The sequence below is a fragment of the Sinohyriopsis cumingii genome, chromosome 10, assembly GCF_028554795.1.
Source record: "Sinohyriopsis cumingii isolate HCF-2022 chromosome 10, ASM2855479v2, whole genome shotgun sequence".
NCBI lineage: Eukaryota > Metazoa > Mollusca > Bivalvia > Unionida > Unionidae > Sinohyriopsis > Sinohyriopsis cumingii.
Genome location: NC_142970.1, coordinates 66,224,229 through 66,368,407, shown reverse-complemented (window position 1 = coordinate 66,368,407; position 144,179 = coordinate 66,224,229). Strand labels below are relative to the sequence as shown.

At 38.4% G+C, this 144,179-nt stretch overlaps 2 protein-coding genes across 3 annotated transcripts; both read left to right on the top strand.

Annotated features, from left to right (window-relative positions):
* The first annotated feature begins 30,820 nt into the window (after window positions 1-30,820).
* LOC149790305 (lariat debranching enzyme A-like) lies at window positions 30,821-52,724 on the top strand. Of its 2 annotated transcripts, XM_089972357.1 has the most exons (9): window positions 30,821-30,913; window positions 33,200-33,408; window positions 34,236-34,360; window positions 35,542-35,622; window positions 37,386-37,471; window positions 39,789-40,013; window positions 41,822-41,893; window positions 43,511-43,653; window positions 48,546-52,724. In XM_089972357.1, the coding sequence occupies exons 2-9, from the start codon at window positions 33,212-33,214 to the stop codon at window positions 49,762-49,764; spliced, it is 2,148 nt and encodes a 715-aa protein (XP_089828483.1). In that variant the 5' UTR covers window positions 30,821-30,913; window positions 33,200-33,211; the 3' UTR covers window positions 49,765-52,724. The 2 variants fall into 2 exon arrangements, with proteins under 2 accessions (XP_089828483.1, XP_089828484.1); XM_089972358.1 differs by lacking the exons at window positions 30,821-30,913; window positions 33,200-33,408; window positions 34,236-34,360 and adding an exon at window positions 34,437-34,448.
* Window positions 52,725-90,935: 38,211 nt separating this feature from the next.
* LOC149790304 (chitin synthase chs-2-like) lies at window positions 90,936-123,462 on the top strand. The gene is made up of 17 exons (XM_089973194.1): window positions 90,936-91,008; window positions 96,188-96,384; window positions 98,337-98,727; window positions 100,295-101,071; window positions 103,211-103,377; window positions 104,026-104,125; window positions 105,607-105,773; window positions 107,947-108,026; window positions 109,643-109,751; window positions 112,022-112,175; window positions 112,729-112,939; window positions 113,195-113,395; window positions 115,858-116,255; window positions 117,593-117,757; window positions 119,229-119,494; window positions 119,727-119,935; window positions 120,539-123,462. Exons 1-17 carry the CDS (start codon window positions 90,976-90,978, stop codon window positions 121,618-121,620), a joined length of 4,707 nt encoding a protein of 1,568 aa, XP_089829320.1. The 5' UTR covers window positions 90,936-90,975; the 3' UTR covers window positions 121,621-123,462.
* Window positions 123,463-144,179: the final 20,717 nt, after the last annotated feature.

Below are 144,179 nucleotides of genomic sequence, written 5' to 3'. Positions count from 1 at the left end.
TTCGGAAGCAACCGTTGTGATTCTTCCGGAATCTTTAATATGATCAAGATCAGATTTCCAAGGCCCTATGTGGAAGACCTGACAGACAACAATAAATGTTCATTTTTATTGGAATTTCCAACTCCATTTATTAGCAGTAGCCTATCAGATATAGGGTATGCAATTTGTGCCACGTGTGTTACCGTTAATACCGATGTTTCGAATGACGTGTATCACTTACAGAAATTTCCAGTTTGTGGGATTTAATTGGTGAACGACAAGGTCAACAGAACATGACATTTTATAGGTATCCATCAAGTCTCTATTTAACACTGTAGAGCTATTTTAATTGAATAGCCCGAATTTGGAAGTGTTTTGGCGGATCAACATTTTAATGGATGTGCGAATAACATTGTTATAAAATGATTGTTGAAAGTAACACTCAACAACTTTTCAAAAATCAAGGAAATACCTCCACATTTGATTTGGAATGTGACGAAAAGATTGAAGAAATCATTCGGTTTCAATAGTCTTTAACGACTGCTTACATTGCTGGTAGTATATCGTCGTACGTTAGTTAAATTATACTGACGGCATAGCAAACACGCGAGGACAATTAAGGACAATTAAAATGACCATCATATATATTTAAGGGTTGTTTTTTCTCGAGGACCTTCCTCCTAAATACATAATCTGATGAAAAATGATTTTTCAAAACTTAAGAGCGGCTATCCACAGAGAAGGATACAATAACCAATAAAAAGAGAATATTTTTGTGAACTGTTCCATGTGCATTATTACAGTTAAGCCGGTACGGCCTGTTCCACGTGCAGTATTACAAGTACGCCGGTACGGTCTGTTCCACGTGCATTATTACAAGTACGCCGGTACGGTCTGTTCCACGTGCAGTATTACAAGTAAGCCAGTACGGTTTGTTCCACGTGCAGTATTACAAGTAAGCCAGTATAGTCTGTTCCACGTGCAGTATTACAAGTAAGCAGGAACGGTCTGTTCCACGTGCAGTATTACAAGTAAGCCAGTATGGTCTGTTCCACGTGCAGTATTACAAGTAAGCCAGTATGGTCTGTTCCACGTGCAGTATTACAAGTAAGCAGGAACGGTCTGTTCCACGTGCAGTATTACAAGTAAGCAGGTACGGTCTGTTCCACGTGCATTATTACAAGTAAGCAGGAACGGTTAGGTAGGACAGAACTAGTCAGAAGTTTATTGCCAGTACGTGCCGTTGTGAAAATCTATCTCCCTGTGCATGATAATAACTTTGTTGGACTATTACCACAAAAATTAACGCATAGCTGGACAAAATTCGAAAGTAGTAGCAAATAACGATTGGTACGAAATCACTCAAGGTATACATAGAAGTGAAAAAAAATTAAAAAAATTGTTTTCCACTTTTACAGTTTTAATATCACGACAGTTTAGAACTATGACAAATTTAAGTCGATATCTTATTTGTCAAAATCGGTGAAGGTGTACATATTGGACTTTTGCAAAGGGCTAACTTTGAGAACGTACATACGTACATATATAAACACATATACATTATTGTATATATCTATATTGTTTTGTAACTCCAGGTACAAGACTTTGTATAGTTTTTTGTAGTTTCTCTTATGATGGTAAGTTGTACTGATTATCTTTACTTGAAATTTCGTACTTGCCAATTTTTGTATGTCACCAAACGTAAAATTTGCTTCAGATCTATAAATTATTCTTGCGCATGTGTTTACAGTTAATAATAATAAAATTATTTGTAAGTACGTTCTCAAGATTCGGCTTTTTCGCATTCGACATGTCGATCAGGTGACATGTTAGAAGAATTTAGTTAACTCCCACTGGACGGTTTAAATTACATGAATTCCTCTACGATGTTAAAAATTTGTGATGTTTTGCGTGGGTAGTTGTGATAACATGCGCCGTTTAGCTTTGCGCCTGTATATGAGTGACTCGGACTGGGCGGTTTTCTAATTCTAATTTATTATGTCCTTGTTGTAACATGGAGTCTGCAAACGTGTTTTATGTCATTTGAGAGGGAAAACATTTGTTAGGAATGTTCAGTATCGAACTTTTCATTCTTTTGGACTTTTATCAAACTTTTTCAGTATTATTTTAGATTCACTTCAAACTACGGTACGTTCCTCTAACATTGTCATTCTTATTTCTTAAATTTTACAAATCTTATTTGTTTCTTTCTGTTACTTAGTTCATGACCATATAATCGTAACAACATACATGCATACGTGCATACATGCATGCATACATACATACATACATACATACATACATACATACATACATACATCCGTACGTACGTACATACATACATACATACATAGAGGAAAACAATCAAAGAAGGGAGGGCCAAAAAATCTGCCAAAAGAGAGGACCAGAAGGAGCTGGTCAGGATGGTTGAAAAATAAAGCGAAATAGAGACACAGAAAGAGCTGGAGCTGGCTATGATAGCAGAGGACAAAGAGACAGAGAAGACGCTGGTGTCAGCAGACAGAGAGACACAGAGGGAGCTGGAGCTGGCTAGGATATCAGCGGACAGAGAGGCACAGACGGAGCTGTCCAGGATAGCAGCGATCGCAAAATAAATAGAGCTCGCTCATGCTCTTGAAATGGAAACATTAAGGCTAGAAGCTAGGACCACCGATAGGGACGACTCCAGTACGTTCTGGAGGGAGCGTACGACCGATTATCGACCACCAAATGCTACAGATGAGTATGCCACTGTTCAATGACAAAGAAAAGTACCTTCACGATTTCCTTGTGCTTTTGAGAAACTCGCGTGCGTTCATAAAATTGCCGGGCAATTTGGTCTATTAATGTCTCGGACTTTTTGCAAGGTGCAGCTGGCGAAGTTTAAGATAACTTAGCTGCAGAAGAAGATGACGACTACAGCGCGCTCAAGAAGGTCCGTCTTTGCCATTATCAGCTGACCACCGAAACGTACCGTAAACTTTTTCGAGACTCGACGATAAAGCCAACGGAATCCCACTTTTAATTCCACACTTTTGTTCGAGGGTTATTTGTGAAGTGGATAAAGATGTCAGAAGTCGAACGATCGTACGACGGGCTACGCGAGTATATACTCAAAGAGATTGTCCTGATTACTCACTTTCGCGAGTTGACAGTATTCCTAGCGGAGAGAGAACACCGGGCGCTCGAAGAGATCGCCAGCATGGTGGAGAGATACGGGCAGGCACACTCGAAGAGTGGAGGGTCCGGAGGTATCGACCGACCCCGACCCTTTGAGTGGCGCCGTGTGGATGAGGGAGGGCTGGCTGTCCGTAAATGTCAGGGCGATGGGAGGATCGGAGGTGATCTACATGTAAGGATGCCACTCATGGACCAGGAAAGGCCTCACCAACGAAAACGGGCCTGGCAGGACGGCGATGGCCGCTGGCTTGCTACAACTTCAAGCGCCCGGGAGATTTCGCAAGGGACTGTCCGAAGGGCAGGCAGACCCCAGTGAATGTCGTCGTTAGGAAGGAGTGACAGCTGGAGGCATGCTGTAAACCAGCAGACCTCGCGTCCTCAACTGTCAACGGAGATGGTGCCACCCTCATGCACACACTGGATGTAGCATTCCTGCCCTTGTGGAGAAAAAGTAAATAAGCATTAGGACTACACAGGGGAGGTAATTGAGGTCCAGTACACGAACAGCACGCATGACTCGTTGCCAGTGGCTGTCATTGACCTAAATTCACCATACGTGATGGGGAAAATTGAAGCTGCGTGCATGGATGGACTATCACATGACGTCATACTGGGATGTCGTTATGTGTTGCCACAACCGAGCCCCGAAACCTGCACATCGACACCCGTGAGTGCTGTGGTAAGATACTTCCGGCCGAACCAAGGAAGCTATAGAAGGAAGACGCAACTCTGACGCAGTTCCATAAATACGCTGCAGAAGGAACAGATAAAGATAGCGCTGTGAAGTTCTAATACAAGAAGTGGATCTTATATCACAACGCCAGGAAAGGACACGAACACATCAAGCAATTCGTCGTGTCAAAGGAGAAGCGATATGAAGTGTTGAAACTCTCGCATGAGAGGACACGTAGGAATTGCCAAGACGCATAATCTTCTTGTCATGGAATTCTAGTGACCAAGGGTCCAAGGAGATGTTAAGCGGTTCTGTCTCTCCTGTGACAAGTGATCGGAGAAGGCACTGAAAATGGATAATCGACCCCTCCCTTGCGGAGTACACCCCTTATCGGTGAACCATTTCGACGCGTCGCGATGGATTTGATCGGAACGATGAAACCCGCGTATTCGCAAGGAAATCGGTATATTTTAACGGTTGCAGATTAAGTTACACGGTATTCAGAGGCTATCGGGTTGCGAAATATTGATTCGGAAACCGTTGCTGAAGCGCTGATTGAGATTTGGTCAAGAGTCGGAGTGCCCGACGAGATCCTAACCGTTCAAGGAACAAAATTCATGAGTCGCATGATGGCAGAGGTGCACCAACTGATGTCGATTAAGCACCTCACAACTACACCGTATCACCCCCAATGTAACAGACTGGTCGGGCGGTTTAACGTGACTCTGAAAAACAGGCTTAAGAAGCTGTGTGAAGGCCGCCCAAAAGACTGGAATGGGCACATTCCTGTCATGCTTTTCGCATATTGGGAAGTACCACAAACACGTTTAGGGTTTTCCCTTTGAACCCTTGTATGTGAGGACAGTACGTGTCCCAATCGCAGTACTGAGACAGCTGTGGTTGGACGATCACGCTGTCAAACAGGTACGTACTACCTAACACTACGTCGCGGATTTGCGAAACAAACTGGTGGAATTTCTCTCGCACAGGAGAACCTTAAGCGAGCTAAGACGTGTCAGGCCAAGCATTACAACAAGCTCGTGAAAGTACACCAGTATGAAATAGGGGACAAAGTGTTTATGCTGTTTCCGCAAGAACACAACAAACTGCAAGTTTCTTGGAGGGGGCCGTACGTCGTAACCAGGAAGGTCGGACGTCACACCTGTCAGATACGGCTACCAACTAAGGAGAAGATGTACCATGCCAATCTCCTTCAGAGATTACAGAGGAAAAGAGACTGTCAACGATTTTGTAGTCTACACGATCGTTACAGAGGTCGCCAAAGACAATACGGAATGTGCGAATACTATCCAGAGCTGTTCATTAACGAGGGCTTGGACACCATCGGACGTTGAGTTTGACCCCATGTTAAGTGCGGATCAACGGCAAGAGATGAAGACGTTGCTGACAGTGTATTCCTATGTGCTTACGGGAATACCCGGGAGAACCTCACTTGTTGAGTTCGGGTTAAAGCTGGTGGACGATCGACCAGTCCAATGGAAACCATATCCTTCTCCCCAGGCGAAACGACAGTTCGTAAAAGAAGAGATCAAGCAGATGTTTGCTCTGGGAGTAATCGAGCCCGCCGATTCTCCGTGGAGCTCTCCAGTAGTCTTAGTGCAGTAGAAGGATGGCACATGTCGGTTTTGTGTCGACTTCCGGAAGGTGAATCAGGTGACGAAATTTCAAGTCGAAATGCTACCGTACCCAGAACATATTTTTGCTTTTGTCTCGACAACGAGATATTTTTCGGAGTTGGTTCGTCTAAGAGATATTGGCAAATTCCTCTAAGAGAGGAGGGTGGGACAAATCTCGCTTTTGCTACTCCCGATGAGGCCTACCAATGGTTAGTCATTTCGTTCGGAGTCCAGAATGCTCCCAGCATCTTCACTAGAATGATGCAGAAATTACTGGAGCCTTGCGCGATAGGGGTGTTCACAACTACATGGATGATCTCTTACTATCCACAGAGATGTGTGGTGCCCATCGCACTCTGCAAGCTGCGTTCTGGAGCGGCAAAGTCAGCCAGAACTGCCGGATCGCCCTTTCAAATGTCACCTTGGGTTTCAGACGTTGGACTAATTGGGACACACCCTGAGTCAAGGTACGCTGTCCCCAGAGACGTCGAAGGTGGAACAGCTGAGAAACATCGCACGCCCCACCACGAAAACAGGTGATGTCATTCCTCGGATTGGCCGGGTATTACTTTATTTATGTGGTCCATTTTGGTTCGTTTCCAGAGCGGTTGTTTGACCTGACCAGGAAACGGACCCCGAGTGCAGTTATTTGGACGGATGTGTATGAGCACGCTTTCCTAATACTGAAGGATCGGCTGACATCCGACGCTGTTGTCCGTCTACCGGATCAGTCCAAAGACTTGGTTCTCTGCACTAATGCATGTGACACGGGCCTGGGAGCAGTTCTGGTGCAGGAGCACGAGAGGACGCATTTTCCTGTCGCATACGGCAGTCGGAAACTGTTTGCTGTCGAGAAGAACTACTCCGTATTGGAGAGAGAACGCCTCGGAATCATGTTCGGGATATCACGGTTAGAGCGGTACTTCTACGAGAGGAAGTTCATACTGGAGACAGACCAACAAGCCCTCGCCTACCTCGCGCGGGCGAAATTGTCGAAGGAACCGAAAATGTAGGCTCCAGTTTCATGAGTAGGAGCGTTGAAATGGTATAGATTGCTCTGTTGATAACCATATGTGTATATATTCTAGTCCGTAGTCATCGTGTAGCTTCGTTATGATTTTGTTTTCTTTTATTGCGTGTAGTAATGCCAATTTGCATTTGGAGAATTTTGGGGGAATAAAATCCCGATTTTACTTTCAAGCGCGAGGGCTGTCACGTTTGTTCAGCCCAAGTTTATAAGTCGTCAATAAACAAAGCCATTATTACAATCAATGTTTTGATGTCCAAACATTGCCGCAGATTAGAATTAATCTCATACGCAAGGTTACCGAGACCAGAGAGATGACCCGGCATCTTGAATTGGCACAGGCATTATATCAAGCGACTTCTCACATATGTATTACAAAGATCATATGAACCTGCGAGAAATGGGGCGTGTTCTAAATCCGTCCCCACGTGGACAGATAGCAATCAGCACATTTTCCGCTACGTCTGATTGAATCGGGTCGAAGCGACATCCAATCGGAATTGAGACAAAGGGTGTGATAACAGTTTCGATCCGAATTATAACTTCTACGTAGGAAGCGAAACTTTTGTCTTGCCTAGGTCGATTGCTGAGCAATATAGGGTTACTCCATGAAAGCCATTCGCAATTTGGCGGTAAAACTTAAGAGAGGATATGCTCAAGAAAGACAAAGCTTCGTAAAGGAAGCTTTATGGGGCACAGAACTTCTGGTTTAGTTACGTCCTGATTCAATAAGAAGGGATACAGACGTGAGACTAGCAGAGCAGTCGGAGTCAACAAGTATATTCGGGGGGTGGGGGGAGACGAGGAGGAGGAGGAAAAAGAGTAGAGGAGGAGAGTGGAAAAGGAGGAGATCGGCGGGAAGAGGGGAGTAAATTGGATGAATAGGAGAGAGGAATACACAAATGAGTAGAATACAAGGAGAGGTGGAAAGCTATCTCACACTACAAATCAAATAATGCAATAGGCTATCACAGGTTGATATGTAAAAATGATCGTATGCAGAGACCGTCTGCGTGCGGACAGACATAAAACATAGTTACTTACATATATACATAAAATTTGTATATACGTATATACCGTTTGATAGGTCGGGTTCTTTGTTTCAATCTGTGATATTATCATGAAGATAGTGATTCTAGTTGGATAGACTGAAGAGTTGGAGCAAATTGTATTAGTACGCAATCATTAAAGTCCTTTCAAATAGCGGTAGAAAATCCAAACATTTTTATTTAAGAATTTTAGTAATTTTTTATGTCACAGACCGTTTTAGAACCATGAAAAACTTATTAAATTTAATATTTTGTTTAACAAAATCTGTCCAGGTTTACATTTGTCGTTTGGCAAATTTTTCAGTACGACCATGCGTTTGTACATACATTTTTTCATACACAATCAAATTACATTCTAAATATGTATAATATGTATGCTAATATTGTACATTGGAGTAAATACTTAACAGAGTTTAAGACATTGTCTATTTTAATGAAGGACTATAGTGAGGGAAGGAAGGAGGAGAGAAGGATAATATGTATACTTTGCTAAGATGTCACACTATTATCCGGCATTATTTGGAATTCTACTCACGGTTAGCTGCAGGATGTAAGCCAGAATGCGTGTCATTGTAACAGATCTAACAACCGCTAATAATGTCCCGCGTGTCATGCTATAATCCCCCAGCCAATAGTAATTGCTTTACGCCTATCAGTGATGATTATCGTTATCATCGTTATTTCCTTCCATAGAAGATTAAATAATATAAGAATAAATCATCTAAATACAATCAATAAATATATATGAAAAAGAAACAATATTAATAACATATTCTTACAGTATATAAATCAATAAAGTGTTCCTCAACTGCATAAGTTGCAAGTTTCAGTACCTTATATGCAGAAGACAGCTGCACACTGCATGACAAAGTATGCTGCATACAGGACGAATAGTTTGGAGTAACCTTTTACCTAGATGATATTGTAGTTGCAGCTCATCTTCTGCATTAAATAACGTAATGTGCAGGCTCAGTGGAAATTTATCAGTAAGGAAATCCCAGAAAGAGTTTTTGAAATTCGACGTATAAAGAGAAGTAACACAACAATGAAGTATCAAGTCTGTATAAACATCCCACATCGAATACACATATCGAGCTGGGTTTGAGGAACAGCAGCCCATAGTGTAGCTCCATATGTAAATACCTTTGTGTGCTGTCTGGATTTAGCCGACTGCCACACTGAGGAAGGTCGCAAGTATTCGTGTATAGAAGAGAATCTATCAAAATCTGCTTGATTAGACATACGAACTCTTCAGAGGTCATTTATAAGACCAAAAGTTGTTGACCATACAATTTCTTTCCAATTTTGTTTATCTGGAATTTGAGAATGATACAAATAATCAGCTAGATACCCGAGCAAGTCAAACTTCTTTGACGTATAATATAACTTTGAAATTAACATCTAGCTTGGCATGCATCCACTCAAAATGAAGTGAAATAAAGCAACGTTAAACACACGTTTAGTATGTACGTTATTAGGCATCAAACACAATCTTTGTATAAAAAAAACCAAAAAAAAAAACCATCAGTTTTCTTCTATCAATCTCGGACTGTGCCGATGTCCATCCTAGCATTCCCAGGGCGATGTGTGATCTTGTATGTGTTGGAAAGCCTTGTAAATGTTTGGCAAAATACCTCAGAGTTTTATCCAATAAAGAGAGGTCACTTTTTGAAATGTTACATCATAATTCACTTCCATACAACACTGAATAAAAAATTACCTTTTTGATTACATTTGCAGCAACCAAATGATTTAAACCATTCGGTTTAATGCCAGTACCAAACACACCGTGAAAAGATATTTTTCCTATCTTGCATGTATCGAGTATTGCGTTATGCGATGTCTGCTTTGGGTCAATCCGGTGACCCTTGTGTGTTGCCGAATCAGTAACCGGCAAACTTGACGGGCCAATATACCATTTCATATTGACATAATTCTTGTGCTGTGGACCGAAAATGATAATGTATGACTTTGTGACACTAAGCTCGAATCGCCACTTATTACTGAAGGCGTATGTTATATCTAGCAGCAGAGGGGGCGAATCCGACATTTTGTCCAATCGTTATTTTGCTTAATTATTACTTTCTGCACTCAACGATCTAGTGTCGTCAGCGCCTGGTAAAAAAAAAACGACGTCGGTCCATCCTACACGATGGTGACGTCATTTGGTTTAATTAACACCTTCTGCGCGCCGATCCCCAGCGTCGTCAGCGTCCGGTAAGCACATCGACGACCGCGTCGATGTCATTGCCCCCTCTGCTGCTATGATCTTACAAACAGAGTGATCACTAACTCCTCCTCTTGCAGATCAATTAGGTTATTTGACTGATCGGTAAGTCTGAAATTAATTCTCGTTAAAAACCGATCATGGCATCGCATATAGACCGGATTAATTGGACTCTCAATGATCAAAAATCCCGGAGGGGCTGTTGGTGAAAACGAATAAAGGATATACCCCTGTTGAGCTTGATTTGATTGCTTGGTATCCACCTGATAACTCCCTTCGATAACATCACACACTAGATTGATCGCTATCACTGATGCGATATTTACGTTGTATGGAGCAATATGCCTACCACCATCTCCGTTATCGTGTCTGAGGATAGTTGATGGGGGGGTGTCCGCGGGTGGATTCTCAGGCCATCCTAGTATGGTTCTTATTGAACTGTTATAAATATCAACCATATACCCCGGTGTGCTTATTTCAATCGTCGACGATAACGTCGGTTCATGAACCGTAATAGCGATTTTTGATTCCTTTCCTGTGATCGATTTTATCCTGCGTTGAAATTCTTTATTGATTTGCTCTATTTGGTATGACCCAGTTGGTATTGTAACCTCCTCCCAGTTTGGGGTCCCATCGGGTTTATTTGTCCGTGCAAAAACCAGCGAGTTATTAGGTTGTTGTCCGTTAAATGCGTCCGCTCGGATATTAGGCCAACTGTGATATACTCGCAATTTTGCCAGCGCTATTTCCTTTACTGGAACCGGTGATGGGAAGTTCACACTGAATTCGGGTTTCGTTGATGTTATCGATATCATACTTGTTTGTACCGGAGTGGTGTTCTCCGCGATCCGCTGAAGTAATTGAGACCCTTCGGGGTTCAGCGACATTATTATTATTCGTTGTTTTTAGTGTCTAATTTTAACAACCAGGTGGTTTCGGCTTCCAGTTGAAAATCCTCGATTTTTGACATCGCGGAGCTATATAACTGGACCATCGTGGAGAATTCAACATCGGATACGAACAAATTATCAATCGATAACGAGATCAACCCGGATAATTTCGAGTATGCGTCGGATACTATTTGATGTTTTACTGTATACTCGTTGAGTTTTTTCTGAAAACACGATGATATCTTCCTAGTGATTGCGTTGGCAACTCCAGCAACTGTTGTCATTGCGGAGACAGCGATTGGAACAGCGATCGGGGTTATCGTGGTCACCGTGGATAAAATAACACCGGCGCCAGCTACTATACCCGACACCGAGTACACGACCGCGTCGATGGCGGTTATTTTACGACGGTATTTTTTTATTTTTACACGGTATTGTTCGGAAAGCGTTTTCAAGTTCGCGGAAAATTCTTTTGCGGTATCGAATCGATATTGATGTGACGTCGGTGATACCTCTGATTCAATTTCCTTGGTGGTCATTTTTATTTTAAAAGAGCTAGTGTTTTTAATTACTTAGATTCGCTGCAAATTCCACATACCATGTAATGTTTGCCCGGGCTAGATTTCTATCAACGGCATAAATTGTAAACTGTTCAGTTGCGTTCCTGTCTATAATTGTTGATATTGTATTGTTAAACCCGGATGAACTCGACGATAATATATTAAACTGCATCATTGAAACCAGTGTCAATCGATAAATGCCCTTAACAGTTGCGGTGATATTTACTGTATTCTGTGTAGGAGTCCAATCGAATGATCCATGCCGAATTGTGTATACTGTGTTGATGATGTTCTCATGAGGGATTTTTATTTTTTCGAATTGCTCTGCTACTCTCGGTAGTCCGTCTTTAATCGCTTCAACATCAGTTTTAATCGTTCCTATTTCCTGTATATGCGTGTCCACATCTTTTTTGTTCGCTGCAACCCTAGTTTTGATTGTTTCTATTTCCCGTGTATTCTCGGTCATACTTTTTTTGTTCGCTGCAACATCAAGTTTGATTGTTTCTATTTCATATGTATGCACGTCTATGCCTTTTTTGTTCGCTGCAACATCAGTTTTAATTAATCCTATTCCCCGCCAATATGCGTCTACATTTTTTTTGTTCGCTTCAATATCAGTTTTGATTGTTCCTATTTCCTGTGTATGCGTGTCCATATTATTTATGATCGTTGTAACATCAGTTTTGATTGTTTCTATTTTCCGTCCATGCGAGTCTACATTATTTATGATCGTTGCAACATTAGCGCCGATTATTTCTATTTCCCGTTCATGCGCGTCTACACTCCTTTTGTTCGTTGCAACATCAGTTTTGATTGTTTCTATTTCCTGTCCATACGCAGTGATATCATTTATAGTTATTGTAATCTCATCCGGCTTGGTATTTTTTTTACCAAAGAATTTATCAAAGTTGTCATCGATCCTGTTAACATTTTTTCGCAACGGGGGTAAATTGGCCGACATCTCCATAAGATCCGAAATAGCATTTTTTATTTTTGCAAGATTTGGTTCGTCTGCCGTCGTGGATCCCCGAAAAAATCTTTCGACAGTGTGTCGCACATCGTCGAAATGCGTTAGCGTCAACACTATCCGTTCTTCATATAATTTAATTTCACTACGTAAACCCTTTAACGAATTTGACATGGTTATATAATTGTCGCCAAGTGTACTTATTTTTCCATTTATCGTCAAGATGGATTCACCCGGTTTGAGTCGTCCGTCGCTGGTATACAGCGCGATAGTGTCCTCGGCGGCATCACGCTGTCGTATTAAAACGTCATTCAGTGACACATTACCGGATTTCAATTTACCCTGGCGGTCTTGAAATACAACTATTTCGCCCGGGTCAACACTTGTTAGATTCAACGTATCAGCGATTTCATCCTCAATTAGTTTTTTTATGTCGGCGGCGGCCGTTTCCGTGGATTCTTTCAGCGCCGAAACCGGTCGTCCCCAAATATCAATCATTATTATCTAATGTAATTGTCTCTAAATTTCCCACTAGTGTATTCGTTTACAACCACATGAGGTGGTTTTCGCGATGATGAAATCGCCGCGAGTACGTTCAATACCTCACGGCCACATATCGGTGGGTCACTTAACTGCTGTGTTGGCAGCGTGGAATAAAAAACCCGGGCTGAACACGCCCGGGCTGAACACGCCCGGGTTGAACACGCCCTGATATACCGCATGAACTCTTTCGGCGGGGCTAACCCGTATGAATCAAAATAGACGATCGCACGCGGATCAATCGCGTACGCAACCCAATGAGTTCCCGCTCCGGAGGACCCATCGAAGTTAATTATGCCTGTTTCAGTATTCCTTGGGGCCGCCGGTAATTGATCCCTCATAAAAACACCTCTGAAGTTTTTTATCGCTAACGCGTTTGCGGCGTCTATTAAATCAAAATTAGACATAGGAGTCATAGACTCAGGAGTCATTGACTCCCGAGTTAATAAACGGTTCCCGGTAGTCTTAGACCCTTTCCCGAGTACCATGAATACGGGGTTCCCGGTAGTCTTAGACCCTTTCCGGCTACGGGTCGTTTTTTTTTATAGCCTTTCCCGGTTGCCTTCTTCAATGCCATCCCCGCCGCGGTACCAACGGCTCCTAACGCCGCCGCCTTAGCCACTGCTGGTGCGGCCGCGGCAATCAACGCTGGAATCGCAGCTAACAGTGGAAATATCCCACCGGTCCTTTCCATGTTTTTAATCGCTGCGGCCGAAAAATCTATTTGAACACCCTTTTTATTCTTCATCGCATTATTGAAATGTTTTATTTGACGCGCCGTCAACGATATCTTATGATTACCACCTGCCATCTGTGACGGCTTCAGCGTTATTGTGGTTCCACATTGTTTAGCCGACTTTGATCGTAATTTCTTGACTTGACCATCAGTCAACTCTACACTGACGACACTATACGACATTTTATTGTAAACGCGTTTATGTTTTCAATTACATGTTTTCCACTGGTGCATCAACGATTCTCATTCGTCCACCAACGCCTTCCAACAGCATTGATTTATCGCTGAGAATGACAGCAACCGCTCTATAATCAACACCACCCGGGGCTATACGAGCTCTGAAGTGTATATCAACGACGGATTGTCTCGTTAAATCAAGATGTTCCAGCGAAAAATAATAAATCGGATACAGGTTTTTAAAATCAAGTTGTGATATTTGCAAACCAGTGTCGACGTTTTGATCACGACCCATATACGACAGCAATCGATGATACACACGTGCGATATGGTTGTCGCCGTAATTAAGCTGTATATCCTCGGATGGTTCCTGTTGTCCGTTTATTCTCAGCGAAACATCCCTGACTCCTAATTGATCAAATATCATATGGCTGCGTTCTTGACTACCCAATCGTTCCCTATTCTGTAGCGCTATGAATATATGACGCGGGGCTGAAACACCCTGTTTTGACGCCAGGTGCCATGTAAACGTATCGGCGACGTTATCCTCTTTAGCATCAGTTGTTACCGCTAGCCAACTCAACAACGATTTCCCTCCCTGTTCCATAAATGCTAACAATCGTGCTTCCGTGGTAACTGATGGAGTCAGCACCGGCATCCACAATGCCATTTTAGTTAAAACGACTTTACCGGCAGCGACGCCAGCAGCACGCCATATTGCATTGTTATCATCGCCCCTTCGCGTCAGGGCAATTGTGTGCTTGGCCCCATAGATAACCTTCCTGACATTTCTGCAGAATCCAAATATGTGATGGAGTGGAATCGCGCATGAAAACTTTCGGCGTGGTCCGTGCAACATCCCTACTCGTACTGCGAATCCTAGATTGTAATCATTGTTGGTGCTTTTTATAATATTGAAATTAGCGCCTGGTCTTGCTCTGCGGTCTGGATTGGCTGCTTCAGCTTGTGGGTCAAATGCGGTATCTCTTTCCACCAGCACGTTAATGTACTGAATATGATCAGCGTTATCGGTGGAGTCCTTCGCAAACATTATAGATGGGCCCGCCGATCTTGTATAATCATCTGAATATCTCGCTAACCCAATTATCGTCGTTGCAACATCAACCTCGCGTTCTATTGATTCAATTTCTCGCCCGTCAATAAGATATCTGGCGCTCTCAAATAACGCCATGATACCGTTGTTGACGAAGCCAACTCGAACACGAGGGTCATTTGGGTATGGTGCATTATCGGCGGCATTTGTCACGAGTTCTCCCTCGATTTCGATAAACGCTTCACACGGCAGAAAGTATTTACTGGTATCTTGGACTTGAAGTTCAATTCGCGATCGTAGGTCGGGTTGCGCTGCATAATAAGAATAATATTGATAATCACGGACAGAATCATCCCTGCGCACTGGGGCGTCCATATCAAACGCGGGATCAGCGGTACGCGCAAACATTCTATTATTTATCATGTTGATGTTTTCAATTGCGATTTTTTCGTCGTAAATTCTTTGAATTTAAACCACTTCCCGCTATCGCGTTCATGAGCGCGTTGGTTGCCGCATCGGCGGATGGCGAAGTCGCCAACGACTCTAATTTTTCTTCCACGGCGTTATTTATTACTTTACTGACATTTGCAGGCATCACTGTCGTTGATGGCATTACCGGTGGTTTCTGTTTTTTTCTCTTAGATTTCACCAACGACATTAGTTTGTCCCGCGCGGCTGAAAGCGCCTTTCCGGCAACATCTCCAATGGCACTAATACCCTTATCACGAATAACATCAATAGCCTTCATTCCTAATTGTTTGGCTAACGGCGCTACTTTTGGAGCCATTCTTGTAAATAACCCCGCAATGGTGCTACCGAGACCATCTCCATAGTACGCGCGGTAAACAGGCAATCGCGAGTTTACCACGTAGACGAGTACTGGTTTATCGTGGTTGTAGTGTATGATCATCTTTATTATAAAAACACCGGTTTTTCAATTAATCATCCACGAGTTCGTCTATGAGCGTTCGATATGCATTAATGTCCATAATACCGCCTGTAAATAACCGCTTGCAAATATCAGCGGCCTCATTGATTATTTCCGGAGAGTTATTTCCGGCTCGTTTTCCTCCAATTAGTACCTCTAGCCGTGATATATCACTGAGAACACTACCAGGACAGGTAACGCCGTAGGATTCTTTACCAACAGAGTATCCTTTTCCTTTTTTTGGTGTTATACTCTTAACTTCCTTGTGGAATGCGTCGTAATCGGATTTACTACGATGTGGTAATGCATCTTTATGTTTACTCGCTAAATACACTATTCTTGCCCAGTCCTTTAACGACTTTATATTTTTCTCGTAACCGCTATTGATATGCTTCTTATCTCGTATGCTCTTAGCAAAATTGTTGGCAGCAAAATTAATTAATTCTTCCCTGTTGCTGAAGCCTCTAATTTCATCTATTGTGCTCTTCTTGAGTACAATACGGGGTATATTCCCCTCTTTTTCTTCCGGTATTTCTTCTTCTGGTGTTTCTTCGGGTATTTCTTCTTCCGGTTCTTTCGCAGTAGCACCTAGTTCTTCTTCATCGGCCATTGTAACATAAGGTTCTTGTGGTTCGGTTATAGCGAGTGGTGGTGGCCTCCGTGTTGTAGCAGCCGCTATTTTTGCAGGGAGTGTTTCTAAAGACCTTTTTGTTTGTTTTGTCTCTGCCGCTATCTTTTCAAGCGCACCAAGAACGGGTACAGTTACCGCCGTAACATCCTTAGTCGCTTTAGTTACCGGGGCAAATAACTGTTCACTTCCAACAGCAAAATCAGTTTGCATTTGTTGTCGCGTTTGAAGTTTCTCTCTCACTCTGTCTCGTAACGGTATAAACTTTCTAAGCGCTGCTAGCCGCTCTCTGGCTAGCCGAGTAGTAAGTGATTCACCTACCATTATTGTAAATTGATCCGCAATTTTCTAATTTTCCGCCGAGTGTACCATCGGGGGCTCCACGGAGTTTTCGTCTATAATCCTTCTAATGTTTTTGATCTTACTAGAAATCTCCCGGCGTCGTTCATAAACACGTCCGAGTTTTTTTCGTATTATTTCAACGGCAGTGAATAGTCCAATGAATGCATTTGCGTCATTGTGGTACAGGTTCTCATTAATCGTATGTTGTAATCGTTTTATAAAAAAATACTCGCGGGCCAGGGTAAAACGCCCCCGTTTCGACTGTTCGTTAATAATCTCATAATCGGATAATATTTTTTCACTGTCGAGACCATCAGATAATTCAATTCCTTGATTTTTTAATTTTGAAATCTCGGCTAATATATTATTGATGTCTTCGATATTCATTATTCCTATAAAACATCCTGTTTTTAAATTAAAAAAAAATGAAACCCCGTGTATCAATCCCGAGGTGTTTAATAATTCGTTAGACGTGACCTCGTCAGCGCCATAGGCGCCGGTGACTTCATCACTCGCTGATTTCTGTTATATATGAAAATCGAATTCTATGCCCGGTCTTTTTTGAGATCGCTGAATTCTGTATTCCTTCTGCAACAAATCGTATTGAGGCGATATAAATGTCAAAATATTTTCCTGCCTCATTCATCGACTGAAATATTTTTTCCTCGTGAGTTGTTGTATCAAATGACTTTACGGGTTTTGCTTTCTTTGGGTATTTACCGGTTTGGCCTTTTTTGGTATTCTGACTTTGCGAGATAGCTTGCAAGTTTGTAAGAGAATTATCAGTCTTATTATTATTAATATGATCAATCACAAGCCCATTTTCGATTAATCCGTTGAATGCTTCAAATACAATCCTGTGAACATAATACTTCTTTTTTCCGGCACCAAACATCAAATACCCCTGATTATTTTTCCATCCAACCGGCTTCTTCAGTCTACGATTTCTAACAATGCCGTCGCGAGATGCCTCGTAATTGACGACCAGGGGATGCGGCTGAAATTCTTGGTCCATTTGTATAATAATACTACTTGTCTAATTTATTATTTGGTTTAATTATGAATCTTTCAACGTAGTCTTGGGGGGTTTTAATGACGAAATCGGCGGTGGGGTCAATGACGGCGTTTTTAATTCGCTTGTCATAATAGCGTTTTAGTTCCCTGTATCGCTTTCCGCCACAATTAATACACAACTGCGATTTTCCTCTTACACCGACGTGACAAACCAAGCACGGGAGGGGGCCAAGAGAACCATTACGAACGCTTTGTAAATGATACCCGCAGAATTCACCTCTACATGATTTATTGCACGGGGTTGTCGACCCAATCATCAACCATTTGCAGTGATTCATTATACTATATTCTTTCATTTAAATACTTGTTTTAATTATATGGATGAGTTTGAGAGATTAGCAGTAATTAAGCCCTGGAAAAATATTAAGTTCAATCTCGATAGAGTCCTCAAGGACACACCAAAAGCGTTCATAAACGATAAAACCCTGTTGAATAAAATACGCGATTGTATCAATGAATTCAAACGTGATGGTGCATCTCATAGTTGGTCAACATTTCGAATTGATGGTGTTGTTGATGCTACCATGAACGACAACCGCGCAGCAACGATAATATCACAACTTGACGGTAAAAGGTATTTCTTCAGAGTAAAATTCATTGTCCGGGTGGAATCAGGCGATTGGATCATACGTGATAAATTTGAACCAGTTCTCAGCGACAAGAAAACAGTCACTGTTAGCCGCGACTCCAAGCCGGGGTTGTTAACCGGAATTGACAGACCATACTATGAACGAGCGTATCCTGAAACAGCAGTTGTTTATGGAATATACCCGTTAAATAAGAAACCTGATATCGGAAAACTGAAACCGATGAAACAGTCAACGGGGATAAATTGTGTAGCAGAGCGAGTAATAGAGCATTTTACAAATTCATGTCGAGGAAACAAATTGACTGATTTACGACGTAGCAAAATCAACCAGTGGGAACTAACCGTAAAAGAGCGTGGAGCAACCATCAGCGACATAGCGAGATTAGAAACGTTGTTGAGATTTCCAATAACCGTTACAACGATAACCGGTGAAGTATTATACGAATCAAAGTACAAATCAAATGGAGCCCCAATCAAAATTATTGATCATAACGAACACGCATGGACGCCCGCGATCACAATATTTCCACGGGATAGAACAGTAAAGTATATACCCGAAGAATTCCTGGGAGAAGAATTCTCCAAGGACGGTTTTCTCGCGGAGAGGAAACTATTTGATGCTATTGCTTGTTTGTGTAAAAACGACCCTGTATCAGTGTGGTTACTTCGCAGCGCTGAAAACGATGCGGATACCTTTGATCAGTTTGTAAGGCCAAACGGTGAATTATATCGCACTGAAGCATTTCACAACAGGATGAAAAAAACCGCCATAGAATTTGAAGAGCATGATGAACAACTGCTAACAAATTGTTTTACGATTCCATCGGTTGTAGCTCATGTTGCAGCAAGGAAAAATGCGTGGAGACCAACGCGCAAGGAATTTCTACCGGATGTACAATCCAGTTGTTTGGAATACTATCACGGTGGACTATGGAACACTGAATACAACCGCGACGCTATGATTTCCGTTGATATGGTTGCCTGTTATCCAGCGAGTTTTCTCGGGTATGGATCCGCCGCTGAGTATTTCAAACGATTTGGACACCCCAGACATGAAATGACTCGTGTTGCTATTAATGGACCACTGCCTGATTTTGATTTAACCGGATTCGCTCGCATAGTATCATTTGAATTCGCGGCAGGACTTCATCGCTGTTGCTATATTTGGATCGGTAGACACATGAATGAAAAGAAGTGGCTGCCAATAGCGCTGCTACGGTATATGATTGATCGTAAAATGCTAGTTTCGTTGATTGTCAGTGACGCGATTATATCATACCGGGCACAGACTGAAGTCTGGTTACCAGAACCGGAGCGTCTAGATAGCATAATTGACGAGTCCAGAAAAAACATTGATGCCGACGAGGAATATATCATCGAATGGTCCAGGAGGATATTTAACCAACGAAACCGCGAGGCAAAAGATCTCGGTAGAAGAATAATTGGTAAGTTCACACAAGGTGGAAAAAACTGCGATTACAAACGATATTGCTCACGGCTGATTATAGATGACGCAGAATATGATTTCGTAATCAAGGACGCAGTGGCAAAAAATAGATACGTGAACTGCAAAACAGCTTTCTTGTCCAATGGAACGAGGTTGGGTACAGTTGTTACTTACGCCGATGGAGACAGCCCGGCGTATCCACATTTGAGGGCGTCTATGCTGGGTTATGCCGCTATCAATTTATTCTCGATGATAAATAGATTTCCCGATACCGCGGTTAGAGTAGCCGTTGATTCGTTTTATATAGACGTAGCGTATAAGGAAAACTTAGCCGAGTTTACTAGTCCGGACGAGAGTTGGGGTACATGGAGAATTAAAAAAGAAATACGACGCGATTATTCCCCGTCAGCAAATGTCACCGTTGAAAATAATTACTTACGCGGTGATAATTTATCAGAATGGTCTAATGCACCACCGTGTTCTGATCCAATTTGTAGATACAAGACGGTTTATTTAAGCGGCTGTGGAGGGTCAGGAAAGACGACTCGGGCAATTGAATTATTTCGAACGCGGGCAAGTATGATCGTGCTTACACCGACCCATAGACTAGCGCGAGAAATAAAACAACGAAATGTTGACGCCGTTACTTATCACAGCTTTTTTCGATACAGCGGCGGTGAGTGGACTCCTGATCGAATGGGTGAAAAATTTATTCCCGATATTATCATCTGGGATGAGATATGTACTGTTTCGTTAGATACTTTACAAATGTTTCTTGAGTGGTTGCTGCGCGCGAATACAGCGGTGATCATGTGTGGCGACCATGGCCAACCACCACCATTTGTCGGCGAGGGTCCACATGATTGGTTAAGGGGTTTTGTGGACTATTATGAAGAAACCGATACTGATTACCGAGCACTTGATGAACAACTGCGTGAGGTTAAAAAATTAATCAGATTACAGCCGGATAGAATTCAATGTGAAATAATCCGCGAGGTGATTCCGGAAACGCCGTTGAATGAATTCTGGGAAACATGGAGACCAAACGATTTGATTGTAGCGAGTAGAAAGATAGTCAGAGACACACTTCAGCGGAAGTTGTTTACGTTGCATAAGGAAAAGTTTCCAACGCGTCCAGTGCCATTATGTTATAGACCCGCGGACACACGGCGGCAGAACATTGAAGTTGAAATTCCAGGCCTGACAGCGTCAGGGACAGAAAAACAAATTCTCGTGCTGAATGATATCGTGCTCGTTGATATCGGTGTCGTCGAGGACGCGCTACGTGCTGATAAATCCCCGTGGACGCTAGGATACGCAACAACAATACATTCCTCGCAGGGACTAACCATCACGGACACAATTGTTTGGATGGTTGATAATCGCATCGAATGGTCGAATCTAGTCTATCTTGCAGTGTCCAGAGTACGAAGGATAAATCAGCTTCGAAGAATTGTTATTGACGGAGCCGGTGACGGAGTCGCTGACAAGGTCAGTGACGACAAAGTCACCATCGATGCAAGCGTCATTGATAGAAAACTCTCGGGTTACCGCCAACAGGATAAAAAAAAACAGCGGCGTTTTGATATTGATGCCGAATTAATAATCTCGCTACGACAACAACAGAATAATCACTGCGCGAGTTGCAATTGTATAATGAGTTGGCGTTATTCGGATAAAGACACTCGCCAATTTACCGTGGATAGGATCGATAACAGTCTCGGTCATGTCAAAAACAATGTGAGGTTGACCTGTCTTGAGTGCAATAGACGCAACGGCGCTAGTTAAGACCACGTGGTGGCAATTGAGTATCGTTAGGTATCACTTGTAGTTGCTCGCGTGTAAATCCACGCTGAGGAGCAGTTGAATCCAGTCTATAGATCGGTGGTCTACCAGTTGATCGTGTTATCGTTGATATGTTATGTGTGGTAACACTCCAAATAGGATCAGTAGCTCTTTTTTTACCGCCTTCAAGCTCTCCTGGTTCATATAGATATCTAACAGTGACATCGCCAAGAATCGGCTTGGAAACGCTATTTATTTTTGATCTTCCGGGTATATACTTTTCTTTAATCGCGTCGCTGGGCTTCATGTTAATTGATCGGGTAATCTCGTTATTTAACGCTGCAATTACGCCTGGCAACCTTTTGACCCATTCACGAGATCGTTTTTCTTGGATGAATTCCTTCGCGTATTGATATCCAAATAACCGTTCAGCAAGAGTCCGATTGAATCGTTCAACAATTGCCTGATCACGATGTAGCGCAGTATGACCTCGTCGTATCGCGACGCTATGATGTTTCAGCGTTGATAAAACAGCGCCGCGAAATTCACTACCGGGATCAACTTGTAATAGATTTGGCCAGCGCAGAGGGCCTCTTCGATAAATTCTTTCAAACGCAGCGGCTACTTCAGTTGCTGACTTTGTTTTTAACGGCTCCGCTTGTTTGTATCGACTCGCAACATCAACTACGGTTAGCGCGTATTTGTAACCGTTGTCATGCGGCAGAAATAGTATATCAGCCTGATGAACTTCATTAGGTACGCTGACATCAAAGCGCGAGAAGTTGATTTGTTTAGGCGGTGGTAGATAGATTTGCCATATAGCCTGTTTGGATAACCAATTAGCCGCAGTGGTCTTTGTTACCTTTGCAGCGCTTGCAAGCTTACCAATTGCGGCCTTCCCCTTCCAGTATCCTCTCGGAGAATAATAGATGGAATCCATGTTGTTATTATAAACGCTATCGTTTTCAATTACCAGCGCGAGAAGCTCCGCTTCCAATCATTAATTTACCTTTCATAGCCGATTTTACCAACCATGAGGCCAATTTTTCTTTGAAGGATTTATCAGGAATAGCATTTAATGCGTGAATTAATTTTACATCCGCGATATGACGCTGTTGCAGATCGCTACTTTTGTAAGCAACATCATGAGCATGACACGCCTTATCGATAGCGTTTATTGGATACTCACCGGGTTTGGGCTGATTTTGATCATCGAGTCTGATATCTAATCGTGTTCCGGGGCCACAGTAGTTATATCCTGGGAGGTGTTTTTCTCCTGGATACTTTGCCCACGGTGTTCCGGGGAGTTTTGCCAATTTGGCTGCGATGTCACCTCCTCGCTTTTTTTTAAAACATCTCCGGGTCTAATAGAAATAAATCTAAATTTCTTTGTACCGCATTGTACACACTTGCCAGTAAGGGCCGATCTGTTATTTCTTGTTGTAGCGGTTGTCATATCATTTGTGCCAGTACGTACTCTACACTTCACACAATATAGATCCATAATTTATGTATAGAGATATGAATATAATTGATTTTTCGGCGACTAAAACAAGAGAACCAGTTAAGCATGTTGCAGCGTTACCAAACTCGATCCGGATGATTATCATCGGACCATCTGGATCCGGCAAGACGCAATTGTTACTCAATTTAATAATGAGATGGATGAAGTGGGATAAGTTGTATTTGGTTGCTCCTAGCGTAGATGATCAACGATGCTACGAGGTGTTGAAAGATTTCAACGAGAATGCATCAGCGATCGCTAAAAAAAAATGTTATTGAGTTTATTACGGATATCAATGATGCACCGGGTATTGATGATATTGATGGCGACGTTAACAATCTAGTCGTGTACGATGATGTTATGTTAGATAATCAAAAAAACCCAGCTAGGATATTTTCCAGAGGCAGGCATAAAAACACTGACGTGATATATGTCACTCAACGATACACTCAGATTCCAAAAGTAATTAGAGACAACTGTAATATTCTTGCTGTGTTCAACGGCGTTGATACACACACGCTACGAAATATTTGGCAGACATGGTGCGGCGGTGACATGGACTTTAATGTTTTTCGAAACTTTTTTAGTCATGCTCAGTCGACCCCACATGGATTCGTAACGATAAATTTACATGATCCTCGCACACGATATCGTATCGGACTTGACCAAATATTCGGTTAGTTGTAAATAATTTTCATTGTAAATAACTTCTTAGCAGCAGGGGGGGGGCGATGACATCGACGCGGTCGTCGATGTGCTTACCGGACGCTGACGACGCTGGGGATCGGCGCGCAGAAGGTGTTAATTAAACCAAATGACGTCACCATCGTGTAGGATGGACCGACGTCGTTTTTTTTTTACCAGGCGCTGACGACACTAGATCGTTGAGTGCAGAAAGTAATAATTAAGCAAAATAACGATTGGACAAAATGTCGGATTCGCCCCCTCTGCTGCTTATCTAACAGCTTTTGTAGATTGCTATGATATATAGCCAAAAGTGAAATGTCATCAGCTATGGTTGGATTTCCAACAGCTAAGGATCCAATCTTTGCTACAAATCCACTATTTTCTAACTGTAGCAGCAAGTCATTTATACATATTGTGTACATCAAGGTTGACAAAACACCCCCTTGTCTCACTCCTTGGCCAATGAGAACCAATCCGAAAATTGCCCATTGACAAGAACTTTACTCTGTAAATTTATATACATGTTAAAAAAATATCAAAAGGGATTTAACCGTAATTCCTAACATGAATAATTTAAAAAGTAGCCCTTTGTGCAACACGGTATCAAATGCTTTTTTTGTATAAAAAAGCAGCCAAAACCCGTGAACCCATGTTTACATTATATTGTGCTGATTGCAACAGCAAAAACACTCGCTGTTGTGCAGCTTAAACCTTTTTCGTAACCATGTTGATGTGAACTGGGTATATTATAATTAATATCTTTGAGCCACGTTAACAAACGTTCATGAATAATTTTCTCAAAGGCTTTGTAGTTAACAGGCAGTAACATAACATGCCTCTAACTTTCGAGGGAATTCTTTGATTTTCTGTTACCTTTCTACAGTGGTATTACTAACCCATCTTTTGCAATCTACATGTGTGTAAGATTGACCAATCATCCGATTAAATAAAATTGTCATACACTCGATGAGGTAGTCGCTGTCATATATCAAATGTTCTTTGCAAATTTGATCATGGCCCGATGCTTTTGGATTTCTTTAGACTTTTAATGATATTTCTTCGTTTTACACTGATACTGGTCTGTAAGTCCTCGATATGGCTTACTCAGTCCTGTAGACCCCGATTTAATTCTCTCTCTTTAACTTCATAAAAGTTTCCGTCAAAACTATGGCTAAAATTTTGGCGTGTGAATGTCCTCATAGTATCTGGCAAAGCCATTTGCAATGGAATAATCATCACGGACACAAACTCCATCAGTTGATAGCTCCTGCCAAAAATTTACAATGTTCCCTCTCTTAACATTGATCGTTTTCCAAAAGTGTCTTACATCGCATTCATGTGCTTATTTGCCATAAAGGATGGAAGTTTAAGATTAGTGTGACTTATTTGGCCATGTAAAAATGACCGTATACAGAAACCGTCTGCGTGCGGACAGACATAAAACATACTTACTTACATATATACATAACATTTGTATATACGTATATACCGTTTGATAGGTCGGGTTCTTTGTTTCAGTCTGTGATATTATCATGAAGATCTTGGTTCTAGTTGGATAGACTGAAGAGTTGGAGCAAATTGTGTTAGTAAGCAATCACTAAAGTCATTTCAAATAGCGGTAGAAAATCCAAACTTTTTATTGACCAATTTTAGTAACTTTTTATGTCACATACCATTTTAGAACCATGAAAAATGTATTAAATTTAATATTTTGTTTAACAAAATCTGTCCAGGTTTACATTTGTCGTTTGGCAAATATTTCAGTACGACCATGCGTTCGTACATACATCTTTTCATACACAATCAAATTACATTCTAAATATGTATAATATGTATGCTAATATTGTACACTGGAGTAAATACGTAACAGAGTTTAAGAAATTGTTTATTTTAATGTAGGACTATAGTGAGGGAAGGAAGGAGGAGAGAAGGATAATATGTAGACTTTGCTAAGATGTCACACTATTATCCGGCATTAATTGGAATTCTACTCACGGGTAGCTGCAGGATGTAAGCCAGAATGCGTGTCATTGTAACAGCTAACTACCGCTAATGATGCCCCACGTGTCATCATATAATCCCCCAGCCAATAGTAATTGCTTTACGTCTATAAATGATGATTGGATTTGAGAAGTTTACAATTTTAAACGCTACCTGAGACATTCGACATTGTTCCATTCTACATTGGATATGCTTTTTATTCGTTGAGCATTATTAGCATAGTAATATTTTTTATTATATATAATTTCGAGTTTCGCTGTGTTATTCTACTTTAAGGAAGTACTATACAAGGATTACATTCTTCAAATAGGTAAGTACCAGTTATGTTATATTATTATCAGTCACTCAAGTTGTGCATTGGAAAATGTCCGTCGTCATATAGTTAGGAGTATATTTAATTGGAGGGCTATATAACGAACACTGAAAATGTGCAAGTGCAACCAGGGCCAACTATCATTGACCTCACGAAAATAACTTGTAACTTATTTGTCATAAAATGACATTGTAAAGTATTAATGAATTTTAATGCAAGCTACTGAAGTTGTTGTACTTTGAAATTATTTTGTTTTCTTGGGGTTTATTGACCAAGTACAGATCTCGCCAGTTTCTTGATTTTTGTTCTGGTAACTTCCCCAGCTTCTTCTTTCATAAGTAATGTCTTTCCTGCGAGAAGAAATCTCCAAGTCGCAGTCATTCGCCACCCAATATTTATATGCATGTTACCTCCAAGCCACGATGAAGCTGGCTGTATTAGGAGGGCTCCACCCACACTCACCCCCGAGCACATGTTCAATCAACATCATCCCACAATTATCGATTTTTAAGGACCAGCATAGCTGTACAACTCAGTTCAGTAGATTCTAAATAGGATCTGGTAAAAAAAACAAAAAAAGGCCCCACTGCAAACTAGTCCTTGACAAAGCCGTCCCCACTTTTCACAAAATTGTCCCCATTTCAAAATCGCCTTAAGTCAAAAACACCGCCATTTGTCCCCCATTCCAGTCAGTAATAACCCATGCTATTTATTCTCTTCATTTATTATAATCTAAGAACCTCGGAAACAGGTATCAGTAATATTTGAAGAATTCATCAAGAGAACAGGCTAATGTATTGGATATATATATATATATATATATATATATATATATATATATATATATATATATATATATATATATATATATATATATATATTAAATAATAAAAAAATGAACATAATATTAAACAAACGCTCGTAGTTTCTAAATATTATATATATAAATTGTATTAGTCTAACTAGATTCAATATTTTTTAAAAGATGAAGTTATTTGCATTGGGTACATTTAATACGAAAAGACCGAAAATAAAATGCCACTGTATGTTAAAGAAAGCCAGTAATGCAAAAGTGGTTCACTTTCATCCCTTTAATGATCTTTCTAATTAATTGCAAATCAATGTGCCTTATTCTTCATGCTTTAATTTGGACCTAATTTCAATTATTTTATTGTTTCCGAGATTATTAAATGCTTTCTAAATTTGACTCACATGATGTTGTCACTAAGGTGTAGAGAAACACAGCTGAAAAATTCTAATTTTAAGGAACTAATTAAAAAAGACAAGAACAAAATCAATCAAGGTGTAAATCAAATCTGTGGATTATAATAGTAAAAACAATCCATTCTAATTATCCCACTGGAACTGTTAATTATCAGTGGGTGCAGGATCAATGATTAAAAAGGTCATTGAAAGAGCATAATTCAAACAAAATCTATAAATGAACTTTCATGTACTAATATCATAGCCAAAAACACAATAATAAAATTAAATTAAAAACATTTATATTTTTAAATAAATTGAAACTGTTTTAAGTAAAGGCCATTTTTTCAATGGGTGCGTTTATCAGATGGTGGGATTTTGAAATGTGGTGATCTTGTGAAAAGTGGAGGCGTGTTTGACAGTGTGCGATTTTTAAAAAAAGGGGGAGGGGTAGCGAGGGCGATTTTTGCATTGGAGCAAAATAACATATATTCTTAATAACCAGAAGCATGTGAACACGAGATCATATATTGCACACAAAAAATAAAATAAAAACAAGCTGAGATGCTCTCAAAAAGATTATAAAGAAATCCAAATAAAGTTTCGGCAACGTTTGATTCCGAGAAGCGATTATATTAATTTGACAGTGTCATAACTTTCACTACGTTCATTGATGTGGTGATCTCTGCGACGAGGCTAATTATCAAAGAAAAGCTAACCGCCCGACAATTTCTTGTATTATGTGATCTTGCAGCTGTTTGGACGGAAGCCCTATAATTTTTAACATTAATCTGATGTATCGCTTAGCAACAAGTGAACTGGAAATAAGTATATGCTGACCCACCTGCAAATCTCACCTTAATCCAGTTTAATTTATGGCGCTTTCTCTGTTCTCCGCATGTTCGGCATTTTTGTTGTCTTGAACTGTTAATTGTTACAGTGAATGAGTCGCGTATACACGATATTGTAAGTGCCATAACTTCCACACGTGCGATGATTGATCGTCGCCGAAAAGCTAATTATCATAACAAGGCGCTCACGCCGACAACGTCTTAATTACAAGGGATCTTGTACGTATTTTTCGGTCCTACTTAGTACCGCAAAGACGGACAAAGACATCTCAAAGACGACACATAGACATGCCAACTGACAATCATGGAAAATATCCACTGTTGATATAAAATTTAAAAACGATAGAGATATATAAATTAGAAATGTTTGCTTTGTCTATGTGTTGATCGTTTTCCTTATAATGAATTAATGATATATTCAATAATGCCTTTTCTTAAAACAACGGATTCTTCTCATTATTATTTATAACATAGATCATGTCATTGACAACTAATGCAGCAAGTTGATATATGTTTTATATGTACATATAGTAATTACTGGAAAAAGAGAAGTGCGCAAAGACGCTGGATCGACGTTATATACAATAATACTGGGAAATATACACTACTGAGATAACAATTATATAAATAAACATATAAGAATTAGACATGCTTGCTTTTCTATGTATTGATAGTTCTTTTCTTGAAATGTTTAAATATTTCACATCTGGAAGTTACTTCTACCCATTGCTTACACTACTGGAAAATATTTACTGTTGATTCAAAATTTATATGAACACATATATAAGAATTAGAAAATATTTGCTTTCTATTGATGGTTCTTTTTAATATCTATATATCTCAATTAGCATAGCGACAGTACAAGAAAGAGACAGCTCCGGTGGACTAGTGGTTAGAGCATCCGCCTCGGAAGCGGGAAGCTGTGGGTTCGAACCCCGGCCGAGTCATACCAAAGATTTTTAAAAACGGTACTACCAACAGCGGCCTCGGGGTGGGACATCGTGCTACATGTCCGCGACATGATACCCCAGTGCTGCTAGACATCACTATAAACTGATTCACTGCAGACATCGTAGCGATATGACTGATTTTTTAAAATAAAGCTACGTTAAAAATCCTAATCACACACACACACACACACACCCAAGAAAGAGACGTTTTGAAACATACAATACTGGAAAAAAAATTACTGTTGATATACAATTTACGGTATATTGTAGTGAAGTCCTAACGTTAAGTCGTTTCAACGCGTCAACACGTGTTACAAATCAGACGTAGCCTAGTAGTTAACTTACACTCAGTTAACAGTGTATGTAACTGCTGCTCAGAATCAAACGTTTCCAAAACTTAGCTTGGATTGCGGTGGATTTACAGGTGTGTAATCATATTTTATGCGTACAGATTATCCGATTACTGTAAGTGGATTCTAATTCAGTTTAATTATATATTACTCCTTAAAATCGCTTTATTTAACAAAAAGTGACGTAAATCAACTGCATAGATCATCGTGTCAAAGCCTAATTTTCCTAATTATGGTTCGTGGTTTACCTTATGTCTGTGATAATATAATTTTTTAAAAATTAATTTGGTGTATCAACTGCAAGATAGGTTATAAGTGTTGTGTAATACTTTTGCAGAAATCAGTGAAACTTTGGTAGGAGAACGTTTTGAATTATGAGTACGTTTTGAGCGCGGTACGCTTCGGCGTTTATATTTACGTTTCGAATGGTACGTTTCAGCTTGGGTACTTTTTGACTTTAAACCCCATCCACTGTTGATATGCACAACTGACTCAGTTTATAAGGCATTTCAGATCAATTTACCTTCAACAGATGCTGATCGATGCTTAGCTTATAGTTTCCTACACTCACATAAAAGTCTCGTGTAATTTCCCATCCTGCTTGATTCTGTTGCAAAACTAGATGTGTCCAGTATCGGTGATCTGAGAGATATTCTCTGTCGGTTGATAAATAGCGTATCGTGTTTTAATTTTTCTCACCCGGTTAGTGGGGCCCCGAGTGGCCGAGTGGTCTAAAGCGCTGTCCGTTACGGATCACTGCCATCTCACCTCTGACTGCGTGGGTTCGAGTCTCGGATTCGGCCAATGTGGGTATGTGAGAAAGCTTGCCAGTAGCTTCTCGTGGGTCGGTGGTTCTTTCCGGGGTTTTCCTGGGTTCTTCCTCCACCATTGATACTGGCCGCCATGTATAGCCTATCGTGTGCTGAAAAATGGCGTTAAACCCTACAACAACAACAACAACAACAACTCACCCGGTTAGTTGTTATTTATGCCTAAGTTGTGTGTGTGTGTGTGTGTGTGTGTGATATCTGATAAACAATTGTCTAATTAGTTTCGTCTAGTTTGTGGCCTTGTGCGTTCTATCATAAGTATGTTTTACAAATGCAGTATCTTTCTGGTTTCGCGTCGCGTTGTTTCTTACCGTGTTTTACAATTATATGTATAATTTGTACCTTTACTGTATGCATAGTGTGCTCATTTTATATCATGTTGTCATGTGTACGTTTAACTTTGTATGCAATTGTATCAACTAAACCAGAGAAAGTATATATGTCTCTTGTGAATTAAATCTCATAAAATTGACAGTGAACAACTTTCACGAACGAAGACATTAATGATTATTTTTTTAAATTTTATTTTATTTTAACCAAGTTAAAACAAAAATGGCATCAAAATAAATAGTTCCACCATTGTCGGTCATATTTAATGTATGTGCCTAGTATATTCCGTTTTCTTGGTTCGAGAATTTTACTAACCAAGCGCTCGGAAGACTAAGACTTACTTTCAAGCAGAATTTTTAAGTTGTAATTAATCAACCGTCTTTATTCCTTTTCGTTCATTTTGAGGTATATCTGGGGACAGTTTGTTTATATACTACACACTTTGAGTATTTTCTTTTCAGATTGTTCAAGGAACCCAACAAACACTTTGAATTAGACTTTTACGTTGTTTCACCTGTTTTCGATAATATCCATTGTGAATGTGTACAGTGCAGCTCTTTTTCATTGCCATCTTAGTATGTTATATTTTAGAAGTTGGTTAAAATAGGGAGTGCGTATGAAGTTAAAAATGCATGTGAAACATACTAATTTTTAAACTTCAGATTTTTTTCACGTCAACGGATTAAAATACTTTTGAAATTCTAAGGATATCTAACAAAAATTATATTTGCTTTCCCAAAATTGGGATCACTTGTTTCGATTTGATGAGATAAAGGAAAAACAAAGAAATAACTTAAAGATATTAATTGCTTCAGAGGGCTTTTTCAATATATTTTCCATTGTCATGGTGTCTTATGTTTTGCTTTTCTAAACATTTCACAATGAATGAGCAATAGCTGTCTTTGAAGATTTATATAATTGACAAACTGTTGACATGCATAATGTCTTTAATTATTACAGAGAAAAACAAAAGTTTCATTTTTAAGATCTGGGACGACAGGTTACAAATTTCTCACAAGAACTCGAGGTGTTCACAGAATTTAGAGAATACATATTAGTGGGACATCACAGTTTATACAGTCAAATCATAACCGAGACCAAATATACCCAAAGTCAAAATGTATATACGATGGTTCAAACATGACCAAGTTGAAATGTAATGATAAGCCGAAATGTTACCATACCATATTTTACCACTTTCTGTGATCAATAACAAAACATTTTTTATTTTGTATTTGCATTTTGCCAACCAAATTTTAATTTTTTTTATATTATCACTGGCAGAAAATAAACCACACTACTTTTGGACATTGACCTGATGATCTATACAGCTAATCAGCTTTATCTCTGATTATTTTCTTTTGCATCTCTTTTTGTTAAATAATAATGATTTTAAGGTGTAATATAAAATATTTAGGTCCACAAACCATTACAGTAATCAGATTGTCTGAACTGGAAAAAATATGATTGCACACTTGCTATCCACCCAAACCCAAATTAACTTTTGGCAGCTTCTGTTTTTGAGCAGTGATTACAAATGTTGTTAATATCATGACTTCAGTTGTTAGTTGAGCACTACATCACATAGAGAGGTGTCACATTAAAAGAAAACATCAAAGTTTAGGGAAAAATCATGGATTTTACTACTTTAGATTTTAAACTTCAACCAATCTGATTCCAAGACAGTTGTCCTTTTAAAATTTGATCTTTATCCATGTAGAATAATCAGGAATGATAGTTTCATATACTTACATGTATCATTTAACATCGTGGGCTTTTCTTTTTTTAGACAATCAGTATCTTTCTCAAATTCTTTTGTGCACAGACTTTAATTGTTTTGTAGAAAGAGGCTTTAATTGTTTTGGACACTCTGACTCGATAATTCTTTGGCACACAAAGGCTATTTAGAAAACATTGACTCTTTAGCTATTTATAATACATGGACTCTTTATTTGTTTTATAGAAATACTGTCTTTAGTCTGTTAATTGTTGGGGCCCTGGGTCGCTGAGTGGGCTAAAATGCTTGCCTTTGCTGATCACTGCCATTACACCTCTGACTGCATGGGTTCAGTTCTCGACTCGGCCATGGTGGATATGTGAGAAAGCTTGCAAGTTGCTTCCCTTGGGTTGGTGGTTCTTACTGGGGTCTTCCCAGGCTCTTCCTCAACCATCTATACTGGCCACCATATATAATCTAGTATATGTTCAAAAATGTCATTAAGCTTGCTACAGGTAGCCCAGAGTGGTCTAGGGCACTCTCCGTTGTGGGTCACTGCTATCTCACCTCTGTCTGCGTGGGTTCGAGTCTTGGATTCGGCCAATGTGGGTATATGAGAAAGTTTGCCAGTAGCTTCTTGTGGGTTGGTGATTCTTCCTGGGGTTTTCACGGGTTCTTCCTCCACCATTAGTACTGGCCGCCATACATAGCCTATCGTGTGCTGAAAAATGGCGTTAAACCCTACAACAACAACAACAATAAGCTCGCTACAACAACTGTTGGTTTTGTACATACAGAACTCAACAATTTTGTCAAGCCTGCTTTGGGAAGCAGTCTGACATAATGTTCACTTCTGCATGATGTGTGTATGTATGTCCTTGTGTTCATTTATCTGTACCAAGATCAGTATTGAGCTGAGTGTTAAATATGTTTACTTTCTAGCTAAATGAAGGAAACTCTTGTTCCTTTTTCAGAGAAACTACATCATGAAAATTGCTGTGGAAGGTTGTTGCCATGGAGAGCTGGACAAGATATATGAAACATTGGAACACATTGAGAACTTACACAACTATAAAGTTGATCTTCTCCTGATATGCGGTGATTTCCAAGCTGTCCGAAATAAGTCTGACATGCAGTGTATGGCAGTACCTCAAAAGTATCAAAAGATGAATACTTTCTATAAGTAGGTTTTCACAAATCAATGTTTCTCTTTACAAGGTCCAATTACTATTTCACTTTCTATAAAAAAAAATGTAAGAAATTAAAGATTCTTTAGAACACTTGTTAAAAGTCAGATATATTCATTTTTACCTGTGTGGGTGAGAGAGTTTGTGCTTGCATGATGTATTTATTTGCATTTATTTAATAGTATAGACGGCATTGAAAGATTCAGGACTGCTCAATAACTATGTCTAACCCCCCATAATATTGTGTCAGGTGGTGTTAAAAGGAATTTGTAAAGCCCTCACAAACAAGTTTCAGTTTTAAAAAAAACGTTATTGTTTTTACACATTCATTCTGTGGTGTTTGTGTGGTTTAATATGAACAAATTAGTCACAGAAAAATCCTAAATTTGGACAAAATCAGTTATTTCAGTGAAATTGCAGTTATGCTGATCAATGTGATCAGGCTAATTTGTAAAACTTGTCTGCAGTTATGAAGTGAAACCCTCACTATAATGTACATTCTACAGCTACTCTTATTGGTTTGGTCATGAAATTGTTAAAACTTTTTTTTATCATTACTTCAGTACAACTCATGAATTTTCTTATATAGTAGCCTGGGTGGAGCAAGTGTGGAAAGGATTAAGGAAATATCTGTCTAATATTGTCATATTGCAAACTCCTTTCGTTTAAAAGTGGAGCCATGTTGCTGAGTCATGGAGGAGAGGGTGTGGCCGACAAATGGAAATCACTATTGTATGTGTGTGTGTGGTTTTCTTTTACAGTAAATTATTTGCTTACTGTCTTTTAATCAATGGCATAATATACTGTCACTTATATGTTGCAGGTATTACTCAGGGGAGAAGAAGGCTCCTGTGTTGACGTTGTTTATTGGTGGCAACCATGAAGCCTCCAACTACATGCAGGAACTCCCGTATGGGGGCTGGGTGGCTCCCAATATCTACTATATGGGTAACAATTAGAGTTTTTTCAGAGTAACATACTTAGGGTTATTCTGTTCTTGTACAAGTTTGTTTGCTTTCCAATATCTACTATATGGGTAACAATTTGAGTTTTTTCAGAGTAACATACTTAGGGTTTTTCTGAGCTTGTACAAGTTTGTTTACTTCCTCAGGCTTTGTTTTCATATTTTACAAAGTATTGTTTTTTTCAATGGATATAATTCTGGCAGGAATTAGATTTGTAAACAAATTATGTATGTTTTTTTGGGTATTAGTTTCATAATTTGTAGGGGCCATGCAACTGAAGAAAATAGGTAAGCTCGTAAATAAAAGTTAAGGCTTTGTCATGCTTACACATAGATGTTAATGTATACTATTTAAGATGTTTTTATGCTTACAAAAAGTTAATCTGTTGTATCTAATTTAGGTGTTGTCATGATTACGTATAAACATTAATCTATAGTATTTATTTTAATTGTCTTCATGCTTACAGATAAATGTTAATCTATAGTATTTAATTAAGGTGTCTTCATGCATACTACTGCATCAGAAACTGTTGCTTTAAGGTTGACCTTCAAAGAGTAATGGGAGTTTTTAACTGGTACATCAGGGTAACGCTGGGGTTCACCAATTTGCAATTTGGTTTCCTTATTGGCGACAAAATATACCATCTGACGATATTTTTGGCTGTTAAAAACTGTATATAGTCTTGGGTTTGGAGTTGAGAAATTAAAAGACATCATGACAGGAAGCTGCAAACTTGGATATAAAATTGCACTGGAACATATTGTTGCATAAACAAATCCTTTGTTCATATTGCCATACCATACAATCATGGCATTGTAATATTATAATCCGCATATGCTTATGTCTGGCTTTAGTACTTGGTGCTGTAATATAACCCAAATAGTCATGCTTCATGACTAGCTAAAATTGACCACCTCTGAAGGTGCAGACGGGAATGACTACAATATACTACACAATGGTAGATTTTTTCCTGTTGGAAAAATGTACCAGAAAAAATAAATTTGCCGAAACTTCAAAGTAAACAAATTACCTTTGAAGCATTGATCGTTCTGTATAATTACTAAGCAAATAAAAAAAATAATTCTGTCTGTGTTTTACAAGGTATCTCACTTCCATTGCCTTGTCATTTACTAAAGTTGGTTCATGGTCATTCTGTAATTTCAGGCTATGCCGGAATTGTCAACATAGGAGGAATACGTATTGGGGGTCTATCAGGAATATTTAAAGGAAGAGACTTTCACAAAGGTAATGGCTTTGTTTTAATATGTGGATTTCTGCATTCATGTCAATTGAATATTATTATTATTATATAACTAAGAACAAGTTAAGATGATTTTTATTTCAAATAGATTCACCTTTATTCTCAAGAACATAAAGCCTGTATCAAAGATAATCTATATTCAGCTGCTTTTATAATGTTTCAGAATTATTCTTAGATGAAAAACGAGAACATAAAATTGCAAATAAAATTGTCTGTCAATAGGCTCAAATTTTGTTGTTGTCCAAAACTTAAGTCTTGTTAGCATAATTCCGATTAAATTACATGTATGATGTTCAGCTTGACTCAGCCATCCAACATATTGAAGAATTACTTTTACATAATCAGGGCAGAAACATCAGGTTTGATGCATGTTTGGAGTTTGTTTAAATTTTAATTTTGACGTATAAAATGAAAACAGCTTTAAGCACAAAGGAGTTGTGTACAAAGAAGTACAGGATTGAGCCCAAAGGAGTACAGTTTTGTCTCATTAGCATAAGCTTGATGAGATCTAGGTATCAGTTTTCTAGCGGTATTGATGGCAGCAGCATCAGTTAATAGTTTTTTGCAAATCAGATGATGTGGTGGGGTTATGAGGTATATTACTGCATTTATGTAAGTGAGATAACAAGATTTTACATGACTTTTTGTAGTCTATTAAGAATTAAGTATGTAGTAATTGATTATAATAAAATATAAAAACTGATAATAATAACAAAGATAATACTAATATTAAAAATACAGAGTTTACAGAAAAACTGGTTCTGTAGGATGGTACAGCTTACACTTGTATACTGAAAAGTGTTTATACTCTCAGGTTTGGGCTTTTGTTTCTTTTTCTAAAATATTTAGCCTTAGAAAACTTTATGTTATTTCAGTTGATGCATTGACACAGGCAGGTTGTTCTTTGCCCTTCACCTCTCTGGTGGCCTAGTGGTTAGAGCGTCCGCCTAAGATGTTGGAGGTCGTGGGTTCGATCCCTGGCTGAGTCATACCAAAGACTTACAAAAATGGTACTAACAGCTTCCTCGCTTGGTGCTCAGCATTACGAGGTTAGTGTTAGGTCTGGTTGGCCTGGTGTCATGATAATGGGACTGGGTGGGACATCATGCTACATTTCTGCAACATGATGCCCCAGTGCTAGACATCACTATAAACTGCCACACTGCAGACATCGTAGTGATATGACTGAAAAATTGCTAAAGCTACATTTTAAAAAAATCCCCAAAAAATAATCATGTATGTCTTGCTGTTGATTTATTTCTTAACCTTATCTTAACAAAGTAAACCTTGATGATCATTTTGTTAACAAATTTTTTATTTTGTGTATACAAACAACCAGTGGATAAGTTGAGTGATCTTCTGTCTTTGTCCATCATTTTTATGAACAGCCTTGATTGATAAACTGTTCTCATTGTCAATGTTTCTTTTAATAATCAGTAAACTTGTCCATCAATCCCAACATGTTATTAAAGTAAAACCTACATAGGGGACTAACAGTCACCACTTCAACCTGACTCAGAAATAGAGAAGCATGTGGGATCATCTAATTCACACAATCCTGGCTTGAAATTTTTCAGCAATCGATTCAGAATTTCAAATAAAATACAATTTATTATGACTTCTGTTGACAGATAGGTGGAGCTTTGCAGTTCATCAGTTTAGAAGACATTGTTATGTTCATCTTGTATTGGAACAGTTTTTGGGTTTGGCATTCTGGCATTCATTTCCATATCTTTTCTCACTTCAGGTCATTTTGAGCACCCTCCATACACTGATGAGACTAAACGTACTGCCTACCATGTCAGAAGCATTGATGTTTACCGTCTAAAACAGGTGAGTTTTGACCCAGCTATGTGTAATTTCTAAAAGGTTACATCTTTATTATGTTAATTCCATTAGCAACTCCATGTTAGCTTGTAAAATATTTTGATTGGTCCCGTTAAGTGCAGCTTCCTGTGGTTCATTCATAGCACTTCATGTTTGCTTTTTTTAAAATTTGACAGAATGCTTCCTGGCCTAAAATCCTTCAAGTGTATACAAAATGATTCTGTCAAATATGGTCACCATTACTAAAAACATTAAATGATTTCTGGTCAGAAATTGCTTGCAGAATTTCTTAATAAGCGAATTCCAACAAATGTGATATGATACTTAAAGTAGAATCTGGAACTGCTTAATCAGGTTTGTTTAAACATTCAGTGTATGCTAGTTAAGTATGGTATCCACAGAATTTGAAAGTGAAACCATGTACTCAGAGTGACGGCATTGTTGTTGGATGCAAAAATGCTATCAAATGTTTGAGATGAAATTAAGACACTTTTATCTGGTCTGAGAAAGGCAAGTTCAAGTACCAAAATCTCCATGTTAGTGTAGTCGTAAGAAAATTTGTCCAAACAGGGAATGGATAAAAACACAGAATTTTGGCTATTTTTTGAAAGATTTGTTTTATAGAAGCTAGATTTAAACAGATGTAAAATAATTCTTATGTAAAAGTATGATGAATCCATCAGCTAAACAGGTATAATTTTATTTTGGATTGTAATGTATGGAAAAGGACCCAGTATTGGGCAGGTTTGTAGAAAGGATTGAACATAATGTTGACAACATACTGGAGCATAATCCAAGAAATTATAATTTTTTGGCAGATGATGTTGATTTGCCATTAAATATGGTTACTTTACCAAGTATAGAAAAGCCCTTCAGTTACTGTTCAAAAATCACTAAACGAGTTTGACCAAATTTGACAGAAATCATCTTGGCATTGGGGCATTTTACTTTGTACAAATGATGCCAATCAGCTACCGAAAAATGACAACTTCAGCAGTGGCCCCCCTTTTGAACAGCACCCCAACCTTGAGGCCAGCTGCTTTAAATGGCCAGGATCCCTTGACACCAATGAGTTTGTGTTCTAGAGGAACCGTCAAGTATGGCCAACCATGCATTTTGGCACAGAAACTGTCAAGTTTATTCATCATAAGCAGACACATAATGGCTGTTTGCAGATAGAAATTTCAATAATATTGATTGGTCAACACATTTATTTCCAATATGAAACTTAAATCCATGCAAAGAGTAAGTAACATGACTATCCTCACAGCACTGTGTTCCTCAGATGTCATCACTTTGAGCACCTGGTAATTACTTAGATATTATTGCCATCCATAATTATCAAAGGTTACATCACCTGGTAATTACTTAGATAGTATTACCATCCATAATTATCAAAGGTTACATCACCTGGTAATTACTTAGATATTATTACCATCCATAATTATCAAAAGGTTACATCACCTGGTAATTACTTAGATATTATTACCATCCATATTTATCAATGGTTGCATCACCTGCAATTACTTAGATATTATTACCATCAATAATTATCAAGACGATGAAAGCCAACCTCTGAAAAACACAGTATTGTTAAGACCAAGTCAGCGTGACCTCTGTTTTTCATATAGAAAATTATTTGTGGTTCACTAAGTTTTCTTATTGAGAGTTGTAGGGTTACCTGTACATACAGTTTGAAACTTTTATCACTTAAATACGAGTTTGAGTATAAGCATACCAGTATAAATGTCCAGTATCATCATCGTGGATGAATAAATAAACATTTTGAAAAATAAACAATGAATTTAGATATAATGTTTCTTGGTTATAATGTTTCCAGTCCACTGTGAAACATAAACAATCTTTATTGTATTTAAACTTTCCAGTAACTGGCAACTGGGTTTTAAACAGTCTTTCAAATTTTGCACTGAGCATTTTAGATTAAGCTCAGTATTGGAGATATATGTAAAATTAGTCTGTTGGAACCAATTTAAATGGATTTGTTGTTATTTCCTCCTGGCTGTATATATTCTGACAGGTAGTATATGATTCATGTATTTTGCCATGTGTCTATGAATTTAGTAATTCAAAATGAAGTAGTCTGTAAGAATGTACATTTAAAGCATATGCCTTTTTACCTGAATATTCTCTTGTATCCTTGAAGAGTAACATGTAGCATGTTATGAGACAGTAAAGCACTGTAACATAAAGATTAAAGATTGCCCCGAACCCCTCTTTCACCCCAAACCATAAATACATACATAGCCATTTTTGCAATATGTCTGTATTAATCAATTTTTCTTTATGTTGTTTTTTTATCTAGGTTACACGAGCTGTTGATATCATGATGTCACATGACTGGCCAAGGGGAATTTATAACTATGGGGATATACAAGGGCTTCTTAAATACAAGAAATTTTTAAAGGAGGAGATAGAGAATAACACACTTGGCAGTCCCCCTGCAATGGAGTTGCTGTTAAAACTCAAACCCCAGTACTGGTTCTCTGCACATCTTCATGTTAAATTTGCAGCAGTCATTCAGCATGATGTAAGAAAACACTTTGCTTGTTATCTATACAAGTTTTCATTGGATGAGTTTTGTCATGTATCGTTATTCCATTTGCATACCTTAGTATTAGTTCATTTCATTTTAGATGTAAGGGCAGTTCAAATGTTAATATTTGCAGTTATTCTATTGATGTATATTCATCAGTATACCTGTACATATTTTGAGGGGTGATATTAGATGGTGTTGAATCCCTTAGCAGAGCTGGATTTGCTGAGGCATATGTTTGACATCCATAATCCATCTTTGATCTAATTAGGGATCTGTACAGTGATAGGAGAATATCTTGGTCAGCTTCCCAGTTGGTTCCATTGATGTTTCCCAAAAGGTTTCAATATTGGTTGCCTCTTTTGACTAATTTGGTGAAATGATTTTGCCGTGTTAGGTGTTGATCAAAAAACATTCCCTAAAATTTAGCTATTTTAATAAAGGTTATTAGTGTATTGTTTTTGGGTATTCACTTGGAGCAAATAAATTTCCTTTTTCTTTTATGCTCAAATTTATTGCTTAGCAATATGTATAGAAGATGGAAGCTACTTTCTTACTGTATATCTTGCAATGATTTTCAGCAGTTTACTGCTTATGTTCTACTCTGTTATGTGTATATTCATACAGAAGTTATAACCAATGACATACATCACCTTCCTAATTGAAGATAAAAATAAACGATGTTAAATAATGATAAAAGTGTATTCACGTTGTTGGATTGAACTTGGTTTGTCTGCATCTGAGGTGGCTATTCTTACCACTAGACCAAGCAGGCATTTTATTAAAATTAGCTTGGATTTCTTGGTCATAATATTATCAGTGTCTACTGGTTAGGCAGTAAACAAATATTTCTGGTCCACAACAGCGAATTATCAAAATTATTTATTTTAAAATTTTAGTATTTAATGGGCTATCATGAAAAGAATTGCGTTATTACAGTCTAAAATTATACACACAAACATACAGTTTTTACATTACAACTAAATTATTTGTTGCTATTCAGGATCCAATAAATTTCAGAATTAGATGTCAGCTTGATGGAGCTACCAGATAAATTACCATCTACCCAGCTTAACCTTTGTAGCCCATAGAAGGCTGCTTGATATAAAATTTTTAGTTTTGAGACTTCTTTTTCATTGACATAAGTCGATGTAGTCTCCATTACCACTCACACAATATGTTTTTGGTAGTATACTTGAGGCAGCTCATTATAATTTCATCATATGGTAGCCCAGACCTTATATTCTGGTAGCCCATACTGAATATTTTGGTAGCCTATATTCTGTAGTCTGATAATCCATACTGAACATTTTGGTAGCCAAGACTCTGTATTCTGGTAACCTGATCCCAGCGTTTTGGTAGTCACTGGCCTTGACTATTATTATTTTAGATTTTTATTTATTTTGCTTTTTAGCATATTTTTGAAAATGAAATAGAAATATCGCACTATTCAATATCTTATTTTGTTTACTGAAGAATAAAACAAAGGGGGCCCCGAGTGGCCGAGTGGTCTAAAGCGCTCACCGTTACGGATCACTGCCATTTCACCTCTGTCTGCATCGGTTTGAGCCCAAGGCTCAGCTAGCATGGGTACGTGGGAAAGCCTGCTAGTAGCTTCTTGTGGGTCGGTGGTTCTTCCTTTGGGTTTTCCAGGGTTCTTCCTCCACCAGTTATACTGGCCGCCATGTATAGCCTATCTTGTGCTGAAAAATGGCGTTAAACCCTAAAACAACAACAACAACAACAATAAAACAAGGTTTTGCAATAACTTTACTTATAACTAAAACTCTGCTTTTTTTCAGCCCTCTGATGATGCAAAGGCAACAAAGTTTTTGTCCCTAGACAAGTGTCTGCCACGGAAACATTTCCTTCAGGTAATTCAAACTTAATTAGTCAAATAGACACTATTGCAGGTTAATACAGTCAGCTGTGAAATGTGGCTGTTGCACCAGGTGCCCTGTTTGTAAGGTATGGCTGTGACCCAATTATTTATATTAGCATGTGATATTCATTGAAATTTTATATAATGACAGTTTTGTAAACTATAGGTACTGACTTACTTTCATATTGATGTTAAGTACCTTTACTTTCATATGATGTTAAGTACCTCTGTCATTATATGTGATGGATTGAGATGGACATTCTTTGATTGTGCTATTATAGGTTAATGGTGTTGTTATTGAAGTTAAATGTGAAAAATTGGAGCAAATTAAGTTGTTAACAATGCTTTAAAGTAAGAAAATTAAATCATGTGATGCAACTCCTCAGTCAGGGAAATGTGAAAAATTCAACAAGAAAAATTGACATTTGTGATGATTTCTATGTTGCTCTCCGGAAAACATTTTATGAGACTCTGAATGAATTCCTTTCTCATTAGCTTATGAGCTTCGATATTGATTTTGGTGTGGTTTGTTCTCTTGATTTTGGTGTGGTTTGTTCTCTTAATTTCCTCTATTTTCTATCAGTTATGATTGTTGCTCTGACAAACCAAGATTAACTGCAAGATTGCTGAATTCAAAGATTTTTTAACGAACTTGTGACTTTACAATATTCAAAATAACAGACACCTTTTGAAAAATTAAATTCAATTTGTTAATGACTGCACCTTTGCGATAAAGGAAAACATCTGTACTTTCAACTACTGGGCTTCGTCAAGAACTGCTGGCTATGTTTCTTTTGAGATTGATCGGTTCTTCCAAGAAACTGCCATCTCACAGAACAATGCTGCTGAAGACTTACAAAATCTTCATCAGGTATGCAGTTCCTTAAATCACTGGTTCCTTGTCACCAAATACTGATAGAAATCGTAGATTTGTTGAACTGATCTCTGATCAATTTCGATTAATTGGAGACATTTTGTATAATTTTTCACGGACACTGCCACTTGTACCTGCTTGGTAATGGTTAAGTTTCTTGTATCATACACAGCTCCATGGTTTACCAACACATGGGTCATACCATACAATGGGGGGCTATAACACACATCTCTATGGTTTACCAAACACATGGGTCATGCCATACAATGGAGGGCTATATAAGAAGCTACTGTTCACATAATTGACTTTTCCTGGAAGATAAGTCAAAGAGTTAAAAGAAACAGACAAATTTAATCGTTTATGCTATATATATACACAAAACTGCAAGGACCCCAATCTTCCATTGCATCCTATATGACATAACATGTTCTGTGGAATTTGCTAGTAATCACTAGTGACTTTGATATGCTGGTGCATTATGCAATGACAGATCAGAGTCTGTGTTGTTTGCAGCAGGATTTGTCTTGTACATGAGTATATAAAGTACCTGTTTATGGAAAATATAATTAAATGTATTGTCATTTAATTAATTGTCACACCATTACAAGACACCAAATTTGATAGCACAGTGATAATCTATCTTATTTTAATTGCCTCAGAATATTTCTCTTTCCAAAAAGAACCCCAGAACTAAATGAAGCAAACTTGAGCCTGAATGTTTTGTCTCATTACTAGGTGATAGATGTACCACATGATGTTTCTAAGCCATTACAGATTATGCTGGATCCAGAGTGGCTGGTGATTCTGAAATCCACAAATCATCTGCTGAATTTGACCAAGACACCACACTATCTACCAGGCCCAGGATGTAATCAAAGGTATTTCATATAGTCCATGTTACACTATCGGCCTGGCACAGGGTATAATAAAAGGTATTTAATGTAGCCCATGTTACACTATTTACCAGGCCCAGGATGTAATCAAATTTATTTCATGTAGCACATGTTACAATATCAGACTATCACAGGGTGTAGTCGAAGGTATTTCATGTAGCCCCTGTTGCCTTGCAAAAGGTGTAATCACAGTTATCTCATGTGGCAGATGTTATGCTATCAGCCTGGCCCAGAGTGTAATCAAAGGTACTTCATGTAGCCCATGTTACACAATCTATCTGGCCCATGGTGCAATGAAAGATATTGCACAGATAATGAGCTTAAACACCCATGTAGCTTGTGTAAGAGAGGGGCTTCAATTAGAATATTTTTGGAGGGAAATATTAGTTGGAGTGAAGGAATTCCTAAGTCCAAACCTTGCTTCACATGTGCTTTATTCTTTTAATAATGATGCCTTTTTGTGCTAAAATGAATACTCGTGTACCCAAATATGAGTTCATTAAATCTTGAAACTGGGGAATCAGAAAGAAATAACATTTTGGATGGTTGACAACATGCCCTTGAATGTGTCAGGACAGGGATTGAACATGGGCCATGAGATATTTAAAGTAAGCAGCTGTACTATCCTGGCCCAGAATATATTGAGGAATTTTTATAGGGATGTCCTCTTGTATGTATAGTTGGTAAAAGAGAGAAAAGCCTAGTGAAGGAACAAAGGCCTGATTTTTTTTTAAACCACGGGAAAGGAAATTAAAGGGAAAAATAAAAGGTTGCAATACCTTTCTTCACTAATTTGGTGTGTATAATGCATACTGATGTATAATGAATATGCAAATTTTCAACCAAGAATAAAGGGACAAAACAAACCTGAAAAAATTATTCAATTTAATGATCAAGCCACAACAGAAAATTACTCTCTAAGTAGTCCAAAATTCTTCTATTTATCCACATAGGCAAAATACAATGTGTCCACCACATTCCTAAATAAGATGAAGGCCGTGGGTGAAGGCCATGGGTGAAGGCCATGGGTGAAACCTCCATCATGTTGAGTCCTTGGGTGAATTTTAAAAAAGGCCTATTTAAATCGTAGTATCAAGATAATGATGATTACTGATATTACAGTACAATATATTAGCTGGTGCCTAAGTTAGCAAGACAAAGTGGCTTCTGCCTACCACTGTAATGTACAAAGTAAGCCAAAATCTTGAAGGAAGATAATGCATGACAGCATGCTGTACTGGTGAGCTATATGGAATCTTACATTTATTACACAGATACTAGTAGAATAAAGTATGTATCCCTGTATATGGCATTACTTTTTCACAGAAAGTGGACTAAATTCAAAATCAACACAGCGGGTAAAGCTGCTCAAGTCAAGTCAGCATACAAACACAGTATTCATAATGAAACTCCATGTACATAGATATTGCCAGGCCACAGAATCATGGGTTTCTGGCAGTAATGAGTCACACAATTACTTGTGTTGACATGATTTCTTGGACCCATAGCATATTTCTTTTAGTTTTTATTTCTTGATTAAGTTGATCAGATCATCTTTTTTGTCTTTATCCTATGTCTGTGGAGAATATTGTTTGACAACAAGCACCTTTATGATAGAGATATGTTGGAGTATTGTAGAAACTAGGTATTCTGATTGAATTGTTTCCTGGAGGGGTATAGTAAATTAATTCTTTGATCACCCATTAGGAAAATGTCTAAAGTGGCAGCATCTCTGTGTGTATACAAAAAAATAACAAGCATAAACATGAATACACATGACTCATTCCAGGAAAAGCCTCAGGCTTTACATACATCTCCCTAATAATACTCATTTCAAAAGGCATGTAAGATTGTTTAGATTTTATGCTGTGAAAGGTTTCTGTTCTCCCATCCATGATTTCAGTTAGCTGTTAAAATTTTCCCTCAAACCAGATATTTGACTTTGTCAACATTGAAATCCTAATTACAGTTAGGGATAGTAGAATGGTACAAACATGTATCCAGTGTTTTAATCTTCTCTTAGGAGAGTTTCTTTTCTGGATAAAGTAGGTTAGTAATTGACTAAATTGGATGAGAACCAGAGTTTTACTTAAAAGAAGTTGCATTTTTATAAATATTCATAAGATTTGAATGACTGCTGAAATGTTCAGTGAAGAAAGAAATGTATCTAACAAAGTAAGAAGAAAGATATTTCAAAGAAGTCATTTTGAGGGTGGACTGATTTGTAGGACTCAAAACTGTAGACTGACTTTTAGGACTCAAAACTGTGGACTGATTTTTAGGACTGAAAAGCGTGGACTTATTTTTAGGACTGAAAAGCGTGGACTGATTTTTAGGACTGAAAACTGGACTGATTTTCAGGACTAAATACTGTGGACTGATTTTTAGGAATGAAAACTGGACTGATTTTAGAACTGAACTGTGGACTGATTTTTAGGACTAAATTATGTGGGATGACTTTTAGGACTGAAAACTGGACTGATTTTTAGGACTGAAAATGGTGGACAGATTTTATTTATATTCAAGATATGTACCATATAATCTATCAACTAAATATTCTAGGTTGTCTTGCCAGAGTGATTTAATCTGTCAGCTAAATATTCTGGGTTGTCTTGCCAGAGTGATTTAATCTGTCAGCGAAGTATTCTACGTTGTATGTTTGTGTAATCTATCAGCTAAATATTCTAGGTTGTCTTGAAGTATAATCTGTCAACTAAATATTCTAGGTTGTCTTATCAGAATAATATAATCTGTCAACTAAATATTTAGGTTGTCTTGAAGTATAATCTATCAACTAAATATTCTAGGTTGTCTTATCAGAATAATATAATCTGTCAACTAAATATTTAGGATGTCTTGAAGTATAATCTATCAACTAAATATTCTAGGTTGTCTTATCAGAATAATATAATCTGTCAACTAAATATTTTAGGTTGTCTTGAAGTATAATCTATCAATTAAATTTTCTAGGTTGTCTTATCAGAATAATATAATCTGTCAACTAAATATTTAGGTTGTCTTGAAGTATAATCTATCAACTAAATATTCTAGGTTGTCTTATCAGAATAATATTATCTGTCAACTAAATATTCTAGGTTGATTTTATCTGTCAATTAAATATTCTAAATTGTATAGTAGTATAATCTATCAACTAAATATTCTAGGTCATCTTATCGGAGTAATATAATCTTTCAGTTAAATATTCTTGGTTGTCTTCTCAGAGGACTATAATTTATCAGTTAGATATTCTGGGTCATCTTATCAGAGTAATATAATGTCAACAAAATATTTTAGGCTTCTTCATATTAATATAATCTGTCAACTAAATATTCCGTTTTGTCGTTGTTTAGAAACAACTGTCTGTGAGAAGAGATGGACAGACGGGTATTTGTGATGACAAAAAGTTTTATTAATGTCCTCAGATTCACAAATATATTAATGTTGTCAATGTTCTAACACATTGAGACAATGTTGTACTGATATTGTGAAAAACTGTCACGCTGCTGACATATCATGACATTATTTTTCAAAACACCAAAAACCACTTTCCATTGAAAACAGTATTCTGTACACAAGGATGCCACCAATTTTAAGTTTTAGGCAACTAGATGGAATTTTTAATTTAAATACGTAAATGTGCTATAATCAGATTTTTCAGCTAATATTTATAAAGTAGCAAGATCTTCATTTTCCATCATCTGCGATTTAGTCAGCGATTTATCCTTGGATGTTGAGTGACATCTGAGGTAAATGTTGGTTTAAAAGTACAGAAACATTTAAGAGCTTTGTAGAAGTGTAGCAAAATCCTTACTGGGCAAATAGTAACATTTCAGCCTATTGATTTAACCATATGTCACAAGAACGTTTTGGGTGTATCAGCTCCAGTTGCACACGTGGTAGAGCACCTGTCTAGAGTTAGGGAGGTACTTAGTAAAAGCACAGAATGGCTATGAATTTGATCCCCAGTAATATGATATGATCACGCAACATAGGATTGTCATGTTCAGCTTTTAGTAATCCTGACTGATCATGGATAATGAAGATACACGGACATGCATTTGAAAAGCAGGGGAAATATTTCACAGGAATGGGTTCATTGCATAGGTTATGATAGCCGTGGTCATTAGGGCACCTGTCTAGGTTTAGAGAGGTTCAAGATGTGAGCCCCAGTCTAAAAATCACACATGATTTGTATTGTTCAATGTGTAAATGTTGTTTACTGACAATCCATATGTTGGCTTCAAAATGTTATGTAATTTTACTGATGTTCTACATGTAGGCATCCTATGTTTTGCCAAGTTGTTTTTTCAGACCTGCAGTTGCTTGTTAAATTGGCAATTGTTTATTTACACACACATAGTATCATTTCAAAGTTATAATAAGCTACTTCTTGTCATAAAACACTGTTGTGATAGGTATGGAATAGATGCAAAACCCATCAGGCTTTGGGTTTTTATGCCACAGAACTTAGTGAATGCAGTAAATGATAATCACAGAATATTTTAATTAACAAGGAATGCTCTTGCCCACCCTCTGACAGATGAATTGGTTGTGTAAATCATTAAGTTGAAATTATACTTATAAAATTGCCATGGAGTCCATTGCATGACTGCATTATATCTGGTATTATTTAAGAATGAGGGTTGTCATAGCGATGAAATGCTGTTAAACTTTCATTTTTATATGCATCGATCCAGTCTATAAAATCACTTGTATGTAGAACAGAGTACTAATTAATCGTGTATATGACTTGATGCATTTCAGAGTTACTGCAGCTGATGGCCATTAGGGGCTTTAGGTCAGTTTTTTACACTGCTTATATTACCTGAGGTATATTAAAATTTTAACATGTTCTTTTCTGATTTTCTGTATTTCAGATATGACTTCACAGTGAGTGATGCGGAAATAGATGCCATCTATAAAGATTTTGGTGGTAATCTATCACTTCCAGAAAACTTTGAGATAACTGTACCAGTCTATGATCCTGCAAACTCCACAAACAAGGCTGCTCCATCACCTCAAACCAGTATTAATGAACAGACTACTCTTTTGTGTACCATGTTGGACATTACAGACCCAAATGCAGTTTTTCTTGGGAAGGACTCTCGTTATAAAATTCCAGAGAGTTTTGGCGAGTCATTTGAAGTGAAACAAGATGAGGACATTGATGATGGTATTGATGAAGATTATGAAAGTGAAATGAGTTTTGTTTCTTTATCAGAGAGTGAACAAAACTCCAGCTTTCTATCAGCAGGTAATAATAGCTTGTCATCCACTGCCAATGACAGTATTGTTTCAGCAGGAAATCATGATGAGATTTCATTAGGGGATGATGATGGTGTAGATGATGACATGGTTGGTGAGATGGCAGCTGAAGGGAATGATAAGATTGATGTTACAGAAGATGATGAAGATGATGAACTTCAAGCAATACTTTCTGCCCAGAAAGACTTGAGGATGAAATTAGAATCAGCAAAATCGGATATGGATTTTAAATCATCTGTTGACATTGAAATGCTGCCCAAAAGTTGCATAAAGAATGCTCACAAGAAATTAAACTTTCCAAAAAACCTTTCTGCATCTAGTTCCTCTGATACAGAGGTAATTGCTGAAAAGGTATCTGGGACCCATAGCTCCTCCCTGTCTAATGCCAGTATGGAAATGAAATTCTTAGAAATTAGTGTGGAAGGTGATGAAGATGAATTGCAAGAAATTCTGAAAATTCAAAGAGAAAAAAAACTGAAAGAGTCTCAGACTAACAAAACACAAAGTGACACCCAGGAGGTTTCTATGTTTGGAGATACAGGTGAAGATTTGAATGACAATAGTGGTCTTGTAGATAACCAGTCTGTCAGTGATTTTCAAAAAGAACTTGAACATCTGAAACCTGTGCACCAGTCCAGTCCTGCAGTCAGTATGGAAGAGCGCACAGATGTCTCAAAGAAACTAGGTGTTGCAACTAGGCTGGCAGCTTCATTTGAGAAAGCTGGTTTTAAAAGGGGAGATAATTCTATTAACACAACACCTGAGGTAAAAAAACTGAAAAGAAGGAACCAAAGTTTGTATACAGATGTGTCTGAGGACGGTGTGAGTTGATGTCATTTAATTCTTTTTTTTTTTTAGCCATTATGCATTGATATGGTAATGGATGCATACATTTCTTCAAAAAGAAAAAAATGTAGATTTAATAACTTGCTGTTTGCAGTCATCTGTTTCAGTGCTTGTCTTTCAGAGATTTATTTTTTTTGTAATCATGTTACATGGATCTAAAAAATTGGGCATTTTTGGTTATGATACATTTTCCGTGAAGCTTTGGTTTTTTAAAATAAATCCTTAATTTGTTGGATTACATTAATATGTATCAAGGAGAAATAAATTATTTCTGTATGCATTATTGTATAATGATCTGTTTTGAAATACTGAAGTATTTAACTTATTTTAAAAATTGATGTTTTACAAATTCAAAGACCCAAGCAATCTAAAATCACAAAATAAATTTGCAGGTTGGTGAGCATTTCTTGTTAAATATTGATCCTGAAATAAGGGTTGTTACATAGCAAAATGTGAGGAAAACATTCCCAGTTACAGTGGTCCCCTTCATATACAGCCTCCTCACTAGTGGCCACCTTTCTTAGCACTGACAAGTTTGTGTACTAAAGTATCCATTGTGAGTACCCACCTCTCGTATGTGGAATTGGGACAGCTGTATCTGCCAAAATGATCACTTGATATAAGTCTACACTTGAGACAAGTAGAGCCTTTTAATAATTAATGTTACTTGAAGTTATTAAATGCTTTGATGCTATATGTTAGTATCTTTCTTACTACAGACACATTCTCCTAACAAATATATTGCCCTCCTCCCCCCTGGAAAGGCCACCTGTATTATGTGGCCACTTTCCCAGTGCTGATGGGGTGGCCATTTAAAAGGGGGTCTGCTGTACTCCTTGTTCATAAAATAATAGATATATGAATATTTTAAAATTCATTGGAATTGTGAAGGTTGAGGATCAGAGACTATTAGAAAAGGGTATGTAGGTGTGTTTATTTTCTGCAATCCTGTGGCCTTTTTCTGTCAGGTCACACAATAATTCTCATTGAATTGTATTCCTTTTAGCGACTTAATCATATTTTTCTCCAATTTTTTGTTATTGCAATCAAGAGTAGTGTAAACATTTTGCATGTTGTCTCCAATCTCTTGCACGGCTCACGGTGATACGCTTAGATACAAACGGTGTCATAGTTGTGATGTCATAATCTAATAACCACATAATTTTGAGTTGTGCTGTAAAAAAATGTTTTACAGAAATTATTGCATAAGAACTGTTATATTTGTACATTTTTGCATTTGACAAATGTTATATGATAAGAAAGAAAGTGATTTATATATTTTTTTTTAGATTTAGTGTTATTCTTTAATATTATGTAGAAAGAAGTCAGATGATTTCACATGCAAGTAAGTTAATGTGAGATCTGTCCAATAGGTATAGCACTGACAGAATAGATAACAAAATGTGTGCAAGGCATACAGCTTAAATGTGTTCATGCCCCTCTTTGTGAAATTTTTCAATCCATTTAATGTTAATTGATTGAATCATGTAAGTTTTACCTATTTTTATGATGAAATAATTCTACTAAATAATGAAATTTCTTTTCAGTTCTTGTTATAATGGATTTAAAACCATAACCATGTTTGCTTTTAATAATATAAAGATTTTCACAAGCTTGAATGAAAAATATTATTGAACACATTCAAGGATCTGATAATGTATTTAAACAAACCATGGTTTTTAAACAGTTTTATGTTTCATTGAAATATGTTAACCACAATGCATGAATTGTTAAGGGAAGATTAAGTTTTACTTCATTGGATTACAGGTTAAACTGACAGATTTTATAAAATTAGGTAATATTATAATAGTAATTATTGAAGTCAGCTGAGTGCAGGTGTATTTTACATGTTGTGCTGAGTACAAGGTTTGCATCACAAGTCATGCTTTGTGATATGTGTGCTTCATATGTCATGTTAAATGTCGTGTTAAATTCCATGGGTACTTCATAAATATTGTGTAATGCCATGGTTACAGCACAAGTCATGTTATATGTTGTGTACTTCATAACTCATGTTAAATGTCATTGGTACTTCACAAGTAATGTTAAATGTCATATGTACTTCACAAGTCATCTTAAATGTCATGTGTACATCACAAGTCATGTTTAATGCCATGGTTACTTCATAAATCATGTTTATTATCATGGGTACTTCACAAGTCATGTTTAAATATAAATATAATGATATAATGGGCATAATTGACAAATGCCATTTGTATACATGACTGTAATGGACATAATTGACAAATGTTATTTCTAAATGTAAGGATGTAAAAGGCATAAATAAACCCCAAAACTCTTCTCTGCTAGAATTTCTGATTGTCATAAACTGGACTGTAGAATGGCTTGATATGGATGGATCATCAGACATGCAGAAATGCATGATTTTGGAGAATTATAAATGCTATATTTAGTTGCACTTTGTAGCTTGGACATCTGTATATGAAGAGCATAATTTATGTTTGATCTTTGCCTGTAAGTTTCTGCTCAATAACTTTCCAAGGAATCATTGGAATGACAATTCAATTTTGGTACAAGGCTTTACAGTTAGCAAACAAAGGCCAGGTCTTATTTTCACCATTTCCTTGCAGATGGTTTTTGAATTAAAGTCCCTGTTTATGTTAGAACCTCATTCATGTTGACTACATGGATTTTTTTAATCATGGTCACTAGCATTGCTGAAGAAAGTGATAGTCTCTGTAAAAAGTGTCATATGTCCAGTATACGCATCCATCAGATATGGACTCAAGTTGTATTCAGAGTCAGTGTTACGGATTATAAATATCATTTAGCAAATTTTATGAAATTTTAAACATGTCATGTTATTGTGTCAATTTTGTCCCAAGTTTGACACAATCATTCTGACCAATTTGTATTTTCTTTTTTTTTAGAGCATTAGTCAATTTTAAATGACAATTGTGCGTAATAAAAACATTCTTACATTATGATACAGGCTTTGTCTTGTTTGTAGCATGCAATTTTGTATGGTCGTGCTGCTTTGATTATATTTCTGTGTGGCTTAAAATGACTGAAAGCATTTGGTATATACTATATATGCATGCATATAGGTTAGGTACAACTGCAAATTGCAAGGTCCAGATCTGCCATCACATAATTTCTGTGCAGATTATTTAGAGTAATCAATAGAACAAATGACATAGACCTTGATTTGCCATCACATAATACAGTTGCAGATCAGGTTGTATGGTGCTTTGCAGTTGGACTTATGAGTGAGTATAGTTGGTAATTCATTAATTAATTGTACTCCTCATTAATGATGCAAGTCAAAACGATTATAATTGCTGTGTTCAGACATTTGCAGTACCGTAGACCTTTTATCTTTGGGGTCAATCTCGTCAGTCAGTACGTTGTAAACTTATGAAAAGATGTGAACTGTATATGATCTTGATACATTTGCCTCCATCTCTCAACACAGTGCTTAATTGTTCTTCATTTTATTTCTTATGGTCCCGAGAAAAACAATTATATAACATTATGTAGCTTGCATCTGCAAAACCTTAGAAAGGGTAGAATACAGTACATGGATTTCCTGAACCATTCATTGTTGTGTGCTTCCTTGTGGTCCTTGTTAAATACATTCTATTTTGGATTTTGTATTTGCTTACCAACATCATATGTTTTTTATTATTTAGCTATTAAAGGTGTAATTATAGAAAGTCTAGATAACCTTGACACATATATTGTCCATTTATTCAATATTACAGAAATATTTAGGGTTTTATCCATTGTGTCTTGACAGCGAATAATTAGTTTTGACTCATATTTAATGCATCAGATTGTCCTAAAATGTATTATATGGCATCACAGAGAAACTACTTGTTTCCAATTTAGAAAATAAATATAATTACCAATTGAGTCCAATTATTGATCTTATATTAAAACCACCTCAGCCACTAGTCATAAGTTCACTGAAAAGGAATTCTCTGGACATAGTGTTTTCATTGGCCTACTTAAAATGCTCCCTTCATAATATTCAACCTGCTACAGTTTATATAGTTCATTGGTTGCAATTTTTAAAAAAGTAATTGCTAGCAATGTTAGCTATGCAGGTTTTTTTTAAATACTAATTTCTCTGTTTCTTTAAAATACTGTACATGAGGTCAGAATAAGCAGAGTATGATTTCATGAATTCTCAGCATCATAGCACAAGAATGATAAAGAAGTTATTAGTTTCAACCTGAGAAAAATATAATCTCATTACATAACTTACATAGGTTTTAGCCTTTTTTCATTGTAATTAATACGTTTTTGTGAAGATCATGTCTTTAGAGAGAAGTTTTCATTTTTTGTCATTTTATTTCACAAACCAGCATGTATAGTAAGTAAAAAAAGCTAACATATTTATCACGTATCTATGTGTGTGTGATTTAGATTTTTAACGTAGCTTTAACAATTTTCCATATAGTTACAATTTAGTTTAAAGTGATGTCCAGCACTGGGGCATCATACCGCATATATGTAACATTATGTCCCACCTAGTTACATTATCATGACACCAGTCTGACCAGCCTTAACACTAACCTCTTAATGCTGAGTGCCTAGCGAGGCAGCTGTTAGTAGCATTTTTAGAATTCTTTGGTATGACTCGGCCAGGGTATGATCCCACAACCTCCCCATCCAGGACGGATTCTCTAACCACTAGGTCTATCAAGTATCTAACATTATGATACTTAAATTTTTAAAACTATGCTTATTTTGTACATTTAAAACTCATTTTAAGCATTCATGGTACCCAGGGAAGGCAGTTTTTAAAAGCTATATGTCAGTTGCACTGCTTACTTAAAGAGCTTTTATAAAAATAATACAAACTAATAAATTATACCTAAGGGTGACTACTCTGCTTTGAAAATGCCTTCTTTGAGTCACGAGTGTTTTATGGGAACAGACCTGACCAGAGTTGGCTGTACAAGAGTTGTCTTCCCAAGGAAGTTTTTTATGTCTTGTCTATGTCAGTGTCATAGCAACTTAATATAACAGCTCTGTTATACATGCAGCTACCATCTTTGCACCTTCAATGTCATATCACTCACATACAATGACTTTTTGGCTGGATGTGGTATATGTTAAGGTCATATCAATAACATCCAGTGACTGGCTGGGTGTGGTATATGTCAAGGTCATATCAATAACATCCAATGACTGGCTGGGTGTGGTATATGTCAAGGTCATATCAATAACATCCAATGACTGGCTGGGTGTGGTATACGTCAAGGTCATATCACATCCATTGACTGTTTAGCTGTGTGCAACATGTCAATGTCATATCACTCAGTCATTGATTTCTTGGCTGGATTTGACATATGTCAAGGTCATACCACTCACATCCAGTGACTGCTAGTCTGGGTATTGCATATGTCAAGGTGTGCATTTGTCTGTCAGCATTCAGTACTAAACAGACTTGATTACCTGCACATCTATCTGTCAGCTTTGAGTTCTAGATAAATGTTTTTTAAATATATGCATCCATCTGACAGCTTTGGATCACTATGACCAAGATGGCCATACTAACTATTGATAAACTAGTATCACTATGACCCAGATGGCCTTATTAACTATTGATAAACTAGTATCACTATGACCCAGATGGCCTTATTAACTATTGGTAGACTAGTATCACTATGACCTAGATGGCCTTATTAACTATTGTATTACTAGTATCATTATCACCTAAATGGCCTTATTAACTATTGGTAGACTAGTATCACTATGGCCTTATTAACTATCAGTAGACTAGTATTGCTATGACACAGATGGGCTTACTATCAGTAGACTAGTATACTATTGCTATGACCCAGATGGCCTTATTAACTATTGGTAGATTAGTATCACTATGACCCAGATCGCCTTACTAACTATCCGTAGACTAGTATTGTTATGATCCAGATGGCCTTATTAACTATTGGTAGACTAGTATTGCTATGACCCAGATGGCTGTATTAACTATTGGTAGACTAGTATCACTATGACCTAGATGGCCTTATTAACTACTGGTAGACTAGTATTGCTATGACCCAGATGGCCTTATTAGCTATTGGTAGATTAGTATCACTATGACCCAGATGGCCTTACTAACTATGAGTAGAGTAATATCACTATGACCCAGATGGCCTTACTAACTATCAGTTGACTAGTATTGTTATGACCCAGATGACCTTATTAATTATTGGTATAGTAGTATCTCTATGACCCAGATGGCCTTATTAACTATTGGCAAACTAGTATCACTATGACCCAGATAGCCTTGCTAGCTCTCCGTAGACTAGTATCACCATGACCCAGATGGCCTTATTAATAATTGATGGTGCTCTACAATTTCGTATTTTGCATAGCATTAGGATTTTAAAGAAAAATAATTTCCCCAGCTTTCCTCACTGGTTATACTGGCAATTTAAAAAGACCTATTATATCTCGGGGTATAATTCAAAGGACCTTTAATTCCCTTTATTTTGGTGTATGATTGATGGGTGTAATATGGTTTATAGAGTATACAGCTTGGCCTTACTCCAGATGTGCACCTTTCAAAAAAGTGCTAGCTCCACTTGGTCATTTTCACTTCCTGAACGTCAGAGGTAAATTGTATAAAAAAGAGCTGATAATCTTTTTTTTACATTTTATATATTTGGTAATTCATTCATTCCACTTTTAGAAGCTGGTATTGTGTAGTCTGTCAAAATTCATTTTCCCTATTTTAATAGCTGCTATGGATAGTGTACTTTAAACCAATTCAGGCTGATTTTTTAGCACAAGGGAGCAGTCATTTTAGTTAGCAGTGTGTTTAAATCATGTACAATTTCCAAAAGTACAATATCCAAAGAAATATCATCCACATATCATTAATGTAGCATAGAGTTATGCTAACATTCTCTCCATTCTACATGCTTTAAATGCAAACAGCTTCACCTTACATAACATCACTCTCTCAAAAGAACATAATAACTGGTGAGCACCCCCATTCGTATAGTAGTATCTCTATGACAAAGATGGCCTTATTAGCTATCGGTAAACTAGTATCAGTGTGACCTAGATGGCCCAATTCATTATTGGTAGACTAGTGTCACTATGACCCAGATGGCCTTACTATCAGTTGACTAGTGTCACTATGACCCAGATGGCTTTACTATCGGTAGACTAGTATCACTATGACCCAGATGGCCTTATTAACTTTTAATAGACTAGTATTGCTATGACTCAGATGGCCTTATTAACTTTTAACAGACTAGTATTGCTATGACCCAGATGGCCTTATTAACTATCAGTAGACTAGTATCACTATGACCCAGATGGCCTTATTAACTATTGGTAGACTAGTATGGCTTTGACCCAGATGGCCTTATTAACTATTGGTAGACTAGTATCACTATGACCCAGATGGCCTTACTAACTATCAATAGACTAGTATTGCTATGACCAAGATGGCCTTACTAGCTATCAGTAGACTAATATCACTATGACCCAGATGGCCTTATTAACTGTTGGTAGACTAGTATCGCTTTGACCCAGATGGTCTTATTAACTATTGGTAGACTAATATCACTATGACCCAGATGGCCTTACTATCAATAGACTAGTATTGCCCAGATGGCCTTATTAGCTATCGGTAAACTAGTATCACTATGACCTAGATTGCCTTTTTAACTATTGGTAGACTACTATCACTATGACCCAGATGGCCTTATTAACTATTGGTAGACTAGTATCACTATGACCCAGATGGCCTTACTAACTATCAATAGACTAGTATTGCTATGACCCAGATGGCCTTATTAGCTATCGGTAAACTAGTATCACTATGACCTAGATGGCCTTATTAACTATTGGTAGACTAGTATCATGATTACCCAGATGGCTTTACTATCAATAGACTAGTATCACTATGACCCAGATGGCCTTATTAACTATTGGTAGACTAGTATCACTATGACCCAGATGGCCTTATTAACTATTGGTAGACTAGTATCACTATGACCCAGATGGCCTTATTAACTATTGGTAGACTAGTATCACTATGACCCAGATGACCTTACTATCAGTAGACTAGTATAACTATGACCCAAATGACCTTATTAACTAGTGGTGCACTAGTGTCACTGTGACCTGGATGACCTGATAATCTATCAGTACACTAGTATCACTATGACCCGGATGGCATTATTTTTACAATTGTGGCACATTGATCTTGTTTTTCTATGTTCTGTATAATTAATGTTTTAGCCAATACAGTATAATAAACAGTAATTAAATGCCAACAGTTAAATCATGTTTTATCCTCCAGGTGTTGTCTGCCATTACATGGGTATATGTTGGTTGCTTGTTATACAAAGGTCTTACTGCAAAAAGTATTATTAACAGACATATTGTTACAGTGTGAGACATTTATTTATTCTTTCTCAATTTTCAAGGTGTTTCAATAAAACTTTTGTGTAACTACTAGCAAGGTAAAACAAAAACATGTTTACAATGGTTTAGAACAGCAAGAAACTTTTTATTCTTCACGAGTCATCAATTATCCAATCATCAGAATTTTTATAGTTTACTTGGGATAGTTTCATTTTAACAAAATAGTCCATTTATTTAAATTTAATAAGAATATTCAATTGCTCATGCACTAACAACTTTTGTCATTTGTGCTCCATCATTTCGCAGTAACTAAAGTTTAAATTGTTTTACTATATGAACATATGAAGCCTATGATGCAACTTTTCAGGAATGTTTCTCTGTAACATTTTCTTGCTTTGTTATATTGCCGCATCTGAGATCCGTCCATCTGTTAGTCCCTCCCTCCATCCATCCTTCGATCTGACACTCATTAATACATCTATTCTTGCAGTTTTTGCTAGATTACCAGGAAACTTGATAAATAATAAGATTATCTCATGATTCATATCAATGAATCACTTTGCATCTAATTAGCAATGGTTATTGTCATTTTAACCTGAAACAGTGTATGACACAATCTTATTAGTTCTAGTCCCAGCTTTGAATGGATTACGATGAATCCGGAGATGTTCACAATGACAAATCCCTTTGCTCATATAATTGTTTAAGAGTTATCTCCCTTGCATTTGTGATGCTTTTCGATGTGGATAAATTCTGGAAGAGTTTATACGCAATGATGAATTGGAGGTAGAGATTCTGACACCTTTATACGATGTCACGAATTTTTTTTTTTAAATACTGGCTACTGTTATCATGGTTTTCAGCATCATGGTCCGGTCCTTTCAGATCTTTGTGGATTGTTCGTTCTGGTCTGGTTTTTGATCATGTTTCTGTGTACATTCCGGATATCATGGTCTGCAAATAGGGAGTAATTATTCAAAGCATAATCACTACTAGGATTATATGAATCAGTTATTGGGAATTTGTCCACACTGATTTTGTCAGCAAGGATTCTGTCAAGACAACCAGGCCAGGCGCAGAAAAGGACTCTTATGTCCAGCATTTTCATTGTAAAATAAGACTAGATTCCCAGCCATTGGACCATGGTCCCCCGGGTTGCCGTCGGGTCATTCCAAGCGTTGCAGTCAACATTGATATGAGAAAATTTACTCCATGATTTCATGACCAGTGCTTATATTTAATATTCGTAACCACTTTCTTTGTTTTTCGCAACGTAAAAGGGGAATGCCTTCGTCATTTTATACTTGCGTATGACGAAAAATGGTCTAGCTACGCGCCTGAACTATGACGTTTCATTAGCACACATAAAAGTATCATTCATGTTTTAACCCTTTCTTTGATATTATAGTCTTCGTTAACTTAATATTGGGGGACTGTTTGACGTGAAATAAACAGTTGACACTTAAATAATAATAATACGAATAATAAATATTAGAATGTTCACGAACTTTGGCATGGGCACAGGTTGATCAATTAACGATTTAATTCAAAGCAATGATTAACTGATTACCGTGCCCTAATAGTTTTGTAGAATTTACAACATGCGTGTTTATGTGGTATATATTGGTCTGTATGTTTTTATCTGTGAAATAGAGTAATATATTCGAATTAATGTTGTTTCGAGTATGTGGTCAATTTGTGGCCACTTGAACCTCTTGTTTACATTTGATTTACACTTCATATGATACTATACTATAAAGTAAGACAAACAAACAAACAAAGATGTTTCTGTTTGGGGCTGGTGTGTACACATATTTGCGACTGATGTAAACGCCTGTTTGGGACCTAATGTGTACACCTGTTTGGGACTGATGTGTACACCTGTTTTATGTTGAGGATTCACGCAATTACACGTTTGTAACGAATTTTGAAATTATATACTCAGAATCCCATCAGGTATATACCGTATTATTTTGCGTGATAGGAAACATTTTAAATTTCATATAAATTTGACATATTCATTGTATATACATATTAGTAATATAGTGGGGCACCCTAGCCTCAATGGGAATTAGCATTACAGAGACCCCTGGGTCACTCTAGCCTCAATGGAAATTTAACATGGAGAAAAATCGTGGGTCACTCTAGCCTCAAGGGGAATTTAACATGGGAAATAGTCTTGGGTCACTCTAGCCTCAAGAGGAATTGAACATGGGGGGGGGGGGAATAAAGTGTGGGTCTATCTAGGGACAAGGGGGGAATTGAACATGGGATTTTTTTTATAAAAAAAAAAATTAAAAAAGGGTAGGCAATTGAAAAGTCATTCTCTTTTCGAGAAATATGCGTGGCCCTGAAAAGGGCTTTTGGCTTTCTTCTGCTTCTTATTCTATTTCCTCCATTTACTCATCCAGCCCCTAATCTTTCCCCAAATTCCTTTTTTCTTCTTCTTTTCATTTTCCGGTATCCAGTCCGGGTGACCCATGGCTCGGAACTTCTGTTGGATTTTTATCAAGTTATTGTTCAGTCTCTCATATTCTTCTTTTTTCTTCCTATTCTCTTGTTCTTTTCTATCTTTTGCCCACCTGTCCATAATTTTCTGCACTTCTTCCTCTATTATCTTTTTCATCTTTTCTTCCGCTTTCTTTAGTTGTTCAATGCCCCTTTTCACGAACTTCCACTCTGACCATTTCTCTAGCTCTTCTAAATAGCATCTCACTGCTTTTACTTTGTCCATAGACTCTTTTATAGTCCCCACTCTTACATACTCTGGTTGAATCAATCCTCTCAATCTCTTAACTTCTTCCTCTATCATCTCCTCTATCATCTTCCTCGCTAATTGTAGTTCATTGACATAGTCAAGACTTTTTCTCAACCTCCATTCTCTTTCTATCCTTTCAATACTATACTCTCCATCTATCATCCAAAAGTAAACATTTCTTAAGTCATTAAACAACGCCGACACTTCCATCTTGTATATGTTATTCCGTAGAATGGTTCGAACATCAAACTTTGTGGGTTCTTATAGCGAAAGCGCGGACGTGATGGAGAACATCCCCTGTAAAACATAAAATTGATCTTACCTAGATCATGACCAAACATCGCGCGGACGTGAAGGAAAACATCCCCCACTTTTCTCATTTCATATAATAAAACCCAAACTATACTCTCCACATACGCTAAGAAATAATAAACTAACCCATAATCTACTATTCACACAAACTTACGTGATCAGTTACAAACACAAACACACAAACACATACACTCGCACTATCAATAAAGAGTTAGTGTTTATATTCACACTACTCTACCTACTCACATTGGCAAATCGATTGTTATTTCTTTTCTAGAGTATTGGGTAGCCCTGAAAAGGGCTAGTTAGTTAGTTAGTTGGATTATAGTGGTTTTCGTTCTTTTGAACATGTACCACTTTTTTATTCACGCACTGCGTGATTTTTAATTACTCCTGGGGGAAGGAAAAGGAGCCTCATCCCCCAGGCTTTTATGTACTCAAAGAGTACTTTTTAATTTAGCCACTCAGGTGTAGGACTAACTAGTCCTTAACAACCTGACTGAAAGGCTAATAGACATGAGTGGGAATAGTCACACCACACACTCGTGTTTCTTAGTTGGATTGAAATGCCCCAGGTGTCAAACCAAGCAGTATGTGACTCCCGCCACGATTGGTCGGCAGCGATGACGTCACATTAGGACACCCGGTCTTGTGGCATTGACGAAGTGGCCCGCTTTTTTGATATCATCAATTGCCTTTCCCAGTCCGATATTCCGGTAGACAGAGCCTTCCTTTTTTCCACTCTGTTTAGGTGGTGCAGGTTCATCAGCTTCATCGCCGCTGGATGATGATACTTCCAGGGCCGCTGCAAAGGGCTGTTGTTTTTTTTTTTGAACTCCAGATGCACCTATCTAATGATGGCACCTTCCTGGCCTGGCGCCACACACGCATCTTCTTCCCCAGTCTCCTTTCACCTTTCTTCTTGGGAGTGCAGAGGCGGGATATGTGGCTTCAGAATCCCAATTTTCTGTCTCTGGGATTCTGAAATTTCCTCTCTCCTCTTCTTTGTTTCTTTTCTCCTCCTCTTCTTTTCTTCTTCTTTCCTCCTCCTCCTCTTTCATTCTTGCTTCTTCGACAATGGCCTGCGCGGCCAGTTCATTTAGTATGCGCCTGGCATATTCCAGGTGCATCTGGAGTTCTAGCAGTTTCACAATTCTGGTGTTCATTCTTCTGGTGGTGTTGATCAATCAACAAGGGTAGCTAGACTGCCAAGCGAGTTTCAATTTATAGTGAAAGCGCGGACGTGATGGAAAACATCCCCCTAAAAACATAAAATTGATCTTACCTAGATCATGACCAAAAAAAAACAACGCGCGGACCTAAAAGAAACACTCACTCACTCACTTTTTTATGCTACCCATTCCTATTCTAAAAAAAATTTTCATGAATCACTTCAATCGACTATCCACATACACAAAGCAATCCAATCTAACCCCAAATCTACACCTCAAACAGCCAAAAAAAACAAACATCATTTTAATCTACTATCCATACCAACGTACGTGAGCACTTACAAACACAAACACATACCCTCACATTTTTAAAAAAAGAGTTAGTGTTTATATTCACACTACTCTACCTACACACATTGGCAAATGGATAGTTATTTCTTTTCTAGAGCATTGGGTAGCCCTGAAAAGGGCTGTTTTTTTTTGTTTTTTTGTTTGCTATGGCAATCTTTTTTAGTTTCTAAGAATGCGATGTCCTCTGAGGATAGACTTTCTGGCGATAGGTCTGCTTCTTCGGAAAGAGAAGAAGAACTCTTTGGTGTCGATACGACAATCGACAAAGCCTCTGTCAGGTTCAGGTTGCTGCTGCTGTTGTTGTTGTTCTTGCTGCTGTTGTTGCTGCTGCTGCTGCTGCTGCTGTCTCTGAAGTCTGTACTTCTCTGTCCATTCTTCTTTTTCCCTGTTCACTTCTTCTCTGAAGAGCTCTTCTATCAGGTCTTCAGTGATTTTTAGCATTCTCACATTCTCTATCTCTTCTGGCTTCGGTATCAGACTGTGTCTGACCCTATGCAAATTCACGTAGGCTTCGTTGAGCTTAGCTAGTTTGGAGCACATCTTCGTAGGAGGATGAGTCAACAATGGATGGTTAGACAGGAAACAACCCGGTTCTTAAAGTCAAAGCGCGGACGTGAAGGAAAACATCCCCCACACGGTTTTCGAGCCGCAACGTTCAGTGAGTGTCATGAGAGGGATAGTAAGAAATGAAAGAGCATCAATCCAACATTCTTATAGCTAAACAAACCACAAAGGCATTTTTTTCAAAACACAACATTTTTTATTCAATAATCACTTAACACTAACCAACAACAACTCTAACATTTTTTAAACAATAATCCAACACGATAACATCAAACATTTTTTTTTCAATTGACAATCTACCTTAAACAGGGCTGACAACGTTGTGAATGAAATTGTGATTTCCACTGTTGGAAATCATTAGGCCATTGATGGACACTACGTTTCCTAGCTTGAGACAAAAGATAAGCATAATGGTCACAAAACCATCGATCTACTTTCACATCGTTTCTAGAAGAAGAACGAGGATCAAAATGAGTCACTAAATGTTCTAAGGAATAGCCAAGGCTGCGATGATGCAGAAAATACACACAGTACTGTCCACACACCAAGGAATCTGTGCCTTGTAATTTCACATTATTGAATCGGGTGGTTTGAGCATTTCTTCTCATATAGTCGATGATATCGTCTTCCAAAGGGGGCAATCCGTACGAATCGAAATATTCCACACATCCTTCTTGAGGAAAGTAAACGGCTACCCAGTGGGTTCCTGGGAGATGACTGTCGTCCGTGTTGATCACGTAAGCTAGATGGTCTTTAGGTTTGCGATGAGGGAGTTCATCTTTAGCACAGACGACAGGATTCCAAGAAGCCGTATACGAACTGTGGTTCAAAAGGTAATAAAGTTCCCAGGTATCCATTGTTTTGTGTTTTTTTTTCTTCTTCACAGGTAATAATAAGTCGTCAATTCGATCCTGACTTTTTGCTTGAAAATGTCTGACAAATAACCGTTTCTTCGTTTCGTCTCCTCACTCTGATTCAGGAGAGCTTCGATACGATGGATTTCTTGAGTGTTTAATGGTGGACAAGAATGTTCACGCAAGTCTTTATACCACTGATGCAACACGTCTTTGTCCGAGATGAGACTCCAAGCTTCGTCCAGATATTCGTCCAATTTTTCTTCTTGACTTAACATCAGGCATTTATCGTGTTGAATTTGACTGGGATGATCGTTTTGACATCCATAGCAATTTTTCTTGATCAATTCCGTTATTTTTTCAGCCAGGTGTTTGGCAAAACAGGAGACTAAATGGGCTTCTTGTTCTGGCCATCTCGACTTCATCATGATCACTTCTTCTTTTTCCAGGGTCTCCTCACATTCCATCTCCAAAGTTTCTTCACTAGGTAAAGAGGAATAACAATCTTCCATGGTTTCTAGTAATCTAGAATGACTTCTCTCAAACTGTTGATTTCTATGGTATTATCGAATTCTGCATACAGGAGGACGTTCAACGTTGGATTAGTAACAGCGGGGTCTCGGAATGTAAACTGAATTTCGACACGAATCTGGCCAGATTTTATAGGGTGGAAATATCCCTCGTCGCTGCCTTGGTCTGGAGTGAAATCAAAACCCCACAAAGTGTAGCCTCCTACATAATCCTCGTACGTAATACCGTGACTGGTGTTGGTTCCTAACTGACCGGTGGCTTCGTACAGGGACAAGTACGATCTCAAGTAATTGTTCTGGGCAAAGTTAGGTTCGAAAGGTCGGGTACACAAGGTCTTGCCATCGCGACTGACTTCGATCTTGGACACGCTAAAGTGTTGAAACTCAAAAGGATTTTCGTTGTGGACTCCACTGAAGGCTGAATTCCTGACGATACCAACGATCAAACGTTTCGGTAACTGGCCTTGGAACAGATGAAATTCGATCATGGATCGTTGTCCAACAGGAATGGTGAACGTTTTCACTTCCACGCGTCGAATCGGATACTTGGCGGTCGTTCTACTCAACGTCTGACTGACGTCGTTTCCTACTTTAGGTAACACTTCCACACGACGCACGTAAAGTCGGGCTTCTTGAATGATAGTTTTGTATTCATTGGCATGGGCCATCAAATGGAAAGTGGCACTGCTACGATTCAATCTCAGGCGGATATCCACCCCGTTGAGCAAATACTTTTCTTGTAACCACATGTCCAAATGCAAGCGATCCATCAGTTCTAAACTTCGCCCTTGCAGAATTTTAGTTCTACGTGTGTTAAACCCCACATTGTGAGGATTGTCATCTTCTGTCAGGGATGTGTCGTTAAACGTGCCTGCCGTGTCAGGTTTCCATACTACGCAAGCATCCAGATGAGTATTCTTGGCTTCTTTTCCATACGTCAAGAGATTTTCCAAGTAGGCACGATATGGGTAAGTATCCATGCTGCTGCTGACTAGTTTGTTATTCAAGTACAAGTCCACTTCGCTGAACAAGGAATGCATGAAATTGTTAACAGGAGCTACCCTATCATTGGCTCCAGGATTGCTGTTGTCCGTTTTGCTCACTTTGACTTTCAAATACAGGTAACTGCTATTTAGATCGATGTAATCTTCGTGCTGTCCTTTGATTTCAAACTCGATGGGAGCTGATTCCGTCAAAGAGGAGACGGGATGAAATTCCACCCATTGGGATTCTTGCATCGTCATCATGGTGGGTGGCATGGCAAACAGATCCAGTTCCGTCTTGGAACAAGCGCAAGACTCTCGGTGCATCATTTTTTCCGTGTCTCAATACTTTAATAATCGAAAACGTCTAAGTCTCGAACGGTTCTTTTTTTCTTGATCTTTCTAGCTTGAAGTCTGGTGAAAGGTTGTTTTCTTCGTCGTCTCTTTCTGCCTTGTCCTTGCTGAATGCCTGACTCGGTAGCGTGCAGGGCATTTATAGGTGTGTCTCGTCGGCCTAAAAGGTCTTTGCCCGTTTGCAGCAAGACATTTTTGCCAGCCCTCATGAAGGCTTCTTTAGGGTTTTGTTTGTCAATGATGACATTTTGGAGAAATTCTTTGCCTTGCGTCAGTGCCGCATCTTTCAAGGCGTGCAATCCGCGTGTCACCATCGGTTTCAACACCGGGGCCACCGAACGAAAGGCCGATTTTAACATATCTCCTAAACCGTGTCCTCGCTGTCGAGCAACCCATCGGTACACTGGATACATGACTTACGAATCGTGAGAGAACCGTTTTCGAAAATGGAGATTCACCGTTACTTTTCCTTTGGTGAATGGAATATTTTGTCCCAGATCTCCTTTTATAGCAATGTTGACCGTGTCCAAATAAGACTTGCTGACCGGCAAATAGTGAGGATGGACAAATTCGCGGTGAACGTGATAAGTGTTTCCAACTTCCTCGTCAGCATTCGTGGCAGAATCCACTTTGAAAGGAATGACACGCAGTAACGGTACGGAGGTGTGTCCCACCACGTTGTACTCCACCACATCGGAGTACACAAACATCAAATTCAGTCCTTGGTTCAGTTCTACCGGGGCACGAAATAACTTGCTAAAAGACTCGTTGTCGTAAACGATGGGTAGTTCGTTTTTCTTGAGCATGGCCATTCTCATGTCCATGTCTCCGCCCAACATGTCAAACAATTCAGGACAAAATAAAATGGTCACGATTTTACTCCGCTCAAATTTCATCAAGAAGCGACGAGCTGCTTTGTGGTACTCCATGGTGACACTTTTTTGGGCATACTCCAAAGCTTTCAGAAACACGACATTAAACCTGGAGCTTATGGTGCTGACCAAATGTTGACCACTAAAATAATAGCCTGGGGGAATAAACAAGTTGTAGGTCCACGTTTGAGATTTGTCATCATAGGTTTTATTGTCATATTTGACATTCTTATCCAAGTACTTTTGCACTTGCTCGTCATGAACTTCCACCTTAAAAACATTTTGATTGGGAAGGACACTGAGGATTTGGGTCGGGTGAATGATTTCCACTAAAGCCACTTCCCAATGGGCTTCGTGATCTAAGGGGATGGCTTCAGGTAATTTGGCAGTGTAACAGCACAACGTGTTGTGGGGAAACACCTCCATGGAACTGTCACTGGGTAAGGTTAAGTAAAATTGGTTTTGGTGACTCATAATTCCAGAGTTCTGTGGCTGTCCGAGGGGTTATTACTGGACGTCAGAGGCGTGTCTCCGCTCAAAATGGGGTTCTGGTTGTTGGAGTGGTGACTGGCACTGGCAATGGACACAAGGTTCCCGTGGTTCCCGTTCGAGGAGAATTTAAGGGAGGGATTAGGAAGCAGGTAACCGATGCAACTGCTCAATAAAATGGTCCACAATTGTTTGTCTCCTTGTTGCAAACTCAAATTGGCGATGGCTGCCCCGATGACACAATACACCACGAAGATTTGGCAGAAAAAGACGATTTGCGTTTTAGGCACACGTTCTCCACACCACACCCACAAGGGTTGTTTTTGTAAATCTTGCACAGAAGAACTAGGTGAAGGAGGAGTGGTCGACTTAGCTGCGTCTGTGTGAAAAGGCATGATGGTCACTTCTTTTATAGTCGATGACTTGCGAAGCGTCGATCCAAGAATCAAAACTGGGTGGATATCCTTTCCAACGTACTTTGACTTCTTTGACACGTCGTTTGCCCACTTTACGGGTTCTGCGTTCGAGAATGTTTTCGATGTCGTACACGTCGTCTTCTTTTTTGGTGACACGTTGTAACTCGGGCAAATAAAACGTTCCTTTGAGCACTTCTCCGTTCATGTCTTCCAATTTATAGACGGTAGGATGACGGCCATGCACTCGTCCAGTGACGCGAAACAATTCGGTCGTCCAGTTAGGTAAGTAACCTTTGTCGAAAGTGCGTTTGGTTTTGCCAATACGCACCCAATCTCCTACGGCCAAGTCTCCACTTTTCTTGGGGACAGCCCTCGTCGGGGACGTACCAAACAGGCGCTCAAACACCAACACTTCGTTGTCGGGAGTCATGTCTTGCGGGGCACGTCCGATGCTTCGATGGTAAGATTGGTTGTACGCTTGCACCAGGTGCGGTAAGATGTCGATGTACTTCAGAGTGTGGTGATGCGTAAAATATTTCCACATGCGTTCTTTCAAAGTGCGTTGAAAACGTTCCACGATGCTGGCTTTGGTTTCGGGATTCTCGGTGGTAAAAAAATGAATGTCACGTTTCTTTAATTCTTTTTGGAAAGCTTGGTTCAGAAATTCGGTGCCTTTGTCCGTTTGCCATCGAAGAGGGTGACGACCGCTTTGTTTCAGCACTCGTTGCAGGGCTCGCACTAACTCGCTGCTCGATTTGGAAGTCAAGGGCACGACCCAGGCAAATTTGGAAAAGACGTCGATGACACAAAACAAATATTTGTAGCCACGATTGTAACTGGCCAAATGAGAGACATCGGCTTAATCGGCTTGCCATTGATGATCGATGCCTTCCACTCGGGTGCGACTTCTGGCAAACCTGCGTCGAATGGGTTTGTGTAAAGTGTAGGTAGCTTGTTCTTGTAACCATCGTTGCACTTGAGGTAAACGGAGACTTTTCAGTCGCGTTTTGGCAGCACGATACAATTTTTGAACTCCTGCGTAACCTGCAGGATGCGAGGGATCGTAGTAAATGCTGGCTAAGACTTTTTCCATTTTTTTGTGTTTGTTTGTGTGTTAATAAGGCACCCACTCTTGGAAGATGCTACTCTTTTTCTCTTGGGGTACTTTCTTGGATTGCAATGCTTTACGTGTGCGACCGGCAATAGGTGTTGAAGAGGAGGAGGAGGAGGATGTCTGAGCGGGGGATATCGGTTCTTGTTTCACTTCTGTCTTCACTTTCTTTTTCTGTTGTGATGAAGAAGGGGTGGCCATCATCTTTTTAATCCATCCAATTCTGGAGGTAGGTGGTGTTGTTAACTTGCGTACTTTTTCTGGTGGAGTTTGAAACCCTTCTTCTTCTTCTTTTCCTTTTTCTGTCTTGACCACTGGTACTGGTACTGGTACTGGTACTGGTGATGGTGCTGGACTTTTCATCAAGGTCTTAAAATCTTTCAGAGTGGGTAGAGCTGTTTCGTCTAAAGCTTTCTGGTGAAAGAGTTGCAGTCGTTGCAAGAGTTGACCGTACTTTTGCGATTTTTCTGTTTCGGACAAATCTTGGCGATCCATCAAGGATTGCAATTCGTGTTGTAACTGGGACACCTCGCTCAAATGGGGATTGGGAGGTAAATGCGGGGTGCGTTGTTCTTGCCACCGATGGTATTCCATCCATCGTTTGTAAGGTACTAAAGCTAGTTTTCGTCCTTCCATGGGGTTGTCAAGGGTCGATTCTGAGATCTTGGGACTTCCGAAGGCCTTTTTATCTTGCTCCCACCAGTCCTCCCAACATGGTTCCCAAGACTCCTTTCAGTATGGGGCCTAACAAGAGGGGCAAAATGCCTCCACGTTGCACCAACATCTTCTTCTTTTGACGAATGGGAATTTTCTTTCGAACCATTTGGCTAAGAACGTGACGATGTTTGCTTAAGCATTGTTTCTGGTGTTTGGACAAAGGGATCGTGCCTTTCAAGACGTTCAAACAACATTCGCACACGGTATCGATGACCTCTTTGGAGGCTGATTGAATGATTTTTTTTCGTAGGGGTGAAGAAGCTTTGGACAGGACAGATAACAGGTCCCCATGTTTGACTAAACGTGGTGGTAGTCCTTTTCTTTTCTTTCCTTGGGGTTTTCTGGAGGGTGACATCTTTGAGTCTTCAGGAGCACCAAAAAACACTGATACCCACGACTTGGTCACAGGTCTTTTTTATACTGGAACGCCTCGCCACTGATTGTCTTTACCTCGTATCAGTTTGAGGACAGGCATAACACGTCGTGCAGGGCTACGCAATGGACTAAATCGAGCCAGTTCTTGCTTGGACAAATCCAGTAAACTTTGTAACATGCCCGATCTTTCATGGACTTTGATTTTTGGAGAAGGTACTTTGTGAGCAGCAGCCACTGCCACTAAATTGGAGGGTCCTGCCACTGGGGAAGTTCTTTTTGGGGTCATCAACGGAGAAGTTCTTGGTGTGATCAACGTCTCCAAGTACTCTTCAGTTCTTGGTGTCATCAACGGAGAAGTGGATGAACGTGAGGCTGCCGGAGACGCAGTCACCGCCGTGGCAGGTCGTGGTTTGCGAGTGTAAGGTTGCGTCCTGGCCGAAGTGCCTCTCTTGCGACTAGTTTTCTTCTGTGGGCTTTTCTTTTTCTGGGGACTTTTTCTCTGTTTCTTTTTCTGGGGGCTTCTTTTCTTTTTCCGGGGTGGTGTCTGGTAAGAGGAGGGTCCCACCACTGGAGAAGTTCTCCTTGGGGACCTGGTCTTTTTCTTTTTCTTCTTGGGGCTTCGTTGGACTTTTTTCTTGGGGATAACTTTGGGGGCATTAGGATCCCATCTTAAGAGAGAGCGAATGATGACCCCTCCTAGAGTACGACTCCCTCCAGGTTTCAAAATGATTTGTTTTTTGGTTTGAGTGTCGATGCGGGGATCGGCCAGTTGAACCAAAGCGACTTTGTTTCGATCGAAAAAGCGTTGGTTTGATGAGGAATCTGAATGATTCCTTGGAGTATTTGACGTGCCGTCACCGTGAACCATCGTAAGACTTCTTTGAGACTAGCTTCTAAGACACGAGCTCGTATTTGTGGATTTTTTTCTCGACTGATGCCATACAAGGCACGAATCAATTTGACGGGAAGATGCGACTGAAGGGACGTCATGTTCACACTGTGTGTGAGACAGACGAAAAGGGTCTGAGGTTTTTATAGATTTTTTGATGTGGAGTGAAATGAAGTCGAGGACGGAGACGTGTACAGGACAGGCCCTCCGTCTTGGCACCAGTGGTGAAACAAGTGAGTACGAAATCGCAAATCCTCGGGGGTCGTCGGTTTCAAATCGACGAGTAAATAGGCGTGTGGTGTTTGAGTGGCATCGTCGTACGCCTGAGTCAGCCAAGACGTTCCTAACTGTTTGGCTAAGACTTGCACTTGCGATTTATCTCGAGGGCTTTTAAACAAGACCACGTAATGCGCATTGAGACTGATGGTGCGATGGGCTTTACTTTGTTGAAACAAATTTTGGGTGATATAAACGACACTGGCATTACGGTGATGCCCTTTGCGCGTGAAAGACAGTTTAATTTCTTCTTCGTCTTCTCCTAACATGTCGTCGAAAATGACCAAATGGGTTTGACGGGAGTCAGAGACGATGCCGTCGTCTTCTTTAGGAATGCCTTCCACGAACACGATGGAATCGCCTTGACTTTCTCGCAAGAGGCTGTACGCCGATTGCCACTCTTTGTAACACCACACGATCCGCTGAGGTGGCCGATCGATCAAATGATGTTTATGTTCGATCAAACGTTTGACGAATTCGGTTTTGCCTGAACCGCTAGGTCCAGCAATGAGCATGTTAAAGGGATGACGAAGATACAAAGCCTCTCAACTGGCACGATCTAAGTGTTCGTCGATGACTTTGACAGTAGAGGAAGAGGGAGCAGAGACAGCAGAGGTAGCCATAGTGTGAGAAATGTCACTTGTGACACGAAAACAAACAAGACAAGAGTTTATATACTTTTTTCAGAACACGTTTATTGAATGTTTTTTTTCAAACATGAATACGAAAGACAAAAATACATAAAAGCCAAAGGCTTAAGTACAAGAATAAAAGGCACATGATAACCATTAACGTGGAATAAACACAAGTGTCTGTACAACAACATGTTTTGGGTAATGTTCTAACCAGTTCTATAGTAGGGGGTAAGGTCACACAAGTGTCCTCCCGAAAGGGTCTTTCAGGCCTGTCCACGACAGTTCCGTCCTGGGTGACGGGTTCTTTTGGCACCGTCACTAACACGGGTTGAAAAGTAACTTTTTTCCTTGAACAACTCTCGTGCATACTGGGCCACTTCTTGGGTCCAAGCCTCAAAATCCCATTATTTCCAGGCACGGACATCTGTCCAATGGGGATGTAAGTCACAAGCTACACACACATCGTCATACACGTCTTGGGTAGCTAAAAGTTGACGAATCTTTTTTTCCCGTAGAGGTCGAGAAGTATCCAGATGAAACCGCAAGGCTTTGAACAAAAGCAGTTTTTCGTGACCATTTAAAACCATTGAGGTGGTAAGTACTGATCGTAAAGTGTCCACAAAGAATCGGCTGGTAAACGAAATCCCAGAAAACAAGTCACTAAGACACATACCACTTGTCGACCCAAATTGAATGGATACTGTTCTTGTAATAATCGATGGTAATGATCCACGGTTTGAATATGGTCATTGAGTTCCTTCCACGGAATCTGTTCAATAATATGTGACATAATCCGTGGCATGGCAACTTGATTTTATAGTCTCTTTGTTTCGGAAGCAATAAAGGTAATTTCTAACTAGACATGTTTGTTCTCCAGTAGGGAATTTAAATGTTACATACTGTAACTGAAACGTCAGAGTTTGTCTAGATGTTTCCTCTTTTTCTAAGCAGATTCCATGTAACAAATGTTGGTAATCCTTTAACCCGTCTTCCTCAATACGTTGCAGTAAGTGAATCTCGAAGTAACCAAAATTACGAACGTCTAGTTCATCATCATTCACAAACTGAAAATGTTCAACAAGGTCTGACCACTGAAAAAATTTCTGACGAATCAGTCCTCTTATACCATTCAGGTACCAGTGGTTAAAGATCTGTTGACGTAACGGATGCAATTGTTCTTTTCGTTTCACTTGTATTTTCACCAGCTCTCGGTAAATCCTTTCTCTCAACTCCTCAGGCAAGCCCAAAATGTTCTCTTGTAAAGTATCCATAAGTATATACACTGTTTTTGGAATCCTTGGGTGGTGGCCAATAGCCTCGTTTACCTTTGTGCCTGATGTAATATCCACTCATAATCAGTCTTCTTATACTTTGAAACAGAGCATAATTTCAAAACGGTTCAATCACTTTGAGTTTGCGTTTCACTTGTATTTTGACCAGTTCTCGGTAAATGCGTTCTCTCAACTCCACAGGCAAGGTACGAATGTTCTCTAGCAAAGTATCCATGAATAGGTCATACTAAATCCTCTTTGGTCTGACACAAGACATGTACTGTTTGCACAGACATGGTTTCAATTCATTGTCGAATCTAAATCGTTTAGTTACTAATTTATACGTTACAATTCGTTCAGAAGTTTCCTCTTTCACCAAGTTGACATTGTGTTCAAGATGTTGGTAATTCGTTAACTCTTGCTCTGGAATTCGATGCAGTACGTTTACAATGTAGTAGATAGAATTGTCAATACCAAACCATTCCTTTTTAAAACCAGGGGATCGTTGATCAATGTCTGTCCAATGGAACACTTTCAACTCAATCAGTCCTTGTATAGCATTCAGGTACCAGTGGTTCAAACACCGGTGACGTAACGGATGCAACTGTTCTTTACGTTTCACTTGTATTTTGACCAGCTCTCGGTAAATGCGTTCTCTCAACTCCACAGGCAAACCACGAATGTTCTCTTGTAAAGTATCCATGAACAGATTATGGTAAAGTTACTTCAATGTCTCGGTCCCACTAAGGGTAAGTAATGACAATTCGGTGACCATCGAGCATGTTCTACGTAGGCCGAATCTTGCGGTTCCCAGTGGTGAAGTGACACACCGCAACTGAAGCACTTGACTTTATCTCCTTCGCCCAAGTAGAAAAATCCGGCTCTGGCTAATTCTTCGGGGGTCGGTCCTCCCAGATACTTAGGCCATTTTCCTTTGAACGATTGAAGACGATTTTCAAAGTCGCAGTATTCCGACAAACGCACAGGGAACGAATATTCGTCTTTCACAGGTTCGTTTCGATGAGGGTTGAGTGACATGAACAGGAGTTTGCTCAGGGCTGGATGACATCCGTAGGGGGGGGGGGGTAGACGTGAATGTGAACATTCCCCTTTAAAACGAAACCCAGTAAAATGTCCAAGAGGACGAGCGGCATCACTTTCGCATCCCTCAGGTTTGACACGCACAGCATCCCTTTCCATGATAGGGGTAGTGACACTAAAGTTCCCATGATGCTTTACGGCATCGCTAAGGTCACAACGTACAGCATCGTACCCATCGCAAGGCTCACAATCGCATTCCACTTCAGAAGTCCCACACTTGAATTGTGCCTTTCTAAACAACTTGTTTTGTGTTTCTCTGAAAGTATTCATCTTGTTCGCTTAGTCTTGGTAGTCACAATGAACTATCGATCTTGACCATAGCCCCTTTTTATACTAGTCGCAATGCAGTCTCCAGCTTGTACATCTTTCTTTTTTTACGTTTTTTATGTCTTGTTTTGGAAGGTACCGTCTCTAAGGTACCGTCAACATTGTACCGTAGTGTGATGGGTGGAAAGGCCATAGAAAGGTAAGGGCAGTGCGGACACCATCGAGTATGTTCCAGAATAGCTGAATCTTTATAGATACATAGATCCATTCGTAACTTCAGTCCGCAAGCGAAACACTGTACCTCGTATCCCAATCCTGACTCAGGTCCCAAGTAGACAAATCCTGTTCTAGCTAAAACATGCGAAGAAGGTAATCCTTCCCTATCCGTAGGCCATTTCTGAAACGTGTCCAATCGACGGGCACAATCACAATAGTCAGGTAAGAAGACTGGAAAATGGTAGGGTTTGAACTTGGAGTCCTCATCGGGTTTCTCACTCAATTCTTGCTGTGGCGAAGTCATCTTTCTGGTTTGTGACTATCCTCTTACAACCAATGTTTTATACCAATGTGTCCATACGGCAAAGTAAAATGATTGGGTAGTCACACTCGCTTCTGGTACACGATTTGATAGACTTTTTCCAAGGGCCGACTGACGATGTGGTGAGTGGGTAAACGTACAATCTTGTTCGGTTGATAGGTGGTCACTTTAAAGTTTCCATCCTCTCCCGATTGCAAGGCTTCTTTCAATACCCCAAAGTTCACCACACGACTGGTACGATAATTCAGAGTCAGTCCTTTCACTTTGCACGTCGTGTGCACTTCTCCTTGTTTGTCCCGGTATTCGTAGCCGTAATTTTTGGGACCACCACTGACGAAACTTAGAATCTTGTCGTCGGGATGCTCTTCTGTCCAGGCTCCTAAACGGTCTCCTTCGATGTTAGGGTGCTGTTGACTCGGGTGATGGATGTAAATGCAACTGTCCGTGTCAAAGTACAGGACGCGTTCCCCTAACAGTTCTAAAGCTTCGTACAATTTTAAGCGAGCATGGGCTGTCACGTAAGCCGCAATGATGACATTTCCAAAAGGGTCGTCTTGTACAAAGTCCAGATCTTCTTCGTAATTGGCCAAGATCAAATCCTCTCGAACGACGTCCACGTGTTTCATGTATTTGGTTTTGTCGTAAATCATTTGGAAGTAGCGGGAAGGTTCTGTCAAATACTCCGTCTTGGGTAAACACGGTCGTTGTGCCATTTTACTCCACAAGCAATTTAACATCACTTTGGCAAACGATCGCCTGCTTTCGTTTTTCTCGATGTGGTCTAAAGAGATGCCTTCTTGTTCATAGTATTTCTCTTTGAATTGTATTTGGTCTTCGGGAGTGTGACACCAGGAAGGATAGCCGCTGGCTTCTTGCTTCAGTTTCAAAAAGGCATCCACGTAGTCAGCGAAAATGCCTTTCTGACTGGGATCACCCTTGTGGTATTGTTGTGTCTTGGGAAAGTGGCAAATTTCGTCCACTTCTAACAGTTGGTATCCCATGTCCAGAGCTTTGAAAAATTCTACGCTGACCCAGGTTCCCGTCAAGGCACGTTCTTCCTGGGTGTGCTGACAAGGTTGGTCTTGGTTGCACGTTTCGGCACAAGTACGGCACAATGGAAACATCAGTTTGCCTTGACAATGGTGAGGTAAGACGGGATGGTATAGGTTCGTGGGAGACAAAACTTTACACTTGATCAAGCCTTCGTATTGTCGAATGTTTTTCAGGTCGATGTGTTTCGTCAGCAATTGCGGGTGCCCTACAAGAAAGCGACAATATTTGCACACGTAGGGATAGAGCGAACACGCGTCCAAGTATTTGATTTCTTCTCCTTTCTCTTCGTCGGCTTGGTACAGCAAACAGGTGGCATTGGTCCTTCCTCCGTACAAACTATCCCTCGGGTTCAGCGGGTCCATGAACTGGTAACTTTCCACGAGGCGTTTAAACTCGGGATCGGTTTTCATACGGTGATCGTACTCGTGTTCCCACATTTCCACCACTTGGTATCCTTGCTGTTCTAACTTTAGGCGTCGCTGACAAGTGTCCTGGTACAAGTCTTCCATGGTTCGTTGTAAAAACTGATTTTTAGTGCTACGATCAGGGTAACAGACGGGACATCCGTGAAATAAGCAACCGTTAAACTCGTACACGATCTTGGGGTTTTCTAAGTCCCAGCCATGTACCGAATACGTTCCGATGGTCTTTTCACCCCCTCCGTTGCGGGCATGCTGAATCCACTTGTCTTCCTTGTCGCACAAGTAATGTAACCAACGTAGGGCTTTGACCGAGTATTGACGTTTGACATAGTGGGTCGTTTGAGGACTGATGACAGCCACGGTCTTTTCAGGCATGAATCGTTGTCGATACACTAAGGAACACGCTTTGGCAATGGTGCAAGCTTCTTTCAAAGGATCGACCCCTCCGTGTTCCATGAACAGTTCTCGAAATTTTCCACAGCAACGCCGTAAAATGTCCACGTCGGAACGACAATACTTTAGCATTTCTTCCTGAAAGTCGAAAGGGTCCGAGGCGTGAGCCTGGTACCAAGCGTAGAAAGCTTCTCGTTGTTCGGTACGCATGTTGTCGGGGTCGTAATAGTGACCTGCCACGGCGGTGACTGCGTCTCCGGCAGCTTCACGTTTGTCCACTTCTCCGTTAATGACACCCAGAACTGAAGAGTACTTGGAGACGTTGATCACACCAAGAACTTCTCCGTTGATGACCCCAAAAGAACTTCCCCAGTGGCAGGACCTTCCAATTTAGTGGCAGTGGATGCTGCTCACAAAGTACCTTCTCCCAAAATCAAAGTTCAAGAAAGATCGGGCATGTTACAGAGTTTACTGGATTTGTCCAAGCAAGAACTGGCTCGATTTAGTCCGTTACGTACCCCTGCACGACGTGTCATGCCTGTCCTCAAACTAATACGACGTAAAGACAATCAGTGGCGACGCGTTTCAGTATAAAAAAGGCCTGTGACCGAGTAGGGTATCAGTGTTTTTTGGTGCTCCTGAAGACTCAAAGATGTCACCCTCCAGAAAACCCCAAGGAAAGAAAAGGAAAGGACTGCCACCACGTTTAGCCAAACATGGGGACATGTTATCTGTCCTGTCCAAAGCTTCTCCACCCCTACGAAAAAACAGCCTCCAAAGAGGTCATCGATACCGTGTGCGAATGCTGTTTGAACGTTTTGAAAGGCACGATCCCTTTGTCCAAACACCAGAAACAATGCTTAGGCAAACATCGTCACGTTCTTCGCAAAATGGTTCAAAAGAAAATTCCCATTCGTCAAAAAAAGAAGATGTTGGTCCAACGTGGAGGTATTTTACCTCTCTTGTTAGGCCCCATACTGAAAGGAGTCTTGGGAACCATGTTGGGAGGACTGGTGGGAGCAAGATAAAAAGGCCCTCGGAAGGTCCAAGATCTCAGAATCGACCCCTGACAACCCCATGGAAGGACGAAAACTAGCTTTAGTGCCTTACAAACGATGGATGGAATACCATCGGTGGCAAGAACAACGCACCCCGCATTTACCTCCCAATCCCCATTTGAGCGAGATGTCCCAGTTACAACACGAATTGCAGTCGTTGATGGATCGCCAAGATTTGTCCGAAACAGAAAAATCGCAAAAGTACGGTCAACTCTTGCAACGACTGCAACTCTTTCACCAGAAAGCTTTAGACGAAACAGCTCTACCCACTCTGAAAGATTTTAAGACCTTGATGAAAAGTCCAGCACCATCACCAGTACCAGAACCAGTACCAGTGACCAAGACAGAAAAAGGAAAAGAAGAAGAAGAAGAATGGTTTCAAACTCCACCAGAAAAAGTACGCAAGTTAACAACACCACCTACCTCCAGAATTGGATGGATTAAAAAGATGATGGCCACCCCTTCTTCATCACAAGAGAAAAAGAAAGTGAAGACAGAAGTGAAGACAGAAGTGAAACAAGAACCGATATCCCCCGCTCAGACATCCTCCTCCTCTTCGACACCTATTGCCGGTCGCACACGCAAAGCATTGCAATCCAAGAAAATACCCCAAGAGAAAAAGAGTAGCATCTTCCAAGAGTGGGTGCCTTATTAACACACCAACCAACAGAAAAAAATGGAAAAAGTCTTAGCCAGCATTTACTACGATCCCTCCCATCCTGCAGGTTACGCAGGAGTTCAAAAATTGTATCGTGCTGCCAAAACGCGACTGAAAAGTCTCCGTTTACCTCAAGTGCAACGATGGTTACAAGAACAAGCTACCTACACTTTACACAAACCCATTCGACGCAAGTTTGCCAGAAGTCGCACCCGAGTGGAAGGCATCGATCATCAATGGCAAGCCGATTTAGCCGATGTCTCTCATTTGGCCAGCTACAATCGTGGCTACAAATATTTGTTTTGTGTCATCGACGTCTTTTCCAAATTTGCTTGGGTCGTACCCTTGACTTCCAAATCGAGCAGCGAGTTAGTGCGAGCCCTGCAACGAGTGCTGAAACAAAGCGGTCGTCACCCTCTTCGATGGCAAACGGACAAAGGCACCGAATTTCTGAACCAAGCTTTCCAAAAAGAATTAAAGAAACGTGACATTCATTTTTTTACCACCGAGAATCCCGAAACCAAAGCCAGCATCGTGGAACGTTTTCAACGCACTTTGAAAGAACGCATGTGGAAATATTTTACGCATCACCACACTCTGAAGTACATGGACATCTTACCGCACCTGGTGCAAGCGTACAACCAATCTTACCATCGAAGCATTGGACGTGCCCCGCAAGACGTGACTCCCGACAACGAAGTGTTGGTGTTTGAGCGCCTGTTTGGTACGTCCCCGACGAGGGCTGTCCCCAAGAAAAGTGGAGACTTGGCCGTAGGAGATTGGGTGCGCATTGGCAAAACCAAACGCACTTTCGACAAAGGTTACTTACCTAACTGGACGACCGAATTGTTTCGCGTCACTGGACGAGTGCATGGCCGTGATCCTGCCGTCTATAAATTGGAAGACATGAACGGAGAAGTGCTCAAAGGAACGTTTTATTTGCCCGAGTTACAACGTGTCACCAAAAAAGAAGACGACGTATACGACATCGAAAGCATTCTCGAACGCAGAACCCGTAAAGTGGGCAAACGACGTGTCAAAGAAGTCAAAGTACGTTGGAAAGGATATCCACCCAGTTTTGATTCTTGGATCGACGCTTCGCAAGTCATCGACTATAAAAAGAAGTGACCATCATGCCTTTTCACACAGCAGAGGCAGCTACGTCGACCACTCCTCCTTCACCTAGTTCTTCTGTGCATAGTTTACAAAAACAACCCTTGTGGGTGTGGTGTGGAGAACGTGTGCCTAAAACGCAAATCGTCTTTTTCTGCCAAATCTTCGTGGTGTATTGTGTCATCGGGGCAGCCATCGCCAATCTGAGTTTGCAACAAGGAGACAAACAATTGTGGACCATTTTATTGAGCAGTTGCATCGGTTACATGCTTCCTAATCCCTCCCTGAAATTCACCTCGAACGGGAACCACGGGAACCTTGTGTCCAGTGCCAGTGCCAGTCACCACTCCAACCACAACCAGAACCCCATTTTGGGCGGAGACACGCCTCTGACGTCCACTAACCCCTCGGACAGCCACAGAACTCTGGAATTATGAGTCACCAAAACCAATTTTACTTAACCTTGCCCAGTGACAGTTCCATGGAGGTGTTTCCCAAGAACACGTTGTGCTGTTACACGGCCAAATTACCTCAAGCCATCCCCTTAGATCACGAAGCCCATTGGGAAGTGGCTTTAGTAGAAATGATTCACCCGACCCAAGTCCTCAATGTCCTTTCCAATCAAAATTTGTTTGATGTGGAAGTTCATGAAGAACAATTGCAACAGTGGATGGATAGCAATGTCAAATATGACAAGAAAACCCGTACACAAAAGTACACCACCTATCACTTGTTCATTTCCCCAGGCTATTATTTTAGTGGTCAACATTTGGTCAGCACCATAGCCTCCAGATTTAATGCCGTGTTTCTGAAAGCTTTGGAGCATGTTAACAAAAGTGTCACCATGGAGTACCACAAAACAGCTCGTCGCTTCTTGATGAAATTTGAACGGAGTAAAATCCTGTCCATTTTATTTTGTCCTGAATTGTATGACATGTTGGCCGGAGACATGAACCTGAGAATGAGCATGATGAAGAAAAGCGAATTACCCATCGTTTACGACAACGAGTCTTTTAGCAAGTTATTTCGTGCCCCGGTAGAACTGAACCAAGGACTGAATTTGATGTTTGTGTACTCCGATGTGGTGGAGTATAACGTGGTGGGACACACCTCCGTACCGTTACTGCGTGTCATTCCTTTCAAAGTGGATTCTGCCACGAACACTGACGAGGAAGATGGAAACACTTACCACGTCCACCGCGAATTTGTACATCCTCACTATTTGCCTGTCAGTAAGTCGTATTTGGACACGGTCAACATTGCTATAAAAGGAGATTTGGGACAAAATATTCCATTCACCAAAGAAAAAGTCACGGTGAAACTCCATTTTCGAAAACGGTTTTCTCACGATTCGTAAGTCATGTATCCAGTGTACCGAGGGGTTGCTCGACAGCGAGGACACGGCTTAGGAGATATGTTAAAATCGGCCTTTCGTTCGGTGGCCCCGGTGTTGAAACCGATGGTGACACGCGGATTGCACGCCTTGAAAGATGCGGCACTGACGCAAGGCAAAGAATTTCTCCAAAATGTCATCATCGACAAACAAAACCCTAAAGAAGCCTTCATGAGGGCAGGCAAAAATGTCTTGCTGCAAACGGGCAAAGACATTTTAGGCCAACGAGAAACACCTATAAATGCCCTGCACGCTACCGAGTCAGGCATTCAGCAAGGATAAGGCAGAAAGAGACGACGAAGAAAACACCCTTTCACCAGACTTCAGGCGAGAAAGGCCAAGAAAAGAAGAACCGTTCGAGACTTAGACGTTTTCGATTATTGAGAAAAGAGACAAAATAATGATGCAACGAGAATCTTGCGCTTGTTCCAAGACGGAACTGGATCTGTTTGCCATGCCCCCCACGATGATGACGATGCAAGAATCCCAGTGGGTGGAATTTCACCCCGTCTCCTCACTGACCGATTCCGCTCCCATCGAGTTTGAAATCAAAGGACAGCCCGAAGATTACATCGATCTGAATAGCAGTTACTTGTACCTGAAAGTCAAAATTCTAGATAAGACTGGAGGTACTATAGACGATGAAGCAGTAGCTCCCGTCAACAATTTCATGCATTCCTTGTTCAGTGGAGTGGACTTGTACTTGAATAACAAACTGGTCAGTAGCAGCATGGATACTTACCCTTATCGTGCCTACCTGGAAAATCTCTTGACGTACGGAATAGATGCCAAGAACACTCATCTCAATGCCTGTGTGGTATGGGAAGCTGACGAACCTACCAAGTTTGAAATATTGGAAACTGATGAAAAGAAAGACAACAATGATGGATTTGTAGAACGAAGAAAGAGAATCACGGGAGCCGACACAAGTTTAGAACTGATGGATCGTTTGCATTTGGACATGTGGTTGCAAGAAAAGTATTTGCTGAACGGGGTGGATGTCCGCCTGAGACTGAATCGTAGCAGTGCCGCTTTCCATTTGATGGCTGATAGTGACGGTTACAAAACCAAAATCCTAGAAGCCAGACTCTACGTACGCCGTGTGGAAGTGTTACCTAAAGTGGGAAACGACATCAGTCAGACGTTGAGCAGAACGACCGCCAAGTATCCCATACGACGCGTGGAAGTGAAAACCTTCACCATTCCCAAGGGACAGCGATCCATGATCGAAGATCATCTGTTCCAAGGACAGTTACCCAAACGTTTGATCGTTGGTATCGTCGAGAATACAGCCTTCAACGGAGCTGCCGAAAAAAATCCTTTCTACTTTCAACACTTTGGCGTGTCCAAAATCGAAGTCAGTCGCGATGGCAAAACCTTGTGTACCCGACCTTTCGAACCTGACTTTACCAAGAAGAATTACTTGAGATCGTACTTGTCCCTGTACGAAGCCACCGGACAGTTAGGAACCAATGCCAGTCACGGTATTACGTACGAGGATTATGCAGGAGGCTACGCTTTGTGGGCTTTCGATTTCACTCCAGACCAAGGCAGCGACGAGGGACATTTCCACCCTATAAAATCCGGCCAGATTCGTGTGGAAATTCAGTTTAAAGACCGAGACCCTGATGAAACGGTGAACGTCATCCTGTATGCAGAATTCGATAATACCATAGAAATCAACAGTTTGAGAGAAGTCATCCTAGATTACTAGAAACCATGGAAGATTGTTATCCCTCTTTACCTAGTGGAGAAACTTTTAGTGTTGAATTATTGTTAAAAAATGTTAGAGCTGTTGTTGTTTAGTGTTAAGTGATTTTTGAATAAAAAATGTTGTGTTTTGAGAAAATTGTTTGATGTTATATTGTTGGATTATTGTTAAAAATGTTAGAGTTGTTGTTTAGTGTTAAGTGATTTTTGAATAAAAAATGTTGTGTTTTGAAAAAAATGCCTTTGTGGTTTGTTTAGCTATAAGAATGTTGGATTGATGCTCTTTCGTTTCTTACTATCCCTCTCATGACACTCACTAAACGTTGCGACTAAAAAACCGTGTGGGGGATGTTTTCCTTCACGTCCGCGCTTTGACTTTAAGAACCGGGGTTGTTTCCAGTCTAACCATCCATTGTCGACTCATCCTCCTACGAAGATGTGCTCCAAACTAGCTAAGCTCAACGAAGCCTACGTGAATTTGCATAGGGTCAGACACAGTCTGATACCGAAGCCAGAAGAAATAGAGAATGTGAGAATGTTAAAAATCACTGAAGACCTGATAGAAGAGCTCTTCAGAGAAGAAATGAACAGGGAAAAAGAAGAATGGACAGAGAAGTACAGACTTCAGAGACAGCAGCAACAGCAGCAACAACAACAACAGCAGCAGCAACCTGAAGCTGACAGAGGCTTTGTCGATTGTCGTATCGACACCAAAGAGTTCTTCTCTTTTCGAAGAAGCAGACCTATCGCCAGAAAGTCTATCCTCAGAGGACATCGCATTCTTAGAAACTAAAAAAGAATGCCATAGCAAACAAAAAAACAGCCCTTTTCAGGGCTACCCAATATTCTAGAAAAGAAAGAACAATCCATTTGCCAATGTGTGTAGGTCGAGTAGTGTGAAAATAAACACTAACTCCTTTTTAAAAAATGTGAGGGTATGTGTTTGTGTGTTTGTGTTTGTAAGTGGTTAAGTACGTTGGTATGGATAGTAGATTAAAATGATGTCTTTTTTTGGTGTTTGAGGTGTAAATTTGGGGTTAGATTGGATTGCTTTGCGTATGTGGATAGTCTATTGAAGTGATTTATAAAAAAGTTTAAAATAGTGATGGGTAGCATAAAAAGTGAGTGAGTGTTTCTTTTAGGTCCGCGCGTTGTTGTTTTTTGGTCATGATGTAGGTAAGATCAATTTTATGTTTTTAGGGAATGTTTTCCTTCACGTCCGCGCTTTCACTATAAATTGGAACTCGTTCGGCAGTCCAACTACCCTTGTTGATTGATCAACACCAAAAATGAACACGAGACTGGAGAAACTGTTGGAACTTCATGTGCATCTGGAATATGCCAGGCGCATATTAAATGAACTGGCCGCGGAAGCCATTGTGGAGGAGGGAAGGATAAGAGAGGAGGAGGAAAGAAGAAACAAAGAAGAGGAGGAGAGAAGATATAAAGAAGAAGAGGAAAGAAGATACAAAGAGGAGGAGAGAAGATACAAAGAAGAGGAGGAGGAGGAGGAGGAAAAGGAGAGAAGAAGAAGAAGAAATTTCAGAATCCCAGAAACCGAAAATTGGGATTCTGAAGCCACATATCCTGCCTCTGCTCTCTCCCCCCAAAAGGTAAAAAGTAACTGGGGGATAAGATGTGTATGCGGCGCCAGGCCTGGAAGGTGCCACCATTAACCAGGTGTCCATGAAGTTCCAAAAAAAAAACCAGCCCTTTTCAGGGCTACCCAATACTCTAGAAAAGAAATAACGATCGATTTGCCAATGTGTATAGGTAGAGTAGTGTGAAAATAAACACTAACTCTTTTTTAAGATAGTGAGAGGGTATGTGTTTGTGTGTTTGTGCTTGTAAGAGCTAAGGTATGTTTGTGTGAATAGCAGATTATGGGTTACTTTATTGTTTCTTAGCGTATGTGAAGAGTATAGTTAGGGTTTTGTAAGCGCTCACGTAAGATTGTGTGGATAGTAGATTATGGATTTTGTTTATTGTTTCTTAGCGTATGTGGAGAGTATAGTTTGGGTTTTTATTATATGAAATGAAAAAGTAGGGGGATGTTTTCCTTCACGTCCGCGCGTTGTTTGGTCATGATCTAGGTAAGATCAATTTTACGTTTTAGGGGGATGTTTTCCTTCACGTACGCGCTTTAAGTATAAGAACCCACAGTATTCGTCGTTCAAAAAATTCTGCAAAGAATAAAAAAAGAAGATGGCTTCTAACCAAATGGACAAAATACAAACATTACAAGACGTTTTAGACAACTTAGGAATGATGGAGCAGATGTTAATAAGACTGGTTGAAGACCATTATTCCTATAGTCCCCATCGTGTAAAGATGGAAATTAATAACTTAAAAAAGGTAAAGGACAAGATTAGTGGTGTAATGAAAGAGATAAAGGAGGAGAAGGAGGATGAAGAGGATAGGATAAGAATAAGCAAATGGAACGAAAAAATTGAAAAAGAAGAAGAAAATGAGAAGAGGAAGAAAGAAGACGAGGAAGACAAGAAGAAAGAAGAGGAGGAGAAAAAAAGAAAGAAAAGAAGAGAAAGAGTGTAGGAGAGAAAATAAGAAATTGGTGGAGGAAAAGAAGAAATTAGAAGCAGAAGAAGAAGAAGAAGAAGAAGAAAACCCAAAGGCCCTTTTCAGGGCCAGGCATATGTCTCGAAAAGAGATAGCCTTTCCATTGCCTACCCCTTTTTTAAAAAAAAAATTTAAAAAAAAAAAATCCCATATTCAATTCCCCTTTGTCCCTAAACAACCCCCAAACTCTATTCCCATGTTAAATTCCCCTTGTACGTATATCGGCCCACAATTTTTTCCCATGTTAATTCCCCTTGTACGTATATTAACCCACGATTTTTCGCCATGTTAAATTTCCATTGTACGTATATTCACCCAGGGGTCTCCGTAATGCTAATTTCCATTGTACGTATAGTGCCCCACTTAACTACTTCCGTTCAAAGTCACTTTAGGACGCTCGGTGCCTTGTTCCGTATAGAATCTGAGAAGAAACTGTCCATCGTATCCGGAGAAATTGTGAGCCATCACCGTGGCATGACGATGACAATCTCCGTAACGTTCGATGTCCTCTTGGCTCCACGTCTTGTCGATGGGGTCTAAGACCCATTGGGCAAAATCGGCTAACGTGTTCGGTCCCCGAAAGATTTTTTCACGCCCTCCGGGAATCTTGCTGCAGTGAGGGCAATGACTGAAAATAGGTTCTTGAATGCACTTCTCGCACGCTCGATGAGCCACGCAGAAATTAGGAATGTGAATACCGGTCTCTTGCATGCATTCGAAATCGAAAAAGATGAAATTGCCTTTCTTCTTGTGACCGTCCTCTTTCTCTGGTGGGGGTTGGTATTTTTGCACGTAGCATTGGTGTTCCAAGTCCACGATGTGGTGACAAATGTGACATTTTTTCTTTCCTCGACATACGTGTGCCTTGACATTATTGGTAAGTATGCCTTGTCCACAGGTAGGGCACAATCTCAGCAGTTGACAAGCACATTTCTTCTGTGAACCTTGCGTCTTCAAATGTTGTTGGTAACAGGTAGGGCTGACAAACGTGCGCAGACAAGTTGAACAAGGCACTGGTTCTTCGCTCAGACAGGGTGGAGAGGCCAAACATCCTGGGCATTTCCATCCACAATGCTTGTGTTGCTCTCGATTATTATAACATAATCACATTTCTCACAGTAATAACTGTATCCCAGGAATGCAGTTATACTGGTAATGGTATCGAAATGTTCATCGTGATGATAAAAGTGAATGTATTTTCCATCCTTAAAATCTTGGCCTCGAAACAACAGAGGCCCGCGCACTTCTTGAGGGTGCGCTTTCAAGGTGTAGCGTGGAGCTAGGACATCTTGTAATTTTTGCATCTCAGGAATGCCACAGGGTATGTCTTTGGACAGGCCAGCTTGTTGTAACAGGAGTTCTACTTCGTTTCGTTGTTTGGCTCGGTCCGATTGTCGAATAGTTTTCCAGGCTCTTTTCCATTCTACCGTATCGTTCTTGTTGGCTAAACACATCTGGTCTTGAGGGTTGTTAATTCGGACGAGACTTGTTTTGGTGCTGCGAAGTCGTCCACCAATAACATCTTTTTGCGTCCAGTCCCTTGAGGAGGAGAGACGTGGGTCATGTCCAGTGTGGCTTTTCCATCGGTGATGTCAAACTGGTCATTAGATTGTTGTACGTGTTGAATCTTGTCCATGACTTTGGAAGCGGTCAATTCTGCAGGGGTGCTAAACTCGATCCAAACAGGGGATTTCAAACCGTCGTGTTGTATAGAAAGTCTCAAGCGATCGTCTTCTTTGGGTTGACATTGTCGCTTGAGTGCGGTGAGCAAAGAATCCCACACCCCCGTGATGAACACTTCTGCTTTCTCTAACGGCACTTCAGCCTTGAAATCTTTAAACTTCACTGTGTATTTGTAAGCCGTGGTTCTAAATTTTCTAGAGGAGCGCTTTTCCGTCTCTCGAATGGAATAGTATTTTTCAGGGTTGACTAAGGGTGGTGAACTTGGTTTAGAGGTTTCAAATTCTGGTTCACTCATGTCCTCTTCAAAATCACTGGCATGAATTTGTGCCAAGATTTCAGCTCTGGTACGAGGCGATAGATCACGTTTCTGCCTCTTACTTTCTTCTTCTTTCTTCTCGAATGAATAGGATCGTTTCATCTTGAGTGAAAAACGTCAAATGACTCAAGTTTAAACACCATAGACTAATTTATAGTCATGGCAGACCAGCGTATATAAAAGGGTGTGTGTCTTGTCCTTTCACTATTCATTTCACTCTCAAGCCGAGCACAACGATAGAAGAGACTAACCAAATCGAACGTTTCGTCAGAGCTTTGCGAGGGGTCATTAGAAAATTCTCTTCAGACCAGCCCACGGACTACTCTCCTTCCTTTCGAGATAAAAGTCAAGATACTTGCTATATCTGTCAGAAGAAAGGGCATTGGTCTTCAGAGTGTCCAGACCGTCAAAAAAGAAAAACAAAAAAAAAAAAAACAGGGCCTAAAAAAGACAAAAGTCAAGATACCTGTTATTATTGTAAAGAAAAAGGACATTGGTCTCCAGATTGCCCCAAAAAGAAACAAGAGGAGTGAGAAGAAAAGAAGGATTCTTCAGAAGAAGAGAGGGATTCTTCAGAGGAAGAGAGGGATTCTTCAGAGGAAGAAAGCAGACAGGTGAAGAAAAAGAAACAGGAGAAGAAAAGAAGAAGGGAAGAAAGCGAGGAGGAAGAAGAAGAAAAGAGTGTGACGGTGAAGAAATTCAAAAAACAGAGAGACTAAACAAGGAGACAGAAGAAGTCAATGAACTTTTAATTAAAGTGTTCTGTTGTGAATTGTGAATTGGATTGTACCAATGGATAAAAGAATAAATTAATGATATAAGGTAAGTGTCTTTGAGTTTTGATTTTAAAATAAGAAGCTACACTCACGCACTCATACAAAGACACGTACTATAGGGGGTAAAATGGGTTGTTTTTTTTTGTTGAGTTATTGGCAAATTGAAATTGCATTTCTTTTCGAGAGACGTGGGTGGCCCTGAAAAGGGCCTTTTTTATTTTGGTGTAGGGGTGAGTTTAAGCAATCAACTTTAACTGCCTTAAGCCTTTGCCACGGCCAAGGCCTACTTCTGGACTGCGTAATGTTGATGATTGGGTTGAAATCACTAAGGGTGGTACGGTAGGCTTAGTCACAGGGTTGACGTGTTTAGCTCGGGAAGGTCGTATTCTCTTCGGTCGTAATAAAGAAGTCTGATACATTTGTTTCAGACTCCTTAACTCCGCTAAAATGTCCAACAGTACCGTGACCGTTTGATTTTCACCCTCTTGTTTCTTTGCTGCTGCTACTTCTTCTTGCTGTTGTTGCTGTTGTTTTTTTTTTCTTACCTCTTCTTCTTCATGCTGCTGTTGCTGTAGGAGAAAATCTTGTTCCGCTTCTTTTTGTCGTTGTATAAATTTCTCCAATTCTTCTTTCTGTCTCTGTCTAAAATTCTCCACTTGCGGTAATGAAGAAGGTAACGAAGGTTCCGGAACAAATTCTTGCGAGGTAAGAAAATCCACAAAATCCCAATTCACCTCTTCTGAAAGTAAGTCCGGGTTCCCTTGGGCAGTCTCCCCTGCTGGTGCACCCCAATGGATCGTTTTCTGAGTTTCCGTCATGTTGAATCACTGTCGCATAGATTGACTGTACACAAGCGCTAGAGAATCTATATAGACCACGTGACGTCACAGACTGCTCTCTTCGGATTGGATGCGGGCTGACTGAACTTTGTAACACGTGTTCGGATTGGTGAATGAACTCAATCAGTTTCAATCCTTCCTCTACCTATAAATAAGCGCAGTTCACTGCATTGATTCACCTGTTCTCGTCGCTTCAAGATGTGGACCACAGTTGAATCATCCACCCTTGTGTCTTTCATGATGTTTAGGACGGACATGCTCATGTATGTCCGATCCAAGTGGACCGTTGTCCACAGGACAAACACCAGTCTGTGGATACGTAGGATCTACGTAGAAAGACAAGGATGCCTCAAAAGAGTGCTGATTTACGGGCCAACAGTGAGACGCAGCCTAAGGACAAGAAGAAGACCAATGCGGTGCCCTTTATGTTAATGGATACATTAACATAAACCCAAAGGCCCTTTTCAGGGCCACGCATATTTCTCGAAAAGAGAATGACTTTTCAATTGCCTACCCTGTTTTTAAATTTTTTTTTTTTTAAAAAAAAATCCCATGTTCAATTCCCCCCTTGTCCCTAGATAGATCCACACTTTATTCCCCCCCATGTTCAATTCCCCTTGAGGCTAGAGTGACCCAAGACTATTTCCCATGTTAAATTCCCCTTGAGGCTAGAGTGACCCAGGGGTCTCTGTAATGCTAATTCCCATTGAGGCTAGGGTGCCCCACTATTCTACTCATATTCTTGCAGTTGCCTGTCAACAATAAATTAAACAGTTACGTCAGGGAAGAAGAAACATGTCTTCTGAGGCATTGAGGGTGTTTAGTACACTATAATTTCTTCTCAAATGTTTTAGGGTCCCTCAACATTTGTCCATTTAAGGCAGGTGGTTGTTTAATAAAGTTGATAGTAGAAGCAGGTTCGACTGGCCAAACAGACAGACAGACGGGAAGTCGGACAAACATTGGGGTAGATTTAAATTGTTTCTTGTAGGATGCAGTTTCTCTTTATTACTCTATATTATGTACATCTCTCTCTCTCTCTCTCTCTCTCTCTCTCTCTCTCTCTCTCTCTCTCTCTCTCTCAACCGCTCCGGTGGCCTAGTTGTTAGAGTGTCCACCTGTGATGCAGGAGGTAGTGGGTTCGAACCCCAGCCGAGACATAATACCAAAGACTTACAAAATCGGTACTAACAACTGCTTCGATTGGCGCTCAGCATTAAGAGGTTAGTGTTAGGACTGGTCAGCTTGGTGTCAGGATAATGTGACTGGGTGGGACATCTTGCTACATGTCTGTGGCATGATGCCCCAGTGCTAGACATCACTATAAACTGCCACACTGCAGACATCGTAGCGATATGACAGTAGGATTTGAATCCGTGCCTTTTTAGTTGTAAGATCGGGATGCTAACCACAGAAAATGGGGATTGAATTATAATAAGTTTTAACTGACGTTCAATAATACAGAAAACGACACATTTATTTTTAAGAAATGCTTACCATCATGAATGAGGTCATCTACTTGTCGAGACACGGTATAAAAATTATTACTTTTAATACAAAGTGAACTTCAGTAAACATTGCTATTGCTTTTGAAGTGTTTTGTAAATCACAATCTTCCTATCACTTGATCTGGGTCTTTCTCTTGACAAGTTTATGATTTTCGGAACGTAACCATGTCCCGGTTCTAACTGCATAGACTGTCAGTCTGTATATATCAATAGCAACGTGCCCTCTTTACGTATGGAACACGCCAATACCACAACGTAACTATGACTTTTATGTATGCTTTTTGTTGAATATAATTTAAAGATTAAAGTAAATCACACTTTAGAAAAGGAAAAGAAAAACCTAACAACTGTTTAAGGTAGAAAATTTATGCAATCGGTTTTCTTATAAATATTAGCAGAAGCGTCACTTTGATACGGGTACCGTTGGGCTTATAAATCCTGGCATACCAGACTGGGGGCATCCATATACTTACAATCTCCAGCTTGAAGTGAAGGAGATCAGTCATGCCAGGAAAGGCCAGAGAAAGTTACAAGATGGTAAGTCATTTTAAATACCATTACTTTCGTGATAAAAAGGAAATTAATTGGGGAAAACAAACTGAAAGATGTGCCAAATCCATTTTGTTGTGTTATAAATTATACTTAAGTTATATCTTTTTTCTAAATCAAAAATGTAATTTGTTTGCTCTTTTAAGTTTCAGTGTACGACATTTTGAACACAAATTTTCTTCAAGATACGCAACACGTTTTTTCCCTGTTGATTCAGGAAATAAATTACGTTCAATTAGCTTCATTGAGATTTATTCCACCTTGGACAAAGTTTCCTTGGTTTTAGCCATTTGTACAATTTCACGGTGATATTTGTGTTATTGTAAACTAATTTTATGGATAGACGTTTATGAAGTACTCTACACTTGGTTTATGAAACGTTACAAACATTACTCAGGGAATATTAATATGTAATGAGTTTTCTTATTTATTTATTTATTTATTTATTTAATCATCATCATCACCATCATCATTATCGCTGTTGTTGTTACGGAACCTATTCCGTGTTTAAAAGCTAATAAATAATTAAAAACCAAGACAAGCAGACAAATAACAACCGAATGATAAGGAATCGTTTATTGGCCGATAATTAATAAGATTTTGATTATGTATCATGCGTTCAAGTTACAGAATTAAAAAAAAGAAGATTAAGGTTTTCGTGAATTATATTAAATTAAACTTAAGAATGCTTTGGGATGAAATTTTCATTTTAAAACTTAGTGTTAGAAATGAAAATTAAGAACTCAAAATGTGTTGCTGTTTTATTTTGTTTGCGATCTTGTACAAATATATACAAATACGATTGGTTTGGTTTCGTCGTTGGCTTTAAAGTCATTTTTAACACATTAATGGCTATACCATGCCGTGGAAACGAGAGGCTTTCCCAAAGACATATCGAAGCGGCAGATCCGGGCTAGCATGAGCGGTTATTGATCCTGGGACCCTTGAATTACGGGTCTGACGCTCAACCATATGAAATAAAAAAATTCGAACATGCAGCGACACTATCGACGATGTAGTTTCATTTCTAAGAACGGATTTAACCGTTGAAAAAGATCAGTTAGACTACGGATTTGCGTTTTGATTTATTGGACATACGATGGTTAGATATAAAAGATAATATTGTTTTGACTGCTTAGCTATTAGAATCAAAGGAAGTCATCGGTTACCAACTCTCAAATCACTTCACTTTTTATTGATACAGTGCAAAAATGTAGAGTTTTGTCTGAAGTAAAGCAACCATTAATAAGAGCTTCTGTAGACAGACCCTTAACGTGCCACAAATATAACGCTTTTGATCAGATCTAGTTATATTGGACGCTTGATATGACAAATTCCCACCCCACCCACTCCTGCATCCCCGACCCGAGACAAATAATTGCTGAAGAAATGTGTGTAGAAAGGATAAATACAATAATACAGATTTGTTGTGAGAGTTCTGATTTTTTTTTTAAATATCTCTTCATTGAAGAGAACACGTTTAGACGTAACTATGCTGATGTATGTAGTATGGAGTCACACTTGATCGGTAGTTACGGCACTGGACTCGTACTCGAAGGTTGCGGGTTCGATTCCCACCATCAGATCAGTCCGTATCAGCTGCCGTGGCGTGTCATTGAACCCGGCGCTTTATTCTACTTGCCTCTACTAATACAGTCGTCAAAGTTTTGTTGTGCCCTAAAACACCAGTTAAACCAAACCAAGCCAAAACCAGGTCGTTCGACAGCATCGTCTTCGGTGTCAACTCCGTGTTCAAGTTTTAGTGCAAGCCCATAAATGAGAAAAGAGCGAGACTGTGCCTTCACTTGATTGCAGTCTATCAGACGATGACCCATAATAAGTATTGATAGCTTTCCAACTTAATATGATAGATCCCTGATTTATGTTGCAGTAATTAAACGTAGTGTGCGTGGGCACATGAGGGCAAATAAATAAATATGAGGGCAAAGAAATAAAGACTCCAAGGTTCAAGTACATTTTCAAATCATCAAAAGGTACCTATTGGCTGATTTTAACAGCAAAACGTATATGCTGTGTATCGTTTTGTTTTCTTTGTGGGCGGATGTGTTTAGATATTATATTACAGAACGGTTCCAAGCGTATATTATGTACGAAAGATGTAGTTCTGTAGATTGTGTTTGATACGGCTACTGAAGTCGATTTCCCTACCGCAAATTCTGATCGGAACCGTTATGATTTGAAGGGTGCAGGATGTTGTGTTCTTATGTTGTTGTTGTTGTTGTTGTAGTAGGGTTTAACGCCATTTTTCAGCACACGATAGGCTATACATGGCGGCCAGTATAATTGGTGGAGGAAGAACCCGGGAAAACCCCGGAAAGAACCACCGACCCACGAGAAGCTACTGGCAAGCTTTCTCACATACCCACATTGGCTGAATCCGAGACTCGAACCCACGCAGACAGAGGTGAGATGGCAGTGATCCGTAACGGAGAGCGCGTTAGACCACTCGGCCACTCGGGGCCCCTTGTGTTCTTATAGCCTTTAATTTTACTTCCATGCGTCTATATGCTTTAGTACACAAAATTAAACTTTTATAAGTCTCAGTTTTGAATTCCATTGATACAGTAAACCAAGGACGGATTAAGGTTATCAGGGGCCAGAGATTCATAGCAGGGAAGGGCATACATATTTATCACATATTGGAATGGAATGCCTAAATGGGATCGTACTAAACATAAGGGCCAAGGGCTATACCATTATTAGCCTGTGGGTTAACTGGGCCCTGGGTAAATGCGTAAAAATATTCGGATAGCGTAAAATGGGGTATGTAATAAATGTAATACTGCGTTTGTGTTTTTTTGTCTCCAAGACAGAAGAGTGTCACAATCATAGATCGAGAAGGGGCTGGATACTTGTTAAGGTTATAAAACCAAAAAGAACAAATATGACGAATGCCTGATCGTGTTATCAAAGTTCACCAACCAGCCTACGCTACACTATATTGGGTCGAACATGGTTTCCAGACAGTCAACATACAGACAGAAACTTGTTAATTAAGTATTTTTTTTTTGACAGCATTAACGTATCCCCGCCTTTTATTTAAATCGTTCATTTTGCTGACTCAAACAAAATATTGGATAGATAATTGTGTGTAGAACTGAAAACCCCATGTGCATTAGTTATTGAATATAAATAAAGAGAAGAAACTCATCCAACTGAAAGAAAAATAGCTCCAGTCATTGTCTTCATCATCATCATTGTTGTCATTATCATCATAATCCCCTTTCCCTCCTTTTTCCAAGTTTGCCCTTTTCTTACTTTACTTTTTTGTGTGACGTTTTTGTTACTTTTCAGTTATAGACTGGTGTAAACCCGTTTAGTGAACATTACATATTATATTTGTTCTTGTTCAAAATGCACCGGGTACTTGGAACCATATGAACACCATATGACTTTTATTTTCTTGAAGTACCGCTAAACATCAACTAATCAACCAAGCAGTAATGCGGGCATCAGAACTTTTTTGCTTCAATCAACCCAACTTAAAAAAAGTACCTGCATTGATTTTTGGCGGAGAGACATCCATCATGGCAAGACTACTCTCCCATTTAATTTCGATGAGCCCCTGTCATTCGTGCCAGTTGAAGGGTCGAAAAGACCTATTCTCACAGTCCTATATGTGTATGATCATGTTTACCAGTGTATATCATCAGTGCAGGAAAGCGATAACCTACGTGACACGTGACCTTTGTCAAGACCTATCTTTTACTTTGACCTCATTATGCGAGCATGGTGCACAACTTACCGATTTACACGAGGCAAAATTCTGACATAGGGAGGAATGTTATTATGCTACACCGATGCATATAAAGGATTCTATGAAGTCTTATAGTAGCATTCAAATGTTTAGAAACAGTACTTACCGCGAACATTCGGCACATATATACACCACCCTTTTTTGTACAGAAGCTCTGCGATTTCTATGCACAGAGTATAACATTATGATTATGGAAAGTCGCAAAAGTGTTTATTTAGTCAGCATACTGACATTCAGGTCGACCAAAATGCCCAAGATGATTTTAGTTATTATTATTATTATTATTATTATTAATGTTATTATTATTATTCATTGTAGACACCTTCTCCGACTCTCCCTCTGTGGTTTCATTCACATATACGCAAGGGTTGATGTGCTATAAGAATGCCAGGTCCAAGATAAAAAATATTTTACATGGGGCAAAAAGAACTTACTATTCTTATGTTACGTGTTTAGGCCATAACACAGTAATAAAAGAAAGAGTGAAAACAACAAGCCTCAACAATTAAACAAATATTTTTATTGTCCTGGTAAAATACTGTAAAAATGAAGAAAAAAAGAACTTACGGTTTTAAGAATCAAATCCAAAAATAATCTAAGAATAATCCACGAATTAAATTTTAGAAGTCCTAGTAATGAAAAGTTCTAACGAATTCAAGTTCGAGTCCCAACGAAAAATCCAAGATGGAAGGCGATGATGTATGCTGTATCCTTTATAGTACAGATGTATCTGCAGTTCTTTGCTGATTCACAAACAATATTCCGGTGTTTGAATTTCCTAATAAAATGTAATAAATGTTTTTGTCCAATAATTCAGTAAGAGCACTCAAATATTTCCAGGAAAAGAATGAATCTTTTACAATCCAAATAATTTGAAAGAAATTAAAATGTAATTCCAAACTGGCCACAAACACTTTCCAGTGTAAAGTAAAAGCCCAAAGTGAGATTATTTCTCCACAGACAAAGGTTATACAGTCAAATAATGCGCAAAACATATATCCGTATGAGGATCACGTGATCACATTCTAGAATGGTTTAGAAACTATTTACATGTCTAAGGTCACGAATTCCAGTACAGCCTCAATCTCACTCTACGTATCCCACAATAAAGATAAAAAGAAGTTGTTTAACTGATTCTTGATCAAGGTCAGAAACTAGTTCAGCAAAAGATACGAATTTCAGTGTTTTCGACTAAACAGTCGGATCAAACAAATTTCTGGAAAATATCAAAATCCTAGTAAACAAAATTACATTACTTTGACATGTAATGAAATTAAAAGCAAAACGATTTTAAAACTTACAAACAAATAAATTAATCCAAATATAAATTAAATCAAATATTCATAACCATATATTCTCTCTATGTCACATTTCCGTCGTATTATTCAGGCTGTTTTCGGCCGATCAAGTAAAGGCCATGACAACGAGGGATTTATTGAGGAAGACGACGATGAGCATTTATCTAAGTCGAGCAATAATTCAGATGATAATATAAAAGATAATGGAGACAGCGAGTACCACACATTACCCTCCAAAGGATCAGCGGAACCTGGAGAAAAGAGCAACGATGCATCAGATAAACAAAGGTATTTCATTTCAAACAGAACAGCCAGTACAGTCTATTATTATTATTATTATTATTATTATTATATAACACTTTAAATTGTGTAAAGAAATATATAATATAATATAATATAATATAATATAATATAATATAATATAATATAACATAATATAATATAATATAATATAATATAATATAATATAATATAATATAATATAATATAAATCAAATTAAAATACAAGAGAGGAGACGTTAATTGATATTAAAAGTGCTGATATAGGATCGGGTATAAATAAATCAGTATAGAAAACATAGATTCTGGGCCATTTGATCTTTCACCCACAACCATTCACTTTTCATTCCTAGTCATATACGCTAGTCAGGGATTGGGTATCTATTTTAGTTCCTTATAGACGATTTGCGAAGTGGATTGACGAGCCTTGCCAGATAAAGACGGAGCTTTAGGTAGTCTGGGGGATGTGAAGACGCTCATAAAAGAAAACTATGTGCTATCTAAAATCAGTATTTGTTCACGAAATCCATTGATTTAAGGACATCAAGGAGGAAAAGTTTTATTATATGGAAGACTTTTTGGCAGGGTGGTTAAACAAATGCGGTGAAAAGGACAATATGTTAACTTCTACGTGATTAGGTAATATTTACACTTCGATAAATGCCCAACCATGACCAAGAAAAATATTTTATTTAGTATTCAGCTTAGAAACCTGCAGTTAGTATGAAAATGGTTTTATTTAGCTTTCTGGATGGTAATGTGTGAATATACGTCGGTGTCTAATAATCTATGTCCTAAAAAGCTAATAATGGACGTACGACATCATAAGTAGCCATGTAATTACGGAACAAGCAATAAGTTTGTGCATTGCATTTTTTTAACACATACATGAAACGAGGCTTGTCATTTCAATTAGAATAATGAACGTTTATTTAATGGAAATGGAAACTGATGGTTGGGTGGAAAGTCAAAGGTCAAAAGTTCGGTAACATATATGTTAGCATGGTTCGCTACAAAAAACATTGCGAATGAAAATAGATTTTGTACATACATGTATACGATAAGAGATTCTGGAGCAGAAAAGTGTGAAAACCAACAAGTTTGGTATAATTTAACAACTATTTTAATTCCATAGATAAACAAAGTGAAAACTTTAAAGGAACTTTAGTATTGTGAACTAAATCCAAAATAGTTCTAAAAGTTCTATCACAAGTCCGAATTATGAAGTTCCAATTTAATTTCAATGGTGTTTCAAATAAGTTCCAATACTGAATGTGTTCTAAAGTGACCATGGTCTGGAGGGTGGTGATGTGTTAATAGTATATTGATGTATCGCAGTAATATATTCCAAAAGTCCTTTTCTGAATTCACTATAATTCCAAATTAATGTTCCATCCCAAAATCATATTATTGAGCACTTTGTAGTTCCACTGAACAATATTTGAATAAATAAATGCACCAAAATTTAAAGCTAAATACAACAACAATACTGATTTCTCTTCGGATGTTAAGGCAATAATGAATAATCATAATGTAAACAAGTTTATTTACCCCTCCAATTGACCTAGGTCAAGATTTTCATTTTCTGGAAAGACTGTCAACATTATAGGAAATTTCCTTTCTGGAACTTTCTAAAGTCAGAATCACGACTGTATCTTTCACTCAAATAAAAGTCAACATTACAATTAATATTGATCTAAATATTTAATCTATACTCATAACAAATATTAGCTATGTATTATCTTGTTTACAAAATAATTGATTGATTCAATGTTTTGAAAGGAGTAACTGGTCTTTACTTCCACATGTAAATTTATCCCACTATGATTATTACTTCCCTCTGCAAATACATTCATGAATTCTATATGATTTACAACACACGTTTTCGCTAGTCTTTATCATGCGTGTCTAGTATGAGATATGTCATTAAACTTAATTCAGTCAAATTTTTATATCTTCAGACCTCAAAGTGGCACATGGGATTTGTTTCGTGAGACGTCTGAGGACAATTTAGCATCATCGGATATCCAGTTATGGAATAAAATCTTTGTCATCACCAAAATTATTACCTGTTGCATCCTTTTTGTCTTCGTTCTCGGCTGCGGAGTTATTTCCAAAAGCACACTGCTACTAATGGTAACCAATATAATGCCGCCAAACAGCAGGTGGAACACAAGTCTGAAGACAGCTAGTAATCACTTCCACTATGGTGAGGTTACACAAACAGAAATCACGTGGATTTGGGGATTGATACTTGTTGTGTCGGCACCATATGTGTTTTCTATTTTAAACAGTTTATGGAGACTGATTTTCAAGAAAACTAAAACATTGGCCGTTTTCCCTCTTCTCATAGTAAGCAAACATTTTTGTGTCTCGACCTTATGTATGTATATGTATTTAAGTAGGTAGGTTGGTAGCTCCGACTGTCTGAGACAGGATGGATGGATGCATGATGGATGTTCGTATATTGCAAATCATTCATAAATCACTTTATAGCTGATGAGCAAATTTTGCGCTTTAACCTTTACGTATAACGTTTAACATTTATGCCCCAGCTAGAGAGAAAAATAGCGGGGATCCTGTCGCAGAAAACAGCGCCCATGTAACCCCTTTTCTTGCAATATTCAAGCCCCCAACACCTTTTATCTACATCACTCGATTTTTCTTTGTAAGTTCTATTCATTTGATGTGTTGCGCTTAGGAGTATTGAATGTAGATTAAATGTTTGGAATGTGTTTTGTCAAAGTTAACTGCTACAAAGATAACATTCTAATTCTAATATGTATCGTCTGCGTCAAGCCTGCCGATATAAAAATTCGACTTCGATCTAAATTCGGCCCTTCCTTCAACTACAGTTCCCCACTGCAGTTTGTTGCTCTAGGGGACTTCCCCAATCCAATACATCCTTAGATGGAACACATACTACCATGCTTGTTGAAAAATTAAGAATGAAACTAATATTGACCACCACTTGCGTCCTGCACACACACACACACACACACACACACACAGAGTAATCTGAACCGAAGTATTGTATTAAGAAGTACCAAATACTCACTTAAGTCAAATCTAACTGCATGCTTCACAAGTCTAGATTTGCCGTCCCATAATGCACCGGCGATCGATCTGGGGCTATACAGTTTCTGAAGATTCGTACCTAGAACAAACCACATGATTCCGATTGTGCCAGTGTATTATGTGAAAGCAGATCAGAGGTCACGTAGTTTTCAGCGGCACTCCGCTTATGAGCCAGTATAAACAGAAACAAACTCGGAATACTACTACACATGAAGAAATATCGTAAGTTAGTTATTCGTCGATTAATGCATGATCTTAGAATAGCCACTATAATCTGAGAATAGCCACTACAATCTGAGAATAGTCACTACAATCTGAGAATAGGCAATACAATCTGAGAATGGCCACTACAATCTTAGAATAGCCACTACAATCTTAGAATAGCCACTACAATCTGAGAATAGCCACTATAAACTTAGAATAGCCACTACAATCTTAGAATAGTCACTACAATATTAGAATAGCCTCTACAATCTTAGAATAGCCACTACAAACTTAGAATATCCACTACAATCTTAGAATAGCCACTACAATCTTAGAATAGCCACTACAATCTGAGAATAGCCACTACAATCTGAGAATAGCCACTAGCCACTACAATCTGAGACTAGCCACTTCAATCTGAGTCACCTATTCCTAACTGCAACACAAAAGAATCTCAATGCTTTGAAAATGGTTGGCTCGAACACCGATTCTAACTCGAACTAATTTTCAAATTTTTGAAGGACGTATTTCGTTAACTTATCTCGAACTGATTCACTTGGTTTGCTGGAGATTAGAGATATTTAGATTCGACTGTATATTTTTCTTGTTTTATCTTTTTCCCCATATCTTTCTGTAGGCAATTGCTGTCGAGAGCCTTCATTCGATAGGGTTGTTGCTTCTTGTATTCGTGATCCTGCCGAACACAAATCCTTTATCTGGAGCATTGCTGTGCCTAAACATCTGCTATATACCATCCATATTGGGCTTAATATTTCTTCGAGACGGAGATGCAAACACAGATACGGCACGAAATCGGTTGCTAAGACGACTGAAGCTGGTGGCAGTGATACTCATTAGCATAACATCCCACGCCTTGTGGATTTATCACGTCTATACAGGATCGTCGGAGTCTCGTGGACTTCTGGCAATTTATATTTGCTGTCCAATTCTTATTTCTGCATCATGGTGGGAGAATTTTGTTCCTCAAGGTGACATATCGTCGCGAGGTTTGCAGAAGCTAAAGTGGAGCCTAAGACGAAGACGCACGAAAATATCGTTCATTGTCAACATATGGAAACTTGTGCTTTCAATAGGGATACCTGCCGCCATATTTGGAATCGACTGTGAAAATGGGCCATCGTGCTTTAACGTGTTCTTTTTTCAAGGCAAAAACGCCACCGTATCCAGTGGCACCATAGGAATCTCCGAACTGGTAGATTTTAGAAACTTTGGGTCATGTAATTCACTGTTACCATTTATATTGGCTGGAGTGAACATTCTATCTAGCGCAGTGTGTTACAAAATGTCTGCGGTTGCATGCAAGATTCTGGCCCAGCCTCCAAGTTTTGCACTTCCCTTGGCACTTACAACTCCAGTTACCGTTGCCTTTGTGCTGGGCCTTTACTCAAGACGGGTATGTAACTCCATGCTTTTTACGAACTTAAGTAAGTAGTTTTGTGATGAGTACACATAATTATTGAGGGAATTGCTAAATTGCTAAGTAATGTAATGACAGTTCATGAAGAATACTTGCGGGAAGTTGAATATGGACACTCATATATGAATTTACTCGTTGGAGATGGCGTGAACATATTTACGGAACCAACATCTAGCATACTGTCATCGATATAAGCTATTGATATTACATAATGTGTGCAGTTGAACCATGGAGTTTATTGCGAACTGTATCTAACCATTAACATAGAGCATTTAAAAAAATATGATTGTGCTTAACGTGTGCGTCATTTGTCGCATGATTCATATGTTAAGACAATTTCCTTGTTGAGTAATGTGACTTTTTACTAACTATATATCAAAGCACAGTGCGCCTGTATGTCGCGGCAACAGAAAATTACATCAAAGTGCTCCAGCCAAGAAGACGAAATATAGTGATTTTCCGCAGAGATTTTAATGACAATCTTATCTAACAGTTTATTATGTGTAACAATAATAATAATAATAATAATAATAACAATAAAAACAGTGTTTATTTGTAATACAGAACAATGGCTCGTGTTTCATATTCGTAAATCATGCGGTACAAAATGGTGTTTTAGTGTATAAGAGAAGAACATAGTATGTATTGGAAGTGTTATACATACAAGTAATTATTGTAGTACATTTTTCTAATTTGGTGGAATAATATATATATATATATATATATATATATATATATATATATATATATATATATATATATATATATATATATATATTTTCCACATTAATCATACCGAATAGCTTAAAGAGAACCCCAAAGCCTGCAAAGAGACGTTTGTGTTGTTGATCTGGAGTCTATCTAACGTGAGTTGATGATATAACATCTTCTCTGATCTTCAACGTTGTTATATTAAATATTGCGTAATTAGTCATCAGGATTTTTCGTGGAATAATTTTTTCTATATAAAAGTCATGAAATATTGTGTTAATGTTGGAACTATATATACAATGGTGGGTATATATTTTCTTCGTAATTCTCCAATAAGCGAACAAGCAGTAACAATATGAAATTCATATTTGATACTAACATTACAAATTTGATACAGTCTTTCTCCATAGCAAATGGTTTCACATTTCCCGTATTGCCTATGATTTTTGCAAATTACTAGCTTTAAGTAGAGTGATTATATAACACAAAATTATGTCTCCTAACACTTCTAGATGTCTTTGACACGTGCATTATGTTGTCAATAACATAAAGAATGGGGTATTCCATTGGTTTAATCTCATTCTTAAGTTTTTGCTCAAAACATCTTCACATATCTGACTAAACATTCTAAGAAAAGTATTGTCATCACCCCACCCCACCCGACTACACCAAACATCGCCAAATGTTTCATAAACATAAACCTTTGAACATCGTTATTCAAGCAATTAGAATTGTCTGCCCATCGTAGCTGTAAAATGTAATACTGTTTAGAATATAAGTCTTCTGCCATTTCTATAATTCTAAGCCAACATTGCAAAATAAATTTATATCTTATATTTGCACTATAATTCTTCCGAACTCATTATATACGAATGCATTAAGAGATATACCAAAATTATATGTAAAAATGACAAAAGTTCAGCCCCATAGGTAAACATGGGAGCAATCTCAGAGTCAAACAGACAGAGTAATCCACCTGCAGGTATTTTGCCAAATTTTCAATGACTTCGCTTCAAAATATACACATACATCTATAATAATAATAATAATAATAATAATAATAATTCCTCGAATGCCCTGCTTTGCTAAAAGCCCAGTCTTTCTTATCCCAGCATGAATCATCAAGGAAGAGGTAACACTAATCCATACTCACTAAAGAAAGCATTACTTCGTACTTCGTCCAATATCAATTGATGTTCTTTTAATATAAGAGCATAACAAAGTTCTCAACTGGTATGGGGAACATGAGATTACAGACCTGGAAGAAAGAAGGGTTGTATAAAGAGGATGATACTGATAATATGTACTGATGTTCTTGATGTTATTATTATTATTATTATTATTATTATTAAAACATTTCGCATATTTATTATTATTCATAAATTAATATTTTTGTTTTTCCAGTCACTGACGATACATTTTGGCTGTGTCCTGAATTTCCCCAATTGGGACGGGGACTATGACATTGCATGGGAAGTAATTACGGCTGGAATAATGGGTTACCTTGCCTTTATGCTCCTGACTACCCATGTATGGGTCTCCAGCAATGAAAGGATGCAAAGAGAAGACAAGTATCCTGATTATTTTGGACATTTTCCTCTTAATTCTCAAACTAATCCCCTTTCTAATCAATCCTTAACCTTTACTTTTAAAAAAAAATATATTTACAAATGTAAGGTATGCATACAAGGTTTTATTTAGTACTATATTTAAACGTTGGAGCCATTCAGATGGCACCAAATGTGTAATATCAGTACTCAGTTTAAGGGGTTAAATAACAAAGACTTTGTTATACGGCTTGCACGTGTATAAAAACAATATATTATCTGATGATATCAGTGGCGCCATCTGAACTACGTATATTTTATCATCCAAGTCTGTATGTGTTATACTCACTTAAGTCAACAACCAAACGCTCTCGTTATGAATGTGCATGCAAACCTCAGTGTTACATGTTTAATTGTATATGTTTATTTAAAGTTACAGATTGTTTGTATTCTGCACACAACGAAAGCAGACGTGGCTTGGTTGGACAAAGTGCCTGCCTAACAGTCAGTGTGTTATAATTGATAAACCACTCAGACCGGTCCGGGAAGAGCTGCCGTGGTGTTGTTTGGGTCATGTACTTTATTTCCATTTTCTCGTTTTATTTTCAATGTTGCACGTGTGCAATGTCTACAGACAGATGTCAAAGTTGTATGTCTATTCATATATTTTAGGTTGTTTGTAAAACCTATGTACTGTGGAGTCCTCCTTGACCAAGGAATGCTGATAAATCGTCGGAAAGATGAAGAGGAAGTGACGGGTGCAGATGAAAAGGTGACACTATATTAGCTAAAGAATACCCAATATTATTGCTAGTTGAAGCAGATTTACACGTACATTGTTTTGTCAATTTGAACATTCGTCGAATACGACAATTCCTCGACTTTTTTATGCGGACATAATTTCATCGTAATACCATTCATCCAATGGTCGACAAACTCGCCCAATATTACATTTCTCACCACTAATTCGATATGTTCTTTTTACTATCGTAAACATTTTTATTAATTGTGATAATATGATGCTGTCTCGAGGACTCGACAATGTGCAATAGTCGACGTAATGATGAAATTTCACTTGACGAACCATGATGCTTTCTCACTCCAGGTTTCCTCGTGGTTTGAACAACAGTTTGGTTAAGAAGCTATACTAATTATAATAGTACATTTATTGTATTTGCGTAAAGAACCAATATTATTGCAAACTACTATCCTCCTAAAACATTTCCTTTCTTGAAACCATAGTACTTTGAATAATAATCCAGTAATTATTCATATTCAAAAATTATATATGGACCGAAGCAGTGCTTATGTCTTTATACATTTTTGGGGGCGGACTGACCGGTCCATAAACTTACACCAGGCCCTTTAGCATCTTGTAGTTTTTATTATATTATAATAAATAAGTAGCAACAGTTTTGAAAGAAGAATCAATTAAGGAACGTATGCTCCTTGAACGCAGCTCGCGACAGATAAGCATAAATGGACCGGTCACATTTTATGAACCAGTCGAATTACAAGGGATAAAGGGATAAGCAAACAACTCAAACATATGATTATAATATTAAATTTTCTCGATGTTATTTTATTTAAGATTGATAATACATGTATTTTTTATATTTTATTATGCAAAACACATCTTTATTCCATAACATATTTCATTATGTTAATGCAGGGTGGCGGTCATAAACTTAGTACTAAATAATACAGAGGATGTTTAAAAAAATATTATTTATGTCATGTGATAAATAGTTACGTCATTACTATTTGAATAAGGTCAATCTTAATTTGCCAGGTGCTCGTAAAATAATATTCAGCTTCTTGTAAAAGGTTCACTTTAACTGAGGCTTAATTTACCAAGGTAAGTGGAAAGAAATAAGAAATAATGATGTACTTAGTTAATGGTTTCAATTAATTTCTGCAAGGCAAAATGCCATTAAATTTAAACACGAATTTGGGTTATTGTTAGCGTGATTTTCTTTTACTTAAGTACCGATTCAACTGTCAAAACTCGTGGGAAATGAAATGAACCAGACCACAGTGAAAGTGTTTCAAGACTGATGCGGATTGACTGGATATGTATATATATATATATATATATATATATATATATATATATATATATATATATATATATATCATTATCAAATAATAAAAAATAACTTTGGTAAAAGAAGAAAAAAACAGTCGAAAACTTTCCGTATCTTAGTTTGATTTGTGCGTATCTAAGCCTTAAACATATTGAGTCTCTTTCAGCTAAGGGACGCATTTTTCCCCCTCCCTGATAATATCGACCAATGGAATCCGAAGGAAGACGATTGGTCGCCTCTGAGACAGGATGATACACCTATGATTTATATGTGTGCCACGATGTGGCACGAAAACGAGAATGAGATGACACAAATTCTGAAATCATTGTTCAGGTAACTAACAGGCATATAAGCATAGAGAGACATGTTTTCTCAGTGAGTGCAGAACGCCGCGTGATATATTATTTGTCATGTCGCATAGTCGTCCTACATTAAAGCCATGATTGACTTTGTGTCAGCACGTCACATCGTTAAATTCTAGGGGTCATTCAGTTCATATTCCCGTTTCTCAGTAGTCCGTATTGGAAATTCGTAAAGCTTCATAATTATATTAAACTGATGGGTAAGATCACTGCATAATTGTTTGTATTGACAGCATAGGACAAAGGTAACTGACGACTGAAATCTTGTACAACATCGATTGGTTATCTTTCATTATTAAATGCTTTAAAACTCAGTGAAGAACACCCAAAGACTGAAACTAGATGGTTTGTTTCCACCAAGGAATACAAGATTGTACGAAATAGGTTAGACCAGTAGGAATGAAAACTTTCTGGGCATGACTGACGTGGATTCACGTCATGGAGGTTGTGGCACATTGTGCATCATACGAGTTCTTTGACTGTGCACAGTAATATTCCGAAGCTGGAATAAATATTTATTAATATTGTCGTTGAATAAAAAATAGTGCAAACTATCTATGGGTTTTAACGGCGACCAAGTCCCCTGACCCAGAAAATATAATGTTTACTCAGAATAAACTTTACAAACCCTTACTCTGTTGTTTCATTCTTTGCCATTTGGACGCAAGAGCAAAACACTGGAATGTAAAGTCGGATCACTTTGTATCCTGATAATTAGATAAGCCCAGTATGTCCGTTATGTATTTAGATAACTGTTGCTCCAGTTAGTTGTATGCAAATATGGTCTTCATTTGTGGCGTCATAATGTTTATCATACATCATACTCTGAGCTTTAAACAATGCTGCATTCATACAGACCAGTCTATGTCAGTACACGATGTCAACTGGATTTGACATTCGATAGACCCAGTCTATGTCAGTACAAGTTGTTAACTGGATTTGACATTCGATAGACACAGTCTATGTCAGTAAACGATGTCAAATGGATTTGACATTCGATAGACAAAGTCTATATCAGTAAACGATGTCAACTGGATTTGACATTCGATAGACCCAGTCTATGTCCGTACAAGTTGTTAACTGAATTTGTACAGACAGGTGATTCATACATTAGCTATTCCACTTAAACATACGAATCTTTGCAGATTTAAGACTGTTTTCGTATTCAACAAAGTTTGTCTACTACGCTGATCAACGCTTATAACGTTTTATCAATTGCGGATCTTTAGGAAGGTTTTTCACTGAGTATAAAAAAATGCCGTCCTTACATTTACCAAACGTTATTAATACATAATGCTTTGCAAACTTCCAGTAAAGTTCCTTGTAAAGCAAGTTAATTGCAAGTTTTTCTCTAAGTCACTAATAAAACAACATTGGACCTTTTAATGATGAATGTGATTTTTTAAACTATTACTGATATATTAAATTCTCCTTTGCGTCGGTCAGTATGAGGTTTATTGGTTTATACATATCTGAAGTCACCTCAAGAAAGCTTTTTTTTATTATTGAATAACATTCATATCGTGAGAAAGATTTTTGTCCAGTTGAACCCCCCTTTTTATCTGAATGACAGTTTGAACATGATCGTAATAAATCAACAGGTATACATTATTGGCCACTGACTGCAAGCTTGAACAAAACTCAAAATAAATCAACACATATAAATTACCGTGCTTACGATTGGTATCGGGTTTGAGTTACAACCGATTTGTCAGCAATAAAGCAGCAAGGTTGTTATTATGTCGACTGTCCTTTCTTTCTTGATTTCTTTCTTTCAATCATTTCCGTCGTTTCTTCCTATTTTGTTCTTTTCCTGTCTTCATTCTTAATGTTTGGGAAGAATATTCTGAATGGAAATCAGTCATATTTTGGAACGTGAAGTAACAAATTGATCCACAAGTCTGTCTGAGGAAAAATATTTAAATATTTCATGCTACTTTTATTCCTTCCTGGTCATCTACAAAAATAGTAGTGGCTAGTGGTGGGAAAGATGACCAAAACAAATCACATCTTTCTCGAGAGAAGATGTTAAAGTAATTTCGCAATGTCTGGTCTTGGGTCGTTGCATACGAACACAACATTCCTCAAGCGACACTATCACATTTGGATTCTATTCCGGCATCATAGTGTTCGTTCTTTTTCAGGATGGACGAAGACCAGTGTGCAAGAAGAAACCTTCAGCTCTTCCTTGGAATTAGAGATCCAGACTATTACGAATTTGAAGGTTAGAAGTCTTTGTGTTGGCCTTTTGTTTAGTTTCTTCCGTCTACCGGAATACATATGCATACATGCTGATACGAGAATTGCTTTATGTTCTAATAATTCCAATTTTAATGACTTGACTGCGTTTTCTACGCTTTTTTTGGATGTAAACGGTCACGTGATACTGATATGGAATTTTGTACACATCGATAAATTATGCGAACTACTTTTGTTTCCCTGTTACCAGATCATTTGATGTGAAGTTTTATATATATCAATTCCTTACACCCTAATAATAATAATAACAAGCTCCCACCACCCACTCCTGTGATTTCCGATGAAAAATGACAAGCCACAACTTAAAATCGACCATTAGAAGTTAAAACAAAATAATTGCACAGACCTTCCTGCACCCCAACATTCACCCCTTTTGCAGAAGAAGGCATATTGTAGGGTTTAGAAGCCAGTCTTCGGAAATGTTTGCATTTTACCTCGACAACATGTTACATCAGCGGTTATTAAATGTCAGGGTCATATGTCAACCAAAGGATGTCACTAAAAATGGACATGATTTTGCTTTTGAAAGATCGAAATGCATAGAAAGTAACAACGACGTTGCTATAACAATATGTCACATACGCAAACGTAATTTTCAACACAAAAAAGAGAGGAATTTTCCTAGTTTAACAGCAGCAACCATTTATATATATTTATCAAAATAATGATCATAACAGTATATCACTGGCAGACCCGCTATGACATTCTACCCATTATCTCGACGAACCTTGGCTAGCGAAGATAGGGCTATGCATTTTGTTGCAGTTGAGAGGCTAATGAAAGAAAACTTCGATGTACATAAAATTGAATGTTTTGTTGGTTAAACCTTCTGATCTGATGTTAGGAAGGAAGTAAATTGGAATTATAAGGATTAAATGATCATAATTGGGTATTTATCGATTGTAAATGTTACCTAATCACTCACAATCCATGATCATTTAGTCCTATATTAATATCATTGGAACGGTCAATGATAGATGTATTCGTACTATGATAGTACTATGAAGAACGCAAAAAAAGCAAAAGGGTCAGTAATTGCAATTTGTTGATGTAATTCCTAGATTCTACTATAGATCATAATGGCTGTATTGAACGCCAATGCGTACCATTATAGTTTTGAATTCCTTATTTTAATAATAATACAGAATGTGAAGAAAACCTTTATTATCATAATCATATTTGAATATAATAATAATAATAATAATAATAATAATAATGACTTTGTACAGTAAGGCTGTATCATAAGATGCGTTACAAAAGCCGAAAGTGGAAGGTCAAATAACATAAAGAGAAATACTTTATTTTATGTAAGTAAAGAATTAGAAATGATATTTTCGAAAGTTAGTCCACACATTTTCTTACATGTACGCTGCTCTTTTTAGTTTTTGTTGTTTTCTGTTGCAAAACAAAGGGAAACAAGGACACGACGTTCAAAATAACCCATTCCCATCTCATAAAATAGTACTGAGACTGTGTATAAGCCCTCTGGTAAATACGTAAACCAGATCTGTCCAGACGATTTATCGAAAGTAAGGACAGAAAGAAATAATGAAAACATTCAGCGTTGCTTTAATTTTTCAGCTCATATTTTCTTTGACGATGCTTTCGAAGCGCATGGTGATGACGACAACTTCTTCAAGGTAAATGGCCACGTCAAACAGCTGATACGAACCATCAATGTGGCAGCTGGGTAAGTGAGAACTTTGACTTAAATATATCGAACGCTATAAAACAAATTAAGTTCAGTAGAGTATGATAAACAAAACTAAGGGACTTATAGCGCTCTCCATGACAAATTTGTATGACATTATGTTATATATTCCCACTTAAACCAAACCTGAACATGGAACCAGGTAACGAAACCCAACGTACAGAGCACAAATAATATGCGTCCTCGGCCTACCGACCAGTGTACAAACCTTAGTTAAATGATATCCATCAACCGTGTGTGTCTATCTGTGATTTGCCCCTCCCGTCCGGCGATAGACACTGAAACAAGGGATCAAAAATCTTGCCAGCTTCTCCTATTGGCATCACCTATATAAGCTTAGAGATGTACTTGAAAAGCTCCGAACAGCTTATTACTCTTTTGATTTCTTGAACCTGTCCATAACTTTCACACCGATCAATGGACAAAATAAAGGTCTCCATAATGATCTTCAGCTATATATGCAACACATTGGACACCTGAAGATATATATGTGCAAAGTCACGTAGGTAGATGACAGTGACCGAACTGAATGATGGAAAAGGAGAACAATTCTGCTACTGAGCAAAGATCACACAATACAGCCCAGGCGCTCTTAGGGTCTTCTTTCATAGATATTAAGACCGACTTTGATAAAGTTTAGCGTAATAATTCTTTGTCATATCATACAAGTTTGATGTGATGGTCATCATTTCAAAGATGGTTGCAAACCCATGTTAGATGACCCATGGTCTGGACGACAGTTGTCAGCAATTAATGAGCAGGAAGTGGGCTATGTGAAGGAGGCAATCTATAACTTTGATCCATTCACAGAGGAAGACATAGTTGTTCTCACAGACATTTATGCGAAATATCTCTTAAATCAAAAATCATACTGAAGAATAGTTGAAGTTGAGAAAGATTTGTGCAAGATATGTATGTAGAAGGCTGATCAAAAAACAGACTCAGGTTGAAATCGTCACATGTGATAATGAAGAGACACGTTGATGTGCGTTTTTCACAGGTGATTAAGCATGGAATTGTTTTCTTGAAAATGATAAGATATTGGATGTGAGATAACAAGAACGAGACCACATATTCACTCGCCGTAGTCGGACAGTCCATAGAGTTTTATACGAATTAGTTTTAAAACCGAACGGTTCGATTGTCCATATACACGTGCTCGACTCTGTCAGAGTCAATGGACATATTTATGTCTCAAGAGTGCTCTCAATAGCTGTGGAACACTTCCTAAAATCCGGTCCGTGGACCGGTGACCGAGGTATGCGTCTACTCAATCACACTGAACCGGCGATTAAATCAGTTGACACGACATGCTTCCTGAAGATGTACTGTCCTTTCTAGCATGAAGCACGTCATCGAAACTTTGCCACATGTTCCATGCTGCCCTGAATTAACTTCATTTTATATTTGGCTGAAGATTCGCAGAGAGGTGGACGATTTGAAAGCCGCCATGGAGTTGTATGAAAATCATATAAAAAACGTCAATACAAAATGGCAACGAGTAATTGGATAATGAGGTGAGAAAGTGTTTAGAGGTGTATGGGTTTTCTTTGAGGAGATACACTCACGTCTTGATCACTAATAAATGACGTTGATTTACAGAGCACTAATATTTATAACTTATAAAAGGTACGGACGGACAGACAGCGTAGATCATAATAACCCTTTGCTAATCTGTGGAATGATTAGATATAATTTGCAATGTTTGGGAAATCTGTGTTGGATGGTAAAATTACTGTCCTTTCTAGAGTGGGTCTGCAGGAGGATGAACATGTAAAGCTAAACTGAAGCCAGAATGAATAGTGTTGTCTTTAACTTTTTTTTATAACAGGACGTTCTTTTTAGCATCACATCAATTCTTTCGTCTTTATAACACATGAATCGATACTTCCGCCACCATTACCACAAAAAAAATGGACAAAAAGAGCTTCAAAAATAAGAGACCAGTCTGTATAAAATGGTCATTGTTTAGAAGCAATATCAGCAAACATACACTTTTGAAATGGTTCAATTGTATCATCATATACCAGTGAGACAGAATTCTTGTAAATTGTGAGCATTGTAATTGCATTGACTATATCGAGCGAATTTACTGCATTTTTAAAAGGTCATTAATTACTTCAGATCTATTGCAATGGGAAGTAAATCATATGTCTCGTAAGAGAATATTCTAATTAGCTTATTGTCTAATTTAGAGCACTTACGCGTCCTGTATAAACACATACACTATTTTCCTTATCTATTCGTAGATCAGTGCACAATTTAGGATTCAAAATCCCCCCTCCTTCCAAGATTGACACTCCATACGGTGGTCAGCTGCTTTGGCGACTTCCAGGCGGTAATAAGTTGATTGCACATCTCAAAGACAAGGCCAAAATTCGGCACCGGAAACGATGGAGTCAGGTGAAAAAATATTCTCTCAGAAACGTTTGAACGATAAAGAGTAAAATGGTCTAGCTCATGATAAGGATTGAATCCAGAATGGGGAGATGATTTCATTTTAACATAAGTCAGGACAAGTTTGCACAAGTGCGACACGTGATTATTATGGGTTCATTGATTCATTCATGCCATGCTATTATTACACTCTAAAGCCATCTTTCATTTAAAGCCTTGTATCATATATTTGGATCTGGGCAATGACGCAAACTGAGAGAAAACTATTGCACAGATTGGGCATTATTCAACTTTAAATCGACTATTATAGGGCTAAACTGTGCAGTGACTTGTTATCGACAGAAAAGAGAAGACTTGCATCAAGTGAAGGAATAATATGAAACTCATGTAAAATTTCAGGATATATTCATATAGTATATCCAGGTCCTAATAATGATTACAGGGCCTTCCCCAACAAAAGAATTGACCGGAAACTAGTTTACATAAACCGGTTGAATGGAAGTACTTTATGTCTGTAATATGGTCTTTGATCGATTTACTAGCGTGTTTCTTCTCACAGGTGATGTATATGTATTACTTTCTTGGCCACAAATTAATGTCCCTGGGTGGAGGTAAGACAAGAATGAAGACTATTGCAGACAACATGTTCCTTCTGGCACTAGACGGTGATGTGGATTTCCAGCCTTCAGCCTTACGACTCCTCGTGGATAGGATGAAGAGAAATCCCAACGTTGGAGCCGCGTGCGGAAGGATACATCCTATTGGCTCTGGTTTGAAAATTAGTCCATTTTCTAAGTATAACTGCAACTGAATAAAGCGAATAATTTCGTATGTTCTAATACTTTCAAACCCATTCTGGGTTGAATAATAATAATACATTTCTTTAAATACTGACCATAGCATGCATAAGTCAGAAAAATCTTTGATCTTGAAGAAACTCGGATGAGATTATTGTACATGAGTGCACTGATTCTTTATCATTAACATAGAGCATTTGAAATATTATTTAACTGTCTTGCTGTCAGGGCCAATGGTATGGTATCAGAAGTTTGAATACGCAGTCAGCCATTGGCTACAGAAAGCAACAGAGCATACCATTGGATGCGTGCTTTGCAGTCCTGGATGTTTCAGCCTCTTCAGGGGATCATCGCTGATGGACGACAATGTCATGAAGAGATACACTACCGTACCCAGCGAAGCAAGGCATTATGTACAGTATGACCAAGGTAATATATCACATATACAGACACGTATGCGTGCAAACTCATATAAACACACGCACAATCAATTAAAATGCCATGGTATTCAAAGAGGTTGGCTTTATTAGGTTAATTTTAGTAGCAAATAAATTGCACATATCCGCCAAACAAATAGCCTACCTACATACTTTCATACATACATACATACATACATACATACATACATACTTTTGCGTTTAGGTCAGTTTCCTCTGCATTGTTGTCAAGCATTTGTATTCGATGAACTTCATTTTTAGTATATCTGAGACGAGGAAGGAAATATGTATTAGCTCGAACTCGTAAAGTATGAGCTATTTCATTATGTACCTTAACTGTGTCCACTTTTATCTTGTTTTTCATATTCTCCCGAAAAGCTATAAATATTTCGTATTTGATTATTCAGTACATCTATGAGACTTGGCCGTATAGACAGAACATTAAAGTACTTAAAAGTTTAATTTGCTTAGTCAAGCTTCAAGCATTAGTTCGGATAATTGTTTTCGAATACTATATAACTTTTTGAATTTACACTTAGAAAAAATACTAAACGCAGGGGTAGTTATCATATATGTCCATAATTTGCTGGAGTCCCTCTTTAAGCATTAGTACTGCAGGCAGCAAAGTATGAAGGCATTATTGAATGTTTTGGTATCTCAATGATCAATATATTTGCTTTCTTAAAAAGCAAATTTGAACAATTCTGGATATTTTGCCTTAGCTCTTTTGTTTCTTGGAGTTTGATTCTACATTTGATGCCAGTTTATAGACCAATTAACATTATATCAAATTATGGGCAGTGGCCCATACAGCTCGCTGGACACATGCAAAGGTAGATGACAGTGAAAATCTAATATGGAAAGAAAAAAACTTCTGCTACTGTGCGAAGAGCATAGTGTAAAATCCAGGCGCTCCTAAGACATTTTCTAACTGATGTCAAGACCGAATTGGTTTAAGTTGATATGTCAAGAATCCATGGAAGATGACCCATGTTCTGGAAGATTGTTGTCTGCGATGCTGAGCAGGAAGTGACTGCTGTGAAGGGAACAAATGACGAAGAATCCATGGAAGATGACCCATGTTCTGGAAGACCGTTGTCTGCGATTGCTGAGCAGGAAGTGACTGCTGTGAAGGGAACAAATGAGAAGAATCCATGGAAGATGACCCATGTTCTGGAAGACTGTTGCCTGCGATTGCTGAGTAGGAAGTGACTGCTGTGAAGGGAACAAATGACGAAGATCTTGATACGCGCATGCTGTTTCTATTATCTCAGGGATTAATTAGTCAACTGTTTCTGTTACCATAAAAAACTGAACAATTTGAAACTCAGAAAGGTTTGTGCATGATTGGTCCCAAATTTGTTGATGTCTGTTAAATAAACCTCGGTTTGAAATCGCCTAATAGCTGCTGGTCAGATATGAAAAGAGTGAACATAAACATTTGAACGAAAGTATTAAGGTGATGTAGCATAGCTTGACTTCTTTCAGGATATTTAAAGAGAAATTAATTATTCGCATTAGCTTTCAATGCAAAAGGCTCGTTTGTCCAAGTATATTGTCCCTAGTACTAATGTCAATTTTGTGTGTACAGTACAATGTGTTGCCAAACAGAACAGTAATCAACCATCAGCTGGCGCACTCGTACCCTAGGTATCCATCTATTCAATGACAAAATACAGGGCATAAATCCTCGGTCTTGACTAACGTTCTGAAGTAGAAATAAACCCTACCCTTTCCACATCCTCCATACTGAGCTGGAATCAGGTGAAGTTTGGGTGAATCCCTTTATCAAAAAGATTCGCTGGAGGGAATGAGATTTGAAAGCCGCCATGCGTATATACGTACAGTTTTCCACAGTACGAAAACATGCCAATGAATAGTAATTATTTTAATAACTGAATGATAAGACTGAGGAGGTATTTAGATATGTATTATGAGTACTTTGGGAGGATACACTGAAGTACTGTTCACTAATAGCTACATTTTTTGTAGAGCGCAATACCACTCATAACTTTTTAGGTATCTCTTAAGTGTCTTGGAATCTTAAGCAAAATAAATAAATAAATAAATAAATAAATGTGTATGTCTTTGGATTTGTATTGTAGCTTTAGCAGTTTTATTCACATCGCTACAATAATCAGCTGTGTGGCAGTTTCTAGTGATTTCTAACATTGTGATATCATGATATAGACATGTAACATCATGTCCCACCCATTCACATTATACCGACATCAGGTCGACTAGTCCTAGCACTAAATCTTAATGCCGAGCGCTAAGCAAGGCAGCTCCTTACACCACTTTTGTAAGCTTTTGGTATGACTCGGCGGGTTTTGAATCGGTGACCTCTCGCATCCGGGCGTACATTCTAACCGCATACACCACCGGAGCGGTCAGTAAATAAATAAATAAATAAATAAATAAATAAGAAATTAATCTCTCGCACTTACTCTCTAGGAGAGGACAGATGGTTGTGTACACTACTGCTCCAGCAAGGGTATCGTGTGGAATACTGCGCAGCTTCAGACGCTCTAACCTATGCGCCGGAAGGGTTTTACGAATTTTACATCCAGCGCAGGCGGTGGACACCTTCCACAATGGCTAACATTCTGGATCTTCTGATGGATTGGAAGAATGTAACACGTAAGAACGATGACATCTCTACCTTGTATATTGCATATCAGATGCTGTTGATGATATCAACCATACTGACACCCGGGACTATTTTCTTGATGATTCTCGGAGCAATCTCAATTGCCTATCCACAGCTCCCATTGTATGGATCCATGATTATCAACCTCATCCCAGTTGCACTGTTCGTTCTCTTCTGCTACATTGCTAAGTCAGAGACGCAGGTAAATACTACAGAGTTCACATTTATGCATATCATTTAGTTTAAAAGAAATCATTGGAAGTAATTTTGAAAAGTAAATGTGTTAGAATTGTCGATATGTTCATGTTAAACATGTAATAGTCGAACTTAAAATGCTGGCAAAGCAACATCGTGCATGCCCTTTAAGAGTTAATACTATCAAAGAAGAAAACACTACAATGGTGAGAGGAGTTTTAACCGTATTGTGTGGAAAAAAGAATGAGAGACCGCTAGAAAATAATACACACAAGGAAACACAAGTTTGCATTGAATTGAACAGTAAAAATACAGACATATGTACATAAAGAGAGATATACATACATAAATACATACATACATACATACATACATACATACATCCATGCATGCGTGCGTACGTACGTACGTACGTACATACATACTGCTTTGTATATTTGATTTAATTTATATTTGATTTAATTTAATTGTTTGTAAGTTTTACACTTTTTTAACATTTCATTGCATGCTATTGTAATGATTTTTTTAATACTGGATTTGATATTTTCCAGAAATTTGTTTTCCAGAAATTCAGTTAAACTTGACCTGACTGTTTTTCGTAAACACTAATAAACAACTTTTTTAATTTTAAAAAATCATTTCCAGAGTAAACATCATTGGATTTAGTCAAGGCCATAATGGGAGAACGTGATGTTAGGCATGTATAAAGCTTCTATCTTGTTCTAGAAACATTATCATGTGACCCTTGTACGGGAATATGTTTTGTGTCTTAAATTAGTGCATAACTATTTCAATAGAGAATTTGGGCAGTCGGGCTTTAAACAAATGACACTTTAAGGTGTTTTGTTGTGATCAGTTTGAGTTGAATTTTTTATTTTGTTTCTTCAAGTTAAGTTGGATTCCAAGAGATTAGTTTTCCATGGAAATACTTGTGCTCTAAATAAATTCTTCGACAAGGACAGTTATCGAAATTTACAAAGAATTCAAACACTGAAATATTATTTTCTGTGACTCAACAAAGAACAGTTGACACATCAGTACGACGCTGACCACATAATAAGTCATCGCCTTCCAATTTAGATTTCATCTGGATTCGAACTCAGTTTCATACATACATACATACATACATACATACATACATACATAGAGCGAGTCAGAAAGATTGATAAGATATATAGATAGATGGGGTGGATGGATAGATTGATAGACACACACACACACACACACACACACACACACACACACATATATATATATATATATATATATATATATATATATATATATATATATATATATATATATATATATATATATATATATAGTCAATTTATATATTCACAGTTGGCGTACGCAGCTATATTATCTACAGCGTACTCGCTAGTGATGATGGTCGTAATCGTTGGACTGCTGAAGCAAGCAGCAGAGAACGGGTTCTGCTCCGTGACGACTATATTTCTGACCCTTGTGGCGGGAATATTTGTCTTGGCTGCTTTTATCCATCCGCAGGTAATAATGATTAATCATACAGTATATAACTGAAGATGAAGCATTCGCAACTATTTATAACATTAGTTGCACTAAATTTAAAACCCATGGAAATTGTCGTTGGAAACCCAGGGAAACGGTTAGGTCGAAATTAATGAAGCATAATGATTTAGATAAAAGGAAGATAACATTTTACGATACGATTCCATATTAATTCAATGTAGTAGAAGTGGTAATTTGTTTTTACTCCTGTAATTTCTTCTATAATTAAGAGGTGTTATGTACCAGCAGAAGAACTAGCTGAAATAAAATCAAGTCACCTAAAATTATCTATACATTAAGAAAAAATAAACTGGAAAACAGGGTAACATCTTTAAAATTGCAAATATATTCCTAAATAAATTGGAGTGGGGCTAGCGTGTGATAAGGAGCAGGATTAAATTACAAGAAGGGGGCTGCTTTAGAACGGTGCATAGATATTACGGTCCACAATGAATTTGAACTACATGTACGGGCCTAATATTACTTTTCCTTTACGTTCCTTATTTTTTGCCAAACCACACTAGCTGGTTTTAGGACTATATGATCATAAACTAAGTGAAAGAGAGAATCCAAACAATCGTAAAAAATAATTTAATTATCAAAGTTATAAAATGAAAATATAAGAGGAACGTTCAGTATTATGAACTGAATCCAAAGTAATCCTCAACAAGTTCTATCCAGTTCCCAAAAAATCGCATTTTCCGATAGAGTTTCAGATTATCGAATGTACGTATCACTAAAGCATTGACCATAATTCCTATGTATAATTCACAATAGTCTCAGGATAATGTTCTAGCCCAATGAACCCTTTGTAATTCCAAAAAATAATTATAACAAATGTCTCCTCTCAATATCTAAACACATCAAACATGTATGTAGACTGATTTCAACATAAGAAATAAGAATCCGAAGTATCAATGAATCCAAAATAGGAATGAACCTGATTGCTCAGTTCTGTCCTGATACAACACCTTCAAGGCTATATTACGACTATTTGTCGTAATAAAATCCACGTGACATATCTTACTATTCAATTTAATATTTTAAAATACCTATTCATGTGGCCTATCGCATCCAGTGGGAAAGAATCAAATGCTTTTAAGAACCTACCAGCCACTGAGAAATTACCCTTAAGCTGTCAACTAGTTTTATCATTAGATACCTGACATCTATTAATAGATCATACGCATATCCACACAAAATATTTCAAAATAGCAATCTAATATCTTGATTATTGATGATCATTCCAATTTACAGTCACGAACAAAATGACCCGTAATATTGATACAGTCCTGTACCAAGAGTTACAAACAATATATATATATATATATATATATATATATATATATATATATATATATATATATATATATATATATATATATATATACTTAACACTGGACATGGATAGCTTTGAACGTTTTCAAATCTTTCACTAAATTTTTTTCAGGAATTTTGGTGCATTATACACGGGTTTCTCTACTTTCTTGCGATTCCATCCATGTCTATGCTACTATTGTTATATTCCCTCGGCAACATGCACGAGGTGTCTTGGGGAACACGTGAGACCAAACAGCCCACCGCACCACCCAAACCAGGTGAACAGCCAAAGGAACCCGTTAAGAAAGGAGCCATCCGAGAGATGCTGGAGAAACTCGGACTGGCAGATGCTACGGGGACCTCTGATTACCAGTTTTCCTTCGGAAATCTCTTCAGGTGCGATAATTCCTCGGTTTATATAAAGTATTGAATTACGTTGTATTTGGAAAATTGCAGTTAATCATGCATGCCAGCATCTTTACTACAAATACAATATTAATAGGTACGGAAAGAAAAATACTCTTGTTTGATGTTAGAAGAATATGAAACGTAAAGCTTTATAGTTGATAGAGTAAATACAATGTTTGCATTGTCGATGACTGTGGTGTGAATCTATTCCATGTTATAGATGTGTGTGCTGTCCAAGAGAAACCAAGAACACTGAAGACATAAAACTGACAGCCATTTTGGACAGACTGGATGATATTGAGTCTGGTCTTGCGGCTCTTAATCCCAATAACAAGAATGAATTTACCATGACTGAGAAAAGCGAACAGAGCCCCATGTTGACCCACTTTTCTCAATCTGTCCATCTATTTGATGGTGCAGGACCGCGAGGTATGTCCGTGCTTTTAGTGTTTTGGGTGTTTTCAAATACATTTTCCGTTTCTAGCTTAAATTGTGCTATCTTTCTTACATCTGCATTTTCTTGAAATAAAAAAGGAAGCAACACAATAGCTTTGTATTTTACCCAATTAGACTAATAACCAAAAGTTTGCCTGTATTAATATTTGTATTTATAATGATAGTTTGAGTTACAACATTTTGAAGTTATCACCCTAATAATACATATTAGCTAACTGAAACCGTTTTGAGGTATCATTCATGGTTTATTATTTTGGCTCACTATATAGCTCCATTTCCATAAAGTATCCTCATATCGGCGGCAGAAATATTTTTCTGGATTTTTTATTTCTGACTGTAAGTATGAGTTGAAGGTATGGATCTATTTTGGAGTTCATAACGTTTCCATTATTGGCAGAGAATATTTATACATGTACCACTGAAACACTTTGCGTATATCTACTTATATTAGTCGGGAAACGTTCAGCTTCATAAATTGTAAATATCATTATTATTGCGATATATTAATGCGAGAACGAAGAGACCACTTTTGTTAACTCTAGTCCCCTGTAACTTGGTAATTATTTATTATTTTAGAAAACCCTCTGTACCGAGAGGGATCTACATCGAGCGAACCAGGAGTTTCCTGGATCCATGACTACGATCTTCTCGATGGTGCTGTAGAAACGTTGACTTCAAAAGAGATTACATTCTGGCAAGAACTGATCCGCACATATCTCTTCCCTCTCGAAGGAGATAAAAAGAAACAGGAAGCTATCCAAGCTGAACTTTTGGAACTTCGAAACAAGGTCTGTCTGTTCTTTATTCTTATCAACACCTTGTTCATCACTATAGTCTTCAGTCTACAAATTATCAACGAGAGTTCTGGGACTTTGTCCATTAAGTTGCCTTGTTCAGGCCCTCAGAGTGAAGGGGAATCAATTGAGCCCATATCTCTTGCGTTCACGGCGGTCTTTGGGATCCTGCTTTTGATACAGCTCATGTGTATGGTACTTCATCGCCTTTCCACATTTCTGCACATCTGCGCCATCACGGAAATCAAACGTCCAACTAAGTTTAAAAGAGATGATCAAGAGTTGACGGTGGAGAAAGGGTTAGAGCTGGTTAAGGACATGCAATGCTTAAAAGATGATGACTCCAAGTCAGTTGTATCCGAGGAGGCTCTTGAGGGCACCGTATCAACTGATGATGAGGCAATAGAGAAAAGCAACGAAAAGAGAGATCTTTGGGGTAAGATTGCAAGCAGAAGACGAAAGCCTCAGAGGTACAATACTCTAAGCCAAAATTTCATTCAGAACTTCAAAAGGCTTCACAGTTTTATGGAGAACGAATCCGTTCGACAGGACCCAACAATGGAAACAAACAAAGAAGAAACAGAAACTGATAGAAAATTACAAACCGTGCGGCGAAAGTTCAATCGTTTTGAAAGGAAAAGTATTTTCACCATTGTCAAGATGTCCCAAAACGATAGGATGAAACAGTCAATTATACAAAGAGGAAACGAGATGTCCAAACGCTGGAAACGAATCGCGATGAGAGCACGACTTGGGGAACATGTTGATAACACCCCTCAGAACAGTCCTGGGCAAAGAAAATTCACATTTGCCGACGTAGCAGCGCTTGCAATGGCTGAAAAAGAGAACAAGAGAGAAAACTGAGCTATGACTTTGATGACATTGTATATGATCTTAAAAATGACAACAGTTACATCATCCGTACAAGTTTTATTTTCATTATATATATTAACATATTTAAATGGCTGTTCCTTGCGATAATGCATACTGTTTAATGCTTACATTTTAGGTGAGATAACGTTGAATATAAATCCACAACGCTATATATATTTTATATATCATTTTATATATGATGCATATGCTGACCTCTGGGTAACCATTACATCCCCACCCCTCTCTCTCTCTCTCTCTGTCTCTCTGTCTCTCTCGCTCTCGCTCGCTCTCTCTCCAAACCACATAACAAGTAACAGTCGTCCAATTTGTCACTGGACCAAATATGTCGTATGCATCAGAAAAATCGTATACATGAAATAAACACTGATAACCAACAGTACAAACAATTGTGAATTCGGCCAAAGCGTTTTCCTAATGTACCGATTCCATTCTCAAAAGCTCAAATATACATAAAGCGGTTACGCAAACGTGACAAGAACAAATATGTAAACGTAACTGCTGACACATTTATCCAGGATATAATTGTATGTCGAGCTGACGATTCGTTCAAACTGGTAGGAGTTTTGTTCCAAAGAGTTTACTTTGTCAGTCTTATCTGTGAGGATTCATCTCAATATTCAAGCTGCTTCTTTATCCATCATCCTGGATTCTGTATACCTTCGATGTAGTGATGTGGATTATATTTTATGTTTTGTATGTTATATTCTGACTCTGATTGTTAACTATTATATATTATATATTATTATATATAAACACCTTTGACTGTGTTTATACAAATCTGTGACATTTCAGTTTTCAAAAACAGCAGTCTCTATGCTTTTGAAATATAAGCTGGAACGGCCATGGCCGTATCGGCTTCGTTACGGCCTTGCAGTTGGGTTCTTTGATTTCAGAAAGATATTATCTTGTACGTTTGCTTAGTTCTACAAGGATTGCCTATAAGTATTCACTCTTAATACAGATGCATACATAAGAACACGAATGCAGTGGGGTGGGGTGTTTGTTTTTGATCGAAATTTCCTTAATGCTTTAGAAATATTTCGCTGTAATTCAATTAACATATATTTTATCATAGGAGCAACTCGTGTGTGCATATTGGAAACTTGACATCTGAAATTATGATTTGACCTTTCTTGAAGATCCAAGACTTAATTAAAAACTAGTAGCTGATATTCATGCAAATTCGGTGATATCCAGTTTATACTATTTATATCAAAACGTCTTAGTGCAGATGCCATAGTATCTGCGTCGGTTGGAATCACTCAATCATGTAAATTTGTAACACGATTTCCATATTTTGTGTAGGTCTTTGTTTATTAATTCATATAGAAGTTGGATTTCGCCAGTGTCTGCCGTCGCATCATTTGTCCCTAAAGTACTCTCAGATTAGAGCCATCTGGGACCTTTCTAATGGGTTTTCTCACTTACTTAACATGAACGTTAAACGCTTATCATGACATTCTATTAATTCACCTTCTACATCGTTAAAACTGTTAATTAATTTGTTCATTTACTTTCCTTGTAATGACACCTAATGACAAACAATACCGTAGGTTCCAACATTTCTGTAAAGCAGTTCTAACATGTGAGCAACTTTAAGAAACATGAGCAATAGAAAATATAGTAAGTTAGTGTTAATGATTTAATATGTAACAGATAATTTGTTTGGAGTTTTCATACGCCGATAATTCGTTCTCAAGTTGCATATAACATGCATTGAATTGCATTTTACGTGCCTATGTTAAGTTCGAATAAAAGCTGATCAACCCTTTTTATATCTCCATAAACAAATGAATGTCATTAAAATGTTTAATAAAACATTTCGATAATTTTGTTGTTTTCTCTTGGGGTGTGTGGGTTCGTCGGATTTAGAATTTAGTAAAAGAATTCAAGATGTGTTCATTCCAGGTTTAGATGCACCATGATACTTGAATACATAATGTATGGTTTTATTACAAATGAGAATGCATATCCTAGTGGCGACGTCTACAATAATATGAGGGCAATATATTCAACATTTATTGTCGACATTATTTGTACCTGCGTCGGATTTAGAATTTAAGACATTATATCCATTTACTTAAAGCATGGATCTCTTAAATAATAATAATAATAGTAATAATAATAATAATAATGATAATAATAATGAGGACTTTGTATATATAGCGCCTAATCTTTAGAAGCTCTAAGCGCTTTGCAACATTAGACAACACCTATAAGATAAAAACATATAATAATATTTTTACAAAAACAAACACCACGAAATTAGAAAAACCTTAAAACATAAAAATATGCTGAGAATATTTCAGGTAGGAAACATTATTAGGTCTTTAAGTTTGTTCTTGCAGTCGAAATTAGTGAGTTTTTACAGACCTAATAATAATAATGTCGGCAATAAAGGTTGAATATCTAGTTTAATCTGAACCCATTTTAAAGTGGCCTACATGCTTCTTTGTAAAATGCATTTGTTTACACATCAACTTTCAGAAATAGATTTTTAATGAGTATTCTTGGGGGTGGGTGGGTGGGAATTGGAGTGTAATAAAATATAACATCTCTGTCTCTCTCTGAATCTCTATTTGTATATCTGTCTCTCTATATATCCCTTTCCCTTCCTTTATTTTCACTAATATTTAGATACATTTGTTTCTTACTCATGTTTAGGCTATGTCTTACTGTCTTTTTCTTCTTTCTGGCTTTTAAATTATTTTTTAAATAAATTAATCACTAAGTTTAATGGTACAATATTTGTTTGGCCAATTCTATCCTTATATCTTTTTCTCGTTGAATATTTTCAATATTTATGTTTTCATTTTTTCAGGAATTATGACACTTCTTAAATATATGATATTAATTGTATTACGTTGTTATTTTAATATTTAGTAATGCATACAGTTGTATCTCATTTAACTTTGTGTATTGATTTTTTATTTTTATTTTCAAACTTCTGTTTAAAACATTTATTTAATTATTATAAATAGTAAAATAATATGCAATATATTTATATTCAATATAATTTAAAAGTCTTATAATTATTTATACATACTGTTTTTATATTCAGAAGAATTTCATTTTTTTGAATCGTCAAATTTCGATTAAGTGTTTCTTATTGTCTGATAGCATGCTTTACCTACCACAGAGATGAAAACATTGCTGTGCTGGATGGTATTTTGTTCTCTTGTACCATGTATTCTTTTTCTTGCTTTCATTTATGCTATTGATTTTTGAGCTCACTAATTGATTAAAGCATCAATGTAAGGAAAATGAAAAAGCAATCCAACTGTTCATTTAGGTCCTTGGCATGCGTGCCTCAGACTAATCTTAAGATTAATCAAATAAAGTTCGTATCCTTATTTTGAAGAGTATGATTTTAAGTACATATACCATGCATATTAGGCGACAACTTGGAGTAATTCAACTGTCGCATTCTTCCTCAAGAAATTTTTAAACGATTCCAAGCGATATAAATAGACAAGATCGCCCGGTCCAGTCTCAGTTCCAAAGAAATATTGCCAACATATAATTGACTCATAACACTATATAAAATATAGCATAAATTATTGGATCTATTAAATACCAGAAATTATCTACCTTTGATTTTAATGAAATGTATGTGTAAGATTTGTCTCAATAAGCTTGAATCTGTATAAATAAGAGATTATAATTATTCTCCCAGCTAAGCTCTTAATCGTGTTTTATGTTTATGAATCTATACAGGCAAGTGTTCGTTTCCGCATATATTTTAGAATCTGCTGAAATAATTAGTAACCCTCCGTCGTAAATTTGGGAGTGCAAAATACTATTCTACCCTCTCCACTTCAATCGGCCATAACTTCATGAGCAATTCTAATATGTTAACTTTTGCATGTAGTAATCATTTACATAGATTTACAGCTAGAACAATTCATGCAAATCGATGGTCACCCGTGGATCTCTTGATGACTTGGCATGGAGTGACCAAGTAGTGTTTTATGCACCTCCATACAAAGTTAGTTGGCTGCCAACTAAAGGTGATATATATATATATATATATATATATATATATATATATATATATATATATATATATATATATATATGAATTGCAGACATTTTCAAAGATAAACCAATCCAAATAATTGTAAACATTATGTGCAAGAAATAAATAAAAAGCGTACAAAATGTAATATTATGTAAACTCTCCATACAATAATGTGTAAATGTCCATAAAATATGATTAAATTTTGACCATTATGAATTGAACAGTGTTAAAGAAGGTACATGGGGCTCTGTGTTCTTAATCCTGCTATTTCCTTGACGTCTAAGTGGTTCACGTTAGGCTATAGATGGTCCGTTTAATATAAAGCTCAAAATATATAGCAACCATATAAAAAATGTTAACCACTTTGAAGATATGTATATTGTGTGACTGTGCAGATTTCGTCAGTGAAACAGACCAAACATCGCCGTGGACTCGCCCGAGATATTCGAGAAATTCAGTCACATTGTCAACAGTTTGATATTATAAATTTATATCATCGGAGGCGTCAATTATCATTTTCACCGATGGCAGACTCCAAAGAAGCATTTAGGTACTTTTTGAGTTTAAAACATACTGAAAACTACATCATGTGGTTTCAATAGGAAGACTACAGCAAATTGGAAACCCAAGTTGATGCACGCATATTCTATAGAACAAACAAGTTTCAAATCTCCGATAACCATAGACAGTGCGGGTATTAGCAGGGGTAGCGGACACAGTATATAACTGGGAGCAGATGCAACGGTTGTAGATCCTTCCGCTGAATTTTCAGTGCACACCCCTACCATCTAAATAAAAGTCAAGCCCCAAACCCACAATTCTCCATTTTTATAACGGCTCGCAGTGACTCTCAGCTGGAAAACAAAAATTAGGCACGTTCGAAAAATATTTGGGTAGCCTGACTGGCAGACACGTGTCTCTAGAACGTATCTGCTTATATTTGTTTGCGGTAATAAATAAAGAACATTTTTCCTCTATATATATTTCAAAAGTCCCTATCAGATGGAAAGCATCTTAGTGATGGGTCTGTTCAAAATACGTGTCTGTTAATGAATAAAAGGACAGATTTGATGATGGTGGTGGGTGGGGGTATGGATGGTATGGGGTAGCGATTCGGCCACGTTTTTCCTAGTGATCATTATTTCTCTACTTTTGACCACTTTTTGATATTTTGAGGAACAAGTTGACACTATTAGTTACAGAAATGAATCCGTGTCACAGAGAAACGCAAACGAATACTTGCCGCAGAGGAAGAAACAACACACACACACACATATACTAGCAAAATATTGTCGTCTATTGTTTATATCAGTCAGATATTGACTCACCTGTGCGTGAAAAGAATTTTTCACCTACTTGGTAAAATTAGGCTACTATATTAGCTCTGCATTAAATAAAGTCGTAGTAAAGTGATGGTTATACCGAATCCCCCCCCCCCCCCCGACGTGTGTCAAAATTATGTTACAGAGGCTCAAGACTGGTTCTAATCGCCGGTCATGATATAAAATATGGAAATCGCTGACAGCCATGATATACAATATGGAAATCGCTGACAGCCATGATATAAAATATAGAATTGCTGACAGCCATGATATACAATATGGAAATCGCTGACGGTCATGATATACAATATGGAAATCGCTGACAGCCATGATATAAAATATATAATTGCTGACAGCCATGATATAAAATATAGAATTGCTGACAGCCATGATATAAAATATGGAATTGCTAATAGCCATGATATAAAATATGGAATTGCTGACAGCCATGATATAAAATATGGAATTGTTGACAGCCATGATATAAAATATGAAATTGCTGATAGCCATTATATAAAATATGGAAGTGTTGACAGCCATGATATAAAATATCGAAATTGCTAACAGACTTGGCATGTAGTGATCAAGTAGTGTTTACTGCATCTGAATACAAAGTTGGCTGCCAACTAAAGGTAATCTAAATATGAATTGCTTAAATTTACCAAGATAAATCCTTCCAAATAATTGTAAACATTACGTGCAACAAATAAACAAAAAGCGTAAAACAGTTATATTCTGTAAACAAATAAAATAACACAGAATGGTCCGTAAACCATGATTAAAATTTGACAATTATGAATAGAACAGTGTTAACGAAAGTAACTCTATTTTCTTAATGCTGCTATTTCCTTGATGTCTAAGATGTTCACGTTAGGCTATATATGGTCCACTTAACATAAAGCTCAAAATATATAGCAGCCAAACAAAAATGTTAACCACTTTGAAAATATTTATATTGTGTGACTGTGCAGATTTCGCCAGTGAAACAGAATAAAGATCGCCGTGAACTCACCCGATAAAGATGAGAAATTCAGTCACAACCACTATGCTGACAGTGGTTTTGGTAGTTCACGATTGTCCACTGCGCATTTGCAAGCCATATCCAACGAAGGCGACGAAGTGTGAGACAGCTACCATTCTTTTAAATTCACTTACAGCGAGAACGCTTAATATAAACCACTTTGGCAACATTTTTTGTCTGCCTGTAATTGAAAAACATTATCGTATACAGGAAGCCAGAAAGCTGTCATTGAGACGGTTTCTGTCGTTTTGTAGTTCGTACAGATACTACACAGGTTGTGATGAATTTCCAGCGAGATTCGTTTCATGATCTGGCTCTTCGGTTAGTTATTAGTTCGTTGTTTGCCATCATAGTCCTTTTGTCGCAGTTCTTTCTGGCAAGGTGTCTTTCAAGGGTGTTCTGGATTGATATGAACAAATCTGGTTCTTACGTCTCTCCCTAACTTTTCATTAAGGTGATGAAGAAAGAATTTCGTTATTATCCCGTATTTCACTAATCGCCCAATTAAAGAAACTTGACTTCGTTAGGGTTTTAACTTGTCGCCGATGATTTTCGTTGGCACAGAAAACAGTGAAAGAAAGTATTGTTATAAATGAGATTAAAATTGAGGTTATTGTATTAATCAATATTTTAAAATAGAAGAAAATATATGTGTATTTCTTTTTCTATATGCAGATAAATCAAATTTGAAAATACTGCATTTTCTGCCTATCTCATCAGCAATTACAGCTCTTTAGCTTTACAAAAAGAGACAATTTAAACTGCATACAATCTATTTTGACGTTTCTGTGACGCAATAGTATCTTGGACTCTCATGACGGCCCTATGCATGCAGTATGTATCATTTGAATATCAATTTATAAGAACAACTCCAAAGAGTGTAATTTTTCCACAACGTTCAAAACTGAAAAAAATTGTCCTGAATTTGGATCATTTTCCTGGGATAGGGTGAAATGTTTGTTTTCTTCAGTCGGCATGTATTTTGATCATTTTCCTGGGATTGGGTGTAATATCTCTGTTTTCAGTCGCCAGTCATTCTCCTAGCCATCTGTTAAATACTTGTAAATCATTTGAGATTTTCTTTATCATTTCTTCTGCTACTTGGCCCTAAACAAAACTTGCCCCCATTGCTTGTTTAATATTGCGTCGTGCAAGGGAAGCAACTCTCTACTACAAATATCTTAAGGTTAAAATATTTACCTCCCTTAGATCCACAATAGCTATGCACCATCCAATATGGACTTTCCGGCCTTTGCACGCTAAGTAACATTCAGAAACTGTACAATATATTATTATAGTAGCCAATCACATGGTATAAATAAAAGATAACGATTGGTTACATGTATGACTGAGTGACTGACTGACTGACTGTATGTATGTATGTATGTATGTATGTATGCACATGCCATTGTAAAGCCTCTGCTGAAGAAACCAATACTAGACCATAACGATTTAAAGAACTACCGCCCAGTTTCTAATCTCCCATTCATATATAAAATCTTAGAAAAGGTTGTTCTATCACAGCTTGTATCTCATCTAAATTCAAACAGTCTTTTTAGCAATGTACAATCTGCATATCGCTCTTGCCACAGTACTGAAACTACTCTTCTAAAAGTAGTTAATGACATTCTCTCTGCGTTGGATAGCGGAAAGATTACAGTCCTCACCCTCCTTGATTTGTCTGCAGCATTCGACACAATAGACCATGATATATTAATTCAGCATGTATTTGGCGTTCATGATACAGCCTTAATGTGGTTTAAGTCCTACTTGGTCAACAGGACACAAAATGTACCTGCAAACTGAATACACTACTGCCCAGTTGATCTATGTTGTGGTGTTTCACATGTGTCTGTTGTTAGACCTGTTCTCTTCATTCTGTACACTCAGTCGCTCTCAAGTGTCATAGATCATCATCTAGTGTCTCGCCATTTGTACGCTGATGACACCCAAATATACAAATCTAGCCACCCAACTGAAGTTGATGATACCATTCAAGGTGTAGAGAGGTGCATGTCTCATGTGAAATCATGGATGACATGTAACAAGCTGCAGATGAATGATGATAAAACTGAGGCCATTCTGATCACAACACAAACACTTTCTCATTCACATCCTTTACCTCAAACAATAAATATCAGTAATACCAACATTAAATTCACACAATCAGTACGAAACCTAGGTGTTACTCTGGACAGTACTCTCACATTGGACCAACATGTCATGAACATATGCAAGGCTGCATATCTTGAACTGAGACGCATCAGCTAAATTCGTAAATATCTTTCAGCTGATGCCACTAAAACACTTGTGTGTTCATTAGTACTTTCAAGACTGGACTATTGTAACTCAGTTCTGTCTGGTTCATCTCGATATCTGCTCCAGAAACTTCAAAAAGTTCAAAACACAGCTGCTCGGATCATACTTAGAGTACCACGATCAGAGCACACCTCCACTATGCACTGTACCCTACTTGGCTATCCATTCGATCCAGAATCAAACACAAAATTTGTTTTATGTGCTACGTTTCACTGACTGACTCTAGTCCAACATACCTATCTGACCTCACCCATGTGTATACACCAGCAAGATACTTACGCTCCTCTTCCGACAATCGTATACTCATTATTCCAAGTATGAAAACAAAGTCATATGAACAGCGTTCTTTTGCATACCAGGGCTCAGCAACGTGGAATGAATTGCCCACTGAACTTAGACACAAATATACAGTGATTACATTCAAGAGGGCTCTCAAAACTCACTTATTTTGACTGCAAGAACAAACTTAAAGACCTAATAATGTTTCCTACCTTATATATTCTCAGCATGTTATTTAATGTTTTCTAATTTCATGTTTTTTTGTTTTTTTTTAAAAAAAAATAAAAAATCATATCATTATATATGTTTTTATCTTATAGGTGTTGTGTAATGTTGTAAAGCGCTTAGAGCTTCTAAAGATTAGGCGCTACACAAAGTCCTCATTAGTATTATTATTAAAATTTATTTAAACACAAAACGTTCGTGTAGGCATGGGTAATGGTATTGTTCTCTTCGATTTCCTTCTTTTCTTCATCATTTTCATCTGCTGAAAGATACAGTGGCAGATAACAGTAGCTAATATTCATTTTGAATAAAAAACCAACAGCAACTACAACTAAAAGAATAGATAATTACGATTTGTAAAATGGTTAATTTTTGTTAAGGTCATTTATAGTAACAATCACATGAAGTCTTTTGAACTGATCAATTATGTTTTAATTCATAATTTGTTTAAACAGTTTATGGTTGAGGATACATTTTTAGATGCTTAACTTACCATTAAAGCCGAATAGATTATATAGTCTATCGTAACTATCTACTGGGGTAAGGAGACTGTCATCCTCTACCTCATTTTTTCTTCTCCTTATTCATATGCTGAATGTAAACATTCATTGTGAAAACAATATCATATTTTTGAGTAATTAGTTAGTTTAATTATACTTTATTCGAATCTGAGCAGGATTTCCGGGCAAACGCATTTACTCTGCCGCCCCATCCCTACCACCACCCCCTCCGGGCAAATAAAAAGTAAACAATAGAAGACATTGTGAATCCCCAACTTTTTGATTCAATAAACAAAATAAGATTGTATCAGTTAAAGGGAGCTCTCAAGTTTGTGTTGGATAATCAATAACAAAAAGTATTCCTTTAAAAAAAAACATTATGGTTAACATTTCCTAATTCTGAAAAATCTCGAGGGAACTGATATTTTTTGCGCCAAACGATGAAATTAAAATATCATATTGATGTGATCAAGAACATTTGTCCGAAAAATTATCGAGTACATACAGCGAAAGAACATATGTTAGAACTCAGGAAAATGATCGAGACCGTACAGCGAGAGAACATTACAGGGTTATTCAACCCAGCTACTCAGCTTATTTCAAACAATTTTGCAAAGAAGCAAATTCATGAATATTAACAGCACATGAATAAATCTATGTTCATATTATTCAGCTAAAAATTGCATCGTGCTCGAATTATATTTATAAGTTTAAGAGTTTTGTATATATATATATATATATATATATATATATATATATATATATATATATATATATATATATATATATATATATATATATATATATATATCAATATCTCCCGTTCTCTTACGAATGTTTTTAACAAACGCACTTACCATTTAAACAGAAAGGATTGTAGAGAAGATCATAACTATCAGCTGGTGTCATAGGCTTAGTCTCCTCTTTATTTTCTTCTCCATCTTCATCTTCATCCATCCATCCATCCATCCATTCATCCATCCATCCATGCATACATAACATACATATATGCTCGCTGTCACACACATATCTCCGATATCTACAAACATATCCACGAAATCTGTACACATACCTCGAAATAGACGTATGACCCCAACAAGATCTATACACCTGGCACATATGCACTATATATATGACACCATCTTCGCTAGACAAGGTTCTGATATGAAAACTCTGTCTACACCTTGGCGTATCGAACAGATATTTATGTGCTTCGGGTCTGTGAATTTCATAGAATGCGTTAGGTTTCGGCAGCATCTAATCAAAATTAAGTTGTTAAAATTTGGACACTGTTCCTACATGATCGAGACAAAGGGAGCACAAAACTTGAATGGATTGATATATAAGAAATTTTCCACCGCCGGTCCGTCTTTGTACAAATACGTTTCACACACATACACCTGTAATGGATAATTTCGATGTTAACTCTAGCAAAGTTCCTTTTTAAGTCAGTTGTCTCCACCATTTTCGGACAATTACAATGCACCGCTGTTACACGTTATTAGTTACTTGGCATTATATACTTAGGGAGGCAACTCATAAACATCAATATATGTCGCTAGGACAAAGCACTAAAATATCTGTTCGATCCGCCAAGGTGTAGATAGGGTTATCGTATCGGAACCTTGGCCTGCGAATAAACAAATTTAATCAACCAGGACGTAACGTGTCTACTACGTGAATGTGCACGACCTTTATACAAAGTAGTTCATAATACACTATTGGACACATGTGAGCAAAATATAAAGTACACTTGAGTGTAATATCGTAAAATAATGAACGATTCTGACAATGAGCATATAATAATTATTATTAGTAGTATCTTGTTTGTATAGTATTGTTAATCCGATTTACGCTTTACAGTTTTAACATTTGATTGTGCTATTTCCCAGTTAAAAACACAATGGAAACTTAAACGATCTCACTTGATACCCAAGGACTCTTTATAACACGGGACCCATCTCATCTTGCCTTTACGATGTCAAGAGTAAAGATTGAAATATACATGCGGAAAACTTTGAATGTTATTAATTGTCAACTAGAGATATGCATGCTCCACGTCAAAATTCTGACCCGTTTTGAATATATATATATATATATATATATATATATATATATATATATATATATATATATATATGTGTGTGTGTGTGTGTGTGTGTGTGTGTGTGTGTGTGTGTGCTACCTCCAATCCAAAGAACCATATAAAAGATTATATGTACTATTAACATAACCACATGTACAAATTATTTTCATTTTAACCCCACATTATTGTGATTAAAATGTTTAAACATCAGTGAAAATGTTGTTGTACGCCTCAAACATCCTGCAATGAGAGGCCTGATTGTGAGGGTATTTAATATCATTGGAGGTGAGTAACCAATATATTTCCAGGCTCAGATCACATTGAAGGGACATTGTATGAAGTATGGATAATGTTAAACAGGTGTAAGTATTACAATCTTCTACATTTTTCTGAGTGTACATTTCCGAAATCATTGTTCGCAATGACATAGTTTTAAGTCTAAGGTAAGGTCGCATAGAGTATGCTGGCATATACAATTTTGTTAGTTGACATCCTTAGGAGATGGAAATGTCACTGAAAGGATGTCGTGCATACAAGTTGCAATGGTTTTTCCGGACGACACAGGGTCCTCTTAATTAAACGTTGTTTACGTGTGGGTAATTTTAGGCAGTTTTTATTTCTTGCTTCCTTATATGACTGTTTCGCAGTTTGGTACCTCAAAGGTGTACCGGCACACCCTTTGTAAACAGAACAGCATGCCCGATAATACTCTTTATCTTAAGGAAGAGAAACGTTGACTATTTAAAAAGAATGATGGTATTACCAGCACCCACGTAGACTCAATCCGGATAAATGGTTTTTATTAATACGTGACTTATGTCTCTATGCATCATTAGCTGTCGTCGGTTGTTATGCAGAAACACATATTTTCAATGGTCAACGTCACAGTTTTATTAATACGTCTTAATCGAGTCATAGGAACAGGAATGCTCCGCCACAGAAAACATAGCAATTGGTAGTTAACATTAAGCATATTTTCGTAGGAAACGGATTCACATTTAATACAGCGAATAAAACATTTTTGTTAAAGCAATAGAGCCAAAGTGTTGAAAGCAAAATGCCAAACAATTGCAGTGCCTTGTTTATGTAAGATATTCCAAGGGAGATAAATCTTCTTTGAATAACTCTAGTAGGAGCTCCTCATATATGAATAATTTGGTATTAGTTAATTGTCTCGTTACCCGCTTGAACGAGACTTGCAATAGTCCAGCGCACGATCTAAAGAGAACAGTATACAATATTCGTCTTTTTTTTATCATGTCCCTTTTTAATTAATGCTGGTGGTGTGCGTAGCAAGTCACAAAGCAAAATGAGTGATCTAACATTCTAAAATGAATATATCTTTCTTCAAAAGTGATCAAATCTCATCTCGGCACTAAACATCCTTGCCAAATTAGACTTGTACGTAGATCCAGATATATCAGCCACTTTATATCTGGCTAAATGGGGAGGTGGTGGTGTAGGTTGTGGGTTGGGTAAACACTCAAAACGAGATTTGTGAAAATGTTTGTAAAGAAAATTACTGGGTACAATTATGTGGTGATACATGAGCAAAAAAACGATTTGACAATTACTGTAGTTAGATTTCTCCACTGATCACACATGCGTTGATAAAGTACACCAGAAAATTTTCCTGTTCGTAGTCTATACATCGAGCTGTAGTGTTTCCCTGTTTCGTGTTTCTACGTGACCGCTGACTAATCGTATATAATTAGGCCTGTGCGCTCTTGTTTGTGTAACATAATAACCTACCTTTATGCTCAGGCAAGCACATGCGTATTTGTATATCCCTGTTCTGTCTAGCATTTTAAAAGACCATAAGCAGTAGGAACTTGTAGGTACAGGTGACATCCATATTTTTCTGATGCTACGACAAATTACGTCATTTCTTGCATTATAGTTAAAAGCTAAATGTCTTATGTTGGTGAGGTAGGACAAAAAGCATTGCATAAAATAAAATGTTTCACAAATCACGAACAGTAACACAGTACTGCATTAGATAAATTCAACAGTTTTTTCGCGACGATAAAATTATTAATGAGTTACAGATAGGATAAAATTGGCAATGCTGTGAGAATTGCACTTTAGCAACTTCCATTTTCAGGAATATTATTGGCATGTATTTCAGATTACAGGAAAATTGCATCACTGCTAAATGCTAAAGTGTCTTTCAAAACGTTTTGTTTTAATGATAAAGGCATGTACATTCAATCGTATTTCGTGCTATTTTGTACAGTACTGTCCTATTTATCTAAAGCTTGTGTGAAATAGAAAACCGTTATAAACTAAACAGTCAGTGTAAACTAATAAAATACATACCATAATCCTTCAGTTTCAAATTTAAATATTCACAATATTTATATCCATATAGACTTCATTTAGGTCAAATCCCGCAAACGAATATTGAATCATATTGTGTAATTTTCTTTGTATGCATAACGACCTCTCCGTTCCAAACAAATAATAGTAAGTTCATGTACACTTCCTGTACTTTGGTGGCATGTGGTTATCATCTTTGCTCATGCTAGTTGTTAGTCTGAATGGCATTTCTGTCGGCGAGTACAAACTGTGCCACTGGTTGAGAAACTTGCGCGAGTAAGCACATGTCAATACATGTTACTGTATACACAATACCCAATGGGAAGTCTCATTTCCCGATTGGGTCTGGTATGCCTAACATTTACATCAAACAGGTTTTAACTGGAATGACTTGACTCAAGCATTAGTGTATTTAATTAGCATGTAAATAACACTGCAAAACTGTTTGCTCTTGAAACAATGGATATCATAATTAAAACTAGATGGAGTTGTTGACGCAGTGGTATCAATTGAATGTAGCACTGCTATTGTACAATAGTATGATCACTATTGTCAACTAACTTAACAATGCCGATTACAATTATCCTGAAACCTCTCTCTCATATCAGTGCATATTTTATTTGATCACGAGGTGAAGAAGAAAAATGCGACGGAATACTTGTCTTTGTCATGGTTATTAATTTTCTAATGCACATACATGTAATCAAGTTAAAACGAGATATAGTACTAATACATTCTGTTATATCTTATACACCTAAATTTGATATAGACAATCACGTAGATATTTTAAAGTCCTTCTTAATGTCGGGTGCTAATTGTTTTTGTACGCGATCTCAGTCCAAAATAATAATTATTTAACACATTATTATCCATACTTTTGGTGAGAAAAAAATTACATAAAAAATTACACCATGTCATTATCCCGACACCAGTGCTAGCACCAGCCTCTTAATACTGAGCGCTAAGCAAGGCACCTGTTAGTACCATTTTTATAAGTCAAACGCCTTCTGATTGGCTAAGCGTTTGCACACCAATATACAGCCCCAGGAAGACCGCAAATTGTGTGTACGATACACAAATAGTGTCAGTCAGGCATTACAGACTTTATGAGGACTTTCACAATAACAAATAGTTCATCTCTTATGATCATTTTCATCCATTTTCCGAAGAATCATTTCAAGGACTGGTGTGAAAGTCCTCGCAATGTAGTAACGTTCTTTATATGTTGGGGTGCATTCGAACTCAGGTTCTCGCAAGTATATCAAAACACACACACACACACGCACGCACACAAACATAAGGAACGGCTGGAAGCAGCCTTCCGGTCAAGTTGCGGTTTTTTAAATTTAACATCAGTTTACAAACTACTAGCCTGTATCTAATTGCAATATGATATTCAAGAGCATGCGACGTTCTATTTAACAACATTATAAGAAAGCTACAATTGGCACCTGATGAAGAGTTTTGTACATCTTTCAGTCATTTTTCAGCAAGGTGACGCTTGAATTGATCTGACAAAGAGCACAGTCTTCACTGCAATTTATATTTGGAAATTAAATGTTCAAGGAGTCACTTTCTATATGAACACCAGAAGAGTCACAAGATTGTAATTTATACTTGACTTTGTTTTGAATGAAATACGTTTTTTCTGTTTTTCGCAGTATCTTGTCATGTATGGTAAGTAGTGAAGTGGGATACTTTAGCGTCAATGGAAATTAGCATTACAGGACCCCTTGGGAACGTTTAGCGTCAAGGGAAATTTAACATGGAGAAAAATCGTGGGAACATTTAGCGTCAAGGGAAATTTAACATGGAGAAAAATCGTGGGAACATATAGCGTCAAGGGAAATTAACATGGAGAAAAAATCGTGGGAACATATAGCGTCAAGGGGAATTTAACATGGGGATTTTTTTTTTTAAATTTTTTTTAAATTTAAATTTAAATTTAAATTTAAAAAAGGGTTAGGCAATTGAAAAGTCATTCTCTTTTCGAGAAATATGGCTGGCCCTGAAAAGGGCCTTTGGGTTTATGTTAATGTATTCATTAACATAAAGGGCACCGCATTGGTCTTCTTCTTGTCCTTAGGCTGCGTCTCACTGTTGGCCCGTAAATCAGCACTCTTTTCAGGCATCCTTGTCTTTCAACGTAGATCCTACGTATCCACAGGCTGGTGTTTGTCCTGTGGACAACGGTCCACTTGGACCGGACATACATGAGCATGTCCGTCCTAAACATCATGGAAGACACAAGGGTGGATGACTCGACTGTGGTCCACATCTTGAAGCGACGAGAACAGGTGAATCAATGCAGTGAACTACGCTTATTTATAGGCAGAGGAAGGATTGAAACGGATTGAGTTCATTCACCAATCCGAACACGCGTTACAAAATTCAGTCAGCTCGCATCCAATCCGAAGAGAGCAGTCTGTGACGTCACGTAGTCTATATAGATTCGCTAGTGCTTGTGTACAGTCAATCTATGCGACAGTGATTCAACATGACGGAAACTCAGAAAACGATCCATTGGGGTGCACCAGCAGGGGAGACTGACCAAGGGAACCCGGACTTACTTTCAGAAGAGGTGAATTGGGATTTTGTGGATTTTCTTACCTCGCAAGAATTTGTTCCGGAACCTTCGTTACCTTCTTTATTACCGCAAGTGGAGAATTTTAGACAGAGACAGAAAGAAGAATTGGAGAAATTTATACAACGACAAAAGGAAGCGGAACAAGCTTTTCTCCTACAGCAGCAAGAAGAAGAGGTAAGAAAATAACAACAGCAACAACAGCAAGAAGAAGTAGCAGCAAAGAAACAAGAGGGTGAAAACCAAACGGTCACGCTACTGTTGGACATTTTAGCGGAGTTAAGAAGTCTGAAACAAATGTATCAGACTTCTTTATTACGACCGAAGAGAATACGACCTTCCCGAGCTAAACACGTTAACCCTGTGACTAAGCTTACCGTACCACCCTTAGTGATTTCAACCAAATCATCATCATCATCATCATCATCAACAGTACGCAGTCCAGAAGTAGGCCTTGGCCGTGGCAAAGGCTTAAGACAGTTAAAGTTGATTGCTTAAACTCACCCCTACACCATAAAGAAAAAAGGCCCTTTTCAGGGCCACCCACATTTCTCGAAAAGAGATAGCCTTTCAATTTGCCAATAACTCAACCCCCCCCCCCATTTTACCCTTATGGTACGTGTCTGTGTATGAGTGCGTGTGTGTAGCTTCTTATTTTAAAATCAAAACTCAAAGACACTTACCTTATATCATTAATTTATTCTTTTATCCATTGTTACAATCCAATTCACAATTCACAACATAACACTTTAATTAAAAGTTCATTGACTTCTTCTGTCTCCTTGTTTAGTCTCTCTGTTTTTTGAATTTTTTCACCGTCACACTCTTTTCCTCTTCTTCTTCCTCCTCCTCGCTTTCTTCCCTTCTTTTTTTCTCCTGTTTCTTTTTCTTGACCTGTCTTCTTTCTTCCTCAGAAGAATCCCTCTCTTCCTCTGAAGAATCCCTCTCTTCTTCTGAAGAATCCCTCTCTTCTTCTGACTCCTCTTGTTTCTTTTTTGGGCAATCTGGAGACCAATGTCCTTTTTCTTGACAATAATAACAGGTATCTTGACTTTTGTCTTTTTTAGCCCCTGTTTTTGTTCTTTTTTGACGGTCTGGACACTCTGAAGACCAATGCCCTTTCTTCTGACAGATATAGCAAGTATCTTGACTTTTACCTCGAAAGGAAGGAGAGTAGTCCGTGGGCTGGTCTGAAGAGAATTTTCTAATGACCCCTCGCAAAGCTCTGACGAAACGTTCGATTTGGTTAGTCTCTTCCATCGTTGTGCTCGGCTTGAGAGTAAAATGAATAGTGAAAGGACAAGACACACACCCTTTTATATACGCTGGTTTGCCATGACTATAAATTAGTCTATGGTGTTTAAACTTGAGTAATTTGACGTTTTACACTTAAGATGAAACGATCCTATTCATTCGAGAAGAAAGAAGAAGAAGAAAGTACGAGGCAGAAACGTGATCTATCGCCTCGAACCAGGGCTGAAATCTTGGCACAAATTCATGCCAGTGATTTTGAAGAGGACATGAGTGAACCAGAATTTGAAACCTCTAAACCAAGTTCACCACCCTTAGTCAACCCTGAAAAATACTATTCCATTCGAGAGACGGAAAAGCGCTCCTCTAGAAAATTTAGAACCACGGCTTACAAATACACGGTGAAGTTTAAAGATTTCAAGGCTGAAGTGCCGTTGGAGAAAGCAGAAGTGTTTATCACTGGGGTGTGGGATTCTTTGCTCACTACACTCAAGCGACAATGTCAACCCAAAGAAGACGATCGCTTGACGGTTTGAAATCCCCTGTTTGGATTGAGTTTAGCAGCCCTGTAGAATTGACCGCTTCCAAAGTCATGGACAAGATTCAACACGTACAACAATCCAATGACAAGTTTGACATCACCGATGGTAAAGCCATACTGGACATGACCCACGTCTCTCCTCCTCAAGGGACTGGACGCAAAAAGATGTTATTGGTGGACGACCTTCGCAACACCAAAAAGAGTCTCGTCCGAATTAACAACACTCATGACCAGATGTGTTTAGCCCGTGCCATCGTGGTGGGACGAACCTATGCCAGCAAGAACGACACGGTAGAATGAAAAAGAACCTGGAAAACTATTCAACAATCCGACCGAGCCAAACAACGAAATGAAGCAGAACTCCTGTTACAACAAGCTGGACTGTCCAAAGACACACCCTGTGGCATTCCTGAGATGCAAAAATTGCAAGATGCCCTAGCTCCACGCTACACCTTGAAAGTGCATCCTCAAGAAATGCGCGGGCCTCTGTTGTTTCGAGGCCAAGAATTTAAGGACGGAAAATACATTCATGTATATTATCACGATGACCATTTCGATACCATTACCAGTATCACTGGATTCCTGGGATACGGTTATTATTGTGAGAAATGTGATTATGGTTATAACAATCGAGAGCAACACAAGCATTGTGGATCGAAATGCCCAGGATGTTTGGCCTCTCCACCCTGTCTGAGCGAAGAACCAGTGCCTTGTTCAACTTGTCTGCGCACGTTTGTCAGCCCTACCTGTTACCAACAACATTTGAAAACACAAGATTCACAGCAGAAATGTGCTTGTCAGCTCCTGAAATTGTGCCCTACCTGTGGACAAGGCATACTTACCAATAGTGCCAAGGCACACGTATGTCGAGGAAAGAAAAAATGTCACATTTGTCACCACATCGTGGACTTGGAACACCAATGCTACGTGCAAAAATACCAACCCCCGCCAGAGAAAGAGGACGATCTAAAGAAGAAAGGGAATTTCATCTTTTTCGATTTCGAATGTATGCAAGAGACTGGCATTCACATCCCTAATTTCTGCGTGGCTCATCGAGCGTGCGAGAAGTGCATTCAAGAACCTATCTTCAGTCATTGCCCTCACTGCAGCAAGATTCCCGGAGGACGTGAAAAAATCTTTCGGGGACCGAACACGCTAGCCGATTTCGCTCGATGGGTCTTAGACCCCGTCGACAAGACGTGGAGCCAAGAGGACATCGAACGTTACGGAGATTGTCATCGTCATGCCACGGTGATGGCTCACAATTTTTCCGGATACGATGGACAGTTTCTTTTGAGATACTATACGGAACATGGCACCGAGCGTCCTAAAGTGACTTTGAACGGAGCCAAAATCATTTTCATGCAAGTGGGACAAGTGCAGTTTAAAGATTCGATGAGTTACTTGGCCATGCCTTTGAGTCGAATGCCTAAAACGTTTGGAATGACAGAAATGATTAAAGGGTACTTTCCACACTTTTTCAATACGGAAGCCAATCAACACGCCGTTCTACCCCATTTGCCTGAGGCTCACTATTACGACCCCGACAACATGCGTACCGAACAACGAGAAGCTTTCTACGCTTGGTACCAGGCTCACGCCTCGGACCCTTTCGACTTTCAGGAAGAAATGCTAAAGTATTGTCGTTCCGACGTGGACATTTTACGACGTTGCTGTGAAAAATTTCGAGAACTGTTCATGGAACACGGAGGGGTCGATCCTTTGAAAGAAGCTTGCACCATTGCCAAAGCGTGTTCCTTAGTGTATCGACAACGATTCATGCCTGAAAACACCGTGGCTGTCATCAGCCCTCAAACGACCCACTTTGTCAAACGTCAATACTCGGTCAAAGCCCTACGTTGGTTACATTACTTGTGCGACAAGGAAGACAAGTGGATTCAGCATGCCCGCAACGGAGGGGGCGAAAAGACCATCGGAACGTATTCGGTCGATGGCTGGGACTTAGAAAACCCCAAGATTGTGTACGAGTTTAACGGTTGCTTATTTCACGGATGCCCCGTCTGTTACCCTGACCGTGGCACTAAAAATCAGTTTTTGCAACGAACCATGGAAGACTTGTACCAGGACACTTGTCAGCGGCGCCTAAAGTTAGAACAGCAAGGATACCAAGTGGTGGAAATGTGGGAACACGAGTACGATCACCGTATGAAAACCGATCCCGAGTTTAAACGCCTCGTGGAAAGTTACCAGTTCATGGACCCGTTGAACCCGAGGGATAGTTTGTACGGAGGAAGGACCAATGCCACCTGTTTGCTGTACCAAGCCGACGAAGAGAAAGGAGAAGAAATCAAATACTTGGACGTGTGTTCGCTGTATCCCTACGTGTGCAAATATTGTCGCTTTCCTGTAGGGCACCCACAATTGTTCACGGAACACATCGACCTGAAAAACATTCGACAATACGAAGGCTTGATCAAGTGCAAAGTTTTGCCTCCCACGAACCTATACCATCCCGTCTTACCTCACCATTGTCAAGGCAAACTGATGTTTCCCTTGTGCCGTACTTGTGCCGAAACGTGCAACCAAGACCAACCTTGTCAGCACACCCAGGAAGAACGGGCCTTGACGGGAACCTGGGTCAGCGTAGAATTGTTCAAAGCTTTGGACATGGGATACCAACTGTTAAAAGTGTACGAAATTTGTCACTTTCCCAAGACACAACAATACCACAAGGGTGACCCCAGTCAGAAAGGCATTTTCGCTGACTACGTGGATGCCTTTTTGAAACTGAAGCAAGAAGCCAGCGGCTATCCTTCCTGGTGTCACACTCCCGAAGACCAAATAAAATTCAAAGACAAATACTATGAACAAGAAGGCATCACTTTAGACCACATCGAGAAAAACGAAGGCAGGCGGTCGTTTGCCAAAGTGATGTTAAATTGCTTGTGGGGTAAAATGGCACAACGACCGTGTTTACCCAAGACGGAATATTTGACAGAGCCTTCCCGCTACTTCCAGATGATTCACGACAAAACCAAATACATGAAACACGTAGACGTCGTTCGCGAGGATTTGATCTTGGTCAATTACGAAGAAGATCTGGACTTTGTACAAGACGACCCTTTTGGAAATGTCATCATTGCGGCTTACGTGACAGCCCATGCTCGCTTAAAATTGTACGAAGCTTTAGAACTGTTAGGGGAACGCGTCCTGTACTTTGACACGGACAGTTGCATTTACATCCATCACCCGATTCAACATCACCCTGACATCGAAGGAGACCGTTTAGGAGCCTGGACAGACGAGCATCCCGATGACAAGATTCTAAGTTTCGTCAGTGGCGGTCCAAAAAATTACGGCTACGAATACCGGGACAAGCAAGGAGAAGTGCACACGACGTGCAAAGTGAAAGGACTGACTCTGAATTATCGTACCAGTCAAGTGGTGAACTTTGGGGTAGTGAAAGAAGCCTTGCAATCGGGAGAGGATGCAAACTTTAAAGTGACCACTTACCAACCCAACAAGATTGTACGTTTACCCACTCACCACACCGTCAGTCGACCCTTGGAAAAAGTCTATCAAATTGTGTACCAGAAGCGAGTGAGACTTCCCAATCACTTTACGTTGCCGTACGGTCACGTCGGTATTGGTCTGTATATAAAAAAGGAACCCTAGGCAAGATCGATAGTTCATTGTGACTACCAAGACCGAGCGAACAAGATGAATACTTTCAGAGAAACACAAAACAAGTTGTTTAGAAAGGCACAATTCAAGTATGGGGTTTCGGAAGTGGAATGCGATTGTGAGCCTTGCGATGGATACGATGCTGTACCTTGTGACCTGAGCGATGGCGTAAAGCATCATGGGAACTTTAGTGTCACTACCCCTATCATGGAAAGTGATGCTGTGCGTGTCAAACCTGAGGGATGCGAAAGGGATGCCGTTCGTCCTCTTGGACATTTTACTGGGTTTCGTTTTAAAGGGGAATGTTCACCTTCACGTCTACCCCCCTACGGATGTCATCCAGCCTTGAGGAAACTCCTGTTCCTGTCACCCAACCCTTATCGAAACGAACCTGTGAAAGACGAATATTCGTTTCC

Excerpts from the sequence above, each read along its gene's own strand:
- LOC149790305 (XM_089972357.1), top strand. The coding sequence starts at position 33,212 with ATGAAAATTGCTGTGGAAGGTTGTTGCCATGGAGAGCTGGACAAGATA. Across the intron at positions 40,014-41,821 it reads CAGCAGTCATTCAGCATGAT|CCCTCTGATGATGCAAAGGC; the intron begins GTAAGAAAACAC and ends GCTTTTTTTCAG. Across the intron at positions 43,654-48,545 it reads GGCCCAGGATGTAATCAAAG|ATATGACTTCACAGTGAGTG; the intron begins GTATTTCATATA and ends TCTGTATTTCAG.
- LOC149790304 (XM_089973194.1), top strand. The coding sequence starts at position 90,976 with ATGCCAGGAAAGGCCAGAGAAAGTTACAAGATG. Across the intron at positions 96,385-98,336 it reads GATGCATCAGATAAACAAAG|ACCTCAAAGTGGCACATGGG; the intron begins GTATTTCATTTC and ends TTATATCTTCAG. Across the intron at positions 98,728-100,294 it reads CCGTTTTCCCTCTTCTCATA|GCAATTGCTGTCGAGAGCCT; the intron begins GTAAGCAAACAT and ends ATCTTTCTGTAG.